Source organism: Eumetopias jubatus, unplaced genomic scaffold (assembly GCF_037043125.1).
Source record: "Eumetopias jubatus isolate StellerSeaLion01/CBP00866 unplaced genomic scaffold, mEumJub1_p1.0 scaffold_164, whole genome shotgun sequence".
NCBI classification, from domain to species: Eukaryota; Metazoa; Chordata; class Mammalia; order Carnivora; family Otariidae; genus Eumetopias; species Eumetopias jubatus.
In genome coordinates this window covers 166,456-288,645 of record NW_028274970.1, presented here as the reverse complement: position 1 = coordinate 288,645, position 122,190 = coordinate 166,456, and the positions used below count along the sequence as shown (strand labels likewise).

The following is a 122,190-nucleotide window of genomic DNA, read 5'->3' as shown; positions in this document are numbered from 1 at the left end:
AACTTGATTGTTTACAATCGAAAGATCAGCTAAATTCTCCTCCATTTACCATGATCACTCCAGATGCTTTAAGCGCTTGTTCAGTCTGCTCAAGAAGGTTATCCATCCAGGCTTTATTTCAACATCTCCACTGGCAAAACAACAAAACAAAAAAACCCCAAAAAACCCTCACCATACCCCAAAGCCATTCATCCTGTGTTCAAGCAGCTCTAGTTGTTAGATAATTCTTCCTTATATTAAAACCAAATCCTTCTTCCCTATTACTCTATACATTGGTCCCAGGCTACAGTTGCTCTCATAACATTGTTTGGAATTCTTTTCCTCTGACTACACATCAGGTTTCCAAGTACTTCTTCAAGAGACATCATGACCTAAACACAATCCTCTGAGCTGGCTAATCAAGACTATGTACAATAGGACTATGACCCCATAGTTAATTCAATGAGCATGGTTGTGTGCCTATTTGAGGCTATATGCTGAAGATACAAAGACAAACTAGACAACATCTTTGATTTCAGGGAGATGATAATCTATAGGAGGAGCCAAGAATGTTAGCAAAGAGGTTCAACAAAAGTTAAGGTTGACAATACAGTAATGTTCCAAAGAGTATGTTTTCAGTGCTCCCTGGGGAGTGGAAAAAGGATAGAAAAAGTTTCAGAGAGGAGGTTTTCCCAGGTAGTCCAAAGAGAAAGAGCATTCTGGGAAGAAGCAATAGCATAAACAAAAGTTCTGACATTATGATTCAACATGATAAATTGAGGGAACTCCAAAAAGTTCATTATAACGGAAATGCAGGGTATAAGGCAAGACAAAGCAAGACCTTAGGTTAGAGAGGTAGGCAAGGGCCAGATGGTGGAGGACTGTGTGCGCCAAACTAAGGCATCTGAACTTTGTCCTACAGTCTAGTGGTCTCCAAATTCGGGTGTACATACCACAGGGGATGCAGGAAATGATCCAGCAGGGTAAAATATGAGAACTTCTAGGTTATTTGATTTTTACCCCAAGAATTAGGAAAATGTTAAGCTTTACTAATATTTCACTGGAATTGACACTGGCAACCTCAATACGTTTGAATATCAACTGTCACATCTCATACACCGTAAGCAAGCAAAGCATCTTGAAGGAAAAATGGGAATTCCACAACATGGAGGGCTGAACAGTTGGCCATCACCCTGTTATTCATTTTACTTTGATCAAAAATGTTGCATTTTATGGTGCCTAGTTAAGTAGATGTATGGATTATATTATCTACTTTTAAGTAAATAACCCTCATAAAATAGACAACTGACTTAAGAAAGATCTCTTCAAAGAAACCCCAAACTGAAGATAACACTAACAGGGTAAGCAAAATAAGACCTAAGAAAAGGGCAGAGCTGATCCTTCTACTCCTTGTATAAACTCTTTGTCAGGTAAAAATACTAATGATACATTCAGATCTATTAAATCATTGACATATAGATGCATATATGTGTGTGTATAGATATATATGTATATATACATAAAGAAGGTGTATTTTTATTTAAGGTATAGATTTACATCTAGAATATGAAGACCTTACAAATTTTTTTCTAAATTTGATAAAGATTAATAGCTTCTTCTGCAGGATTAAAAAAAAATTATTTATTTGAGAGAGAGCGAGCACATAAGCAAGAGGATAAGCAGATGGAAAGGGAAAAGCAAACTCCCTGCCAAGCAGGGAGCCTGAAGCGGGACTGGATCCCAGGACCCTGAGATCTTGATCTGAGCCAAAGTCAGACGCTTAACCGACTGAGCCACCCAGGCACCCCTCTTCTGCAGGACTTACTTAACAGTAATAGCTTTGGTTAAAAATACTTGTTCTTTCTTCCTTAGAAACATGGTCCAAAGCATTCTGAAGCCCTCTGTTGACCTTAGCAGATGATGCAGTGACCCTGTTCACATACCTTCTTCATAACCTTGTCCCTGAGCCTTGGAGACTGCATCTTAATACACGGTAGCCCTCCATCTGAGGGCTCTCTAGATCCGCAAATAGGTAGGCCAGAAGAGCTCAGTAACTTTTGTCTGCTGATGACAGATAAACAGTTGGAGAATATTTACTGTGTCTCAAGTGGAACAACTCAGAAAAATTCTATGCTAGCTCCTGAGCTCTCCAGCTGGAGTGAGCTCCATTTGCTCATAGCAGGAACCTGCTTGGTGACACCTCCTTTACTGGATCATTCTCTTCCTTTTCTCACTTCTGCCATCCCTTATCCATGCTTTCTGGGATCTCCTTCTCCCAAATAAACTCCTTACACTCAAATCCTTCTTTCAAGATTTACTTCTTTGGGAACCCAACCTAAGACAGTGACTGATTAAAATGCATCAGATAAGGGGCGCCTGGGTGGCTCGACTGGTTGAGTGTCTGTCTTCGGCTCAGGTCATCACAGAGTCCTGGGATCAAGCCCTGCATCGGGCTCCCGGCTCAGTGAGGAATCTGCTTCTCCCTCTCCCTCTGTTCCTCCCTGCCGGCTCATGCTCTCTTGCTCTCTCACTCTCTCTCAAATAAATAAATAAAATCTTTAAAAAAAAAAATGCATCAGATAAATAAATGGAAAACAAAGCTAAATATTTGAAGAAATGAGTATCAGACACTCGCTAAACACTTGAGAACAAAACTATGGATGTTTCTAAAATGTTTCTTCTTGATATTTGTTACTCTCTCAATAATGAAATACATGAACAACTTTGGTGAGCCAGTAAAGTGAAATGTAGCGAAGAATATATATATTCTCATTAGTATTGATATCTTTGGAAAACACTCTGTCAGGGAAATAGTGGGTATAAATAGAAAGTTGACTAAAAAGAAAGAGAAAAAAGGCCCTAGGGTGAAGTGACAAAGTTAGCACCATAGCAAAATTCATTAACTATGTTATTATAAGCAAATTTAGGTGCAAAAATGGTAAAGCAGATGAACATTTTATTTTGTTGATGGCATTAATTTTATAAAAACAAAGACTTTAAAATGTCCATGTCTTGATAATATTTCAATATCACCTTTTAATGAGGTAAAAAATTATCATGAAAATCTGAGGTATTACACAGAGATTTTTATCTCACAGCAAAGAACTGAAAAAGAACTTTCACATATAAAGATGAGTTGCACATTTTCCTTTTACAAGCAGTCAAAACTTGCTTACCTTTCCTATGATGAGAATAATTTGCCATTAGCATACTACCTTGCAGATGGGGTTTTTTAAATAAATAAACATCAATCAAAGTGTTAACAAGTTATTTCATGAATATCAACAAACTGATTCTAAGGTATTTTGGAGATGCAAAAGACCCAAAATAGCCAACACAGTATTGAAGGAGGAGAACAAAGATTTACAATTAAGCTACAGTAATAAAGGCAATGTGGTTTTGGCAAAAGAGTAAACAAATAGATCAATGGACAGGATAGAGAGCCCGGAAACAGACCCCCATAAATACAGTCACTGCTCTTTGACTTTGAAAGGAGCAATGGTGCTGGAACAACTAGACATCTACATGCAAAAAAAAATCATCTAGACACAGACCTTACATCTTTCACAAAAATTAACTCAAAATGATCATAAACTTAAATGTCAAATGCAAAACTATAAACTCTAGAAGATGACATAAGAGAAAACCTAGATGACCTTGGGTATGGTGATGCCGTTTTATTTATTTATTTTTTTTTAAATTTTTTTTAAAGATTTTATTTATTTATTTGAGAGAGAGAATGAGAGATAGAAAGCACGAGAAGGAAGAGGGTCAGAGGGAGAAGCAGACTCCCTGCTGAGCAGGGAGCCCGATGCGGGACTCGATCCCGGGACTCCAGGATCATGACCTGAGCCGAAGGCAGTCGCTTAACCAACTGAGCCACCCAGGAGCCCATGGTGATGCCTTTTTAGATAACACACCAAAGACACGACCCATGAAAGAAATAAATGATAAGCTGAACGTTATTAAAATTTAAACCCTCTGTTCCGCAAAAGACAGGATCAAGAGAATTAGAAGACAAACCACAGACTGGGACAATATGTTTGCAAAAGACATCATCTGATGAAGTACTGTTATTCAAAATATACAAAGAACTCTTAAAACTCAATAAGAAAACAAATAACTCAATTGAAAAATGGACAAAAGTCTGAAACGCCCCTCACCATAAACAGAATATAAGCATATGAAGAGATTCTCCCCATCATATTTCAACAGAGTAATGTAAATTAGAACAATGAGATATCACTATACCCCGATTTGAATGGCCCAAATCTGCAACACTGACTACACCAAATGTGGAGAGAATGTGGAGTAACAAGGATTCTTGTTGATTGCTGGTGAGAAATGCAAACTGATACAGCCACTTTGGAAAACAGTTTGGTAGTGTCTTACAAAATTAAACAAAACGAACTCTCACCGTATGATCCAGGAATCACCCTCCTTGGTATGTAAACCAAAGGAGTTGAAAGCTTATGTCCACACAAAAATCTTCCCAGGGACATTTATATCAGCTTTGTTCACAATTGCCAAAACTTGGAAGCAGCCAAGAGGTCCCTCAGTAGGTGAATGGACAGACAAACTGTGGTACATCCAGACCATCAAATATTATTCAGCACTAAAAAGAAATGAGCTATCAGGTCATGAAAAGACATGGAGGAAACAAACGCATATGAGTAAGTTGAAAGCCTATCTGAAAAGGGTACATACTGTATGACTTCAACTATATGACATTCTGGAAAATGCAAAAAAACTATGGAAACAGTAAAAAGATCAGCTGTTCTCAGGGGTGGGGGATGGGGAAATGAATAGGCAGAGCACAGATTTCTAGGGCAGTGAAAAGACGCTGCATGATGGTATAATGATGGATGTATGTTAATACGTATTTGTCCAAACCCACAGATTATACAACATCAAGAGTGAGCTTTAAGATAACTATGGACTTTGGGTGAGGTGATTATAATGTCAGTGCAGATTCATCTTTGATAAATATCATTTTTGATATCATTTTGTTATTTTGGTATCATTCTGGTGAGTGATATTGCTAATGGAGGAAATGTGTGGGAGCGGTAGGCATATGGGAAATCTCTGTACCTTCCTCTCAATTTTGCTGTAAACCTAAAACTGCTCTAAAAAATTGGGTCTTTAATAAATAGACAATCTGTCTTTTCAGAATAAAGGTGAGAGTTTAGCAATTAGTGAAAAAGCAACTGTTTTTCAAAAGAAACATGTATGGATGACAGAGCATACTCGAAATGGCAGTATTTCCATTATTGTGTGATTTCATTACCAAAAGCAATGCAAAAGCATCGTTCTCATGTCTCCACATTTAAAAGCATGAAAATTAAATTGTTTAACTTGTTCTAAAATTTTGTAAATAAAAGGTTTCAGTGGGGCTTTTTTTTGTTAAAAAATACTGAAATATAACACCTTTAGTTAGCTCACAAGAACTGATTGAAATTATGGAAGATAAAAATGTATTACCCAAATTTCAGAAAAAAAGATGTGAACTGAGGGATGGGACTGAAAAATAAAAATTATATTATAGTTATAGCCATTGATGCACTTCTATTTGTTTTTGAAGTATCCTATGTTTAATCACTGCAGCAATCAAAAGCAAATCTCAAAATAAACTGAGCTCTGAGTCACTGTATCAAAAAAATGTTAAGCCAAGTTTTTAAAAAATGAAACACATTTAAAAAAATAATGAAACACATTTCAGAATACTGCAAAAATAGGTTATTTTTATTTGTTCTATTAGTAAATGATATTTTGCATGATTTAAATCCCTATTGTATCGCATCCTTTTTAAATTCGTTTTGTGTTTTATGACGTGTGAAATATTTACATTGTATACTTATTTTTACATATTTATGTTGAATATACATCCTCCAAACATTCTTTTTTTTATTTATTTACTTAAGCAAGAGAGAGGAGGAAGAGAAGGAGAGGGACAAGCAGACTCTACGCTGAGCACAGAGGCGATGCGGGGCTCCATACCACAACCTTGAGATCATGACCTGAGCTGAAATCGAGGGTCGGACACTCAACTGACTGAGGCACCCAGGTGCCCCTCCAAACATTTCTTATAGATATGGCACATAGACAATGGGAAGACCGGATGAAAATCTACTGAAGTGCTTTAGAGTTGGGAAATAACATGATCACATTTGTGTTTTGAATGCATACACTAGAAATGGTGTAGATAGCCTTGCAAATTTGGAGACAAATGAATTAGGAAACTATCTGACAATCAAGTAGAGATAATTAGTCCTAAATTAAAATAGTAGCTACTGAGAGAGATGAACAGTGGCTAAAGTGACTAGAACTTGGAAGACCAATTGCAGGTGAGGGTCAGAGAAAGAGCTAAATAAGGATGAGTTGACTCCCTAGTTTGGGGCATAAGTGACTTCATTGGTAGTAGTGTTCTCACCAAGACAGGCCCTCCCAGACAAAAAATACCAAGAGAACATCAGGGTTAGGAGAAAAACCTAATATACCTGCTAAATCTAAGATGCTATAGGAGATCAATACTGATGGCAGAAGGCTGGGCTTACAGAGTTGAAAGTTGTCAGCTTGTATGATTACACTTCGTTACTTTATTAATGAAGCTTAAAAATAGATTGTTTTTCTTTATTTTGAGCAGAGGAAAAGTCAGTTATATCATCCTGCTAATTCATACTGAGTTTAAAATTAACTTTTAAATCTTTGTCACATGTGATATTGTTAAGGCACTTCTCATTATGCTGTGTATTTGCCATTAAGTATATGGCCCTAAGAACAGGACTTTCCCCTTGTGCTTATCTCATTTTGCCTCGCTCAAGCCAACACACCAAAAGGTTTATGAAGCTCTCCTTGGATGATGATGACTATCAAGCACACCAACCACAGGTTCCAGCTTCCTATCATCACTTGCTAATGTCTATTAATTGAAAATTTCATGGCATGTCTTTTTGCCCCTCCTGGCTCTCAGGCACCTATTACTGAATTGATTGGTTTATGGCACCCTATCATCATCAGTAAGCTGCATGCCAACTATTTTATTTTTACCTTTTTTGTTGTTCTTCCTTATACCACATTTCCAAACTCTTTTCTTTTCCTTCTAGTTTCCCCCATCATATTCGATCTGCACTGAAAAAATAAAATAATTGAGTGCTCTACAACTTAACATTGATGAGAATGGCATCTCTCCATTTATTCAGATTCATTCATTCAATGAATATTTCTTCAGTGCTGCCCTGTTTCAAATTCTCCTCTAAAAGCTATGATCATATTAGACAAAAGTTTGTATCTTTTAATATAAGAATTTTAATATTTTTCAAAAGTATTTTCTACATTTTCTTAGGTCAATTTCTAGATAGATACTTCAAGTTTTGTTGCTATAATGCAAGGCATCATATTTCCCATTTTATTTTTAGTTAGTGCAAGTATAGAAGAACTCTGTTGATATTTTTGTTGTTGTTACTGTTGGTCTTCTATACAGCAACCTCACTGAACTCTTTTTATTAGTTTTAAGAGTCTGTTAGTTGTCTTTTCTGTATTTGTTTATGAATCAATTACTGTAAAATTGCTATATATGCTTCTTTTCATTATGCTAATTCTATCATTACATTTTTTGTTTTACTTGGCCGTATTTTATGTTATTTATTTTTTTTAAAGGTTTTATTTATTTGACAGAGAGAGACAGTGAGAGAGGGAACACAAGCAGGCGGAGTGGGAGAGGGAGAAGGAGGCTCCCCGCTGAGCAGGGAGCCCGATGCGGGGCTCGATCCCAGGACCCTGGGATCATGACCTGAGCCGAAGACAGACACTTAACGACTGAGCCACTCAGGCATCCTACTTGGCTGTATTTTAGTGTCTAGTTAGCTAGTGACATTCACACTAAACAAAATATTTGGCACATGTTTGGAGTAGACTGTAACCCAGAATCAAATTTTAATGGTTTGTTGTGAAGCCAGGAAAACTGCTGCAACACCAGACACATAAAAATATATTCATTCAGCTAATACATGTTAACATTCAAGAAATTTAAATATACATTCAAATATAAAATATTTGAGAGCAGAGTTCAAGGTAACAATTACAGAAAAGCTGCCATATTAATAGGAATCAATAAACTAACCAGTTTGTTTATCTCCCTCCCTTTGCCAGAGAGAATATTGAGAGGAGAAATGACAAAAATGTAGAAGGGGAGAAATGTATACACTACACTTAAAATATGTTCTCCAAGATCATATTTCAGTTTGTAAGTGATGATATTGTACACTTTCCCTTCACAAGTTATATTCACTTACCTCCTATGATGAAATTTATTCAACATCTTCAACTACCACTTCCATACTCATTCAAAAATAATAATAATTACATCAAGAAAATAGCAAGCAATAGTACTTATTTTTGTGTTTTTATCCTGAGATGTGTGAACTATTCATTTAAGGATTGTTTTTTTCTGCTGGTATTAAAAAAAAAAAAAACAACTCATATTAAGAGGAGAAGAGAGCAATAAACATATAGTGATAAGGGTAGAGCTGGTTAAAAGCACTAAAAGCAGAAGTACTTACAGATCACACTGCTTCAGCTCTTTCTAGAGCAACGATTCCAAACAGGGCTCTGCCTTATGTTGCTTTCTTTCACTTTACAGATGCTAAAAACTTTCATTTCAAGTTTCTATCTCCTAGAAGTGGCATGAAAAAAAAGCTGGTTATTATTCCTAAACCCATTGAAATTGCATTTGTGGCATCAAAATGGATTTTTTTTAAAGCAGGATGTTGGATTGACAGTAAAGCAGCTGCTCTGCAACAAACGAAAGCAAAAATTAATAAGAGACCTTAGCAAAAGAAAGACTATTGGTTTTGTACACCCAGAGCAAATTGGCTGGATTTAGAAGAGCACACTTTGATCTTTTCCAGACTAATTACTGCTCTGTGGTTTGACTGTTTTGTGCATTAGTTGCCCTTCATACAAAACCGAAACTGCTATGGTGCACAGCTGTAATACAAATGAAAATTTGACATTCAGTAAACAAAGCATGGCAAGGGTCATTCTTTCAGGACAATAACTGCATAATACAATTTTAGAATGCCTTTTGTATACCAAAAAATGACATTTTTTTTAAATTTTTTATTGTTATGTTAATCACCATATATTACATCATTAGTTTTTGGTGCAGTGTTCCATGATTCATTGTTTGTTCATAACACCCAGTGCTCCATGCAGAACGTGCCCTCCTCAATACCCATCACCAGGCTAACCCATCCCCCTACCCCCCTCCCCTCTAGAACCCTCAGTTTGTTTTTCAGAGTCCATCATCTCTCATGGTTCGTCTCCCCCTCTGACATACTCCCCTTTTCTTCCTCTCCTGTTAGCTTCTTCTTCTTCTTTTTTCTTAAAATATGTTGCGTTATTTGTTTCAGAAGTACAGATCTGTGATTCAACAGTCTTGCACAATTCACAGCGCTCACCGTAGCACATACCCTCCCCAATGTCTATCACCCAGCCACCCCATCCCTCCCACCCCCAACCACTCCAGTAACACTCAGTTTCTTTCCTGAGATTAAGAATTCCTCATATCAGTGAGGTCATGTGATACATGTCTTTCTCTGATTGACTTATTTCACTCAGCATAACACCCTCCAGTTCCATCCACGTCGTTGCAAATGGCAAGATCTCATTCCTTTTGATGGCTGCATAATATTCCATTGTGTATATATACCACATCTTCTCTATCCATTCATCTGTCGATGGGCATCTTGGCTCTTTCCACAGTTTGGCTATGGTGGACATTGCTGCTATAAACATTGGGGTGCACGTACCCCTTCGGGTCCCTACATTTGTATCTTTGTGGTAAATACCCAGTAGTGCAATTGCTGGATCGAACGGTAGCTCTAATTTCAACTGTTTGAGGAACCTCCATACTGTTTTCCAGAGGGGTTGCACCAGCTTGCATTCCCACCAACAGTGTAGGAGGGTTCCCCTTTCTCCACATCCCCGCCAACATCTGTCGTTCCCTGACTTGTTAATTTTAGCCATTCTGACGGGTGTGAGGTGGTATCTCATTGAGGTTTTGATTTGGATTTCCCTGATGCCGAGCGATGTTGAGCACTTTTTCATGTGCCTGTTGGCCGTTTGGATGTCTTCTTTGGAGAAATGTCTGTTCATGTCTTCTGCCCATTTCTTGATTGGATTATTTGTTCTTTGGGTGTTGAGTTTGATAACTTCTTTATAGATTTTGGATACTAGCCCTTTATCTGATATGTCATTTGCAAATATTTTCTCCCATTCTGTCGGTTGTCTTTTGGTTTTGTGGACTGTTTCTTTTGCTGTGCAAAAGCTTTTTATCTTGATGAAATCCCAATAGTTCATTTTTGCCCTGGCTTCCCAAAAAATGACACATTTTAAGGCAGTTTTGAACTCAGAGTAGGCAGTCAAGGCTGTTTGTAAGGGACAGAGAGATTGCTCCCAACTCTGATCTATACATACAGATGGAAAACAGTTTATTTCAACATTGTAGAAATGCTAAGGAATTCACATATTTACAGAAACAAATGTGTCCATTTTTAGAAGATGGCTTTTCATTTGTCTATAAGGTTAATTGGGAGCAGATTTCTTAAGTAGCTGTTTACTGAAGCAATAATGGTGTTTATTCACCAATATGATTCTGGATTTGCTTCTGGGAAAGAATTCAGAGTATTTTATATGTAGACTTTATATCAAAATACTTAATGCTATATTTTTCAGAAAATGCAATGAATTAAATATTATAAATTATTATTTTCAACAACCCCAATTGAGGAATTTTTAAATTTTTCATTATTTATAGATCACCATAATTACTAAGGCATCAGTCTCTTCCTGACTAAGAGATATATTTAGCTTATCATCAAGTTATCCTTCTAAATGGCATGACTTTAGTTTGCATTTTTAATGCAGTTTTGATGGTCACTCTAATAAGCTGTACAATAAGTACATAAAAAATGGATCAAGTATATTGAAAGGCTTTTATATTATACTTGATTCAGTCTGTATTTAAATCAACTTAACCTTTGAAGCTATACAAACGTTACCCAGTTTTTTTTCAACACACACATTCACACAACTTCAAGATACCTACACTTAAAAGTGAGAGGACTTTCAATAATTCAGCTATTTAAAGTTGAAATATTTCAAATATAGAGAAATACTTGATTAAAGAAGTGATCTGTCAGAAACATTTCTGGCTAGGCTAGACAAAAAAACACCAACCCTTTTTTTATGCTTTATTTCTCTCAAACTTTTGAAAAGAGGTGATGTAGAGAATATTGATGATATAGTTCATGGAATTAGCCATTCACCAGAAACAGAAAAAAATCTGTATCTGGGATAACCGTAACTGGGAAAGTGTGCCAGAGTGTCAGAGACTGGAGATACCGAGCTCCTCTTTCAACCATTTATGAATACCACACGTTCAATGTTGAGCAAGTTGCCTCTGTCATCATTTAATTGCTAGAAGAATTATATAAATTGTATGACCTTCAGTGCCTCCCCTTTTCGCTTTCAAAACTTAACTGGATACATCCTTCGTATACACACAAAGCTGTTTTCTAAATGCCTGTTTCTGTCTGGCTCATTTACCTTTACCTAACAGAACAGCTCTTCTGGGGGGTGGGGGGGGGTGGCAGCACGCAGAGTAGTTACCTATTCACAGCAAGAGACTTGAGAGTTCAGTACAATAGATTTTCACAATATATTTAGGAGAGGCCCAGAGCTACAGTGCTAAGCACCATGTGGAAAGGTAGATAAATACATAGAGATAGAACCATAGACCTCAGCCAAGTGGAGTGAAGAATAACAGAGAATCTATAACACTTTCTACTTCAGCAGCAGTCAAACCCAACCTCTGCAAATTAATCAGCCTGCAAAACACCACGGATGGAGAAAAGAGGATACTGATTCCTGGAGAAGTCACCTATATTTTATTTTCCCATTAAAAATAATCACAGAATGCTATTCTAAAATACGAACATTTTCCCCCATTAAGTATAAAAAAGACCAGTTCCTTTTTGCTAATACTTCTGAGATTATCTCAAAATGACTCCATGAAACACTTTTAATTTTCATCTGGGGAGAAAATTGTTAAATAAATCCTTAAAGCATTATTTGCCCTGCATGCCATGTTTTTCCTTAAGGGTGTTAGAGTCCTGGGGTTATAGTAATTTACTGATGACTCAGTTTAGTGCACTTTTGTTCCTGTGACCATTAATAATGTAATGTCCCTTTCCATTTGCTTTTGTCCTTCCTCATGGCTTTAGATTTAGAAACTACCTGCAAAGGAACAAGAAATTTAAAAATACTTATACCCAAATTAAAGATCCCTTCTAATTTACCCCCACTCAAAAATTAAAAATAAATGCTCATTGAGGTACAAATTTTTACCAAAAAAAAAAAATGTAATTCTGAGAAACAAATTCGGTTTATTTAGCAGGGGAAGCTGTTTTCCATGTTCTCTTAATTATCCTGTAAAATAATAAAGAATTCTTTCATGTGCTGCACAATCAATTATAACCTTATGATTGAAAGACTTTTTGAACCCCTGCCCCCACCATCAAATGGTTAATGTTCCAAGTTTGTGCTTTGGGGGTTGTTATAGTCACTAGTTCTGTTTTAAATTAAACACCTAATTAAAAGGAAGCCATTCATAAATAGCAATGTGCTGAAATCGGAATGGAATAACAGTGGCTCCACATATGTCCTGTTTTCCCACAAGGCTCTTAGAACAGTTTTTCCCCAGGAACAAACTGAAATTTGTCAACAAGCTCAACTGTAACCTTTGCTGAGTATGCAAACTGGCCACTCCTATCCCCAGCACGCTTCGGGGTGAGAGAATGGCAGCCATTGTCCTCTGTCTCTAGAAATACCCCTACAGCACAGTGTCCTCACAGGTTATTCTGAGACTATTACTAATACTTCCCTGCTTCCTTCTGGCAAGAACCTAACTCCACACAGACCAAGAGAGAACAAAATTCTCAACCTGTGGGTGAAATGTGAGTACTTTCTGGAAATCTCGTAAAAAAAAAAAAATTACTCCTGTATAACGGGGCCTTTAACTGCTCCCCACACCATTGTTCATCTTCTTAAGGTCGGAGGTTACAGGGTACTTTTTAACATGGGTTTAACACTTGCTGATCACTGAGAAGATGAAAGGCATAAATGGACAAGACTGGATATCAGGCTTCATTCACACCACCACTGTTTTGGTGTCTTGCTTTTCATTTCTGTGCATTCAAATGCTTACCAGCAAGATTTGAAAATTTCAGGATTCGTCCAGCGCCAGAGCAGAAGATAGTGTATTCTGAGTATTCCATCATCTGGTGACGGCTGGTTATACAGCTGACTGCCCTCTGGCCTCAGGAAGTTTTTTCACATTTCTCTTCCCTCAATATAAAGTGGGGATAAAAGATAGCTATGTGGGATAAAGGCTGGCAAGGGTGAATGAATGAAATTGTGTCTTTAAACGATTTGAAGTCAGGTGCAATTTAAGTAAAAAAAAAAAGAGTACCTTTAACATATTGTGATCTTACATCAAAGCAAAGGGAATGTAATCTGCTGCTTTTCCATCTGAACAAATCCAATAGCAATCATGCTTATTAAATATTTGCACGTAGTTCTTTCTGTGATAAAATTTGTACCGTCATCCAGGAACTAATTATCTCAAATGAGAGACTGTATGTGAAAGTACTTTGTAAAGTGTAAAGTATAAAGTACTACACTTGTAATAATAATAGTGATAGGCATTAAGTGCTTACCCTGTACCAGGCAATATGTTCGACAAGGGTTTATTTAAACCTCCCAGCAACCTTTGGAGATAGATGCTAACATTGCCACTTTAGAAGTGACAAACCTGAGAGACACTGAGGCACTTGCCTGTTCCACACTGCAAGAAGGAGAAACCAAGGAAGAAGCCCAGGTCTGTCTGATTTCCAAACCCAAGCACATGACCCACACTACCCTAATTGACGGATTGTTGTGACAGCAGCGATGACCTTTTTCCCATATTAAAATACAGTGCTTTTTCTACTGGGTATTTACCACAAAGATACAAATGTAGGGATCCGAAGGGGCACATGCACCCCAATGTTTATAGCAGCAATGTCCACAATAGCCAAACTATGGAAAGAGTCTAGCTGTCCATCAACAGATGAATGGATAAAGAAGATGTGGTATATATATACAATGGAATACTACTCAGCCATCAAAAAAATGAAATCTTGCCATTTGCAATGATGTGGATGGAACTAGAGGGTATTATGCTGAGCGAAATAAGTCAATCAGAGAAAGACAAGTATCATATGATCTCACTGATAGAGGAATTTGAGAAACAAAACAGAGGATCATAGGGGAAGGGAGGGAAAAAACGAAACAAGACGAAACTAGAAGGGAGACAAACCATAAGAGACTCTTAACCTCAGGAAACAAACTGAGGGTTGCTGGAGTGGTGGGGGGTGGGAGGGACGGGGTGGCTGGGTGATGGACACTGGGGAGGGTATGTGCTATGGTGAGCGCTGTGAATTGTGTAAGACTGATGAATCGCAGACCTGTACCCCTGAAACAAATAACACATTATATGTTAATAAAAAATTTTTAAAAGATATGGTGCTTTTTCATGACTGACAATTATACGTCTGAAAATGCAGATGTTATTATAAATTAGAAAGCTGAAACATGGCATGTTTTGTTCATAAAAGCCTTTTCCAAATGACTCTTCTTATGCAGTATTTACTTTTATAGAAAAGTAAATATTGCACCCTAGAAGAAATTGCTTTTGTTATTTTGTTGCTTAGATGAGTACAGTAAGTGCTATAAACACAAGCTGTCACATCATTACTTGTTAACAATTAGATTCTTAGGGGCACCTGGGTGACTCAGTCGTTAAGCGTCTGCCTTCAGCTCAGGTCATGATCCCAGGGTCCTGGGATCGAGCCCCACTGGGATCGAGCCCCACATCGGGCTCTCTGCTCCGTGGGAAGCCTGCTTCTCCATCTCCCACTCCCCCTGCTTGTGTTCCCTCTTTCACTGTGTCTCTGTCTTACAAAATAAATAAATAATAAATAAAATCTTACAAAAAAAATTAGATTCTTAAATATTTGATATTAACCTCTATGGCACCAGACTATATTGGTGACAGTTAACACTATAATCAAGTGCTATTACGTATTCAAATAAATATATAATTACCAATTCTACATATGAATTTCCTAATCTGGAAATTTCCTGATATGAAAATAACAGAACCATAAACAAAAGTTTTCACTAAATCATTTTAGTTAAGAATTTATAAGAATCCTATTTTTCAAATATCCATCGTATCACTTTTGATTACGGTAGCAATAAACTATTTTTTTTAAAAGATTTTATTTATTTGACAGAGAGAGACACAGCGAGAGAGGGAACACAAGCAGGGGGAGTGGGAGAGGGAGAAGCAGGCCTCCCGCCGAGCAGGGAGCCCGATGTGGGGCTCAATCCCAGGACTCTGGGATCATGACCTGAGCCGAAGGCAAACGCTTAACGACTGAGCCACCCAGGTGCCCAGCAATAAACTATTTCTACTTTACAAAAAAAAAATCTGTGTCACAGAAAAGTTGTAAGAGGTGGTGAAACAAAGTAGTTCAATTTCTTCTAAAAGTTAGGTGAATGAAAAACTGGCCCAACCATTTAAGGATACTTCTAACTTTTAAAATGTTTTATAAGAAACAAATCAACTCCAAATGCTCATTAACCACAATTAACATTTCAGAGTATTGCAATTAATTTTGGAACATGGTATATGAAAGAAAAAAGGACTAAGAGTTCACAATACAAACCTTGCTAGAATAATGGACTGTGATAATTGGGGGTTCCATTACAATGCAGAGGAAATCTTTTCTAGTATCAAAATATTTTCTTCATTCTACCATTACAGTACTGCAAAAAGTCTGGGAAAAGATTAGGAGCTATGTATTGAAGAAACTTGGTGTGAACTTTGCTAACAACAATCCAAATAAGTTTTTAGATTACTCTTTCAAGAAATTGCAGTATTTCATGCAAAACGGTATCCACTTTACCACTAAGGTAATTTTTTACTCACCACGAAATGAAAATCTATATTCTGCTCTCCCTTGCATGTCTCTTTAAAACCTCAAACCAGAGGAATGAGTCACATTTTGGGACCGTTTTCTTTTTTAATCTTCTTCACTCTTCTATTCTGTTTCTAAAGGGACACTTAGTTTTAACTAGATTGCAATTTCATCTGAAAAGAATTGAACAGGCTTTCTAGAATGAGTTAAAGATTACCCACTGAGAGTATTTTTGGCAGCTACCTTTAAAGATGCAAGGATCTGTAAAAAATGGTACATCTAGATTTAATACAGATAATACTTGGTTCTTTGAGATAGAAACGGTGTAATTGTGATATTGGCAGGAAAGATATGTAAGATGTGCTTTTCACTTATAACATCTCTTTGGACAAGCACAGTTTTCTTTATAGAATTTTATTACATTGAGAATGCTAAGTACATTAGTGAATTTCTTATACAATGACAGTAGAAACATCTGGTGTCATTTTTAATTCAAACGGTTAAATATACGCCGTATTATTTTATGTTACTTGCAATTAGAGTGTGAAACTCAAGGTGTGTGGTAAAAGTTATTTATTATCCAATCATTTCTATGAAAAATAAAGAGGAAAGGGGTACCTGGGTGGCTCAGTCGTTAAGCGTCTGCCTTCGGCTCAGGTCATGATCCCAGCGTCCTGGGATCTGAGCCCTGCATCGGGCTCCTTGCTCTGCAGAGAGCCTGCTTCTCCCTCTCCCACTCCCCCTGCTTGTGTTCCCTCTCTCGCTGTGTCTCTCTCTGTCAAATAAATAAAATCTTTAAAAAAAAAAAAAGAAAAAGAAAAAGAAAGAGGAAAGTATTAGACTCGTACTTTTGGAAACAGATACCTAAACAAATAGTTCAGGGAAAAGTCAAAGGTGAAAACAAAAACAAAGGTGATAACAAATAAGAAAAATTTTTTTTCTTTTTTGTTTTTTTTTATTATATCCATCTGATGGATACTAACGAAAGATATTGCGTTAATTATTTCACAATATATGTAAGTCAAGCCATTAAAAAATCATAAATAAATGTTTCCCTACGTGCCAAGCACTGTGTTATTTTACAAAAATTACTTAATTAATTCCTTATAACACCCACATGAGGTAGGTAGGTATCCATTTTACAAATGAGGAAAAAGAAGCTTAAAGGGTTAAATAAAGGGTTAAATAACTTCTCCAAGGTCACAGACTGAATTCAAGTTTACTCCAATCTTCAGTGTAGTCTAGTAACTGTTCCTCATTGTTCAATAGCTATGAAAACCATAACTTTCTTATTCACACTAAGACTTATGGTAACCAAATACACATTGGCACTACATTTCCAAATGAAGGAACTTAGAAATAGGGATTTCTGGTATATATTAAATATACATTTATCATGTTCTAGGCACTGGACCAGGTGTCTATGATATAACAATGAAAGAGAACATAGTCCTTGCCCTCCAAATGAGCACAGTCTAAAAGAAGACAAACATTTAAAAGGTAATTGCAATCAAGGGAAGTGCCATAAAATAATAACAGCTAATCCTTTTTGAGCACTTGCAGTGTGCCAGTCACTGTTAATAAGCACCTTATATGTTTACTCAAGTAATCTTCACAACAATCTATGAGATAGATACTAAAGAGATAAAGAGGTATATTGTTGGAACACAGAAAAGAAAGCCCTTTCACTCTATCTAGATAGGCCAGACAATTGAGCTGAGTCCTATAGGATATATATGTCCACAAGAAGGAGGGATGTATCAGTCAGTATAATGTAAGATAGACCACAGGACACAAAACCCCCCAAATCTTGTTGATTTGTAAAAAGATTTATAACTGTTCACAAAACCCATCAGGTTAGCTTGGGGGCTCTTCATGTCTTCTCACTCTGGGACCCAGACTGACGGAGCTTCCACCATCTGGAGCATCACCAGTTGCTCTACGCAGAAGGGGATGTCGTAAATATTGCACTGGCTCTCCAAGTCTCTATCTCTAACAAATGTGTCACCAATGCTCTGTTTTCATTTGCTAAAGCAAGTCACATGGTCACACCTAGCTTTGATGGGGAACGGAAGTGCCATCCTACTATCTACCCAGGGGTAAGAGAATAACCCTAATGCTTACCAAAGGGTGGAGAAGATAAGTAAACCAAAGACAAAGGACATATGCAAAGGAATGGGAGTGAAAGAGTGTTTGATAATGGTGGTTTTGATGATAAAAGCATAGGGTGTACATAAGGGAAGCATGGGAAGGAGGAAAAGTCAGGTGAGTGCCCATCATGAAGACTCTTAACACCTGTGGCAAGTTTAGACCTCATCTTTTAGGCCATAGGAAGCTACTGTAGGATTTTAAGCAGGAAGAGAAATACTGTCAAAATTTTCATTCACAAAGGCCATGCTAGCTGAAACAAGAAAAAAAAAATTAGAAGAAAATAGAGATAAGGGGACTGTATGAGTTTCCCATCTCTGTGTAACAAGTTACCACAGACTTAGCAGCTTAAAACAACACAATTTATTAGCTCACAGTTTCAATAGAGTAGAAGCTGAGCTTAGCTGAGTCCTCTGCTTCCAGGCCTCACCAAATTGCAATCCAAGTGTCAGCTGAGTCACCAGAGGCTCCATAGGGGAAAGAGCCACTTCCAAGCTCCCTTATGTTGTTGGCAGAATTCGCTTCCCTGCAGCTACAGGACTGAAGGTTTTAGTTTCTTCCTGAAGGCCACCCTCAGCTCCTAAAAAGTCACTCACAGCTCTTTGCCACATGGGCTTCTCCAACATGGCCACTTGCTTTGTTAAGTTTATTTATTCAAAGCCAACAAGGGGGAGAGTGTCTTACCTTAAGGAGGGCCTAGACCCTCCTTTTTAAGGGCTCTTACCTGAATAAGTCAGGCCCACCCAGGATAATCTTGATTATCAGTTGATTTTGCAATTAAGTGATTCAGGACCCCCTTTGTGTGTGAATAAAAACATCATGGGATTGCCAGGAACCCAAACAGCCCAAATACCACCTCAGTGTGCTTGCTTTTTAGAATTCTGTGACATGCACATGCCGCCTGCTGAGGATGTGAAAGGGGACAAGTCAGAGAAGATAATGAACCAATTTCAGGTGTCTTCACATTCTGTCAAAGTGACCATTGGAAAGTGTTTATCACTATTATTTATAACATTGAAAGAAAAAAGATTTTGAAATTTGTGGTTGGTCTAGAACGCTTGGCTAACACTCCATGGATAATAACCAAAAGATAATTGCATAGTAAGACTGCTGTATTTCACTCAAAGGGAAACAATGAAAAAAGATGGTCTCGTGAACTTTTGTGTTCTCCCAAACTAACATTTTACATATAAAAATTAGCTCAAAACATATTCCAAGCATTTTTTATCACAATCATAACCCATTATCAGTTGAACAAATAACAAATGAATATAGCATCTTCTGTGGGAAAAAAACAATCTTATTTAACAATGAACATAACCTCTTATTGCCATATGATACAATAAACCGATTATATATAAATGTACAATTTGGCAAGTTTTAACATATATTTATAGGCATGCACAATTTTTCCTCATTCCTATTTGTATTCTCTATTCCTGTCCCTCACTAGCCCTATCTCCCTCATCTCTAAGCAGCCATGGATCTGCACTGTATCACTTTATTTTTTTTTAGATTTTATTTAAATTCAAGTTAGTTAACATATAGTATACAATTTCAAGGGTAATATTTAGTGATTCATCAGTTGCATAAAACACTCACTCCTCACTACATCCAGTGCCCTCCTTAATGCCCATCACCCAATTACCCCATCTCCCCACCCACCTCCCCTCCAGCAGCCCTGTTTGTTCCCTAGAGTTAAGAGTCTCTTATGATTTGCCTCCGTTTTTATCTTATTTTTCCTTCCCTTCCCCTATGTTCATCAGGGCACCGTATTACATTAAATTTCTTTGCACCTCCTAGAATTTTATGTAAGTGGTATGATTTATGTCTTGCTTTTTTCACTCATCATATTTATTTTGAGATACACCTGTGTTGTACTCATCGCTCCCTTTTATATCTTAGTATTCCACTGCGTAGATATAACACAATTTATTTATTCACCTATTGAGGGATATCTGGATTGTTTCTAGTTTGGGGCTATTATAAATAAAACTGCTAAGAACAACCATATTCAAGTCTATGTATAGGCACAAGCTCTCTTTCCTCTTAGGTAAACACCTAGGAGCAAAATGACCAGGTCATATGGTAAGAGTATGTTTAGCATTTTTAAAACTGCCTAACTAGTCGCCAAACTAGTTGTACTCACCTACATTCCCATTTTACATATATCAGTTCTGGTTCCTCTACATCCTCAACTCTTGATGGGGTCAGTCTTTTTCATTCTAACCATTCTAAAAGGTGTGTGGTGGTATTCACTGTAGTTTTAATTTGCATTTCCTTGATGAATAATGATGTTGAGCATCTTTTAATATGTTTATTTTATATATGAATATATTTTTGGTATGTCTCTGTTCAAATCTTTTACCTGTTTTTAAACTGGATTATGTATCTTTTATCAGATGTAGGCTTTGAAGATATTTTCTCCCACTCTTTGGTTTCTCATTTCATTCTCTTATAGTGTCTTTGAAAAGCAGTTTCTAATTTTAATGAAGTCTAATTTACCAAGTTTTCTTGCAGATCGTTTTCATATGCATGGAATCTTTACCTAAGCCACAGTCACGAAGATTTTCACTATTTTTGTATCCTTTGGATAAAGACCTAGTAGTGCAATTGCTGGGTTGTAGGGTAGTTCTATTTTTAACTTTTTGCAGACCTCCATACTCTTTTCCAGAGTGGCTGCACCAGTTTGCATTCCCACCAATAATGTAAGAGGGTTCCCCTTTCTCCACATCCTTGCCAACATCTGCTGTTTCCGGAGTTATTAATTTTACCCATTCTGACAGGTGTGAGGTGGTATCTCATTGTGGTTTTGATTTGTATTTCCCTGATGCTGAGTGATGTTGAACATTTTTTCATGTGTCTGTTTTACATTTGTGTGTCTTCTTTGGAGAAATGTCTATTCATGCCTTCTGCCCATTTCTTGATTGGATTTTTTATTTTGGGGGTGTTGAATTTGATTAGTTCTTTATAGATTTTGGATACTAGCTTTTTATCTGTCGAGATATTTGTCATTTGCAAATATCTTCTCCCATTCTGTAGGTTCCCTTTTAGTTTTTGTTATTGTTGTTGTTTCCTTTGCTGTGCAAAAGCTTTTTATCCTAATGCCGTCCCAACAGTTCATTTTTGCTTTTGTTTCCCTTGCCTCTGGAGATGTGTCTAGCGAGAAGTTGCTACGGCCAAGGTCAAAGAGGTTGCTGCCTGTGTTCTCCTCGAGGATTTTGATGGATTCCTATCTCATATTTAGGTCTTTCATCCAGGAGAGAGAGAATCTTAAACAGGCTCCAGGCCCAGCATGGAGTCTGACCTGGGGCTCAGTCTCACAACGCTGAGATCTTGACCTGAGCCAAAATCAGGAGTCGGAGGCTTAACCAGCTAAGTTACTCTGATGCCCCAAGATTTATATCTATCTTGAGTTAATTTTTATACATGGTATAAAGTATTGATGAAGGGTTTATTTTTTGCATTTAGATATTCCATTATTCCAGAACCATTTGATTAAAAGATTTTTCACCACTGAATTGCCTTTACACCTTTGTCAAAATCAATTGTCTTAAAAATGTGGGTATATTTCTGGACTTTCTACTCCGTTACATTGATTTATTCCTCTATTTTTACCCTAAGACCACACCATCTTGATTACTGCAGCTCCATAATTACCCTTGAACAAAGGTCATATTAACTCATGAACTTTTTGTTTTTGCTTTTTTTATTCTTAGCATTTCCTTATGAACTTTAGAATCGATTCATTAATTTCTATAAAGAGATGTGCTAAGATCTTTATTGAGATTGCACTGAATCTAAATATCAATTTGGGGACACTTGACGTCTTAACAATTTTGAATCTTCCTATACATAACAGGGTACACCTCTTCATTTAGGTCTTTAACTCGCTCAGTAATATTTTGTAGTTTCCAGCATATAGGTGTTGGGCATCTTTTGTCAGATTTATCCTTAAGTATTTTATATTTTTATGCTATATAAATATTATTTCAATTTCCAATTGTTTATCACTAGTGTATAGAAATACAATTATGATATACCGTACATGTTATTTAATATATTGTAACAATCTAATTGAATAGTTTATGTTCTGCAACCTTGATAAAATCACATTTAGTATCATATTTGTAGAATCCACAAGGTTTTCTGCATGTCATCTGCCAAAAAAATAGTTTTACTTCTTCCTTTCTAACCTGGACGCCTTTTCTTCCTCTTGCCAGTTGCACTGGCTATACCTTCAACATAATTCAACATTATATTGAATAGAAATGATGAAAACACACATCCTTTCCTTGTTCCTCATTTTAGAAGGAGTGCATTAATTCTCTGCCCATTAAGTATGATGTTAGCTCTAGATTTTTCATGGATTGTCTTTATCAGGTTGAAGAAGTGCCTTTATAGTCCTAGTTGGCTGAGTTTTTATCAGGAATAGGTGTTGGGCTTTGTCCAATACTGTTCATGTATCTAATGAGATGGACATACGATTTTTCTTTTTTAGTTTGTTAACAGGCTGATTTTTAAAAAGATTTTATTTATTTGACAGAGAGAGAGCACGAGTAGGGGGACGGGCAGAATGAGAGGGAGAAGCAGGCTCCCCATGGAGCAGGGAGCCTGAGCGGGACTTGATCCCAGGACACTGAGATCATGACCTGTGCTGAAGGCAGACGCTTAACCGACTGAGCTACCCAGGTGCCCCGATATGCTGATTTTTATCAGTTGATTTTCAAATGTTAAACCAATCTTACACCCTTAGGATAAACTCCATTGGTCACAATGTATGCTTTTTGTATATTGTTGAATTTGATTTGCCAAAATCAAATTCAACAATATACCAAATTTGATTTGCCAAAATTTTGATTTGCCAAAATTTTACTTAGAACTTTTGCATATATGTTAATGAGATATGTGTCTATAGTTTTTTTCTCTTATTATCTGAGTTACTCAATTTCTTTAATAGATATAAGACTATTCAAGTAATCTATTTCTCTTGAGAGAGCTTTAGTAGTTTGCATCTCTCAAGGAATTCTTCCATTTCATCTATGTTGCTAAACTTACTGGCCTAAAGTTGTTTGAAATAGTTTTTTATCCTTTACATAGCTGTAAGACAGACTGATTTCCTCTCTCATTCCTGATATGGGTAGTTTGTGTCTTGTCTCTTTTTTTTCTTGATCACTCTGACTAGAAGTTGATTACTTTGTTTTCTTCAAACACTCAGCTGTTGGTTTCCTTGACTTTTCTCTCCTGTTTTTGTTTTCTATTTCATTTATTTCTACCCTCTTTTCTTCTATTTTAGGTATAATCTGCTCTTCCTTTTTCTAGTTTCCTAAGGGGAAGCTGAGATCTTCTGAGACTTTTCTTCTTTTCTAATGTAGGCACTTGGTACTCTAACTGTCCCACTAAGTACTACTTCAGCAGCAGTATCCTACACATCTTGGTGTGTTCTGTTTCCCTTTTAATTCACTTCAAAATAGTTATATTTTTCTTTTGATTTCTTCTTTGTTCCAATGGGTTATCTAGAATTTAGAAATGTGTTCTTTAGTTTCCAGAGATCTTTTGGTTATTGATGCCTAACTTAACTCCATAGTGACCAGAGAAGATATGTTTTTATGACACGAAATGTCGACCTCTGAGAGTCGGGGACCTGGGGCAGCGAAGGAACTGAGAAAAAGAGATGACAGTACAGTGAGGCACAGGGCACCCCGAACAAACAGCCCGAGGTGCCGAGGTTTATTTTCCATACTCTTATATACCTTCCACAGCAGGGGCGTAGTAAGGCACATTCCTCCATGTACACAGGATTAGTCAGGCACATAAGAATCTTTAAAACAGAATAAAGGAACAAAGAGGGGAGTGCAGTGTTTACAGGGACGAGGGAACAAAGAGGGGGAAGGAGTGCCCAGCCTGCTGTTTGCAGCTGGCTTCCTACCTACTAAACATCTGCTGCTGCGGACTTTAGAACTGACCACACACATCCCAAGGGCATTTCACTCTGATCCTTTTGGGTTATTTTTAACCCTGCAATCTCGAGTTTTCTCAGAGATCTAGGAGTCTGAGCGAACATGCACCAGTGGTCGTTGTGGCGTTCTGTTTCCCACAGAGAAAACCTTTAAACTCATTTAAACATGTTCTATACCCCAAGATATGGTCTATCTTGGTAAATGATCTATTGCATATGAAAAGAATATGCATTCTGCTGTTTTTGGATGGGGTTTTCTAAAATGTCAATTAGTTGAAGTTTGTTAATAGGATTGTTCAAGTCTTTCACGTCCTTGTTTATTTTCTGTCTAGTCTATCAATCATTGAAAGGTTTTTAAATTTCTGACTATAATTGTGCATTTGTCTACTCCTTGATGTCCCATCAGTTTGTGTTTCTTGTATTTTGAATTTCTGCTAGCTGTATAAATGTTCTGGATTGTTTTGCCTCATGATACTCTGAGTCTTTTATCATTATGAAATCACATTCTTCATCCCTACTAACAGTAACTGTTCTTAAATCTACTTTGTTTGCTATCAATAACCATTCCAGCTTTTATATAATTAATATCAGCATGAAATATCTTTTCCCATTTGTTACTTTTTACCTATTTGTGTCTTTATATTTCAACTGTGTTTCTTGTAAGCAGTATATTATTGAGTTTTGCTTTTATTCAAAATGATCATCTGTGCCTTACAATTAGAGTGCTCAGACCATTTACATTTAATGCCATCAACGATGTGGTTAAGTTAGAGTCTATCACATTACTGTTTTTTTCTATATGGTCCATCTGTTCTTTTTCCCTTTTTCCTCTTTTTCTACCTTCTTTTCAATTGAATAAAATAAGTATATTTTTGCTGGGTATAGAATACTAGACGGGCAATTTTTTCCCCTCACTACTTGAAAATAGGTTGCTCCACTATTTTCTCACTTGTATTGTGTCAGATGAGAAATCTACGGTTATCTTTATCTTGTTTCCTCTGTTTGTAATATGTATGAGGTAAGCAAAAAAAAAAAAACAAAAAAATCAGCCATACCTGATTTAAATGATGAGATTTGGGACTTTTGAGCTAATGAGATTTAGATGAAATTCTTTACTTTGTGTTGATGCTGTAACTGGAGATTTGAGATGGGATGAATGTATTTTACATGTGGGACAGATATACTTGGGGGACAGAAAAATGGACTACGGTCAGCAGAAAAAATGGTTCTCAGAAATACTCATGTTCTAATTCATGAGACCTATGAATATGTTAGGTTAGATGCAAAAGGTAATTAAATTTGCAGATAGAGTAAAGGTTGTTAATCAGATGACCTTAAAATAGGGAAATTATCCTGCATTATCTGTGTGAGTTTAATCTAACCACAAGGGTTTTTAAAAGTGGAAGAGAGAGGCAGAATACAGTGAGAAAAAGAAATGTAACTATGGAAGAAAGATCACAGAGATGCTTAGTGCTGGGTTTGAAGATGGAGGAAGGGGCCATAAGCCAAGGAACATGAGTGGCCTCTAGACACTGAAAGAGACAAGGAAGCCAGGTCTTTCCTATAACTTCCAGAAAGGAAGGAATGCAGCCCTTGGTGATACCTTGTTTTTAGCCCAGTCAGACCCATGTCAGACTTCTGACCTACAAAACTCTAGGATAATAAATTTGGGTTGCTTTAAGCTCCTCAGGTAATTTGTTAGCCGCTATAGGAAATTAATACGATGTCTTTTTTCTTCTCTGGCTGACTTTAAGCTTTTTTTTTAATCACTGGTTTTGAAAGATGACATCTTTACATGCCATACACATACTCCCATCTTTTCCCCAGAAAAGGCACTAATAGAAAATGTAATTTAAAAAACTGTGCCAATAAAGAAAAAAGCAATAGCTGAGAAAAAGAGGAGAAAGTTTAACAATGCATAGTTGGGTCAATTATACAGAACACTTTCCCTTGAAGGTAGACCTTTCGAAGACATTGCTCATTTTTTAGTTAACTATAGGCAATATCAACATTTTTAGAATAATTATACATTATTATCAAGGTCCTAAGCTCTCAAAATAAAGGAAGAAAATTAGTATATATTAAAGCTGCTCCATGGGGGAACAGTATTCACAAAACAATAATATAAATGTTTCCTTATATGCCACTGAAGGACATAATGTAGGCTATTTTATCTTAAACTGGCCTAACAAATTCATTTCAAGAATAATGTGGGGCACCTGGGTGGCTTAGTTGGTTAAGTGTCTGCCTTCCGCTCACGTCATGGGATCCCAGGATCCTGGGATGGAGCCCTGCACTGGGCTCCCTGCTCAGCCAGGAGTCGGCTTCTCCCTCTCCCTCTGCCCCTCCCCCAGCTCATGCTCTCTCTCTCTCTCTCTGTCTCTCTCTATCAAATAAATAAACAAATCTTAAAAAAAAATAAAGGTGAGACCCATACCTTTAAAAAGAAAAGAATGCTTTAATGATGCTATTAACCCAACTAAATTCTATATTCTATCAGGATTATAGAATTAGATTGTGTTTTTTAAAGCTCCTTTCTTCTGAGAAACTCAGGCTGCTTTTATATATAATGACATTAAATGTCACAGTGGTCCCAAGAGTTTCATCAAGAGGCAATCAGAATTCCCAAATAAATCCAATTCCCCACCCCACCCCCAAATGCTAACATTGGGGAATCAGGCAAACTTTTTGTTTTCTAACTAAAGAAACTCTGAAGATATTTTTAAGTAAGTAAGGGCTAAGGGTTAAGAGAGGGCATTCAGCTGTGTAGGTACAAAACAACTGAATTTTGGCAAAGCAAGTTCCTAATTTTCAGATGATTTAAGATAAACTATGCCTATGGGAAGAAAAAAAACCTTTTAAACTTTTAAAAAAATTACACAAGTCATATGTGTTCATTTTCAAAAAATCAACCCATAATCCCACTGCCCAGGACAACCTCTATTAACATAGTGGCATACCTCTGTTGACCTGGATGTTTTCTATTTGCCCCTCCAGATCCCCTCTCAATCCTGCCACCCTGCTCTGTGCCTTAGGAGACAATCCCTTTGCAGCCTGATTTCTGCTTGAGCTCAGTGAATGAAGAACACTGGTTAAGAGTAGGGGGTGGAAGGAGAGGCCAAGACACTCACTCCCTAGCACCCACACTGTACAGTTGCTGTGGGAAGGCTACACGCCTTTAGAAAAAGTCATCAATCCTGTCAAAAGGTGTTTCCACATAGCTCTCCCTGCCTCACAGCCCCTTCCTCCAGCCCCTTCAGGCAGACCTGCAGGTGGTAAGAACCTATCCTCCACACCCTCACCAGCTCCAGGTTCTATCCCATACCTTGTTGTTTCTCTATAGCCTGCCTACACCTTGTGAATAATCCTGATATTGAACTCTCTCACATTACTCAAGTTGAGTGTGCCATCTGTATCCTGCTGCTACCTTGACTAAAACCCCTTTCCAGGTTTTTAAATGGAAACTATGTATATTATAATTACATATATATATTTACACACACACATTCTTGTTTTTAGATAATAAGCCAGCTATTATATAGCTATATTACAATCTATACAAATCACTACGATTCAAAATTTTCAGTTTCCATTTTCTACTCAAAACAGTAATGCAGTAAATACGTATATACATGTATCTTTGCCCTCTTGTCTATAGTACTGCCACAGGATACTTTCTTGGCAGCAGTATTTCTGGGACATATAAATATGCACATATGTAAGGCTTTTGATGTTGCCAAATGGCTTTTCATGCAGGCCATAATGATATTCACTTCTGCATGCAGTGTACAAGAATGCCCGGATGCCCATTGTCCCACCCACTCACTAACATTCTACCAAACATCTTTGCAGAAGGAAAATTCACCTCTTCAGTTCTGTTGTACACACACCACCTCATACTCTGCACTCAAGTCATACCCAAAGCCACCAAGTTGATAGATGGATAACAATTTAAACATCATCTCTTAATTCCAATTTCAGAAACCATAAAATAGAGCTTTTTGGTATCTCCTCCCTTTCCCACGTTGCCACAGTAAGTAGTCCTTTAACCTATAAAATGTGTAAAATTTTCCACTAATTTGTTAGAAGTGGAAAAACCATACGTTTAATCCTAAACCAAAAAACTAGGGCAAATTTAATGAAGTCCCTAAGTTTCTTTTACAGAGTCTAAAGGAAAATAATCACACATTAAAATTTAAGCCATTCCCATAAAAATGAATTGAACCCCAAGGTTGTGGAAGACATCAGAGTCCACTGTTATGAGAGGTACGAGCATGGGTGAAATGTGTCCTTCCCCCACAGCAGCTGTCTAACACAGGAACAGGAAGAGGCCGGACAACATTAAAGGTGGCTTAAGAGTGGAACTGAAAAAAATCTAAGAATGGGTTCTCTGAGGAACAAAAAAACCTCTAGCTAATCAAGAAAAAAGAGCAAATACATACAGAAAGTAAGGAATGAAATAAGGCTATAATGATAGATCTGGAAGATTTTTTTCTTTACAAAATACTGTCTACAACTTCATGCTAAAACTTTAAAAAATATATATGAAATATATAATTTCCGGGACGCCTGGGTGGCTCAGTTGGTTAGGTGACTGCCTTGGGCTCAGGTCATGATCCTGGAGTCCCGGGATAGAGTCCCGCATCAGGCTCCCTGCTCAGCGGGGAGTCTGCTTCTCCCTCTGGCCCTCTTCCCTCTCATGCTATCTATCTCTCATTCTCTCTCTCTCTCAAATAAATAAATAAAATTTTAAAAATATATAATTTTCTCAGAAAATAAAAATGACAAGCATTATTTGATCAGATGAATATCTAGGGAAGAAGCGGAAAATGTTGTCAAAGAAGGCAGAACAGACTATATACATTAAGAAGACAGCTTTAAATTCCATTGTCCCATTGTCCTTTTGACCCTGGGTAACACCAACTCCCCACCTCCTCCAACTGTCCCATGAGCTTTGCTGGAGAAAAATCACAGTCAAGTAGATGGAAGCTACTATAGTTTTATGGTCATCAACCTCAAATGGGCTCTCAGCACTGAAAAGAAACTACAGAATTATGTTTTTCTAGTTGTCTTACTTTTCTATTCTCCACATCTCTGTAACATAGATAAAAATCTTCTCTATTCTTCTCAAACTTCTGAATTCTGCCACACACACATCCCTCCCCACTCAGCCCTGCAGAATCACTCAGCAGGCAATCTGAGGCAATCAGACTTCTGTTTTCATAGAGAAACAAAAGTCATCAAAAGGACCCCCTCAAATTCCTGCCACCAGAACAATAACACAAATCTATCTATGTATGAATCTTCGTTTCTTCCCTCCTGTTTCAGAGGAAGAAGTGGCCTACCTCTTATGACTTCTCAAGTGCCTTACTCTATCCTGTATCTTCAAACTGCCTCACTCCGCTGGCTCCTTCCCATCAGTCTTCCAATACTTCCCCTCCTACGTGCTCCCTTCCTTTCTGCTCCCCTTCATTTCACAACCCACCACATTCTGGCTATTTGTCCCAACAAACTTCCCCTTGTCAAACTCATCACTGACCTCCATGTTGTTGAAACCAGTTGACACTTTTCAGTTCTTCACCTGCTTGTACCCTGGGCAGTATTTGATACTGCTGTCCTCACCTTTTCACCTTCTCCCTAATTAACAGGATTTTTATTATTTCTACTTAGCTCATATCTCTACGGATTGAATTTCCAATTTGTAATACAATTTGTAATGATCTATTGGTGCACTTATTTAATCAGCACAAGGTAAAAAAGTTCAAATCCTGCCAAAGTCAGTCTCCTTCCCACCCCTGCACCCCAGTCCCCCAATTTCCTTACCCAGAGGCATGTCTGTAAGCACTGTGTGAGCCTGGAGCTGCAGAGCACCATCTTTCCCACCATGAAAAATTCTGCTTGCGATTCAATAAATTATCTGAATCTTGGTTTGTGTAGACTTGCAATCTACATGCAATTTTAACTAAATCGATAGCTTTTACATTTTCATTTGTGTACATAAGCTCTCCCCACCCTTTTTTCAACATCCATTAGTTAACTGATCTTTGTAAACTGGCATTGAAACATTACAACAATGTTTTGTTGTACCAATTTTATAAACTTTTACAGTGCAATACGTGTTGTTTTTCCGAGACAAACCAAACTATTTCAAGGTTCTTGCTGCCTGCTTTAGCAGCATTTGATGGGAGGATCTTTTACATACATTTGTAATAGATGAAAAATAAACCAGATTGCAAATCCTTTTTTTTTTTAAGCTTAAACCATGCACCAAGTCTCTGGTCCAAATTGTGTAGGATAAGTTAAACTTAAATTGCATTCTATTAACCAATATGAATGTATTTCTGTAAGCATAGTTATGTTGAAATAAAGTTTTAAAAAGCAAAAAAAAAAAAAAAAAAATTCTGCTTGCCCAAGAGTGAAGCTGAACAGAAGGAACCAGAGAGGAAGGTTCCTGATGACACTGTTTTGAGTATATGGGTCTAATTAACTTTAATTAATCTCTAGACTTTTCTAGTAATAAAGAATAAGTTTCCTTTTTTTGAAAAGCTAGCTTGAATTGTGTTTCTGTTAATTTGCAGCTGAAGCAGTCTTCTGAGGGAGCAGGTTCTAGAAATTTCTAGAACACAAAATTGACAGGGTTTCATAATCAATTGTATGTGGAAAGTCAAATTTTCCAAGTGTAAACATAGGCCTGGAGAGAGTTGGATAGGGTCATAAGTTCAAGTGTGACAAAAAGGAGTTCACATTTCACAAAGTTGCCATATGTGATTATGTGAGGAAGGGTGAAGAGCAGAAACACTTTAAGTGACCCAAAGCTAGTCACTGAGGTGGATGTTCAAAAATAAGCCAAAGCCTAGCAATCAGACAGTAAAGATTCCACAAACTCTTGGCCTTGAGTAAGACTCAGGTTGGGAAACAGATCAGTTTAGCCAAGGGAATCTGAGATACCAACTGCCAAGAAAAATTCAAGGTTCTAGAAATAAACAGATCAAAGTTACACCGCATAGGTGTAGGAATAACCAGATCTTGATAAGCAAGACAAGTAAATACCCATGTGAAATAGAAAAAAGGAAAGAAAGTGGGTTAGGTGGAACAAGACTAGCACTCGCAACAAAAGCCTTAAAATTACCTCGGAAGAACAAGGACAGTTTGTTCTCTGGCTTCTTTTGCAGTTACTACTGAAAGAAGGTAGCTCTGGGTACAAAAGACAGTATAAAAAATAGTTGTCACTAATATTAGGTGACTGTGATATAATCGATATTAGGAAGGCTGGGAGAAGGGTAGGAAAACTGGATATACTGAGGTATTCTTATAGAAAAGGTTAAATGAATAGAAAGCATAGAGAGATCACAGAAAAAAGATCATGCATATTCTGAAAAATAAAGCAAAGATAAAGCAGAAAAAGACAGGGAAGTTCAAATGACTGTGGGCAAAAGCCCACAATCCAGTTGAACGTTGACACTGTTTTCCTTTGGGGAACGCAAAGAGGAAGTCAAGTAAAAATACTGACATTAGGGGTCTAAGACGTTATCCTCAGCTTGGATGTCTTTTTATATTAAAAGTGGGTAATTCTGATCTTGTAATAATTCATTGCACTGGTGGGGTAGGATTTCTGCACATCCTGTGTGAAGAATGGATCCCGGTTCAATTTTGGCTCTGTGCTAATTCAAACATACTTTCCATTCTGTGCACCACTCAGGATGAACCTGAAGGCTTTACCTGAAATTACAGAAAGCTGTCTGTACTGTATTGGCTGAGTTCCCCCAAACTGACCAGTCATTCATAAGGGGCAGCACAATTCAAGGCCAAGGAATGTAGGAACTGTCTGTCATTCCCTGTGTTTACTTAGACAATAGAGCCCATGTTAAACTTGTAAATTAGAAAACATTTTATCAGAGTTTGGGGATAGAATTCAGTGGTGGAAGAGGTTTTTGCTGAGTAGGAGGTTCCTAAAAATACCTTAGGAACCAGAGCAAGACTGCTTGCTCATGGCCCTCCAGACTCTCTCATGCACTTCTCTCAATTCATCCGAGTAAGTATAAAAACAACTAGAAGTAACATGGACAATTCAAAGAGCTAGTTTATTTCTATTTGTTGGACAAATGGATAAAGATCAACATGTTCTCTCCTGCAACTAAAATATTCAAACCATAAGGACAAAAAGCAGAAAGCTACATCATAAAAAATCATTTTCCTTTCATGTAGTGAAGCGGGCAGCCCTGGGGACTTCCACTTCCAGGAAGATGGAGCAGGCATAATTTTCCCTATTTCTTCCACTAAGACTGAAAACATGTAAAACAAACCTAAGAAGACTCTGTAAGGTGGAAAAGACACGCAGACTGGCTAAAGGACTTAGAATCTGAGGAACAACATGATGGTGAGTTCCCTGGGGTTTTGTTTTTGTTTTATTTTTGTCTCATATAATCTCAGACTTGGAGCTGAAAAAGCCGAGACAACCTGCTTTTGCCCCCGTCAGTGGGTGCAGACCAAAAAAGCCCCCCCAATAACCTGCCCTCCACAGCCAAAGTTCCAGGAAAGAGACAGTCTAGCAAGACAGAAAACTTCTAGCCGAATACCACAGAAAAAGCTGTGGTCCCACCACAGAGATTTATGCTGAGTTAAAAAAGCCAAGCCAAAAAACTACATACTGTATGATTCATTATATAACATTTTTTAAAAGATATTTATTTATTTATTTATTTATTTATTTATTTAAGGGAGAGAGAATGAGTAGAGGGGAAGGGCAGAGGGACAGAGAGAGAGAGAGAGAGAAGCAGACTCCCTGCGGAGTAGGAAGCCCAATGCAGGAACTCGATCCCGGGACCTGGAGATCATGACCTGAGCCGAAGGCAGACGCTCAACGGACTGAGCCACCCAGGCGCCCCTATAACATTTTTGAAATGATAGCTCACTCACAAGTTTGACAGGGTGCCCTATTATCAGAATGTCTTAGTTCCTCACCATGTGGACCCCTCCATTGGACTGCTTGGGTGTCTTCATGCGTGACCCAGGAGCCAGCTTCTCCCAGAGTGATCCAAGAGACAGCAAGGCAGAAACTACAATGTCCTTCATGACCAAGCCTCAGAAGTCACACACCATCATTTAGATAATACCCAACTGGCTGCACAGTTCAATCATACTGAGTGTGAGAGAGGACTACGCAAGGATGTGAATACCAGCAGTTGAGAACACTGGAATCTATCTTGGAAACTGGCTACCACAGTAGAATAGAAAATATCAGAATGCAAAACAAGGATCCTTAGCAAGAAATGTGCGCATTTCAACAACCACTGCAGCCAACTACTATCAGTGGTCTGAGAGACACAGTAGAGCATACATGATTAATACACACATTAAGAAAGAGTCATTCAATCTTTTTTTTTGTTGGCATCTTTCTTGATTTTTGGAATCTGATGATCAATATGATCACTGAGAATTAATGTTGAATGTTCTGCAGTTTAAGTTTATATTAACATAATTCACAGTTGGTTATGAAGAGAACTAAGAAAAGCATTTTTCTGCTGCTGTTAGCAAAAAAGTATTAGGATTTTCGAGACTTTTAAATATCTCATTACAAACTTCCAGCGTGCTTGCTAGAAGGGATATTAGGAAATGGGACATTTTTCTAGTATAATCATTGTAACACTGTAACAGAACTGGTACTAATTTTTCTATAAAAGGATGGTTTTATTATTGGAAGAAAACAATTAGAAAGTAAAAAAATTATAGAGCAAAAACTACAGAGCTGTGTTCAAGTTCAAGTGCTGGATCTAGAGACTTAAATAGTAATAATATTAAGGGGTGCCTGGGTGGCTCAGTAGGTTGAGCATCTGACTCCTGATTTCGGCTCAGTCATGATCCTGGGGTCCTGGGATCCAGGCCTGAGTCAAGTTCCATGCTCAGTGTGGAGTCTGAGATTCTCCCTCTCCCTCTCCCTCCACCCCTCCCCCCACTCACAGGCACACACTTTCTTTTAAATAAATAAATCTTTAAAAAAAACAGAACAGCATTCACTGCAACAAGTAATCTTAGACTTTATTAAACTACTTCATTTTTTTTTTTTTAAGTAATGTCTGCAGCCAATGTGGGGCTTGAACTCAACCCGGAGCTCAAGAGCCTCATGCTCCACCGACTGAGCTGGCCTGGCGCCCCTAAGCTACTTGTTTTTCTAAGATGTTTATTTTTTTTTAAGATTTTATTTATTTATGGGCGCCTGGGTGGCTCAGTTGGTTGAGCGACTGCCTTCGGCTCAGGTCATGATCCTGCGGAGTCCCAGGATAGAGTCCCGCGTCGGGCTCCCTGCTCGGCGGGGAGTCTGCTTCTCCCTCTGACCCTCTTCCCTCTCGTACTTTCTATCTCTCATTCTCTCTCTCTCTCAAATGGATGAATAAAATCTTTTTAAAAAAATGTTAAAAAAAGATTTTATTTATTTATTTAAGAGAAAGAGAGAGAGCACAAGCAGGGGGAGCAGCAGAGAAAGACGGAGAAGCAGGCTCCCTGAGACCAACATGGAGCTTGATCCTGACGAAGGCACACGCTTTAACCGATTGAGCCACCCAGGCGCCCCTTAAACTACTCAACAACAACAAAAAAAGATTTTATTTATTTATTTGAGAGAGAGAGAGAGAGAGAGAGCAAGCACAAGCAGGGGCAGCGGCAGGCAGAGGGAGAAGCAGGCTACCGGCTGAGCAAGGAGCTGGATGCGGGACTCGATCACTGGGATCATGACCTGAGCCCAAGGCAGACCCTTAACCTACTAAAGCCAGCCAGGCACCCCTAAACTATTTTTAAATAAAGAAAAACTTATGTGCCAGACCTAGTAATAAATGTTTTCTTAAATATTTTAACAAATCTGCAAAATCCAAATAAACATTTCAATTTCTAATATACGTACAAATGAAAGGTTTAAAACTCCCAAATTCAAAAATTCTGGAAACAATTCAAATATTATCAAAGAAGGAAAAAATAGATACAGTTACCTGCCTGTGATGATTCATTTTATGTACCAAAGGGTGCCCAGATTAAACATTATTCCTGGGTGTGTCTGTGAGGCTTTTTCCAGATGAGATGAGCATTCGAACTGGTGGACTCGGAAAAGTAGGTTGCCCTCTCCAGTGTGTGTGGGCATCATCCAATCCTTTGAGGGTGTAAATAGAACAAAACGAGGAAGGAAAGAGGAATTCGTCCCTTCTTACTTCCTGTCCACCTGCTGAGTTGGAATATAGTCTTCTCTCGTCCTTGTTACGGTCTTTATGCCACCTGCTCCCCGGCTTCTCAGGGCCTTTGCATTTAGCGTGGGGTTGAGACAGTGAGGGACTACTGGAACAAACCCCAGGTGAAAAACACTAATGTAGCCAGTGGACTTCTGTTTCCTGTTACCGTTAATCCGCTTGTCCCACAGAGCAAGAGCACCATGCAGGCTATATATAAGGGGGAACCTAGCTCCAAATAGCACCAATGAGCTGCCTGAATTGCCTGCCAATACCAACCAATCAGGATAGGTCCTTCCAACCAATTAGAATGAGGCCCTTCGAACCAATCAGGAGGAAGCACTTCCCCCGCCCACCCCCGGCTTTTCAGTCGTTAGCACATTGGACCGTGAAGTGAATTTTTCCACGTATAGGCAGGGTCTTGGCGTTGTTGCAGGAAGGTACCTAAATTGCTTCGTGTTGATTTTCTGTCTCCGTTTAGGTCATGCTGGAGCCCCAGTAAAGTCTTGCATGTCCCTTTGACTTTTGGGTCCAGCCTGGTAGTTTCTATTGTTGTGGGGTCCAAGAACCCGTCTCCGGTGACAGGATTCCACCATCAGTTTTCCTGGATTTCCAGTTTGCAGATGGTTGGACTTCTCAGCTTCCATAATCAAGTGAGCCAATTCCATATATAAATCCTGTTGGTTTTCTTTCTCTGGAGAACTTTGACAGTCACATCAAAACATGTTCAAAAGAGAAAAATCATAGTGTAAAAAAAAATCTAGAAATGTGGAATATTGTGTGTTCAATTATTTATATAAATCAACCAATAGATTTAAACTATACCTTTACTTTTATAAAATCTTACAGGAGTGCAGAAAATTTAGAAACTTTAGTCTTTAAGATGTCTGCTATAGATTTTGTTCATAGTAACAAATAGAGCAGATACATGACTTGAAAATTAAGATTCAGAAGAATTTATCGGTAAATTATAAGTAAACTAAAGGTAATACTGGGTGAAATGCCAGAGTAATGACATCCTTAAAAACGTAAGGGAGGGGCGCCTGGGTGGCTCAGTCCTTACGCGTCTGTCTTCGGCTCAGGTCCTGATCCCAGGGTCCTGGGATCTGAGCCCCGAATTAGGCTCCCTGCTCGGTGAGCCTGCTTCTCCCTCTCTGCCTGCGGCTCTCCCTGCCTGTGTGCGCTCTCTCTTTCTTTCAGACAAATAAAATCTTCGAAAAAAAAGATTCCCTCTCCTCCCCCTTCCCCCACACAGGCCCCCTCACGCCCGCTCGCGATCTCTAAAAAACAAAGTAAAGGAGGTAGGGCGGGGGTCCTCATCTTACCTCTTTAACGTCCAGGGCCAGTATCAGCAAAACTCATACTGATCGTGGCGGAACAGTCGGCTGTTCTAAAACCGAACCAAGTGATAGCCCCCAGCCGCCGCTGCTGTGTTGTGATTTTGAGATGTGTGTTATGTTTAACGGAACAGACTGACAAGCTCCGGCATGTAGTATGCAGCCATTAATCTCGCGAATGTAGTCTTTTAAACCCTTACCAGGAAAAAAGATCGGAAGCAATTTACAGTCGCTTGCCCCAGACATCAAATCGCATTCATGGTCTTGTCCCAGGGTTATACTGGTTAAATTAATTCTCCTGCTCTGTTACAATATAGGCCAAAGGAATTTTGATTGCCTGGACATTTCACAAAATACTGTGCCGGTCAGTTGTATTGAGGCATCTTATTAATCAACCCAGGGGGTTGGGGGTGGGGTGGGGGGAAGGGGCAAGGACTCTAAATGCTCTGGTAAGAAACATGGGCATTAGAAAGTGGAAGAAGACCCTGCAGTGATTGGAGGACCTGCCCCGTTAATGAAGTTACCGTACTGAGACTGGTTGGGGGTCATGCTGAGGTGTACTAGCTAAGGTAAAGAACACCTCACCGAACCTTGCATCTTCTACTAAGAAAGGCGCAATTTGTGGTAGCCATCTTCAGATTTTGGAGACTGTGTACACATTTGGGAAACCAGCCCATTGTTCAGATGACTCCAAATGCGGCGAGTTAAGAGTAAGAGAGGGGTCTGCCGCAGACTGAGTCTGTGCTACAAGCAACCCTGGTGTATAGGTTACAATCCAGCAAATACTGTGCGCTAGATGTGTGTGTGGTAGACGAGGATGCTTTGCTGTCTCTCCCAAGTCTCAAATAGGAGAGTTGGACTGCAGACCTCCAGTGTTCTGGAACAACAGCAGAAAATTCCAACATCATTTGAAAAGTAGCTTCTGACTTGCTGTTGGGCCTTTGTAGAGACTGAGCCCCTGACCAGGGGACAGGAAGTGACTATGTGGCCAGAGCTAGTCAGTGAGAGTTGCATACAGTAATAAGTAAGTTGGGGCAAGGGAGACAGAAAGGGCTGCACAGATCCAGAGGTCAGAGAGAAAGAACGCAAACATGTTGCCCATTTGCCTGCCTTTGTTGCACCAACACCTCTCCCTCAGCTCACGGCTGTGGCCTAGGAAGTGTTCCCTACAGCTACTGACAGGAAGAAAAAACTGAGGCCTGGTTCATAGGTAAGATGGTCGAGTATGTCGGTGCAAGCTAAAAATCCACCTGGAAATAATTTTTTAGAATCATTTTATCATAAAAGTAAAGACATAAAAATCACATAAAACAAATGTATAACCCCAGAAATTATCAGAAGGCAAACATCACCCTAGTCAAGAAGTAGATTGTTGCTAACAGCTCCAGAAGCTGCTTCCAGGTGTTCCAGCCTAGTCACAACCCTTCTGCTCACATGAATAACCACCATCTGGCTTTTATGACAATCGCTTCCTTGCTTTGTAAAAATGGTTTTGTCACCCAAACATGGATCCCATCACACTATCAGTTAGTCTTGGTTTAAAAAATTTATACATCTTCTTAAGTATCTCCTCCTCTATAAGTTCTTCTATCCCCTCATTTCCTTTCAGTTTTTCAGTCGAGGAACCTGGGCCATTTGCCCTGTAGAGTTTCCCACAGACTGGATTTTCCTGATTGCATATTCTTAATACAACCCAAGATTTTCTTTCGTCCTCTTGAATTTTCTGCAAATTGTGAGCTGGATCCAGAGACTGGATCAGACTCAAGTTCAGAACTTATAAGAGGCATGTAATTCTGATTATCTCTTTATTCTGTGAATTTAGCAGCCATTGATGTTTTGTGCTTCTAGCCATTCATTAGCAATTGCCAAATGGTGATATGCAAATTCTGTCATTTTATTTGTTGGATTACCTTTATAGTAATACACATACCCTCATCTACTCTTTTATCACCAATCCTATATGCAATTCATATAGGAAAGATGTTGGGATTCCTTTCCTTTATCCATCAGTTTTCAAGATAACAAATGGTTTCTTTATCATTTCCAAAAGTTACACACACACACAATCATTATGAACTTTGCAATTTAAATATTTTGATGGGCTTCAGTCTGTTGTAATTGTTATCATTGAGCTCCAGTTGTCCCATGTTTGACTACTAGGAGCCCTTTAAAGCTGTTCCCTGAATCATGGACATGACTCTAGTAGGATTTAATAGTTTTCTTTCTATCTGGTAATATACGATATTCTAGGCTTGTTTTGTTCATTTCTTGCCCAACTCCTAGATTTGACCATTTCTCTAAGAAGCTCTGGTTTCTTTTAATGAAAATAGTAGTAAGAATTGTATATTGTACCACAATCTGGGCACAAAGGATGCTTATTGTTACTAGGCTGAGCACTATTTTTAGGCCTATTCGGCAGACAGAACTAAGAAATCTATGTAAAATATCTGTTGCATCCAGATTGAGAGTTCCAGTTCCAACTCAATCTTTTATGTAACCTCTTTTCTATTATCATTGTATCTCCTTTTTTCCATATTAGAAATCTGATTCTCAAGAATGTAGAGGATGATAACATTAATATATCCCATAATTACTCATTTATCTCATACTACACACACAGCAGTCTCAGAATAATAATACTAATATTACCACCAATATGGTTCCTGAAAACATTTTAAGAATTCACACACTCTTCGGGTGCCTGGGTGGCTCAGTTGGTTAAGCAACTGCCTTCGGCTCAGGTCATGATCTTGGAGTTCCGGGATCAAGTCCCGCATCGGGCTCCCTGCTCAGCAGGGAGTCTGCTTCTCCCTCTGACCCTCCCCCTTCTCATGCTCTATCTCATTCTCTCTCTCAAATGAATAAATAAATAAAATATTTAAAAAAAAAGAATTCACACAATCTTCTATTCTTAAGGTAGTTATACTCCATTTACTTTGTCAGACCATTACATACTACACTTTCTCCCTCTTATCCAGTGGTATGCTGGGCCAGCTCATACCAGCTCAGGACAGCCAATTGTTAAATATTCAGGAACTTTGCAAGCGGGTTTTTAGACACCTACATTATCAAAGTTAAATTATATAAACTTAACCACTGCATATATTAAAAGTAAAGGTAGAAAATACTCAAAACTCATCAGTTCCTAATTATTTTGCTACATGTTATAACTAGCTATGCTTTTCATGTTATTTACATCTGTTACATCTGCATGGTGGAAACACTATATTACTATGTAATGGTGAGCACTGCACAAGGTTTCTCAACTCTGCATTCAGTGACATCACATTGGTAGCATGAAATCAACCATAGTAGGAATATTCACACCACAGAAATGGGTAAATGATACAAATTAGGACTTGATTTGTTGTTTTTTATGATTGTCTAGACTTTAAAAAGTGATGCAGAAAATGTTAATAATGCAAATTAAACTTAGAAGGGTATTGTGCCTGTAGCCATTTTGAATAGGACCCCAAAAATGAGGAAATATTTGAAAACTATTACCTAGTTCATCAAAGAGGTCACTTGCATCATTGACAAATGAGTGACCTTCTCTTACATGTCTTCATTATTTCACATTTGTCTTACTCATTAACAGAAACAAAAATAGCAACCAACATTCATGTTAAAAGGAATCTCATTCAGGGCACCTGGGTGGCTCAGTGTGGAATGTTCAGCTCTTGATTTCATGATCAAGACTTGATTTCATGATTTCAGGTCATGATCTCAGGGTTGTAGGATTGGCCTGCATTGGGCTCCCCACTCTGTGGGGAGTCTGCTTGAGATTCTCTCTGTCCCTCTACCCCTCCCCCAACGCATGCGCACTCTCTAAATAAATAAAAATTAAAAAAAAAAAGAATCTAGGGGTGCCCGGGTGACTCATTCCATTGAGTGTCTGCCTTCGGCTCAGGTCAGGATCCCAGGGTCCTGGGATCAAGCCCTGCATCGGGCTCCCTGCTCAGCGGGGAGGCTGCTTCTCCCTCTCCCTCTGTTGCTACCCCTGCTTGTGCTTGAGCTCTCTCTCTCAAATAAATAAATAAAATCTTCAAAAAAAAATCTAATTCATCAATGACATGAGTGACTTCGTCGCTGAATCAGATAGGAATCATGCATTTATTCAAGTCAAGATTTTTGTGACACAATTGCTGGTGAGATAATTTTAAAAAACTGGTAGTAGACTTTGTAAGAGGTAGCATCTCACAGTGAAGTTATATAGGCTGAAAAACGAGGTGTTTTATTTTGAAATTTATGTTAGCCATATATTTAATCCTTGTCAGTCCTTATTTTGATGTCTCTGGTCATTTTGATTGTGTGATGCTCATGCTCTTGTAGATTCCTTAGGTTGGGTTCACTGGAATAATGTTCCCTGAGTTGTTTTTTGACAACAGTTTGTGCCCTTTATCTCTGAAGTCATTCTTACTGAATATAAAATTCTTGGCTCACACTTTATTTCCTTAAATATATTCAATGTGCTTATCCATTTTCTTCTGGGATAAAGCACTCTGTTGAAAATCCAGTGATAATTTTCTTTTCCTTATAAGTCATATGCTCTTTTAAGCTTGATACTCCCCCAATTTGTTCCTTTTCCTTTTCGTTCAGTAATTTTACTAGAATATGTGTTGTCACTGGTCCTTCTAATTCAGTATTCTCAGTTATGCTTTCAGTGTGAAATTCAAATCTTTTTTATTTCAGGAAAGTTTTCTTAATTAGAGTATTTAGTAATTGTTCCATTCTTTTACTTTGACGTTCTTTTTCAAGGATGCCATAATCCATTTAATAAGCAGTCTTCTTTTTCCATCCTCAGTATTTGTTACCTCCTCTTCCTCTTGAATCCCTTTAATCTCATACTTCATTGATTTTTTGTTTTTTAATTTTCCTCTTTTCACCTTCTGTTTCTTTTATGGCAATATGTAATGGATTTGTTCACTCGTGTTCCTTCTAGTTTAGTCCTCACTTTTGAAATAACTTTTTTTCTTTTACTTTTTATTCTTTGCTGAGTTCTGTCACCTCATTTCTGAGTTTTTCTAATTACTAATTCTGCTTATCTGTGCAGAATCTGTTCCAAGATCCCCAGTGGATATCTGAAATCACAGATAGTACCAAACCCTACATATACTATACAGTTTCCTATACAAACATACCTATGATAAAGTTTAATTTATAAATTAGGCATAATAAGAGATTAGCAGCAATAACTAATAATGAAATAAAACCGTTATAACAATATACTGTAATGAAAGTTGTGTGAATGTGGTTTCTCTGTCTTTCAAAATATTGGATTGTACTCCCCCTTCTTATGACGATGATGTGACATGCCTACATGATGCGATGGAGTGAGGTGAACGGTGTAGGCGTTTTGACGCATTGTTAGGAGACTACTGACCTTCTGATGATCTGCCAGGAGGAGGATCATCTGCTCCCCAACCACAGGTGACTGCAGGCAACTGAAACCACAGACAGCGAAACCGTGAATAAGGGAAGACTGATGTATTTTGTTTTTTCACGTCCTGTAACATTTTCTTAATATCTTTTAGTTATTTTGAAACAGGAGATCACCGTTTTTTTGTTTTTTGTTTTTTGTTTTTAAATATGGAATACTTTGTGAATGTGCGTGTCAGCCTCGTGTGGGAGCCAGGCTAATTTTCTCTGTATATTGTTCCAGTTGTAGTATATGTGATGCTTAGGCTCGCTTAGATGATCACAGTAGATCACAGTTTTCACCTGTATCGTGGGCATATCTTTCTGGCATAGGAACAAGTAATTCTACTTCTTTTTCTCTTTTTATTATAATAATTTTGCATGGGATTTGACCTTCATACTTATTAGTTATTTTTATATAAAAAGGGTTTTCCTGGACATCTACACTAAGCAAGGTACGAAACCTTCTCTAACATCACAGAGTTCCCTCTTTAGTTCTTTTTGTATGGGGCTCAGTAATAGGGTGCCTTGTTTTCTGAGCTTTTCTTGGTTCTATTGCCAAACCCCACTTCAATTTGAACCTTCCCTTTTCTTCATCTCTGCTGTCTATCCTGCTGAATTTTAATTCCATTTCCTCTTTGGAAGCATTGTGACTATTCTTGGCCTTTTGTTCTTCCACAGACATTACCAAAACAAGTTTGTCAGTTTCCTTGAAAAACCCTGTTAGAATTTATTTTCTGTATTTCATTTAAGTATTTAAAAATCATATATATCTCAGGGCACTTGGCTGGCTCAGTTGGTGGAGCGTGCAACTCTTGATCATAGGGTCCTGAGTTCAAGCCCCACATTGGGCATGGGACCTACTTGAAAAAAAAAGAAAAGGCAACAAAAATTATATATATATCTCTTTCATACATTGTTAAGGGTAAATACTGCTTCAAGGTACTTTTGTTTTAGATGCATGTGTTGTTTGTGTATGTATACATACACATGAGTGTATTAGGATATGTGTCTCTGTCAAAAAGCATGACAACCACTGCCCAGAAGGCTACTTCAGCACTGATTCCCCCTTGGGCTTCCTCTTTTCCATTTGGTATTCATTTTCTTATTGACTAAACTAGACTGTTTTAAAGCCACATGTTTTTATTACTCGGTTCCATACAGATCTCTAGGGGAGAACTGCTGGTAGTGGTGATGGAGTTTGAAAGGGGCTGAGGGAAAAAATGCAGGGAGTTTCCTGCCTCCCTTAAACCTCACCCCTCGGGACCCTTTCTTACACATCTGCTCATGCAGTCAGTTGGGAACTGCTGCTGGGGTTTTTAGATAGCCTTCTCATCCCTTGCCAGATGGTCTAGGGGTTTGTAAAAGTAGACAAGAAATCAGAGGGAATAAAGAAATATTAGAAATGTCTTCACTCTTGGATCAGTTTGAAGACAAATAGTCTATATTCCTCAGCCACCAAGGTGTTGGAATTCTAACAGATAAACCTCAAAGCGCCCTCTGCTGGCAGCCAGTATTAACCACCACTAGTCAACAACGAAATAATGCAGATTTCATTGGTACATATTTTTAAGATGGTAATCACACATAGGGAGTTATATTTATATTCACTATTATGTCCTCCAACTAACCAAATGGAACTCAAGCACCATAAGTTAAAATAGCTCTAAATTATGCAGAATCTACAGTTTTGTTCTGTTTTGTTTTTACTACGCTTTTAAGTATTACAAACAAATCTAAACACTATTTGAAGATGAAATGGACTAGTCATTTATAATTGTTGAGAATAATTGTTATGTTAAAAATAATTGTTTTGGACATTTTTATTATGAGCAGGTGTCAGTATTTCTGGAATAAATAAATGCTGTGTGTCTGTGCTTCTAACTTTACATTTTTCCCTGGTCAAAACAAACTCATAACTAATCCTCTTTCAGTCTTTCTGTGAAATTTCTAACTGCCTAAAAGAGATTATCATAAAGAAGAATAAAGCTAAATTCTTGGATTTATAAAATTAAACTTACATTTACCATGGTTAATAGTTTACTACAGTACAGCCTTAAAAATAAAGTTAAATAAAATTAAATGGAGGAATGAAATAACATCTTGAAAATTCAAATCATCCACTAATTTCTAAATTGATAGTTACTCGTGTATTAGCATAGTTATAGGAAGATATTCAAAATATCAACATCACTTATCTTGTTCAACAGAATTAACTATTTTGTGTATTTATACACTAATATATACAGGACTTGCTTAACTTTTTTCTAAAAGGATTAGAGAAATTTTATGGTTCCTAATTTTCAAAGCTCTAATAATCTTGTGCCTATGTACTGAGGTCACTAAAACCTCACAATAACTTTTGGTATAACTCAATGTACCAGTGATAGTGTTTACCCTCAAGAGAAGAAACTCTGAAACAATCTAGTTTTAGATCTTTATATAAAAGATCAATAAATTAATTCATTTTCCAGTATGAATTAATATTTATTAATTTGCTATTTGTAAAGCTTCTGTATTAAATTACCAGTTAGGCCCTTCCTGATTAATAAGTCTATGGAGTCTACTGATTATAAATAGATCCTTGGGGAAAAACACAACCATAAAAAATTCTTTTTTTTTTTAAAGATTTTATTTATTTATTCATGAGAGACAGAGACAGAGAGAGAGAGAAGCAGGCCCCCAAGGAGCAGGGAGCCTGACGTGGAACTCGATCCCAGGACCCTGGGATCATGACCTGAGCCAAAGGCAGACGCTTAACATCTGAGCTACCCAGGCACACACAACCATAAAAAATTCTATTTTAAGAATATTGAGAATAAAATTGGGAAAGTGTGGGGCAAAAAGCTTACCAACAGGGTCATAAATTTAATAGACAAATAGAAACTATCTATTTAATGCCATTCAGAGCACTTTGATCTGTATTAAAAGTTCTGTTTCCTTTTGTTTAATTACATACTTTGTTTCTATAGTAACTCTAAAGCACTGAATCCGTTGAATGTTCCTAAGCCTTTTACATGGTGACTTCTTTTCAGTCGGTAAACAGTAATAACAATATAATCCTTGTTTAGAACTTCATCTTCTTCCTGAAGCTCCCTTAATTAGTACGCAATAGAATTAAATGCAACTGCAGTCTCACTATACAAATTTGAATAATTAGAAGAAAAAATACAAATCCTAAACTAAGTACCTTAGTTTTCTAGGAATTTACTGCCACCTTCAGGTTTTCATCAAAATGCTTTAGTACTATAGCTTTTACATTTCTAGGAGAGAGTCCCTGGTTAATGCAGTAGAAATATTAACATTATTTTCTGGTTTTGAAGGCAAAGTGCTTTCTAACTTAGATTGAAGTACAAATGTCTTTCATGAAATGTGCTTTCATTTTGTCTTGTCTTTTATGAATCTTCTATAACATGTAATTGAAAATCAAAACCTACAGTTTGTTTTATCAGTCATTATAACTATAATTATACACTGGGAGCTCCTAGAAGACTGTCCAAAATATACTTAAGGATCTTTAGGTTAAATCTAATGAAAAACCCTTCAACAACAAAACTGTTTTCAATGTTCCATGTATTGATGCCGTCCAGCCAAAGACCACCCTGAACTTACCTGGAATTTAACAAACTGGGTCTCTTGCTCATTGCAGTGAGGAAGCATATGCCATAGGGGATTGTGGGTGTCTGATAAAGAAGGTATTTTATTTTATTTTTATTTTTTTTAAAGATTTTATTTATTTGAGAGAATGAGAGAGGGAGAGAGAGAGAGAGAGAGAGCATGAGACGGGGGAGGGTCTGAGGGAGAAGCAGACTCACCACTGAGCAGGGAGCCTGATGCGGGACTCGATCCCAGGACTCCAGGATCATGACCTGAGCCGAAGGCAGTCGCCCAACCAACTGAGCCACCCAGGCGCCCAAAAGAAGGTATTTTAAAAAGGACTTACAGGATTGTACTGTATTAGGGGATTTTTGGTAGGGCTCAAAGAAGTGTCAGAAAGTGGGGGCAATTCTATGATTGGGCATCTTGATTAATCTTATTTATAAGACAGGAGGAATGAAGTGAGGCCAAAGATGTAATAGATAAAGAAGTAGCAGTCAGTCATATTAGCAATAGGGGGCGGTTGCATGTTTTCCTTGTCTGCCGACTGACCTTGTTTCTATCTAGACTTAGACAAGCTTGGGAGGGGGAGAAGGTCTTGGGTTTTTTTTTGTCTCGCTTCATCACAGTCAGAGTGGCCTTGTTTTAAGAGGCTGTTTATGCTTAACGGGAGAACCCCAAGGTCTAGCAATGAGTGCCAGGCAGTTCCTAGTTTTCTTTCTCACATATACATTTGCAGCTCTACCAATATCCTTATTTTTTATTCCTTGAATTTGTGGTGAAATTACCAAAGTTTATTATAATTTTTAAGATGAAAATCAACAGAGTATGAAGCCCTGGTGTTTGTGATAAATTTTGCAAGGGTCAGAAACCCAGCTCAAAAAAAAAAAAAAAAAGCAAAAGGGGAATTTATTAGAAGACTCATGTGACATGAGAAGGATTGTAGTACAGAGGGAGTGTGGGTCCGCTGAAAGCAGGAAGTTAAATGCCAACTACCTGTCGGTCCCCTGTCTCTTCAGCTCCCTGTGTCATCTTTCTACACAGGGCAGGAAACTTAATTGCCTGTAGTTCTTAAACTTTATTGTCTTCCTGGTTTCAATATGAGATGGAGACGGATTCTGTTTCCACAGTCACAGCTTGAAAGATCTCAGCAAAGGGTACTAATCAGGACAGCCTGGGTTACATGCCCACCTCGTCTAAACTGTGACCGAGACTGGCAGACCATGAGAGAAATGGGTGCTCCCGCTGAAGCCACATGATTGGGGGAAAAGCCTTTCTTGGAAACAGTGGAACTGCAGTGCCCTGCAGACAAAAGAATTGAGGCCCAGCAGGGAGCAAAAATATGATAATAATAATCAGTTCTGGGTTAGAAATATAATATTTGCTATAAAGAAAAAGGGCAAGAAGCAAGAAGACCAGTTAGACCATCACAATCATCCCAATAAAATACAGTAAAGGCTTGAATTAGGGCAGCATCTGGGGCACAGGACAAAAGAGGGTGATTTCAGAAAATGTTTCAGAGTTAAAATCTGTAGGACTTGACAATTAGAAATGGGGAGTCAAAATATGTAAATAGCCCTTATATAGGATTTATCATGTAATAGCCACTGTTCTAAGCACATACTATATATTAATTCATTGAAACCTCCTCACAACACTATGAAACATTTAGAATTACTATTTTCATTTTCAGATGAGGACGTTTGGAGGCACAGGAAGGTTAAGAAATTATCCACAGTCATACAGCTGGTAAGTGACAAAGTTCACACACACTTAGTCTTGCTCCGAAGCCCATTGAGTTTAGTCAGCTGCCACAGCCTGCCCAGGGCCTGAATTTGGGTGGATGGCTTCATGAATCAAGGGTGGGAACAGAGGAGGAAGACAACTGGGGTTGGGGCAGGGATGTGAAGAAGAGATAATGATTTGGTTTTGTACGTGTGAAGTTCAAAAAGCGTGACCACCAGATGGAAATGCCCCGCAGGTAACTTGTAATATATAACTTGGGTTAGGGCAGAGATTTAGATTTGGGATTGTCAGAACATGCATAGCTGAAGTCAATGTAGTCATTGTAGTAGTCATTAAGTAGATGTACTTAAACATCCTGAAATCATAAATTTATCCTCAAACAAGTGAAAGCACCTGTTTTTTCCATTAACAATGCCATTTTTTAATTCTTTCAATAAGTGAAATATAGTATTTCTTTTCCCATCCCTCTAATAGCAGATGTCGTTTAGCCTCTGCTCAAGGATCTGGTTTCTTAAGCACTTTAACATAAACTGTAATCTTTCTGGTAGAGATGAAAAGCTACCATGTGGCTGCTTCTGGACTAGAATTATGACACTTCTCTCCTCAAGAGAATGCAGCAGTGTGCTGGCAAGGTCACCCACCTCAAAACTGTATTAGACACAGGAAAACAGATAAGGAAAGGAAAAGTAAACTTTAAAGACTGTTACTACATAACGGTTTCCCTTGACCTTTAATAATAAAATGTGTCTTTGAAAGAGAATGCATTAGCTTCAAGTTTAAGAGCAAAGAAATTTTAGACTTACAGTTACTTTCTAGTAATAGAAAGATGGATGGATGGATGAATCGGTGGGTGGGTGGGGAAGAAGGGAGAGAGAGATAAACACATTTTTCAGAAAGATTAGCAACTTGAGATAAAATCAACTCAGTTTTAGAACACTCTAAATATGGGCGCCTGGGTGGCTCAGTTGGTTAACCATCTGCCTTCGGCTCAGGTCATGATCCCGGGGCCGTGGGATTGAGGCCCGCATCAGGCTCCCTGCTCTTTGGGGCACCTGCTTCTCCCTCTGCCTCTGTCTCTCATGAATAAATAAATAAAATCTTAAAAAAAAAAACCCAAATATAAGTTCTGTCACAGTATTTTGCCTCTGGTACCTTGTGAAAAACCTCATGACCAGAAATTCCCAATATATATAAAGAGTAAACATATTAGAATTCTTACATCATGTTCATTTTGTTTTAAACATGAAAAATATTAAATAACAACTTTCTGTTTATACATCAAATACAATTCCTGGTACATGGCAAGCATTAAAAATTACAGGTACAGGCTGCCCGTGAAGTCAGGGTCCATTCTGGTCCAATAAGCGGCCAGAGTGGGAAAGCCTATGGCATAGAAAGAACTTAGAGGGGGAAGTGGGAAAGGCCTGCGCAGCCCAGTAACAGGGGAGAGATCTTGGTCAGCAGGGCACCAGAAAAAAAAAGAAAGTCAAAAGTCAGATGATAGCAGTGTGTCCAGCACAATACCAGAAAGGGGATGCCCTCACCAGAGAACTGATGACTCTCACCAAAACAAATCTGATCACAAGGTTGTTTTCACACAGATTTTCCTAGAAGGAGAGAACTGACTTGAGGAGTCAGGTCTCCTTCTCAACTATACTTCCCAATTTAAATTATTAAACTGACACTTGGCTGCCCCTTCAATCCCCTATGAGTTGGTCAGCCTAACTTCCCCAGAGCTGTCACCTTGAGGCGTGTTACCAGTTTGCTAGGGCTGCTCTAACAAAATGCCACAGACTGGGAGGCTTAAACGACAGAAACTCATTTTCTCACAGTGCTGGGTATTAGAAGTCCAGGATCAAGGTGTTGGCAAGTTTGGTTTCTTCTTAGGTCTCTCTTCTTGGCTGGCGGGTAGTGACCTTGCCCTGTCCTCACACAGCCTCCTGGGTGGGCACCTGTCGGATGTCCAAATTTCCTCTTCTTTTGTCAGTCAGATTGGATTAGGGTCCACCCTAAAATGATCTCATTTTAACTCATCACCTCTCTAAAGACCCTATCTCCAAATACAGTCACATTCTGAGGTGCTGGGGGTAATGGCTTCACCAGATGAATTTGGTGAAAGGGGTGGAAGGCACAATTCAGCCCATTACAGGATATATAGATAAAGTTCAAGTTTCTGGGCCTGTGAAATAAAGGGCAAGGCTGGGCCACAGTGTCCAATGGGGGAAACTGCCTCAGTTAATCCCTCCTGACCCAGCAGCCACAATTCCTGTAGTTCATCCATAAAGACAATATAAGGAACATGCATTTTTCCCTAACCCCATTCTAAACTTCCATGTTTTTTAAAAAAAATATTTTAGATTTCCTTATCTTCAGCAATTAAAATAGTTTATATTCCAATTTCCATGGGACTACATAAATCCTAACTAGTATATTCATCCTGCATCGACTTTTTTACCCTATAAATTCATTTTAGTTCAGTTTTAATGTACTGAACTTACTGGGTCCACAAACAAAATCTTCGAAATAACAGCCAATGTCCCTGTTTTTCTTTTCAAATAATTATCAGTGAGGTGTACACAGTTCTCTGAGTAGTGTTTGAGTTCTAAGTAACAATATGTATTTGAGAACAACCTGAGGAAGGCTGCAATGAAAAGTGCTCAGGCTACCAATGAGAGGGACAGAATGAGGAGTGTGCTCTTAATTTGCTAATAATTATTAGTAATGCACTGGATTAGTGATGGTTGGGGTGTTTTTTTAATGGAAAATGGCTGGAAGGGATGGGCTGATTATGAAATACTGGGAGCTGTGGGAGGAAAGGCCTATAAACTGATCCTAAAACAGAGACTGATTATAAACATGACAGCAGCGGCAGCAACTGATCATATCACACTTCACAGATTCTAACAATCCTCCTAAACCTTTTGACCAGAGTCTAATGGCAAACTGCCAATATATAAATATAAAAATATTTATAAATGCATTTTATAGTACTTTATTTTATAGTACTCTATAGATGATTATAGTTGTATATGTTTTCAAAGTAAATGCACTAATCGTAGTTTTTAAAAATATTTTCTATATTTAGAATTTCAGAACATATGCGGTACATTTTTGTTAAAGTATAACATATATGTATATTTTAAAATTAAGTATAACTTGCCCATCTTGAATATCTAAATATACCCCAACAGAGGTTGAACTGTGATGTAGGGAAGCAGAAACATTTGTTTAACACTCCAACTCTCTGTACCTATTAATGTAAATTGGCTGAAATCATTCTTAGAAGTGGACAGGTTATAAAGAACTTACCCAAGAGTAATTCAAGACACTACAAATGACACTCAACACATCTTTTTATTATATACTAAATTTAAAAATACAAATCTTATTAAAAATGCTTATGAAACATTGTATACATAAGTACTGTCAAATACTATTGGATTATGACATTATGTACATTTGTTAAGGTTAATTAGAAACAGAACAAAGTATATAACTTTGCTGATAATGAATTTCAGAAGTCAAATATTTTAACATTTGGCAACTGTGAAGTAGTGATCTACACAGGAAGATGTTTGCAGAGGTAAAATAGTAAGAAAACAAACGGAATAATGCAGATATTCCTGCCCTGTTAATAAGTAGCTCTCTTCCTCATCCTCTTCAGTCTCATTATAACAGAAATTAAAGTGCACAAGACCACCAGGAAAACTTGACTTGGTTGTACCCTAATATATACTACAGCCAATTGTGCTGCCATATTGAGGGTTTCAATTCTTTGTACTGTTCCTGAGGTTTTAGAAGTTAATTTTGCATGTGGCTAAGGGAAGAGAGGCCAATACTTTCTAAATTGCACCAAGTGGCCTTAAAGTGTAGAACCACCAAAGATAAAAATATTAATTTGGGAATAGACTCAAGAATATTATCCCTGTCTACTTTGCCCTAGGAATAAAATTAAGATAAGAACCTAGTTTTACCTCTGAAAAATGCTTACTAAAAATCTGTTTCAAAAGGTCAGACATGAACAGCAAGCACCACAATACTGTCAGTTACTATTCACCACTTATATACTGCATCATAAATACCAGGCATAAATACCTGACCTCTACAGGTTCACAAGAAATACAGGTAGAAGCATGTTATTACTTGACACTAATTTTACTAATTAAGTATAATTTGTAAAAATAGGTCACCACCATACAATCAAGGAAGAGGAGAAGAAAAGCTCCTAGTCTACAAAAGTGCTCCCTTTAGCTTTCAAACCCAATAGCTTCATTTTGGGTAAAACAAGATTGTAAAGAAAGGTCATCAGTTCTAAATAAGCTGATGATGCCATATATACACACTCACGTATATATGTTTAAATTTCAATTCTGATTTAACACAATGTACTAGTACAAACCATTTATAGGAAACATTTTATCAGGCTTATTTACAAACACAATGAGTGACAAAGATATGGAAAAATCAAAGAAATTGTAGACAAATATAGCCATTTAGCAACATAGTTCACTAAAGATAAAACAGATTTGCATAATGTTTTTAAAAAACAAAGAAAAAAATTTAGTAAGAAACCCCTACCATATATATATACCTATTGGTCATTGGACCTAAAAGGCAAATAAATGTAATGATCATGATTAAGTTTTTATTACTATCTCATTGACATATCAATATGAGGTTTACTTAAGAGTACTACCTACAAATACAGTCTCATGATTCGATGAGAATATTAAGTTATTGAATACATTTTTAACTCCCATGGCACATCACACTTGATAACACTAATAAGGTAGCTTTAGATAACACTTAAATCATGATTATGAATGTTTAATTGAATATTTTCCTTTCTGTAGCTGTGAAATGTAAAGCTTAGATTTGCTTCCATCAGGCCTCTTAAACCAAACTTCATCATGGTTAATTGTTGTAATTACAGCACTAAAAAGGGGGGGGGAAAGGAATGAATGAATGAATTGCAATACGCCTCCACCACTCATTTTAGAGTACTAGCCATAAAACCAAAATAGCTGGACTGCAAGAGTAGATTCAGATATGTAATTGTCATTTACCACAATGCTGCACTATCAGCAGGGCATATTGTCAAAAACATCACATTCAGCAACACTTAAGAGACAATCTCCTTTCTTTCCTTAATAGAACTGGTCATATTTACTATAAGAACTATTAAATGCACATTGTTCCACTACAGCCCCACCCCAACCCACCCCCCAAAAACACACAGTGGAGCTAAAAACACTAATTATATAGTATTACACCTCCAATTTATATCAGCCCAGGCAGTAGGAAATCTTTGACTGTTTTAAATTTTTTTCAAATGCTTTATTTTTTCAGAGTATCCACTTACTTTAAGTTTTTATTTAAATTCTAGTTAGTTAACATATAGTGTAATACTGGTTTCAGGAGCGTAGGAAATCTTAAAAATACCAATCCCTAATTCCCAGTGTCAAAACATCTGTAGGTACTTGTATGGATTCTTTTTTTGACACTACTTATCTTTATGTAGAAATATTTTTAAAAACAGATTTGTGTTTAATACTCTTATAGTATTTCATCTCTTTTTAAATCACATTTATGCTAAGTAGTCAGTAAAATGTCTTAAAAGTAGTAAGATAAAGCAAAGAATCTAGGGGTATCACATAGAACCTAGTAATTAGCTCAGGGCGCTTCTATGAGGAAAGTTATTATACACAATGCTCCTACTATCCTAAAACTTTACAGATGAAATTACAGTCCAAGTAAAACCACTATATTTGGAAAATGAGTATTCTTCCCTAAATACAAACACTGCATTTACCAGTCATACCTAGAAAAAGATACTTTCTTACTATAGAATGTTACCACTCTGAGAATTAAATCCTAAACTACTGAAGGAACAAAAGCAGTGATTAGCATTAATATTTTCCAAAAGCTACAACCAGATAAAACTTAGAAGGCTATCAGGGTGCCTGGCTGGCTCAGTCAGTGGAGCATGTGACTCTTGATCTCGGGGCTGTGGCTTTGAGCCCCATATTGCGTGTAGAGATTACTTAAAAAAATAAAATCTTAAAAAAAAAAAAACCAGAAAAACTTAGAAGGCTGTATAATTATCGAAACGTTTAAGCTTAGACAGATTGAGTCTTTTAAAAGGCAGCTTTCAGTTTTCAAGTTACACTCTAATTACTGTGACTCTTAAGGCTTTCCTTAATTTTCCATTCTTTTCCTACTCTAATTGATACATATTCTTTGTATCCAAAATACTGTAACACAACCAAAAAAGTTAACGATTAATATATCCACCCAAAACTCATAACAGATGGTTTAAAGATCATAATATTAAAATCCTAACAATTCATCTACTTTAAGAACTAACAAATAGGACCACTTACCTGGGCTAAATAATTCCAACATTTCCTCTTGTGTTAATGCTTGTGCTCAAGAACTTAATATGTGATGTAGGTCTATAAATATTAACACTGGTGAACACACATGCTAATCAAATCATATGCCAAGAGAAAAGAAGGATCCATAGGCAATTAATGGTGCATTATGAATGTACTACAGAGGGGGCAAATATTTATTGACAATAATGTTGTAAATACTGAACAATGCTGAAGTGATAATTTTTACCTTGTAGGACATTCATCTTTTTTATCAATACATATTGTTTGTCCACGTATATACCATTCACCATCATAGTATAATCTTCCTTCTTCGGATCTAGCACTGTGCAGATGTTTTTCCAGTTTCACAGGTGCTAAAGGGATCAGTTCAAAAACTGTTATATTAATAAGACATTGTCAGAAAAACAAAAGTGGAGAACATTAAGCAGTATCACCAATCCATGCATATAGGTGAAAAAACACTAAAAATATTTCTTAGATAACAACTATAAATCTAATAGAAATAAGAGAGGGGCGCATGGGTGGCTCAGTCGGTTAAGCGACTGCCTTCAGCTCAGGTCATGATCCCAGAGTCCCAGGATCGAGCCCCGCATCGGGCTCCTTGCTCAGTGGGGAGCCTGCTTCTCTCTCTGACGCTCCCCGCTCTTATGCTCTCTCTTTCTCACTCTCTCTCAAACAAATAAATAAAATCTTTAAAAAAAAAAGAATTTAATTTCTTATATAATTAAGTTTTTAATATAACGACAAAATAAAGCTGTACAATGTACAATAAATCATCAGTTAACTAGACAAGTGCCAGAAGGGGAAGAAGGTGCATTATCAGTTACTAGTGCCAATTTTAAGTAGGATTTTAAAACATTGTAATTCCAGGAGTAGTGCTCACTGTTGAAATGAAACCACTGACAGGGGCGCTGTTTGGTATGTGGATGACTTAGCCCTGATTCAATCAGTCTCCACAGAGAAGATTCCCGAACTTAGATTAAATGACTTACGTTCTGTTTTCACTCTGTGTGGACCCAGTGTAGCCATTGCCTTAATTAAAAAAAGAAGAAAGACACTGAGTTTATAGACTGAAAGTACATTGTGGGATCTATTTAATGTCTACAACCCTACTGACGACCTCAGTAGCTAACAGTGAAATACAATCTTCAGCTGCTCTAATAAATTTTAATGTCTAAGACCATAAGGAATATAAAGAATAACCATTCCGCCTAAAGGTGTTATCAATACCTGAATTCATCTCTTGCAACTAAGAAGTTTCTGAAAACGGAAAAATTTAATACAAAAAATAAGTCTCCACTTTCAAACAAGCACAGAAAATCCTATAATTCTTGAATGTTTAATGAGAGAATGCAAGACATACAATACGAGTTCAAATATTCACTTTCATTCATTCAACAAATATTTATTGAGTGCCCTCAGAAAGCCAGGACTGGGCTAAGGACTAAGCACAGAAAGATTACATATTATTACTTTTGTATAATAATAATAATAATTATTATTACCCTAAATAAATGCTTTTCAGGACTTTTGCATAAATTATTTATTACATTATTACAGGAAAAAATACAAATTGCTGACATGTCTCTCTTAAAGTATTCTTGCAATCCACAGTTATCTGTATTAGCATTAACTGCCACAGAGAGAATGTTGTAAAGTAAGGCATATTAACAATAATCGTATTTTGATGTATTAGTGAAAAACCACAGAATCTTACAAAGTAAGATTCCATTGCTCTTTAATCATACCTTCCTAATTGTTGTCCAGTCTTCAAGAATATCAAGATCTTGTAGCATATAAACTATATATGGACGTGGAAAAGTCAAGGTCAATTTAGCTGTAAGAATTTCACACTTTGAATTTTATTTCCAAACTTCTGTTTTTCAGAGAATTGGAACACTGATTTGTGGACATAATCCTTTGGCATGCTGAATTCTGACTTCAAATTATTCTCCAAAAAACTCAGTACGAGGATAAATACATTTCAGTACTTCAGATGCTATAACCATATTCTCTTAATTCTAAGATATCACTGATTATAAGATATACCACCAACGTAATCACTGTTTTGAGGTGGGGATGGGAAAAGACAGGGGTAAAGGAGGAGCGTCCCACAGGGAACACCACAGGGAACACCAAGACTGAAAGCACATACTAAGTTAAAGACACTCCAGTTTTGGAGGCTCATGGGTGGCTCAGTCCATTAAGTATTTGACTCTCTTGATTTTGGCTCAGGTCATGATGACAGGGTCGTGAGATTGAGCTCCGCACAGGGCTCCGCGCTGGGCATGGAGCCTGCTTATGATTCTCTCTCTCCCTCTCCCTCTCCCTCTGCTGCTTCTCTCTCTCTCTCTCTCTCAAAAAAGCAAACAAAAAATGTAAAATAAAAACCTGAGGAACATTGAAAAGTGTTAAAAAATATACATGTGAATTAATCATGCTATATTCACATCAAAGCCTTTGTGAGCTACAAAGCCATATTTTCAAAGTTGAGATCATGACTAAATTTCTGCTCCTTCCCTACCCCTTTTGATCTAAACTATATTCTTCTGCCTCAGTTTTGTAAATCATCTTTTGCCTATTACAGGATCATATAAATAAAGTCAATGTATACTAATAAAAATTACAAAGACAGGCACAATGCAAAAATGTATACCAAGGCAAAAAAAAATTTAGAAAAGGATATCTGAAACAACAGCTGGCTTCTTTTTGTCAGGACTGAAAGGATCCTTCCTCTTTTTTCTTGACTGAAGCTCATCATTCCACAGCTCTGGCAAGTAAATAAAAATTAAGTATTAGCTGATTTCTGGAGATCAAAGTAAGGGAAAAGGCTTTGTAATTTCATGGTAGCAAAATTTCATTGGAAGCTATGTATATACACATATGACTATATAATTTCATGAGCAGCTCTATATTCATAAAATTTCCTGTGCCTTTATTAAAGTAAAAATCAACTTGGCATTTACTGACTACTAACTGATGAACGTATGTCAGGTACTTTGTTAAATACACACTGCGTGCATTATGTCATCCTCAAAGCTATCCCTGAGGTAGTGTTCCTATTATTTCCATTTTACAGATGAGGAGACTGATTTAGAAAAGCTAAAGTGACTGTTCACAGTCACCCACGCAGTAGGGCCTGGGGCAGTGGTGTGACAAGTTCAGCGTGTCTCGGGCGCCTGGGTGGCTCAGTCGTTAAGCGTCTGCCTTCGGCTCGGGTCATGATCCCAGGGTCCTGGGATCGAGTCCCACATCGGGCTCCCTGCTCCGCGGGAAGCCTGCTTCTCCCTCTCCCACTCCCCCTGCCTGTGTTCCCTCTCTCGCTGTCTCTCTCTGTCAAATAAATAAGTAAAATCTTAAAAAAAAACAAAAAACAAGTTCAGCGTGTCTGACCCCACTGTGCCTATTCTACACCGGAGAAATAAAATCTCTGAGGGGAAAAGCAATGTACACGCAAGACCTGGAGAGTAACCCAGTATATCTTCAACCCAGTGTAGAAAGCCTTTCCATAATACCCCTGAAAAGGCAATTTCAACCTTGGACTGATGTAATTATTAATGAGTTTTTCCTTTTTCTGAGACAAAAATCTACCTCCCTGTAATTTCCGGTTTGTGTGATACCAAAAAGAAAAGGTTTTTATTCCTTCTTCCACCTGATCTTTCAAGACTTAAAGAGAAGAACATATACTGTAGTTGTCTTCCAGTACTATTCTTATATTATAAAGATATTCTTGCTGTTCTTATAGTATACCATTCTTACTCCTGTAGCTGCTGTCCTACTTCTCTTTTGTCCCTTTTCACGCATTCCCTTTGCTATGTCTTTCTGAAATGTGAATGCAAATCAAAGCAACAATCACAAGCCCGTCAAATTCTTTAGAAGTCTCCCCCTTTCTCATTAGGACACTTCACTTACATAACATCTGTGTCAGGAGACTCGGATATGATGAGACACTACAGCAAAGCCCAGGTTCAGTGTCACCTAAAGTAACTGTCCCCAGCACGCCACCCCCATTCCCTGAGCTAATATCAAGGCTGTGCCTGTCCTCCTCAAGTCTTCTTCTCTTCTCCTCCAGCTCACTCTGGACTGTATCATACAACAAAAGCTTTTCACTCTGCGGAAAAAAAAAAAAAGATTATGCATAAGTGGAAATAAAAAATCGGTCTTAACTATGAGTACTAAATCACTTGCTCTTAAAGTACTTTAACACATGATGCTTTTGTCTGCTAACTTAAAATTTTTTAAGATAAAATGCCAAAAACATGAAAGAAATAAAACTAGAAAATACAGAATCTAAGGACAGATTTAAATACATGCAATTAAATTGTTTAATGACATCTAAATTTATATGTGATATGAGGGTAAATGTTTACATACAATTCACAGTAAGCGCCAATGGCCCCTTTTATATATAAGCAGGTCCTACCTGTCACTATAACAGAGAACCTGTACTATAAAGTAGATCATTATAAAATGGTTCATGTTTTCTCATCGCAACAATAATTGAGCCTTTATTCCTAATACCTCAATATCATACAAAATAGACTACTATATCGCAGAGAGGGATTCAAGTAGGAATTCTGTAATCCTTTTAAATCTAATGAGAGTCAAAATCATAAAACTACAGACTATATCCAGATCTCTCAACAAAACTATAGAAAGACTGAGGGACTTGCTAAAAGAGACTATTTACTACTAGCAAATCAGACTAGAACCCAGGTCTACTAGTTCTAGCCCCTTGTTCTTTTAATTAGAAAACATTATATCCCTTATTTTCAAAGGGATAAAATATACATAAGTATAATACCTAGATTTGTTCTATAAAAAGCTTATGACAGATTCCCAACCCGCCCACCACACCCTTACTCTAGTGAGGAGAGGCTACTAATGCATAGTTAGATGTGCCTGTCGCCTCATAGAGACTACTGGAATACAGTTAGATAGGATTTCTAGGGGAAGGCACAGGCCACACCCATTTGGCAGCACTCCCAGTGTAAATCATGAAATCCTCTCTTCCAGGTGTGAAATTTAGAGTCTACACATGCTTGAAGGTTCTCCTGAGTGGTAGAGAGAAGATGGCTTTTGTCAATTTGAGGCAAGCCAGGAGCTTGAGAAAGTAAAGCTGAAGACTAAAACTCGATCTCATATGAAAAATCGTCTCCTTGCTTGCTACCCTCTATGTTTATTTCTTTTTACTTGTTCCCCCACCTTTGGTAAAGCCTTATGAAATCTTCCAGTCTTATCTACATTGTGCTACAAGCACTGGGAAACATTATATACCAGAGGAAAAGGGAGAGCAGACCCCAGCCATGGTCAAGATAGTGTGACAGCTATAAACAGATCAGATTCTCCAACCAAAGATGACTCCTAATGCAGAGTGGAAGTGATAAAGCTTTTGTTTTTAAGATTATGAAGATTTAACTGCTGCAGTCTCTTTCATTTCTATTGATAAAATTGCCCTAGGTCAAGCAAAAATTCTAAAATAAGTCCACTAATCATTCTTTATAATTAAAACAAAACAAAACACAATGATCCTGAAATATTTAAAGCTTTGAAGACACCTCTGAAGATATTAAAAGTATAAAGGGTACAGATAGAAATGACCTTGAATCTATTCACAGTCTCATTTCTTTGTCCTTCTCTCTCTTACCCTCAGCCCTGTAAGATCCTCAAAAACCTTTCCTGAGTAGGAAAGACGGTCATTAACACAGGAGCTAGAGGACACCTGGAAAAGAAATGGGCATCCAAACTCCCTTGCTTAGGTGCTGTAGAGGCTTCTTTGTTCAATAGGTAATTCAGCTTTTTTAAAGTACTTACTATAATTATATATTTGGCTTCAAAATCCCATACCCCTCCAATCTCCCCACCGACACTTACTCCTTTGAATGTGGATAGGAGTTAGTGACTCACTTCTAATGGACAGAATGTGGCAGAAATCTAGGTCATAAAAAACATCGTCGCTTCCATCCTGCTCTCTTGGATCACTCACTCTGAGAGATGCAGTCACTGGGTCCTGGGGACCCTCAGGCAGCATCTGGAGAGGCCCATAGAACTAAGGCTTCCAACCAACAACCAGCAAAAACTTGCCAGCCTTGTGAGTGAGTCACCTTGGAAGCAGATCCTCCAGCCCCCAGTCAAGCCTTCAGATAACCGCTTCGGCTGGCTGACCTCACTGCAACTTTATGGGACTCCCTGAGCCAGAACCAACCAGCTAAGTTGCTCCCAAATTCCTCACTACAGAGACTGCAAAATAATAAACTTTATTGTTGTTTTAAGTCACTAAGTTTTGGAGTAATTTATTACAAAGCAACAGATGACCAATACAAGAGCTCTCAACAAGCTTATTTCTATACACCTTTTCCCAAGAAGCTACTCTACCCAACTGAAAATGAGAACAAGATCTAGTGGAAAAGACATAAAGGGAACTTCTTAGAGTGATGGTAAAAAGACACCCAGGAAGACAGCGATGCAGGTGCCCCGAAGTTTTGTTTTTTGTTTTTACTTTTTTAGACACAATAAGCTTATTCTAAAACTAATTTGTCAAGGCTAAAATGGCCGAACGGCCCAGCAGGTAACGACGGCGCCGACCTCCCTCCCCCCCGCGGCGGCCCTCCCCCCGCGCCCCGTCCGGGCCCCCCGCCCCCCGGCCCCCGGCGGCGGGTCTGTCCCAGCTCGCAGGCCGCGCACAGTGCTTCGACTCCCGCGCGCCTGCACTCTGGGGGGGCGACCACCCTTGGGAGAGGCCCCGGGACCCAGCGTCGGGGCCGGGCGGGGTCACCCCCAGCTCCGCCCCAGTCCTGGGCTGCCTTGGCCATCGACGCCCTCGGAGGTGGGGGCCGGCGTGCGGCTGCGGCGCTCTCACGGGAGCCGGGCGGGCGGGGCCCTCATCCCGCAGACACTGCTGCTGTCCGAGCCTCGGCGTGGTTCCCGTAGGGACCGTGAACGTGCAGACACGAAGCACACACCTGAGTGGAGAAGCACGGCCTGTCACAGATGCAAAGGGTTCAGGTCATGTGCCAAACCCAGGTGCACTTAATCATGTTCGTTGGCCAGAAGTTTTGCTTTTAGCGATGAGAAACGGAACTTCACAAGGTTAGATTGTTTAATGGGACCCCACTTCAGTCGTCCATTTAAAACATAGAGACCTTTCGTTGAAAATGGAAGCCTCCTCCCCTAGTTGGTTTCAGCTCGCACTTAACTTATTTCTCGCCCGAAGAGAGGAATACTACATTTTATAAAAAAGGAACTTATAAAAAGAGGAAATACTGTCTTCTGCAGTTAATCGAAATTTTATTCCTAAGGAACTGTAGAAGCAATTAACTTTTTAAAAAAGTTATTTGAGAGAGAGAGTGCGTGTGCGTGCGGGGGGAGGGTCGGAGAGAGAGAGAGAACCTCAAGCGGACTCCCCACTGAGCGTGGAGCCCTAGGCGGGCCTCGATCCCACCACCTGAGATCACGACCTGAGCTGAAATTGAGAGTTGGACAGGTGCCGCAGAAGCTGCTAACTTTTAGTACAGAAGAGGAAAAAAAAATTTCAATATCCAGTTGCTTCAGGATTCGAGTTTTAGAGTAACTTTTGTTCTGGGCTTTTTGAGAAGCTGTAACATGGAGTCAGAAAGTATGTGTTGTAATGTTGTAGAGCTGAATTGAATCGTGGCTCATTTACTGACTAGCTGTTTGATCTCATTAACCTGAACGCCCATTTCCTGGGATGTAAAATGGGGGGGAATACTGTTGTTTTCCTACAGGATGGTGAAGGGTTACAGGAGAACCTACTGAGGTGCCTGTGTTTAGCGTTTGGCCAGAAGTACCATTTCTCTTTTCCTCCTTGACAGTACCTGTAACAGTGATTGTGTGAGAAATTCTCTGAGTGCTTGATTTTGGGAGATCATTATTTGGAAATATGCTATTTCTTTCACAATAGGTTTCCGTCGTGGCTTGCATCTCAGTTTTTGCTGCAGGTATTTTGAGGCTCTGTCATTTGGTGTGTACATATTTAGGATTCTTATGTCTTCTGGTAGAGTGTTTCTTTTATTGCGTAATGTTCTTCTTTGTCTCTGGCAATTTTCTTTGCTCTGAAATCTCCTCCTGCTTTATTTGTGGATTAATGTTTGCATGGTGTTTGCTTTCAGCCTAAGTTGAATTTGGAGTCTCTTTGTTGGATCCTGGTTTTCCGTTATGCACTCTGTCATTCTCTGGATTGGTGTATTTAGACCCTTTACGTTTAAGTTAATTATTGCTTCATTAGAGTGTAGGTGCTATTTTATTATTTGTTTATTTTGTTTCTTCTGATTCTCATTCCTCTTCTGTTTCTCTTTTTGACTTCCTTTAGGTTATTTGAACTTTTTTTGGAGATCTCTGCGGGGTTTTTGAGTGTAGGTCTTCTTGTAGTTTTTGTAGTGTGTGCTCTGTTGGGTATTGCAGTATACGTATGTGACTTCTCACCATGGGGCGTTGGGATTCGTATTTTAGTCTGTGGAGTAGAGTGTGTAAACCTTCCTTGCATTTTGGTCCCTTTACCCATCTTCTCCCCCTACACTTCAAATATCCTATCTTGAGTATCAGATGGTGTTACACTTTTTGTTTAAATCATCAAATATTTATAAAACTCATGATTATAAGGATAGTCTAATGTACGTACCCATGTTTCTGCTCTTTCTGTTACTCCTTCCTTGTATTCCAGGATTCTTTTTTCCCCATTCCTTTCTATTTGAAGTGCTTCCTATAGCCAATTTTTGAATTTTCTTCCACCTTAGAATGTTTTTATTTCCCCTTCATTCCTGAAGGATGGATGTATTGGGTATAGAATTCCTGGTTGACAGTTCTTTCGTTAGCCTTGAAAACTGGCTACTGCCCACCTTGCCTTCATGATTCCTGATGAGAAGTTCACTGCTGCGCGAGTTGGCGTTTCCCTGCGGGTAACGTGTCATTTCTCTCTGACTGCTTTCAAGGTTTTATTTGTTTTTCATTTTTACAAGTTTAACTGTGATGTATCTTGGTGTAGATTTCTTTTGGTTTATCTTGGTTGGTATTTAGTAAGAGATTTTAATCTGTTGGGTTTTGTTTCACCAAAGTTAGGGAGTTTCTTCAAGGACTCTGGTTTCCACTGTCTTCTCTCTCCTGCTGGTAGTGGGGTGATACAAATGTTGGATCTTTTGTTAGTGTTACATAATTCCCTTAGGTCCCCCCCCAGTTTCTTTTTTCTGTGTTAAGATTGTGTGAATTGTATTGATTTTTGTTCGCAAATTCCCTAATTCTGTCCTTTGTCATCTTCACTCTTCTGTTGATTCCATGCAGCAGTGTTTCATTTGAACTAGTGTGTTTGTCAGTTTTATAATTTCTGTTTGTTTCAAGAGAATTGTTATTGCTTGTTGAAGCATGTTTATGTTTGCTGCTTAAAATGATTGTCACATAATTGCAGTATCTGAGTTAATTTGAGTTTTGGTGTCTGTTGATCATCCTTTCTAACTCACACTGTGAATCTTCTGGTTCTTGATGTGTTGGATGATTTTTTATTTTATCCTGGACATCCTGTCTCTTATGTCTGGAGAATGTGGCTTCTGTTTATATCTTTTACTTTAGCAGGTGATCGCCCTGTTTAGGTTTACCTTGTAGGTCCTGGCCTACATTTGTGGGTTGTGATCCCAGTGACAGTTTAATTTTGTGTTACAGTTTTTGGTGTGCTTGGTTTATGTGGTGTACTGGGACTCCTTCTTGTCCCTGCTTATCGTGCTGAAAGGAAGAGGCGATCTCCCCAGGCCCAGTGTCTCTTGGTAAGAGAAGGAATGGTCAGTCCATGTGATGAAAAGGCCTTGTTGGATGGGCAGTGGTTGTGATTGTACCCGCTCTGCACGAGCCTGCTGGCTGTTCTGGTGTGTCTGGTTAGGGGAGGAGTCTCAGCACCGTTGTGGCCCTTGGAATCCCTCTTGCTGGTGCTACCTGCTGCTCTGGTCTCTGGTGGCAGAGGAGGGGAGTTCAGGCCCTGAATAGAAGCGGTTTCCTGGACTGGCTGCTTCTGACGTGGGGCTCTGCTTGGTGATGCTGCCTGGTTTCCCTCCTGGTGAGAGAGGGGCGTCTCGGCCCACGGGGACACAGGGGCTTTCTGAGGCTTCTAACCTGTTTTTGTGGCAGGGTTCCTCTAACTGCTGCCGCCCAGATGCACCACTGTCCCTCGATGGGACAGGGGAGTCTTAGGTCCATGGGGAAGGATGCCGTTTCCCACGGCACTTTTTGATCTGTCTTGCTGGTGGTGGTGTACTCTTGCTCCCTCCAGGGGAGGAATGATCTTTCTGGGCTGCCTTTCCTTGCTGGGTTGGGAGTTAGGGAATGCCAGGCCTGTCTCCTTCCTGCTGTTGGGTGAGGGCCTGTAGGACGTCCTGCCGCTGTGTCGTTTCTCAGTCCTTGGTCCCAAGCCCCCCTAACCCTCTTCCTCTTCACTGCTGCCTTCTCGCCCCCTTCCAGAGCTCTCCTTTGTTTGGCTCTTGCTTTATTTCCAAGCTTATAGTTGGGCTTAGGGAAGAGGAGCAGGGAGAGATGGATCTTAAACTGGAAGTTGTGCTTTTACATTATTTTGTGAAGGTTGGTTGTATTTTATCATAATAACATATGGTAAAAGGCTAATGAGAATATACTGTGGCTCTGTACTCCGCTTATTGCTTCCTCCTTACCCCAGCCTCTCACCCCCAAGGCACTTATTTTGGATTCTTCTGTTTCTTCTGGCATTTAAAATCTCCATGTTTCAGTGGCTATATTTCTGACTCTGTCAGCATCGAAAAGTACTTTTCTTTTGAAGCCTTCCATTATCTCAACCCCAGGCAGGATAGAGTTAGATGCCCCTGCTGGCTCCTACAGGCCCCTGTTCCTCCTCAGAGCACAGACTGCACTTGACTGTAGATGTCTCTTTTCCATGAATGGAACGGCAGTGACTGTCAGATTTTACCCCTGATGCCTGGCCTCATGAGATGACTTGGAAAGTGTTCCCTTCTCTCCTGCTTTCTGGAAGACTTCGAATAGAGTTGCTCTCTTCTTTAAATGTTTGGTAGAATTCCCAGTGAAACCGTCTGGACCTAAGAGATTTCTTTTTTGGGTGTTTCACTTTACAAACTCAGTTTCTTTAATAGTTAACTAGGCTATTCAAATGAGCTATTTTGTTTGGGGTGAGTTGTAATTGTGCCCTTTGAGGAATCGGTCCTTTTCAGGAAAGTTGCCATATTTATGTGTGTAGTGTTGTTCGTCATATATTCTCTTACTATCTTTTTGATGTTGTTTCATTCAGATATTGGTGGTTTGTGCCTTCACTCTTTTGTTGGTTAGTCTTACTAGAGGTTTGAGTTTTTTCAAAGAGCCATCCTTTATTTTTCTTATTTTTTCTGTAGTTGTCTGTTTTCACTTTTATTAATTTCTGTGCTTTACTTTTCTTTCTTTTTGTTTGCTTTTTTAGGTTTTATTTTTTATCTTCTCATTCTTGTTTCTTATGGTGGGAGTTTAGATTATTGATTGGAGAGTTTTCCTCTTTTTTTAACATAAGGATTTTGTCCTGTAAATTTCCCTCTCAGCACTGATTTATCGGTGTCCCACAAATTTTGGCATTTTGTTTTACTTTGAGACTTCCCCTCTTTCTCATGGATTACTTAGGAATGTGTATGGAAAATTTGCTGTTATATTTCTGTTACTAATTTCTAGCATGATTTCTTTGTGGTTAAAGAACATGCTTCGTGTTACTTCATTTAATTTTGGTGGTTTGTCTTGTGACCAAGAATATGGTCTGTATTGGTAAGAATTTCAGGGCCCAAAAGAAGGTGTATTGTGCTGTCGTTGGGTGAAATGTTCTGAAATGTTGATAAGATCCTGTTATCTTTGCTAGTTTATGTTCTAGTTGTTTTCTTGGTTGTTGAGGGTGGGTGGTTGAAGTCTCTAACTGTAATTGTGCATTTGTCTATTATCAATTTTTACTTTACTGTTTTGCCAGTCTGTCATTTGGTGCAGACATGTTTGGGATTGCTCTGTTTTGATGGACTGATGCTTTTATTATTTTATAATTTCCATCTGTCTCTAGTAATATTTTTGCTCTGGGCTTTACTTTTTCTGACATTTATATAGCCACTCATGCTTTATTTTGACTAATGTTTACCTGGCATATAATTTTCCATCCTTTTACTTTCAACCTGCTTCTATTTGAGGTAAGTTTCTTGTAGTCAGCATATGGTTGGCTTATGTTTTTTATCCACTGTGCCAATCTCTGTCTTATGATTGATATATTTAGAACATGTATGTTCAGTGTAATGATTGACAAGTTAGGGCTTATATCTGCCATTTTCCTTTTTGATTGCTGCGTTGTTTCTTTGTTTTCTTTTTCCTGTTTTTCTGTGGGTTACTTGAACAATTTTTGGAATTCCATTTTGATTTACCTATGGTGTTTTTCCACTGTATCTCTTTGTATAGATGTTATTTAGTGGTAGTTCTAGATATGACATTATACATATGTGATTCATCACAGTATTCTGGTGTTGATATTTTATCAGTGTTAGTAAAGTGAAGAATTGGTACCTCTTTACATCCCTTTACTCATCCTTACTGGTAAAGTAATTATCTTGTACAATTACATAAATACTTTAATTTTGCAAAAGTACATAAATATTTCCCTTACATATGACTAGAGTTACACATCAGTGTTAATTTTTCTGTCTCTCAAACATAATCTAGAAAACTCAAAAGGAGAAGAAATGCCTATTCTATTGACCCATGTTTTCACTATTTCTGTTGTTCTCTTATTTCTTGAAGTTCCTGAATTCGTTATTATTTCTGTTCTAAGAATTCCTTGCTATTCTTTTAGTGTAGGTCTGCTGAAAACAAATTCTCTTAGGAATGCTGTATTTGGATAACTGTTATTAATATTAACAAATCATAGTGTTTGAAAGCCTCATCAGGAAAAGATCAACAAGAGAAACAAGCCTACAATAACGTGGTTCAGCGGCATGCCCACAGGACCCAGGGTGGCTCTAGGGGTTATGGCCCCACATACCCCGCCTTTGCTGCACTTGTGTGACTGCACACTTTCATATTGCAGCTGCTCACAATGAAAAGTTGTGTTTCTTCATCAGCATTGTGAATGTAAATAAACTTACAATTTCAGGAAAGCAATAAAGAGGCAAAATGCTAAAGGGTTAAAAAGCAATCCTAATGATAACATCTGGGACATAATGCTCTATCAGAGTATGCAGCAAATATCTACACCAGAAAACCGGGATTTAGTCCCTAAGTTCCTTTTAAGTATGAATTTGATTATAAAGCAGGTGTTCTAAATAGGAACAGGAGCGTATTTGTTATTTAAATACTTTGTATCACTAAAAAGCCTTAGTTTTACATAAAGTTCTGAATGAGGAGCGCTTACTAATCATTTGTCGAAAACTACTTGATAGTATTTTATCATTTCTGAGCAGTATAGTTAAATTCTTTATAACCAAAGTCATAACAAAGAAGTACAGGGGCACCTGGGTGGCTCAGTTGGTTCAGCGTCTGACTCTTGATTTCGGCTCAGGTGGTGATCTCAGAGTCCTGGGATCCAGCCCCGAGGAGGGCTCCACGCTCAGCAGGGAGTCTGCTTAGGATCCTCTCTCTCCTTCTCCCTCAGCTCCCCCACCTAGTGCCCGCTTCCTCTGTCTCTCTAAATAATAAATCTTAAAAGAACGAAAGAAGTATAGTTTATTCAAGAAGCAAATATTTTCATAATTGTCTTTGTTTTTTGAAATCCTTGTTTCCTTACTCCGAGCCTATAAAAACTTAGAAATTTGTGGAAGTTGTGATGCCTTTCGATCACAATGTTTCCATCTTTTATGAGCTCACAAAACTGAGTACTTACCATCATCAGATAATCCTGAAGCCTTTTTTGGTGGAAGCCATTTTGGACAGGTGAGAAATGGGATCTGGAATATCTAGTAGAACCGAGAGTAAGGAGTAAGACCAGTTTTAAAACTTGGGACAGGAACTGAAGGAAGGTGGAGTGTGGGTGACGATGGTATGAGTGGAGACTGGGAAGGGGGGTAATGAGGTTTTCCTGTTGCTTTGAGATTCCCAGAGTCATGTCTTCTTCCCAAGAGGGCTGTGGTGGGTCTGAGTGGTACAGACCCACAGTGCAACTGTGCACACGGGGGCCTTCCTCAGGATCAGGAACAGGTTGTGTGCAAGGTGTGGGTTCAGAAGCAGACTTTCCTGGGGGTAAATTCCAAGCCAGGCCAGCTAGAAGGGAAGGCCACATGGGCTCCTTACTGTGTCCTGGGAAGGCCTACTGTGCAGCGCGTTCGGCCCCTACGTTGGCTCCTCCTCGTTAGAGAGAGAAGCTGGTCCTCGGTGGGGACATGGACTAGCCAGCACTTGGCAGGCCGTGCAGGGTGCTTGTCCTGGGGGCTGAGGTCTCGGTGGGTTTGGAGGCCCGCTGGCTCCTTGTGCAGGGCGCCTCCAGCTTGCTGCCCGGGCCCCAAGCCTGTCCCCCGGAGAGCTGGCCCCACGCTGGCCACCATGACCGTGTCAGACCTCTGGCATAGTGCCCAGCACGTGTGCTGAATGATTAGATAGTTTTACTAAGGAGCTGATTGTCTTTTTTCCCCTCCATAGTCAATTTTTTCTAAGCGACAATTGTTTTAAAAATATTCCTCAGAAACAAATCTTAAAACATCTGGTTTCAACTTAATTGTCTTCTCATACTTCTGAAAATATATTCTGAATGCTACCGTTTTTTAAAAAATTTGAGTTGTCGTTAGAGTAGCAACTGTACCAAAGTTTCTTTTTTAAAACTGCATTAACTAAAACGTGTGTATGATAAATTTAACGTGAAATTAAATAGCTTTCTTTTCTCCTATGTAATTAGCGGTGTCAGCTAATAATTACCTTTTGTTAAAACTTTAAAATATATCGTGTGTGTGTCTGTGTGTGTGTGAGCTTTCCCACTGTGATGAACTGTTGATTGCCTGGGATTTCTTTCTGAGGGCCAGTCATCCACAGCAAGCATCTCTGAGTCTTGTTTTTAAACTGTGTAATACCATCAAAATCAAAACTTTTTTGAGGCCTTGAGTCACAATGACATTTTTGAACACAGTGAGGACACAGAAACTTCTGTGGGATAAGTTACACATCAGACAGTCCTTTTTTTTTTTTTTTTTTTGGTTTCAGTATAAATTGAAATCAACATGCCAGGGTATTTCTTCATAGTATTTTCTAGAGGCAATAGGAAAAGTTTTGAGCGAGCCCAAAACATACTGGTTAAAGGTTAATTAGTTCCTTCCTCCAGTGAACAGAGCCTCCAGTGGCAAAGCTTTAGCAAAGATCAGTGAAATACTTACTGTTTGATGTTTTTAAATTCTGGTGGGAGGAGCGCTGCGCGGGGCTGGGGGGGTTGGCTCAGAAGGATGGTGGTCCTGAGGTCACAGGGGACAGGGATGCGCAGGGCCCGCTGGGTGTTTCACGTAGTGTAAAAACCCCCATCCTAGTGATCATGTGAGCTTGGTCCTGATGCAGGTTAGTTAATAACTGAGGCCGGGTTAGTTCGTGCAGTGGGCTGGCTGAGTGAGCTGTTTGGTTGGTTGATTTGAATTTGTGCTGAAATGAGGCCGAGATTGAGAGGGCCCTTCAGAAGAGCACTGTCTTGTGTTACTCTCACCCTGAAGAAGGAGGGCCGCTGGCAAATGACAGGCAGACCCACAGTGACCCCGAGGTGCCGACGGTGCCGCCCGGGGGCTTCGTGTCAGCCTGGGCACCTGTGTTAATTGGCTCTTTTACTCCATTAAAACTTCTAAATTTTTAAACAACCAAGACATTATTATAGACAGAACTATAACATTACATTCTGATTATGAATCTTATTTTTTGAAGCACATCTAGTTCACAAAAATTACTTTCAGAAGAGAGGAGAATTGTTTGGAATGCAAAGTTTGTACAAGTTTTCACCCTGATAATTTAGGGATTTAAAATGATCTATTTTATACAGATGCACAGCAGTGTGGGTATTAACTTTGAAAATACAGTTACTGCCTAAGCTGCAAATCACTGTTTCCGCAGCGGCTCCTCTGGCAGGAGACGGGGTCGTAAAAACTCCGGTGAATTGAAGATGTGCGCGCTGTGTGAGAGGGTGGCGTACCTGTGGGCTGGTGGCTGGAGCGCCAGGCTCTCATCGTCGTCTTCCCTTGCACCTGCGCCCTCCAGCCTCCCCATCCCCTCCCATGCGGCTAGCCTCCCCCATCCCCCCATGGTTACCAGCACCCACTCCCGTCTGGGGCGCCCCTCCGCCCATCAGGGTTTCCCATACTTCTGGGATGGCACCCCATCCAGGCAGTGCTGCCATTCCCTCACCTGCACAGCTCAGACAGCTGCAGTCCTGTTCTCTTGGCATCACACATGCTCACAAAGTGCAGATTGGTTGAGGTTAGTTTCCTGCCCAGAGCCATTCCTGGGGTCCCTATTTCTTTTTCTTTTTTCTTTTTATTAGCATATAATGTATTATTTGTTTCAGGGACACAGGTCTGTGATTCATCAGTCTTACACAATTCACAGTGCTCACCATAGCACATACCCTCCCCAATGTCCATCACGCAGCCACCCCATCCCTCCCACCCCCCACCACTCCAGCAACCCTCAGTTTGTTTCCTGAGATTAAGAATTCCTCATATCAGTGAGGTCCTATGATACATGTCTTTCTCTGATTGACTTATAAGTTTCTTTTCTTTTTTTTTTTTTAAAGATTTTATTTATTTATTTGAGAGAGAGAGAATGAGAGATAGAGAGCACGAGAGGGAAGAGGGTCAGAGGGAGAAGCAGACTCCCTGCTGAGCAGGGAGCCCGACGCGGGACTTGATCCCAGGCCTCCAGGATCATGACCTGAGCCGAAGGCAGTCGCTTAACCAACTGAGCCACCCAGGCACCCTCTCTGATTGCCTTAGTTCACTCAGCATAACATCCTCCAGTTCCATCCACGTCATTGCAAATGGCAAGATCTCATTCCTTTTGATGGCTGCGTAATATTCCATTGTGTATATATACCACATCTTCTTTATCCATTCATCTGTCGATGGACGTCTTGGCTCTTTCCACAGTTTGGCTGTTGTGGACATTGCTGCTATAAACATTGGGGTGCACGTACCCCTTCGGATCCCTACATTTGTATCTTTGTGGTAAATACCCAGTAGTTCTCTGTAGAGTTTTGTACACCTTTTGTTTGGTTTATTTTTAGGTAGTTAGATTTTGTTGATGCTGTTTCATTTGTTACCTCTTAAAATTTCATTTTCTATTTATTGCCATATAAAAATATAGTTGCAGTGAAGCCTTTTATTCCCAAATTGGTTTCCCATTAAAAATATTAAATGCATACTTTGCATTTTAATTACAGATCCCAGTCAGATGTTGAGCACTGTCATCTCAAGAATTTACCCTGTCTTGGGGCGCCTGGGGGGCTCAGTCAGTCAAGTGACCGCCTCTTGATTTTGGCTCAGGTCATGATCTCAGGTTGTCCCGTTTAACATTCTCTCTCTCTGCCCCACCCCTCTAAGAAAAAATATTTACCCTGTTTGGCCAGCTGATAGTTTCTTAAATGAGAAACTTGGTGACTTGTAGCACAAGACTTCACTGCTGTTGGTCAGGTGCTGAGGCCGCCTCAGGGCCCTGGGGAAGCTATTTCCTGTCTGTGTGAGGGAGGCAGATGGTGGGTCCCTGATGTGTAGGTGCAGAGGCTCACAGAAACACTGGAAAAGAAAGCACAGTGACTTGTCAGTTTGGGCTGCTGACGTGCAAGACCATAGTGCAGGATGACCCTGAATACGTCGGTCCCGCCATTTTTATTCCAACTCCGTACACTCCCATGTGTGTTCGGAGCAATGGGGTGTCGCTTTGAAGATGCTTGCCAAAGTCCAGATCTTACTTTTCACTCATGGAATCGGCCAGGCCAGAGCCAGCTCCTTAGTAGTTGTGGGCGCAGCCTGCCCCTGACCGTCCTGACCGGTCCTGAGTCACTCTTCTGCCCCTACCCCACTCACGAGCTCTGTGTGGACAGGCTGTGAAATTCACTTCTGTCTTCTTCCTCCACTGTTGAGATGGTGATGTGTGTGACCAGTGGCTGAGGGGCCGGAGCCGACATGACCTCCTGTTGGAGAAAGCTGTTCCAATGATTGGATTTCAAAAGGGGGAAAGATCTGCAGCCTCCAAGTGAGCTATTCTGTAACAGTGTTTTTGCTTGGATTGAAAGAAATGAGACCAAATGAGAAGTAGATACTTCATCATGACATTAGAACAAGAATGATGGTGGTTGGCTGCCGTGAGCGGTTCTCCTGTTCCAGCTGTGGGCCAGACTGCAGAGGTTCCAGGGCCGCATCCCAGGCCGGCAGCCTGAGTCGTTCATGCAGAGGGCTCACCGTGGAGAGGGTGCCTTTCAGCCAGAGACCCCAGCGGGCCCAGATGCATCTCGCCTTGAAAGAGCTTCCAAGGGCCACACTGGGCGGTGCGTGGGGCCAGCGGCCTGGCGGTGCTGAGTTGGCCTGGCTGAGAGGCGAGGCTCTGCCCGCGTGCCCGCCAGTACTCCGTGTGTCTCTCCTGCCCACAGTCCGTCACTAGTTGTGCATCTAGAGAGAAAACAAAGATGGCGAATTTGCACACAGGCCAGATGACATCTTGGCACTTCACGCGGACGTTGTGCACGCAGCCCTGTGCACGTGGACCATTCTCGTGGAGTGGGGCCCCAGGATGAAGCGTGAGCCCCTGAGCTCTGGGAAGACACGTGAGCTAAAGCCTGCCTGAGGCCTGTTGTCGTCGTGACAGGCAGGTGGGAAGATGGGCTGTGCCGCCGTGGATTATAGGTACTTAAAAATAGTCTGGGAAGAATTAATTCGTTTAAATTCTAGTCATTATGGTGCCATTTCCTACCATCATGCCATACTTATTTTGAAAGGAAATTGAAGAAAAATTAGCTTACCTGCGGTGGATCATTGTTTAAGAGAAATCTGATGACCAACACTCACTTCAGGCAATTCACAGCAGCTTCTTCTATAGTTTAAAATGCTCTTCATGTAAGTTATAGGATTATCCTTTGGGAGGAATATGTGTCTCACCTTGCTGTTTTCTTGAGAGCATTGTTTTGTAAGGACAGTTAATCATCCGTCAAGTATCAAGGCTCTGAGAGATGCTGAAGGACACAGAGGAGTGTAGAGTGCATCTCTGGGAGTCCTTCAGGACTGCATTTCCACGTGCCCCCACCCTGGCTCTTTGAGGACACCTTCCTGCCCGACCCAGAACCTCAGGGCTCCACACACACCGCCCCGTCCCTGCTTGGAACTCGGTGGAACCCACTTAAGAGTGTGGGAAGGAAGGCTTGAGGTAGAACAGGCAGGTACCGTGGGGTTATTTGTCCTTTGATGACTTTGCTGGATAAAAGACTTGCCTTTGTTGACTGTTTACTTTCTTGGTCGTTGGTTTTGGTCAGTCGTTTGATTTAGTCTGTTCTGCTTTCCCCAAAGTAGTTGGTGCCATGTCAGCAAGTTTTAGCACATTTAGATAAAAACAGTGGAGAAAAACATTTTGATAAGCAAAATTTGACCAGTCTTTATTTTATGGACCTTGTGGAAGTATGTGTAGTTAAAGGGAAGTGCTACCAGAGATCTGATTATGGGGATGAGTAGTCCCAGGGAGCATCCACAGCTGGGCTGTGTCTGGCCCAGGAGGCCAGACTGGAGGAGGAGACCGAAGCTCCCGGGAGGTCAGCCACAAGTGCTGACCTCTGATGGAGTTAGGAAGATCCACCAACGGGAATCACGCAGCAGCCCTTGGGGAAGGCCGTTGGGTGGGAAATGGCTAAGGTCATCAGAGGTCTGAAATTAATCAGACCAGAAATGAAAACTCTTTTATGTTAATTATTAGTGTGGAATTACTCTTGTTAAAGTAAATCAGTTACTTATGCATTTATGTTTTGTTTGCCTGGAGCACTTTTGCCTGCATCTTTTTTCATGTAGAATGTAGCCTGACGGACTCCAGTATTGAACTAGCTCACGGTGGGTCCGTCCCCCAGTCAAAATGCACGGCCTCTCGGAAATCATACTGCCCCTTGTCTCCTCACATCTGGCCTGGGTGCTCTGTCATATTTTTGAGCACCAAGGCTTGATAGACGACGACCTCTGAGATTCTGAGACTCTTCTCAGATCGCCGAGGAGCCGCAACCCCGTACCCTCTTTGTGATCCGTGGCGTGTGTTCTCCGGGAGCAGCTGAGGTGCCGAGGAGCTTTCAGTGCAGACCCACTCGGCCATGGCTGTTCCCGGCTTCAGCCATAAACAGCCCTCATCCAGAGTGAGAACCTGTTGAGTGAACCTGATTTCTTACGTTCGATACCAAAAGCACAAACAATAAAAGAAAAACTAATGTAGCTCCCCATTCATATCTCTCAGGTCACCTCCTCACCTGGTGTCCACCCAGCACCAGGCCTCCTGGTACTTATCAAATCTTTAAAAATATCGGTGGAATGAATAAATAAACAGATGAAGGGATGTAGGGAATCTGAGAATGGGGACTGTTTGCCAGGTTTCTCAAAAGCCCTGAACTCTATGTTCAGGTCTGCATGGGGTCAGTCATGGGCTAGATGTTGCTGGAACCACAGTGTATGGAGACCAAGGACAGAGCCCCTGCTCCTCAAGAGTCCCAGAGCAGGTAGAGCACTGGTCCCTGTAGCCTGAGGTCAACCTAGACAGCACAGTACGCTGGGAAATGGGGTCCGGGAGAAAACGATCAAGAAAGAATTCTTGAGATGTGTTTAGCTCAAAAAGGGTAGATTTATTAAAGCACGGGGGTAGGACCCGAGGGTAGAAAGAGCTGCACTGGGGTCATGAGGAGACACTGATCCTATACTTTCAAGTTAGGGGGTGTAATGGATACTGCTAAGTCTCCAAGGAATTTGGAAGCAAGGTTTCCAGGACTCCGAGGGGCTAGCTGCGGTTAGGAAAACGTCACTTACTCCTGCCCAGTAAAACCTTAGTCGTGAGACCCTCCAGAGGTGTATCAACGGTCATATGCTTGGGGGATGATGGCTAACACATATTGTGGGGGCGCAGAGATAAAGGAAGTTTCCAAGGGGATTTTTACAGGATCCTGGAGGTCAGGCTAATGTCAAACTAAGGCTGTCTTCTGCCTCCAGCAAGTGTGAACATTGGGGCAGTTAAACTCCCAGGGGAAGGTCACGCTGCCTGTCTCAAGGACTTGTCGATGGGCTGTGAACTGTAAGGAAGTTTGATTTTTCTTTTCTCTATTTCTTTTGCCTTTGTGTTCCACAGCAAGTACCAGAGGCCTGAGGGACAGCCCGTGGGGGGACACGTGCGTCGTTGCCTTGACAGGAGCGCCGGATCCGCAGGTGTCTACATGGGTCACAACTTACTAAGCTGCACGCTTCGTGTGTGGTTTATTGTATCAATGCTGTGAAAGAATCTTTCAAGGAAAAAAGGAACAAACTATGATAAAGGAGGCTGAGAGCAGAACCAGGAAGGACGGGCTGCTGCTGAAGAGACCTGGATCCCAGGCTCCGGTCTGGCCCTTCCTGCCTTATGACCCGGGAGGGCGACCCTGATCTCCCTAAGCCAGTTTTGCACCAGTGAAACGAGAAGCACACTCACCACCCGGCTTTCCTGAAGGTCAGTGACAGGAGCAGAGCCCGGGCTGACAGTAAGCAGGGACGACTCGGGAGTGATTTGGGGGACAGCGAGCCTGAGCACACATCCCACAACAGCTCTTTCCAGAGACTCCAGGCCGCGGCCTCCTCCCCCAACCTCGGTGACGCCTCTGTTCTACCTTAACCCCCCAAACACTTGCCTGCCCTAGGACGCAGGTGCACGCAGTCTGGAAGTTAGCGCACCGCGAGCCCCGGGGCCCCTGCGCCTGGGCCACAGGAGGGCTGTCCCCACCTGAGCCCGCGTTCTCCCGTGTTCTGCGCCCAGGGTTGAGTCCTGGGGGTGGCCCCCACTGCGCCCGCTCGCCGGCTCCCCACCCCAGCCCAGGCCGCACAGCCCTTTGCCCAGCCCCGAGCACCCCAGTGCAGAGAGAGCCCGAAGCGGGTGCACAGGGGGCGTTGGCAGGACCGGGGAACTCTGCGGGACCAGGACCGCAGACCCCAGGGGCGCCCGCGGCTTCCCAGTCTCCTGGCTCCCAGCACACCGGTCCCAGGAAGCTCCAGACCTCCCGTTGCACCCTGCGGATGGGGGCGCCCCCTGCAGGCCCTCGGGCGCGCTGCTCGTCGTCCCTGCCGCGGCCCCTCCTGCCAGGGGACCCGGGGACCTCCCGTCAGCGGTCTGACTCTGGGGGCAGTTCAGCCATGGCCCCGGGTCCCGCGGAGACCTCCTCCCGTACCCTTGGCGCTGCCTGCACCCCAGCCCCTCCGCGACCTTGCGACCTTGCGCCCCGGCTTCCCGGGGTCGGACTGGGACGGCTCCGGGGAACCCGACTCCCCAACGCCCGACTGAGCGAGGGGAGCGAGAACCAGGGTCCGGAGAGGAAATCTCTGGGTGCCTGAGGACCCCGCCGGCTGGAGAGACGGGGTTTCCGGGACCTGCCCGTGAGCACCAGCCTGGGTCCCCAGTCCCGCGCCCCACGCCGGATCCCCTGCTTGGCCAGCCCAACGTCCGGACGGAACCCGGGCCCGGATAGACCCACGCGCCCCGCCCGGAGCAGCAGGAGGCCCTGGCAGCCTGGCCATCCCGCCCAAGGTGGAGCACCTCATTCACCGCCTTGACCCCGGGGCCCCTTCGCCCCCTGCTGGAAGCTGGCTGAGCGCTCCTTGGTGCCACCAGGGCTGTGCCCTAGGATGGCTGGGCCGCCACACTGTGTCCCCGCCAGGGGGGCTGGAAGGGACATTCTGAGGGCCGGCGGGATGCCCGCGATCGCCCCCTCCTCTCCAGCTAGTACATGGCCGGCCACGTGGCAGAGGTTTCTTTCTAGTCAGCAGGGCACCTGCGGTAGGTGCTAGGGTGCTCCTCCTTCCACGGGTGAGCAAGCTGAGACTCAGGGAGGGAAGCACCCCTGAGGGTGGACTCACCTGCCCTCCTGCCTCGCTCAGTCCTGGAATTCCTATTCCTTACTCCCCCCCCCCCCCACTCAGTTCACCCAGGTTCTTTCCGCTCAGAATGTCACCTCCCCTCCGCTCCATCAGGGAGCAGTGTCCCCCAGAAGCCCAGTATCCTCGGCTCGATGCTCCTCTTGCTCACTCTTAGGGTCCTCCATCAGCCCCTCACCCCTTCCCGTCTCCAGGCAGATGATGACATTTCCCCTGGCTTTGGCCCCGCTGACCTCCGGGTGGCACATCACTAAAGCGCTCAGATTCTGTAGAGACACCTGCACACAGCCTCAGCTGATCTGCGCTGTGTCCTCAGCCCCACCCCACCTTCCCAGGCTCCGAGGTTAGAAGGGGAAATACAAATGCAGCCCTCCAGCGCTGGCTCACGGGGGAAGCTGGGACACCAACATGACTCAGACACAGTGGGACAGGGTCGCTGGTCATCTGGAGGGTGTGGTGGCAAGCAGAAGCTGAGGACACTGTGCTCCAAGACGGATGGCCGCCTTGCACACACCAGCCCAGGCTCGAGAAGACTGCTGAAGAGCTCGCTCAGCGTGGACACCTCAGAGGGAATTAAAGGGCATTCCGCACCCGTGTCTCCGACGAGAATTTGAGAAGAGTCCACTACAATGAGGGCTCTTAGACGAGACGCTAAAATATCTGGACGACACCCAAGAGTGATCCCAGACCTGGAAACAAAGACCCCAAAGTCTCATTGCACGAGGAATAAACAATGGAGTTTTCATCAGAATTGTGCTGAGCTGAACAGCGGTGCCCAGTGGCTGCCGGAGGCGGCCACAGGAGTGCCGCTCCCGTCCACCCGAAGGCTCACGAGCCAGGGCTGGTTCTTCTGAGGCTGGGATGGAGACTGCCGCTTCCTCTGCCCCGGCACCTGGGGGTTTGCTGGTGGCCATGGGTGCTCCTCGAGGGCTGGTGCGTCCCCCAAAACTGCCCCCGTCTCTGCAGGCCATCCTCCCTGTGTGCCCGTCTGGCCCTTCCTGAGCAGGTGAGAGATCCCAGAACACAACACACAAGATCGGGGAAGAGTGTCTGGAGAGAGTGCAAAACGACGGCAGGTCTGACTCACGCCGGGTGGAGCAGGAGGGGTCAGGGAGGGCTTCTCGGAGGAAGGGACATTCGGAAGAGAGCTGAAGCACAGAGGTAGTTAGGGAAGTTGGGTGGGCTTCCGCGGAAGAGGAGACCACTTGTGAAAAACCCCAGAGTGCTGGAAGCAGAGGGAAGGGTGAGGGGGGGAGAGCACAGGCCGTGGAGGGAGGTTCAGTCCGAGGACAGGGAGCCCCGGGCAGGCTCGGGGCCTGAGCTTGGAGCCCAGGACCCCCAAACGGAAATGCCACGTGGGGGGCTGGAGTTCAGAGGACAGAGAGATGTGGGAGCCGGACTCGTGGAGTCACCAGTATGTAGTTGGCGATGCAATTCGCTGGTGCGGTTAGGGCCACCCGAGGAGAACACAGTAGAATGGCATCAGTCAGCTACTGCCACGTAAGGACCACCCACAGGATCTCTGTGCTATGAACCGACACGAATGTACTTAGCTTCCCCGTCTGGGCAGCATGGGGTCAGGTGGCGCAGGCCGGCCCTGCTGGGCGGCGGGGGTCTCCGCAGCTTGCGCCCGCCTTGGGGGGTGGCTGTCCGTGACTGGTTCGTGCCGGCTCTGCTGCCATTGTCCCCCTCGCACCGAGGGCGGCCACGTCCTGCTCGTCTCACGGCCACGCCGAGGCCACAGCAGGCGAGGCCACAGCAGGCTGGGAGGAAGGGCTCAGCACAGGACTGCATTTCTGCCTCAGCGGCTAAGTGAAGCATGGCGGGGGCCAAAGCTCAAGTGCAGAAGGGCCTGCACAGGGTCTGTCGAGGGTCACAGCCCTGGGCACGCGCAGGAGCCCAGGCTGAACCCAGCTCTGTGTCCTCACACAAGGGCTGCACCCAGGCCTTGCGTGGGGTGTGGGTGGGGTGGGGTGGGAGGGTGTCACTGTATAGATGGGGCATGGGGGGGTCAGCATTGAACAGCTGGGGGAGGGGCCCTCGCGGGTGGGGCTCTTGTCTGAGGAGGAAGTTGGGTGAGGGGACCCCGGCCATGGTGACCTCACTTCCCTGACAACAGAGCCCATCAGAATTTGGAACCCAGGTAACCAGGAACCCACATTCCAGAGACAGCCCCCGGCCCAGCTCATTACATTGCAGATAGTGAAACTAAGATGTTCGCGTGCTGTGTTCCCAGATCCGGAGGTTGCCGACGGAAGAAAGCGCGCCCAGCAAATGCTGTCTCAAGATGTCCTTTCAGGGCTCCCCACCGCCTCTGGCCGTTTGGTCGGAAAGACCACAAGGTGACACCAGGAGCCCCAGAGCCGGCCACCCAGCCCCACAGGGTCTAATCCACCTGTGCAGCCCCAGGTCCCCACCCGTGTGTGTGTGTGTGTGTGTGTGTGTGTGTGTGTGTGTGTGTGTGTGTGTGTGAAGAGGGGTCATGTAGGGTGGGCCAACCCCATTCAAGAGCAGGCTGATGAGGGGTCAGATACCCAGTGGGCAGGTCTTGTTCAAGGTCAAGGGTGGCTGGGTGGGACGGGGTGTGCGCGGATGCGAGCTTCTGCCCTGGGTTTATCCCAATTGCCCTGGAGCGGGGGTCACTGTACCGCGTGCAGGGCTGGGCACGCACAGGTGTGTCTGATCTGGGAGCAGGAGGGGGACAGGGCAGGGGGACAGGGAGGCTGGCTGGGCAGGGCTGTGATGCCTCTGGGCCGGCTACCCGTCCCTGTCTTTGCAGACCACGGATGAAATCGGGAGGAGGCTGGCGGACAGCCGTGACGTTTCCGCGACCTGGGGCGTGACCCCACAGGGGTCCCCAGGAGCAGGTGCTGGGGATTGCGGGGGAAGGCCTCCGACACCACCCAGACCACTGTCCCTGGTGGTCATTGACTGGATTGTGCTCCAGGAATGGAGCCCACGGAGACCGAGCTCGAGGCTGAGAAGCCTGGGGCGGGGTGCCTGTGGGTGGGTGGGGACGGGTCGGGGCCGGCCCCAGAGGGAGGAGCCCCGAGAGGCTGGTGTGGGGCCAGGAGCAAAGACTGTGTGCAGAGCACCCAGCGGGTGGACTGCAGTCGGGGAGACGTCCCGGGGAGGGCTCCTTCCTGGCTGCGGCTTCTCTGGGAGGCTCTGGGCTGGGCTCTGTCTTGCAAATACCCACGGAGAGCAGGCACGGGGGTGAGCTTTCCTCCTCTCACAGATGTTCCACGACCTAAGGAGCTAGAGCCGGCTCCAACTCCATCAGCAGCTCTGCAGGGAGGGGTGGTGCCTGCAGAGACTTCAGCAGGAGCCCAGGAGCCGGCAGTTGACCCGGCACCTGCCCACGGAGAGCCTGACACCGACCAGGAAGGGCCTGCTCGAGAACCTGTGCCCGGAGAGCCTGCCCCTGTTCCTGCCGGAGCCAGGGCCCCTGTGCCTGCCCCGAACTGTGGCCCTGCTCCTTGCCCAGACCCCGCTCCTGCCCTGGATCCTGACCCATCCCTACCCCTGCCAGTGCCCCTGTCCCTGCCCCTGACCCAGATACTGCCTTGGTTCCTCTATGTGCCATTGCTGCAGACCCTGTCCCTCCCCTTGCACCTGCCCCTTCCCCTTCCCCTGCTTGTGCTCCTGTTCTGGCCCCTGACCCAAGTCCTGCCCCTTCCCCTGCCCCTGCCTGTATTCCTGTTCTTGCCCCTGTCCCGGCTTCTGCCCCTGCAACTGTCCATTGCCCTGCCCCTCCCTGTGCTCCGGTGCTTGCCTCTGACCCAGCTCCTTCCCCTTTCCCTACCCGTTTCCCTGCCCCTGCATGTGCACCCATTCCTGCCCATGACCCACCTCCTGCCCCTGCACCTGTCCGTTCCTCTACCTGTGTCCCTGTCCGTGCCCCTGCCAGAGCCAATGCCCTTTCCCCTGCCTGGCTCCCTGCTCCTGCCCCTGCCCCTGCCAGAGCCGATGCCCCTTCCCCTGCCTGGGTCCCTGTTCCTGCCCCTGCCCCTGCCAGAGCCGATGCCCCTTCCCCTGCTTTCCAGGGCCGCGGGCCCTTCCCTTGGCCCTGCCTGTGCTCCTGTACTTGCCCATGACCCAGCTCCTACTGTGCATCCGGCCCCTGTCCCTGCTCTTGCATCTGGCCCTGCCCCTCCTCCTGTTCCTGCAGGGCTCCCAGAACCACAGCCAGAGCCCACATCCTCGTGGGGAGAGCCCCTTGTACAATTCCCCTTATTTCCATCACCCGACCCTGATGCCCCGCCAGATTGTTTCATCCCCTCCCCCTGTGTTCTTTCTCTCTGGTACATATTAACTGTTATATTATCTTTCCTTATCCTCTACGCTGTTTATTATTTATTTTAAATAAAATTAATTGTTTTCTGTTGGACAAGTCTGCAGCATTAATTATATTCCCAATGCTGTGCCACCGCACCACAGAACATTGCTGCACAATATCTGCTTCCGCAAAGGACACCCTGAACCAGAAGGCCTCCCTGCCCATTTCTCCCCGAGCCCAGCCCCTGGCGACCCCTAAGCTGCTTTCTCTCTCTGTTCCTTTCCTGGGTGTTTCCTGTACGTGGAATCACGCAATAGGGGCTTTTGCGTCTGCCCCCCTATTTTCAAAGGGAACTCGTTTCCTTCTGTATTTATTGGACACAGAATTTCCCTTATTCGATATTGAAATGCCTGGGGGTTACAGATCAGACGTAATCAGAGAGGCCACTTTAGGAATTATGGGCACAATCTTGGGGCCGAGACCCCTGTTCCTGCTGGGACACCTCAGCCTGACCCCAGACAGGACAGGGCTGGTTCCTCCTGTGGCCCACACAGAAACCAGGGAAATGCAGAAAGCTGGAAGACACACCCCAAAGGGCAATGCATTGCTCACAACCCCAGGCCAGAGAAAGGTTTCAGCGGACTCTGGTCCAAACCACGCTCCAAGTCACTGGGTTCCACAGGGAGAGACCACACGCATGCAAGTCCAAGTGGGGACAGGCACGGGGGGAGTCAGAGAAGCGGAGCTACCAGGGAAGGACTCTGGCAAAAAAAAAAACTCTATGGAGGCAGCGCTGGTCACCCTCAGACCGGCAGGTGTCTGGTCTGGGGACCAGCAGCCCTGGGGAGAACGTGAGGAAGCGGAGGTCCCCTGGAGGAAAGGGTGACGGCACCCCTGTCTGGGAGGACAGTGCGCAGCACCCATCCCAGCCTGCAGGTGCACCCATCACCTACTGTGGGCAGCTCAATCCCAGCTTGTGGAGGGAAGACCCGTGTCCATAATCCCCTATTTGCAACAGAATCCATAAAGGGGAGTTTGTGGGTCAACACGTACACAGTGTTTAAGGTACAAGTCTCGAATTCCAACATCCATGGTCTGCTTGTCCACCTTGAGCCTTGTTTGGGAAGCAGGGGTGGGGACGCCCGGGGCTGTGACCTGTGGGAGGGGTGGGGAGGGGGAGCTCTGAATGGAGTGACCAAAGCACACGGGGTGACCTGCCCAGGAGGGACCCTCTCGGTCCCCAGCCCCTCTCCTGACCTCGTGCACGATGGCGAGGGTGTGATGATGAAGGTGCTGGCCCTTGGCTGGCCAGTTCCGTAGCTGGTGTCGGAGCTGCTCAGGCTCCACACCGGGCTCTGATCCCAGAGCTGGCGCGAGAGCTGAAGCTGCAGCTGCCCCAGTCTCGGGAGCTGCGGCTCGCATCGCTGTTGGACCTGCCTCGAGCTCTGGGGCAGGTGCTAGAGCTGAATCCCCCTCCAGAGATGATCTAGATCCGGTTCCGCACTTAGATAAGGCTCTTGAACCCACGAACGGCTTTCCTCCCCTGCCCATTTCATGGATGACAAAACTCGGGGCGGTGACGGGACCGGCTACCTGGGGGTAATGGCTACGGGGGGATTCAGCCCAAGGATCCTGCATGACCTTCACCTCGTGCCTCATACAGGTCGGTCCTGAGCTGCCCGAAAGGGGGAAGGGCCTGAACCGCTGCTCCCGGCACCTGATCCCACCTGATCAGAGACTCTCGTCAGGGACGTGAAGTCCTCGTTTGACCTCTGCTCCGGCCAGCCCCACGTGAGCAGGGACCGTGCTTCCTCACCGCTGGGTCCCCAACCCCAGAACAGTGCCTGGTAGTGCTATCAGTTCACATTGTAGTGAATCACAGGGATCCCCCAGCAGCCCCTTGATGTGGGGGATGTTGCTTACAGAAGAGAGATCTGGGCCACAGACTTGTGTTCACTCTTTCATCCACTCGTGCAGCATCCCCACCTGTGTCTGTTTGCTGGAATGCAGAGGGGACCCCCAGACACCCTCCCTGCCCTCGGAGCTCCCAGCCCAACCAGTAGGTCAGCATCTCACCTACAGTCCGCAAGGGGGCGATACAGAGCTAGAGCATCTCTAGCACCAGACCTTGCAGGAGGCATGGGGCTGGGCCCGCCCTGGTGGCAGCTAAGATCTAGAACCATCTGACGCACTAGAACCTGCCCCAGTGCTGACTGGAGCCAGCCGTGGAAGCAGCTCGAGAGCCTGAGCCAGTGCCCCCACAGACTAAAGCCCGTCCAGCTCCGACCCGATAATACTGGTATTATCAAAATCATTCTGTAGACAGAACCCGAGAGAAATATTATGCTTGTATATACCCCACCCACTACCATACTGTACAACACTAGTAAAAAACAAGAACCACTAATCAATCACCAATTACATAGGATATGATCTGCACTATCTTCACAACTGATAAAGGCTAAAATATGTTTAATTCTAGCTTTGTTAACATAGGTATCCTTCTTGAAATGATCCTAAATATCTTCCTAGCTCTGGGGAAAATCTGAAAGAAGCCCAGAGCTGATATATTTAATGTCATTCAAACCCAAACTACTTATTCCCAACAAAACAATCAATTGTGCGAAGTTGATGGACAAAGCAAAAGGGTAGAAACCCTATATAGGTATATCCTTTCAGCTCCCTGATGAGGTACATTCATAAAAAGCAGTCTCAAAGCATGTAACTCCTATCAGGTATCAAATCTGCCTAATTTCTATAAAATTTATTTAGAGCAATCCAATAATTCCCAGTATTTCAACAAATATTGATAATCCCTTATTATCAACAGGTTGAACACTCACAGCAAAATAAAATAGTAAAATAAGAATAAATACCAACACACAAATAAATAAGTACAAAAGCTGACCGACCTAGGAGAAAAGGGTGGGGTGACCCACTTCAGCAGGCCACCACTGAGGGCCTCCCCCAGGAGATGACCCTTGAGTCCTAAATGGGAAAGACTGGGCAGATGGACAGCACCGGTACAGGCAGCGGACTGGGCTAAATTAATCCAAGACAGGCTCTGAGCCTACAGTAGGCAGGGGCCCTATCTTTGTGGGTCATGATATCAAGCTTCTTTCCCACCAATATTCTCACCATTTCTACCATTTGGATCACAATCCAGTTTTTACTTTTCCTAAGGTCTAGCCCATACAAAAAGATTTCCTCTTACGATGCAAACTATCCATCAGTGACTTACCACCATGGGTCTGTCTTCATGTGAGTGAGTGACAATGAATGGCACACCGATATTTGTGTTAAATGCTTGTGTGCCTCATCCCCTTGATTCTACAACAATCCAATGTAAAACAGACTGTTATCACCCCCATCTTATACTATGCCAAGAAACAAGGGTTTGGCAAAGAAAAGTTATCTTCCTTTTAAAGCCTATACTCTTAAACACTCTGAGCTGATGGGGACCTAAATATGAGTCAAACACAGTCCCTGACCTCAAACAGCTTACGTTCTAGTGTCCAGGAAAAACAGAATGAACTCAAAAAAATAATTATAGGGTGAAAATAACTGTCATAACTGAAGCAAAAATAAAATGTTACAAAAGTTCAGAGGAAGAAAGACCCCCAAATTCTAGGTGGGAAGAAAAAAGTTTTGGCGAGTGTTTTTCATAATAGTAGCCTCTTAGCTGATAGCTTAGCTTACTAAAAAGGGGAAAGGCATTTGGATCAGAAAACACTGTAAGCAAAACACAGAGATGAAGAGGTATGAAGTACACTCAGCAATAAAGCGGTTCGAGTATTCTGGAGCTTATGGCAGAACAAAACAGTGGTCCAGAGCCCAGGGTCTGTAACCAGTCTCTGGGTTCAAATCCCACCCCATCATGACTGATCTGTAATCTCGTACAAGTGACTTAATCTCCCTGAACTACAGTTAATTCAGCCATAAAATAAGACCACCACCTAACTTATGGGTTTGTTAACACAATTAAGTGAAATGTGTGTAAAATATAGTACTTATCACAAACATAGAGCCTACACTGAATTGAGTATCATTAATATTGGATGTTAGGAACAAGAAAAGAGGTGAAGATAATTAAAGTTTCGAGAATAATGTTAATAAAGAGACAAGTTTAGGACAAAAATCAGCTTTGGGAAGGGCACTAAGTAAGTAGTTTGGTTTTCTATAAGCTGAGCTTTCAGCTCCGTTGAGTATTCGGGTATAGCATTTACAATGTGGTGTAGTTTGTTTTCGGTGCCTTTTGCTCCCTAGAGCTACACATTTAGAAGTGTCATGAAAGTGGCAGAGGTGGTAAGGAGAACAGAGCAGAGCAACTTTAGACCAAGGACAGAACTTGGAACATTTGCCTATCTTAGGGGGCTAGGAAATAAAAACGGAAAAGGAGACCAAAAAACAAAAAGAAAAGCTCTGCCAGAGAATCAGGAAAAAATTAAGAATGCAGTGTCATGAAACCTCTTCAAGAGGGAAGTGAATTTCAAGATTTGATAGCATGTTTTGAGTGTGTATACATTTATGTAGCAAGTTAAATAATCCAATTTTATTTTTTTAAAAGACAGGAAAAAATTATTTGTCACTTATTTTTTTAAATCTTTCAAAATTAAGCAAGCATTACTAAAGGAATGTCTACTACAATATTTCCTCAAATTTTTTCTGATTAATCACCTCAATAGGAAAGACAAACATATAACCAAAATAATTTAATAGGTACTAACAAAGGGGAATATGAAAAGTGCAGAGAAAGGAGCTTGATTATCTCAACTTAAAGAAGAGGTGAGGCAAGGTTCAAGAGTAGGCAGTGGGTGCAGCAACATCAGAGCCAGGCCTTGAGGAGGCGGTCGGGCGGCTGGAGCAGGCAGGGGGCACTGATAGGAGAAAGCCCCGGACACGCCTGCTAAGTGAAAGCACGTGGCCCGTTGGGAGCACAGCCCATTAGCAGCGACCGTGCAGTCCGAGCCGCGGGGGCAGGAGCACAGGCTGGAGATCAGCGGACGAGGGAAGAGGCTGTGAGTCATTCAGACCTGAGTCTGTAGGCAGTGAGGACCCATGAAAAGAATGTAAATGGCAAGTTCCTTAAATGCAGCTAAGAATTACTACCAACTGAAAATCAAAAATGAATATATGGCAACTCTCAGATTCAAGTGAAAAGTATAATCAAAATGTAACATGCAGACAACTTCTCAGAGACATAACTGCTCTGTAAATCAAGGAATATATGTGGTAAATTTTAAAACATCACAGAGTTACTACTGATACAACAGACACCTAAAATACCTGTAAGTATTTGTAAATTTTGTCTTAAAATTTGCTAGAAGAATTTCTACCTGAGTGTCTATAGTTAGTATTTTAAAAGCAAAAACAAATTTGTTTCCAGAGATGAAAAAGATTAAAATAAAAGCAACAATAACAAGGAGGTCACAAGCCCACAGAAATAAATACACTAATGTTTCTGATTGCTAATTCACAACCTAAAAGATGTTCAAATGTAAACACATTTAACAAACAAGATGACACACTTACTGTTGGCTTCACCAGCAACTGACCCATCACTGTGAACATGCGGGAAAGGCCAACAGGGGTACACACTGCAGGAGAGGTCACAGAGAGGAGGCTGATAAATGGCTAGTGCAAAATACAGAACAGACTCCAAGACGATCATTGTAAGAAAAGTCTTGCCTCAAATTTAGATTCTCTCAGTGTTTTATCAGAGGAGCCTTCATCAATAAAGAAGCTAGAGAGGATGACAGGTGAAAGATGAAAGATACCCAAAGACTGAAGAAGGCTTAGCACGTGCAAGACTCTAGCAGTTGAATAATAGTATTTTCACTTAAAAAATTAAAAAAAAAAACTAAAGAACAGATTAAAATTTCAAGTACTGAAGGAGTTGAGAACCAAACAACTATTATCTTAACTCCTTTTAACTACATTTATCTGCTTATAATATCCCTGAGATATGCTGTAATGCCTCAGGTAAAACTGAGTACATTTTAACTAAATTAAACCACAAATTCACCACACAGGGTCTATGTTACCACTCAAAAGTAGAATCTAATGCTTCAGTGAGTGTGGGCCTGTGTGTGTGTCTCTCCACAAGAGAGGCTTTCCTTACAGAACAGCACATGAGTATTATTTCATGGCTTCAGTTTATCAAAATTTAACTTAACATAAAAAAAGTTAAGGGCCAATTTTAAAAACATCTCCAAGCTGTTAAGTAATTTCATCAGGAAACCTTAGTATAATTTTCTAGAACAAAGAACTCCATTTTCCCATCAACATTAAGCCAGAAAAATACTTACAGAGAAGTAACAAACATCCCGTCCGAGATATACAGGAATATAAATAGGGTAGGTAGAACTCCCAGAGATCTGTAAAGAAACACAAATATATTTTAGTAAATCCAAAATATTGTACATTAAGATATAGGTTGACTATAATGTTTGATAAACATCATAATTGTCTATTTGAGTCTACTAAACCATATAATTTCTAAATTGTACAATAAAAAGATCTAAAACAGAAAAGGAAATACCCCTTTTGCAAAACCTGTTTGGAGGGAGAAAAAAAGTCTCCATGGAATTTTAAGAACAGAAACCAACTAAGAAACAAAGAAAAATCTTAAAAGCTGCTTGCTCGTTCTGAATACAGCAAACACAGGAACACTCATTTATTTTCTTAAACCTGTCTAAAGACTTGTTAACTCTGTAAATTAACAACAAGGGCTGACCACACAAAGAATCACTACAATGTTCACGACAGCGAACGTGTAGTCATAGGCCGGTTCTAGGTCCCGGAGAGAAGCCGACTGACCGTACAAAGACTCCATGCTCGCGGCGTCCTTGTCAACGAGCGCGGAGGCCACCCACACCATCCCCAGGATGAGGAGCGCAAGCAGGACAAGCATGACCAGAGTTTCTAAAATTCGGGCTCGGATTCCCTGAAAAAGATAATGGAGATCTAACTGTATTTCATTTCATCTCATGATTAATTAGGCTTCTATCTGTAAGAAAGCACAAAAATTCTTTGGAAAGGGAAGAAATTTCTATTTATAAGGAAGACAGAAAACACTAGCTTTACAGTGTCATGTTTAGACTACCTTTGTTTTACCAAATTATGTAGAATACCATCAAGCTTTAAAAAACCAAAAAAATTCGTCACGAAAACATTTTTCAGAGCAGTGTTTTAAGGGGCGCCTGGGAGGCTCAGCCCGTCAAGTGCCTGCCTGCCGCTCAGGTCATGGATCCAGCCCCACGCGGGGCTCCCTGCTCAGTGGGGACCTGCTTCTCCCTCTCCCTCCCGCTTGTACTCTCTCTTGCTATCTTTGTCACCGCCTCTCTCTCTCCCAGATAAATAAAATCTTAAAGAAAAAACAAAAACGGGTTTTAAAACACAGATTGATGAATTTTTGTCTGTGGCTCTAAGCAAGGGCCTCGAGGACGACCACGGTCCGGGGCCAAGCAGCCATGGGAGCGACGGACCCCGCGAGCACACACAGCCCCCAGTCCCCGGGCGCCAGCCACCTGCACCGCTCCCGCAGCCGCGGGTGCAGCCGCCAGTGTCCCCACCCCCTTCCCCCACGCCCACAGGGCCAGCGCCCCCTCCCCCGCTCCCGCCAGCGCCCCCCTCCCCTCTCCCCCCGCCCTGCAGCGGCCAGTGCCCCCTCCCCGACTTCTGCCAGCGACCACCTCCGGCTCCCGAAGCCCGTGTCCCCCCTGCTCCCGCCAGCAGCCCAGGGACTCCCTGAGCAAAGCCCACAGCAGAAACCAAGGCCAGGCGCAGTGCACGGTTATCGATTATGTACTACACTTCTTTCTTCACATCAGATAAAACCGCCATTACTTCATGTGCCTGGAATATAATAAACCATCTTTCTGCACAATTTTGTTTTAAATATAAAACAAATTCTGACCATTCTGACCTCAGGGCCAAACCAGAGGCCAGGCTTCTAAACTTGAAACCTATTGGACAAGCCAAACAAACAAACGAATAAAAACAACTTTCTTATATTCCTGAAAAGTCACCAAATGATTGAATCCATACCTAAATTCAAAGATTCACATTGTTGTTTTATACTATAATGTACATGGAATACAACAAACAAAATTAGAAGTAAATCCATGTCTCTCGATAAAAGAGTTGGAGGGGCCTGCTCTTATAGCCCAGTCTTACACAGGACTGCCCTCGGCCGGTTAAAAGATGTCCCCAGGTGTGGAGTCAGCACACCTTAAGTGTTTCCAGTAGGGAGGTCGGTGGACCAGAGTAAATGACGCTTGTATTTTATTTAACGCATCAGATCTAACAGTAGTTATGACTCAAGTAAGATGAAATATGAACAGTCCCCAAACATACTACTAAAAAACACACTCCAGCTTTCCTAAAGAACTCTCCAAACCCGCACTTCACAACTTTCAAACCACTTAGGATACCAAAACATGACCACCACCCCCCTTTTTTCTTTTTTAAGTAGGCTCCACGCCCAGTGTGGGGCTTGAACTCACAACCCTGAGATGAAGAGTCACAGGCTCTACCAAGTGAGCCAGCCAGGTGGCCCAGACAGCCACCTTTTAATGGTAATTTCTTTTTCCTTCCTTCTCTCTTTCTGAGCAATAGTCTTTTTTTGTAAGCAAGAATCTTCTTATTACACATCAAATATTACGTGGAAAGCTTGTAACAGATAAAAAGAACAGGTGCTTTGATGAGAATGTGTAACACCCTTTCAGCTTGTCTCCTCCTATCTCTGACTGGAGCCCAAATCCTGCCTGTCTCCAACCAGAACTTAGGAATACTAAGGGCTCCCAAAACACCTAACACATGTGTCTTAAGTGTTATGACATATGAGCTAAACACTGCAACCATGTTTGATACAAAACAGTAGTGATCCTTGGAACCATCTGAGACCCACTGTCCCCAAAAAGTGTTTTAATAATATAATTATTAAACAATTGTAATAACGTAATAAGTATATAACCATTACGATGATATTAAGTGTTGGGGAATCAATCTACCATAAGATTTACACACTTCCTCTGTTATTTTGGTAAGAAATATCTGTTGGCAATTAAATGTATTTTTCTTCAAATATGTTATTCTGCTTCGGGAGCTAATGCTGCATGGGCCTCTCTCATTTCTGTGCATCTCAGAGGCAGGGATAGACCTTGTTCTGGACTTTTTTTTTTAAGATTTATTTATTTTCGAGAGAGAGCATGCATGCATGCAGGGGGGAGGGGGAGAGGGTGAGGGAAAGAGAATCCCAAGCTGACAAACCACTGAAAGTGGAGCCCAACAAGTGGCTCAATCCCATGACCCTGAGATCATGACCTGAGCCGAAATCAAATTGGATGCTTAACCAACTGAGCCACCCAGGAGCCCCTGGACTATCTTATTAAGGATGTCTGGATAGCAAACAGCCTTGGAAAATAGAGACGCTGTCTCTCTGAAGCAGGTCTGTTTCATACAGAGCAAAGCACAGACAAGTTTGCTTGAAGCCCATTTGTGGGTTCCCCTGAGATTCCTCAGCTATGACTTGAGCCCACTGTAGGAACAGCCTCCACCTGAGCCACACTGCCCCCATGAAGCTGGGGGGTGGGGGTGTTGTCCTGGAGAACAGGAAACTCATGGCTTGCCTGTTCTGAGTAATGAAGTCCTTTGTCTCTGATCCAGGAGTCTCATGTCTACAACTACCATGCAGGAATCTAGCAGACTGTCAGCTTGCAAGTACAGTAAAATCTCAGACCCTCCACAATTCTTGCAGCTTTGGGTGACAAGGGTAGGCAGCTAACATGGCTTTCTAGAGAAGAACAAATAAGGGCCCACAAGGTTGGGTTAGGGGCAATGAGAAAACTCCCAAGATCTAGCAGGGAATGCTCTTACCCAAGCAGTAGGCAAGTGGGAGAAGTATGAGTCCCCCAAGGACCTGACGTGCTAATGCCTGTCAGAGGCTGAGCTACAGGTGGAGCTTGGTCATAGCCCCTTCTCCCAGAGAGTAGGGGTGTTATCATGTTCGTGTAACACCAAGCCCTACAAGGCCAACTAAAAAGACTATGATTACAAGGAACTATTTTTCTTGTATACTTTGTCCTTTTCTGTATTTTCCAAATTTCATAGAGTGAATGTGCAGGGCTTTAAGTAATATGAGAACAAATTAATGTTGTTTTTAATTTTTAATTTTTTTCTTAAAAGAACTAACTTCCAAGAGATTGACACTCAGAAAAATAATTTTTAAAATATCCAACTTCAGTTTATGAGACAGTATAGCGAGCTAGTTCAGGACCCCAACTCCAGCAACAGACTGCTTGGGTCCAAAGCCTGGTCCCATCACTGACCAACTGTGTAACACTGTGCAAATTTCTAAACCTCTCTGTGCATCAGTTTATTTCTTCATAAAATAGGTTTATCCCTACCTTATGGGGTCATTATAAGGATCAAATAAGTTAAAATAAGTAACATGCTTAGCATTAGGCTAGGTGTTTAGTAAGCACAGTATAAGGGTTAACTGTAACGGCTCAAATTACTGCCTTTGTTTTTAAATTTTCCAAGGCTTTGTAGTTTACCTATCATTTGTGTTTCTGGATTAAATTTATTTCTCCTAATGCCAGCCTATCAACTTCTTTCCATCTGTCACCTATCATTCACAGACCTGTAAGACAGCACATCCACTAGCCTGACTCCCTCGTCTCTCAGACCCATCCTAAGATCTCAGACTGTGAGACTGCTCCATATTTCTCTGATACCTCCAGTCCTCTAACCTACACTGTGTCTTCATCATTATAACCTCCACTCCCTCAATCCACCCAACTCCTCCAATCAGTCTTGTTTTCACTTGCTTAAACCCTATGTTGAACTGTGTATTTTTTTTTTAAAGATTTTCTTTATTTATTTGAGAGAGAGAGAATGAGAGATAGAAAGCACGAGAGGGAAGAGGGTCAGAGGGAGAAGCAGACTCCCCGCTGAGCAGGGAGCCCGATGCGGGACTCGATCCCAGGACTCCAGGATCATGACCTGAGCCGAAGGCAGTCGCTTGACCGACTGAGCCACCCAGGCGCCCTGAACTGTGTATTTTAATGAAAATCCAGTACCAATAATATTCTAATATTCCTGGTCCCTTTGATTTCCACCAGACTACCTTAATTCCACTGGTGGCTCATTCCTTTGAATTCTCAGTCCTGTGAAAGAAATTTACAAAATCTTGAGAAACATGTGCTACTACATTCCAAAGTGGGTCTTTGCTGTTACCTGGCAATACTTATGCTGATCTCTGGCTAACGATTCCCTCAATGATTTTTTAAATGTTTTCCATTCTCCTTGACCCTAAATCTCATCCCCTGCTTTCTAGCAAATTGCAGCTGCCCTTACCTCTTCCTTAGTAGGACATAACTGGGGAGACTGCACATCCCTCAGCTTCCTTCCCCTATCTCTGGTTTCTCTGTCTCCATTCTTTCTTTCATTCTTTATATAAAGGAAAATGCCTCAGATCCCTTTTTTCCATGGCTCAGGCTTAGATGTTCATCCTTTCAACATGCCGGATTAGTGCTTCTCAAACTTCAGCACATGTCAGCATTACCAAGGGGCTTGCCAATCCCTGAGAACCAGCCCAAAGACACTTCAGTGAATTCTGACGAAGCCAGTTCATGTGATGAAGACACCAGATAGACTGCTCTGTTCTTCCCCTGGGTGATCTCGGCTCCTCACGTAACCAACGGCTCTAAAGTTTCCATCTTTAGTCCAAATCTCACCACTGAGACCAAGATCCATACATCTAAACGGCCACCTCCCCTCAAGTATCTCACAAGTACATAAACAATTCTAAAGTCAAACTCATCACTTTATCCCCTAAACAAGCTCCTTCAGTGTTACATACCCCAATTAATGGCACCATTACCCACTGTTTTTTCCAGATGCTGCAAACATCCTTATCATCCCCCTTGCTGCTGCACCCTCTCTCTCTCTCTCTCGCTCTCTCTCTCTCTCTCTCACACACACACACACCTTGGACTCTGATCTATTCAAACACCAAGTCCTTCTGATTCTACTGTGTCATTACAACTAAATCCATCCACTTCTCTTTCTGCCACTACATCCAACTCACCTGGACAACTCCCTACTTTGCTAGCTAGTAGTCCAAAATGCAACTCTTAACTCTTTCTGCCTGACCTGTTGCCTACATTGCAGTGGGAATGCAATCTTTGCAAAACACAACTCTGATCGTGTCACTCTTAGTCAGAACTTGCTAACAGAAGTACAGGCCAGCAACAGGGAAACAGGTGCATTAATGCAACAACACATAAACATCAAATCTCATTAGCATCACTTCTAAGAAAATGAGGTGCTATACACATAGATCCTTAAAGCTGGGTCTTACTCTGTCTTCTGCTGTTTAGATGGTAGACAAAATAATTAAAGACAAAACAAATATAGATGAAACAAATTATTTATGATTTAATAGCATACAAAAGTGCTGTCCAAAAGACCCTTCTGTGATGATGGAAATGTTCTGTGTTATCCAATAAGATAGCAACTAGCCATACGTGTTTATCAAGCACTTAGAATGTCGTTACTATGAATGAAGAGCTGATTTTTAATTTTATGTAATTTTAGTTCTTTTAAATTTATATAGCCACACATGGCTAATGGTTACCATATTGATCAGAGAAGATTATTAACAGCCTGTTGCTAATAAAATCTGATATAAGTACTCTCTGTACTCTCAAGTACTTTCTGGTTATTTTTTTTAATCCATTTGTTATTCTGTTTTTTTTTAAGATTTTATTTATTTATTTGAGAGAGAGAGAAAGAGACAGCACAAGAGGGAAGAGGGTCAGAGGGACAAGCAGACTCCCTGCTGAGCAGGGAGCCCGATGTGGGACTCGATCCCGGGACTCCAGGATCATGACCTGAGCCGAAGGCAGTTGCTTAACCAACTGAGCCACCCAGGCGCCCCTACCTTCTGGTTATTTTTCTAAATTTAACCTTGATATAAAATTATTTGAAAAACAGCTTGGTTAAAGTAACCTCATTTAACATGCTATTGCTCTACTTAGTATTTTCATTAGCATTTATGTCAAAAAGAGGTAATCTACTTTTAATTCAAAAACTGCCCCCTTCTGTTTATATTAAGAAAAATTACATTCTCTCATTAAGAAAAAGTTTTTAAAATGCAGCCTACATATGACCCATCTAACACTGATACTAAGGTTCAAGACCCACACACTTATTCCCATACACTGACAAACCAAGTCCTTCAATAAATCTCTTTGTGTTAAAAAAAAAATAAATTATATGTGAACAGTTTTTCTAAAAAGAAACAAGCTGTGTAATTCCAAGAAGATGCTTTTTTCTATTACAGATATATGAATAATATCAAGAAGAAATGTCTAAAATGTATACTCACATGCTTAAGCAGTCATATAAAAATCATTTAGCAAAAAAAGACCTCTGTAGTCAAATCATATAAGTGGTTCAAAATTTACTATCAATATTTCTTTTGAAAAGTACTAAATAGGGCGCCTGGGTGGCTCAGTCGTCAAGCGTCTGCCTTCGGCTCAGGTCATGATCCCGGGATGCTGGGATCGAGTCCCGCATCGGGCCCCCTGCTCCGTGGGAAGCCTGCTTCTCCCTCTCCCACTCCCCCTGCTTGTGTTCCCTCTCTCGCTGTGTCTCTCTCTGTCAAATAAATAAATAAAATCTTTTAAAAAAAATAGTAAATAACACAAAAAGAAATCTGCTCATTTTCAGTTATCAATCTAAGCACAAAAGAGTGAATTAGCAATATTACATGTACAGAAAAGGCTGCCACAGAGCAGGTCATCAAAACTGTTGGATAGGATTATGCCTGTTATGAAATACTGATAACTGCTGTAGGAAGAAATAACCGTTATTCTGACTCAGTCCACTAGGAGGCCAGGACAGTTATGTTTTTCTTTTAATTGTATTCTTTTTTTTTTTTTAATTAAACGAGACAAAAATCAGCCCAACTTGAAATCAGTGAAGTGTCACATTTATGAGCTTTAGCAACACCAATAGAAAAATATAAATTTTTTCATTAAATGCGACGTGGCAGCTTTTTTTTATCCTCAACAACTTTAGGACAGAGAGAAGAGGGGTAATGGGGCTGTAAATAACCAGAGACTTCATCTGTTAATTCAGAATTGACTGGCTCCTCCAAGTGCCAAAAATACATAAACTATGGTTACTACCTTTCTTGAGACCATAAAAGTATGACAAAGCCTAAAAAGTACAGGCTTTGTGGCATGGAATATGTGAGATTTTTAAACTTTTGTACGTGATTCTGCCTGCAAAAGTAATGAAAGCATTGAGAGAGCTTTTATCGCTACCACTAATCACCAGCAGGACAGCATATAAGCAAAAAATATGCCTACTGCTCATTTTTCCATTAAGAGTCAGAATGAGGAGCTAGGATCCCCAAGGGGAAGGTTCCTATCAACTCTATTCTCGCATATGCTGAGCTGAAAGATGTGCCAGATGTCAGAGTAACTTACTGAAATACCCTGCAAATAACAAAGTGGCAAAACATTGTCAGAGGGGAAAAGGTTTCCATGTTTATCTTAAAAAGTAAGGAAAGTCTCCTGAATATAATAAGATCACAAACTATAAGAACTTGAACTTAAACAGTTGTACTTCTTTCAAGTACTTTTGAATGCTTATCCTCTATCATATATTACTAAGATTTCAAGAACTCCATAATATTTTTATCCCCAGTATAAATACTGGGATAATCCCTCCCAAAAACCATGAACCTAAGTTACTTTAATGAAACTCCACCTCTTTTATTAAAATCATAGTTCAATAAGCACTCAATGTACTAGTTAAAAACAACATCGAAACTAAGTACTTCTTTCTGCTAACACTTTCTGAAACACTATATTGTTTTCAAGAAAAGCAAGCTACATAATTACACTAGTTTCATATCAATATTATTTTGAAAAATTACAACCATCACAACATAGTAACAGGTTAAATTAAGTAGGCTAATAAAGACGAAATACATGTAAACAGAGATTTCTTTTTACATTTAAATAAGCACTGAATGGGTAAAAGTCTAAAACATTAAAATAGTTATTGCTTTTTGAACTTTTCGTGCTGGTCAATTACACATTTAATTGCTTTGTGCTGAAGATCAATGAAGTGACAATTACAACGTATACACAAAAGCTCTAACAATAAGCTGACATGTTTCTGTGGTGATGAACATTTAAACAAGATTTTGCCTGGACATCTTGACCTCTCAGAAGGTATGTAAACACCATATTATATACTATGGCTCCACCCATCAGGAAAGCCTGGTAAAAATTTCTACAATTATATATAGAACATTTAAAATATGTATCAAGCCACTGTTCATTTAACAAAAAGAGTCTCTTAGTAACACTAAGATACGGTTTGCTCAGCATGCCATCAAGACTGCACCAAACAGGCTCAGTCGTTAGGTGTCTGCCTTCGGCTCAGGTCATGTTCCCAGGGTCCTGGGATCGAGCCCCACATCGGGATCCCTGCTTGTCAAGAAGCCTGCTTCTCCCTCTCCCACTCCTCCTGCTTGTGTTCCCTCTCTCGCTGTTTCTCTCTCTGTCAAATACATAAATAAAATCTTTAAAAAATAATAAATTAATTAAAAAAAAAAAGACTGCACCAAACATATATGCTGTCATCTGGGGAAGATTGACAGAAACACTAATAAGGAACAGAAAATAAAGGCAGGTCTTAATTATTTTAAACCATGAAAATAGCTACAAACAAGCATCAGTAGAGTGTCACACATTTCCCCCCTTTGCTCCCAAGGTAATCATTAAGAATTTGGACAAAAAAAAGTTTTGGTCCCAGGGCAAAGAAAACAGCTTTACAGAAAGCTTTGTTAAGCTACAGTGAAATATTTTTAATATTAATATTTTCTGCATTTAATCTATTTAAGATGGAAAGATTAAAACTATAAGATGTTCAAGCTATTAAAATTTGACAGAGAGAATATATTTTAGGATAAGTTAAAATAAAAACACTATGATTGCCAGTTTATTTAACTAAGATGTTCACTGTATTCAAATTTATAAGAAACTTCCCATGATGTTAGACAAACAAAAATCCTCAAGATTGCAAGTAAATAAATTAATACAGCAAGTAAATGAAACAAGTAAATAAAAGAACTGAACCATAAAAAGATTGCAAAGAATTTATATTAAAATTTTAAAATGTAATTCTAAATTTGGAAAAAAAGTATTTCTCGGTATACTACATCATATCAAAATAACTTAATGGACAGCCAGTAAAGACCTTTCCTTCTACTTCTTTTCCAATAATCTTTAGTTATCAATTTCACAGAAAAGAGATGGGAAATGACATTTGCCAAGCTCCTACCAGTTGTTTTATATGTGCTCACTGAACCTTCATGATAAATTAGAAGGTAAGTTATATTATAAATGAGAAAGCTCACACCCCAAAAAGTTAAATAATCTGCCTACAGTCACCCTGTTCAAGGTTTGCCTGCACTCACAGTAAACACAGGTCTGTCAGCTTTCAAAGCCTGTGCTTTCCACCTCCTCACACAACAGAAATAAGACACCAAAGACAAACTGACATGGAAATAGGGACGTGGGGGAGAATGCTTAAAACATATTTAAGACAAACCTCTAATTTAGTAAAAGAAATAAAGCAAAATACATAAAAGCTTCTTTTACTAGAACATTAATTTTCAATCCCATAATAGCAAACTCATGCTGAGGTCAAATCCTCAATAGTCCCGTAAGACACTTAATACAAAAGAAGTCAATACCTTACTATTGGTTTCATAAAACACCCAAGCATAAACTCCAATAAAGACACAACAAAACAGAGATTAGGGTTTTTATCACATTACTAGAGCAAAATGTACAAAATACTAAAGTGTAGAATATAATAGAAAATACTGCCCCATGATTTAGATGTAGCGTCACATCGCTTATATGGCAAACAGTACATTCACACAAAAAGCACTAGGAATTCCAAAATACTACATAAACCTTAGGGCTATCTGCCCTCACTCCATTATCTGAGTTGGGCCCATCTCTCCCTGATTTCCACATTCCCTCCAGCTCTCAATAAAAGCTGCTTTGGGTGGATAGGTGTGCACGCATGTGTATTTTACAGTTTTCCACTGAAAACCAATAAATTGGCATTTTAGTTTTACCTATCAGCTTCAATTTGGGTAATGTGAGCCCATCACCAAGAAATAAACAGCCTTTTGTTCCTTCCTATTTTTAAATAATGACAGGATACTGTTTAGCTCTGTATGTCTATTAAATACTTGTGGATTTTCCACCCAACTTAAAGGAACATCATCACAACCACTGCGGCACCCATGTGGCCCTCCCAACTGCACCAAACTTCCATACCAAAGTGGCCAAATGGAACCACTAATTTGAACTGCCATCTTTGTCATTTATTTACTTTTATTTTTGATTGTGGTAACATACACAGAACATAAAGTTTACCATTTTGAACATTTTTAAATGTACAGTTCTAGAGCATTAAATACATTCATTCACATTGTTCTGCCATCACCATCACCATCCATCCCCAGAACTTTTTCACATTCTCCAGCTGAAACTCTGCACCCATTATAACAATGACTCCTCATTCCTTCCTGCTCCTACCCCCAGCCCCTAGCACTTACCATCCTATTTCTGTCTCAATGAATTTGACCATTCTAGGGACCTCATATAAGTGGCATCACAGTATTTACCTTGTTGTGTCAGCCTTACCTCACTCAGCATAATGCTCTCAAGGCTCACCCATGTTGCAGCATGTGTCAGAAGATTTCTTTACTTTTTAAGGTGAAATAATATTCCATTGTAGATGCAAACTACATTTTGTTTATCTATTAATCCATTGGTGGATACTTAGGTTGTTTTCACCTTTTGGCCATTATAAATAATGCTGCCAGGAAAATAAGCATAGAAAGGTCTGTGAAGGAAAGAGAGGAAGACGGCGGTGGAGAAGGAGGACCCTAGGCTCACTGGTTACCAGAGGGCAGGTGGGCAAGAGGACGGGGGAAATAGGTGATGGGGATGAAGGAGTGCACTTGCGATGAGCACCAGGAAGTATATGCAAGTGTTTCACTGTGTTGTACACCTGAAACTAACATTACTCTGTATGTTAACTGGAATTTGAATAAAAACTTTTATAAATAAATAAAGGAATATCTGTGGAGTTCTTGCTTTCAATTCTTTTGTGTGTATACCCAGAAGTGGAACTGCTGGATTATATATAGTAGTTCTATGTTAATTTTTTGAGCAACCACCATGCTGTTTTCCGCAGCATCCACACAATCTTACATGCCCACCAACAGTGTACAAGAGTCCCGTTCTCTCTACATCCTCACCATGACTTGTTATTGTTTTGGGGGTTTTGGCAGTTGTTAGCAGCCATCCTAGTGGGTGTGAAGAAGTACCTCACTGCGGTTTTGATTTACGTTTCCCCAAAGACTAGTGCTGCTGAGGTCTTTCATGTGCTTATTGGTCACACGTATGTTTTCTTTGGAGACATGTCTATTCCAGTCCTCTGTTCCTTTTTTATTTGATAGAACAGGTACCATCACCATGTTCTTCAAAATTGCTTTGGCTATTCTTGGCTCTCTGTTCCTCCATAAGAATTTTACTATCTGCTTATTACATTCTTTAAGATAATTTGCTGGAACTCTTTTTAGAATTGCATAAACTCTAAAAAATAATTTGAGAACTGTTATTTTTACCATATAAAGAAAGTCATAAACACAGAATAACCTATCCATTTGTTTAAGTCTCCTGTAACATCCTTCAATGAGATTTTTTGTTTCCATATATTATTTCCATAAAGATTCTGCATATCATTTGTCTAATTTATTTCAAAATACCTTAAGGCTATCTTGCTACTATAAAAATATTTTTAATTAGATTTTCTTTGTTGTTATTTGATTTTTCTATATTAATTTTCTATTTTAATCTATATTAATTTTTTCTATGTTAATCTTTTTTTTTTAAAGATTTTATTTATTTATTTGAGAGAGAGAATGAGATAGAGAGAGAGAGACCATGAGAGGGGGGAGGGTCCAAGGGAGAAGCAGACTCACTGCTGAGCAGGGAGCCCGATGCGGGACTCGATCCCGGGACTCCAGGATCATGACCTGAGCCGAAGGCAGTCGCTCAACCAACTGAGCCACCCAGGCACCCTTTCTATGTTTATCTTATATCCAGGTTCCTTGCTAAATTTTTTTTTACTTGAATAATTTATCTTTGGATTCTATGGGATTTTTCAATAGACAATATCATCTAACAAATAAAATAATGACTATTTTATTTGTTCCCTTCAAGTGTTCCTTTTCTTGTCTAAATTGTACTACTAGTAACTCCATTACAGTGTTATTAGAAATAAAGGATTTAAGACGGCATCCCAATTTTAAAGTAAATACTATTTACATTTTTACCATTAAGTACAATGTCAGTTACAGACTTAGAGTAGATATCCATTATCAAGTTAAGAAAGTTCACTCAAGTTCTTAGTTTGCTTTTTAATCATGAATGGTTACTGATTTTGCTAAATGTGTTTTGTGTCTCTTTGGAGGTGCTCGCTTGACTTTTTTTTTCCTCATTTACTTTCCTAATATGAATTACAGCCATTGATTTTCTAATGTGAAACCAATCTTACATACCTGAAATAAAATTTTCCTTGATGATGATTTTTTGCATACATGGCTGAATTCAGCTTAATATTTTCTGATTCACAAGTATTCGCAAATAAGAATGGCCTATAATGATCCTTTCTTATACTGTCCTTGTCTACTTTCAGTATCGAGATTATATTAGTCCCATAAAACTGTGAGTGTTCGTTCCATCTTCAAATCTCTGAACAAATTTGTATGAAACTGAAGTCATCTAGGGGCGCCTGGGTGGCTCAGTCGTTAAGCATCTGCCTTCAGCTCAGGTCATGATCCCAGGGTCCTGGGATCGAGCACCACATCGGGCTCCCTGCTCAGCGGGAAGCCTGCTTCTCCCTCTCCCACTCCCCCTGCTTGTGTTCCCTCTCTCGCTGTCTCTCTCTCTGTCAAAAAATAAATTTAAAAATCTTAAAAAAAAAAAAGAAACTGAAGTCACCTATTCTTTGAAGTCTGGTAAAAATATCTTGCAAACTGTCTGGACTTGATTTTTTTTAAATCTAATGACTATAGAACTTTCATTTCTGGCAATATTGAGAATAAGATATCCTTAATTCCCTCTGCCAAAAAATGTCTAAAATGCTAGATCAAATATTTTTAAATCTCCCTGAAATCTTCTCTTTGTCTATTTATTCTGAGCAATACATTGAGTTCGGTACCTCTCACAGTGTTGGCTTTTCCCAATGTCAGGTCATCTTCTGAGTCCCTACTCATCCTTATATTTAAGAGTTTTTGTCCCTCCCAGTTCTCTTTATCACCTCCTGACTCTGCTGATGGTAGAACTAGTAAGTGAATCTAGAAAATAGATCTAGATAGGCAGGATCTGATTCTGAGTGACGTGTCTTGGTAGCTTGTATCCTGGTGGACACTTTTGAGTATTTACCAGACGCTCTACCACCAGAACCCCCATTTTCTATGTCGTCTACAGTATTACTGCTGCTTGCTAACTGCAGCTCCCCTCTGAGTACCCTGATCCTTTCTGTTCCTCACATCCTTTACCAGCAGAGCCAGATGGTTTTAATTTTTGTTAAGACCAGGTCGAACAAAAATGTGAAAAACAGGGCGCCTGGGTGGCTCAGTTGGTTAAGCAACTGCCTTCAGCTCAGGTCATGATCCTGGAGTCCCAGGATCGAGTCCCACATCAGCCTCCCTGCTCTGCGGGGAGTCTGCTTCTCCCTCTGACCCTCTTCCCTCTCGTGCTCTCTATCTCTCATTCTCTCTCTCTCAAATAAATAATAAAATAAAATCTTTTAAAAAAATGTGAAAAACACAGATATACTTAGGTAACTGGAAATGCTAAAATCAATTTGCTAATAGATGCAAAACTGGATAGTATCCTATGGGACAACATAATAAAATGTTTGGGGTTATCTTTTGTATAGAAAAGGAATCAATTCTATCAGACAGAATCATTTTCATTGCTCTTACTTTCCTACAAGTTAACTCTAATCCTAAAGAGATGTAAAATAGTCAAGTCAATAGAAAGTCAGCCAAAGATACACACCCCTACAAAATCGGATGACCACCACGGTCTACTACACAATGCCTAGGACTCCACTGACAGAACACCCAGGATCTCCTCTGCCCATTTCCAAGTCTTGGACAACTCTTCCTGGCACCAGAAAATTTATGTATGCAAAATAAATTATTAAAATAAAAAAATATAAACTATATGTACACACTAATTATAATTACACAATACTCCAAACACAAATATTGACAGGTAATCTGGAATGATATAAAGTATAATGACAGATTAATTGGCTTTCTATGAAATTGTCTAAAATTAAAATATTAATGAAAAAGCAACAGAAGTCAAGATACATAGGACAATCAAACAAAATCATCAGCCTCATAAGTATGCTTCATGCAAGCCCAATATGACATAGGAAAAGTAAACATTAAGGATCCTACAATACAGATGCATTCAGGAAGGATTTGTACATTTGTAGAAACCATCTTGGAATCTTGAGGATTTCTGAACATTAGATTGAAAAAGATCTTCTTTGAACAGTAAGGCCATGAGAGGCCAAAACAGTTTACAAAGCTAAAGAGGAAAGGCCAAAAGAAAAGACTGGACCCCCATATTTGCTGACAAAATCAGAGACAATTCAAACAGAGACCACAAAATCTCCCAATCTGGAAAAAGACCCAAGAATGTCCCCAAATTAACAATTAGCAAATTAACACTGTATTCCAGATAAAGGGCCAGTAAAGTTAACAGGTAGAGAGAAAAGAGGAATCAGGGAGATTGGTTCAAGATGATGGATTATCATAGAAGACAGGAAAAATATATAATAATCAATCAATCAATTAATCCGCACCATCCCTAGCAGCTGTAATAATACCAAGCATACAATAAATGGCCAACAGGAATTAACTGAATGAACTATGCTAGAAGACAAGACTGCCATCAGTAGACTAATAATGTTAAGAAATCCCTAAATGATAGAAAGTAGATGGGATCAAATCTATAGAGAAATTATAGTCTTAAAAAAAAGGGGGAAATAAGAAAAGAGCAGTGATTCTAACAGCTATAAGCTTCTAGTCAAAAAATCCAAAAATTATAGATAAATATAGAAAAGATCAGAACACAATAAAATATTTAAGATAATAGATAAGAGTAATATTCTTATATAAATTGCCTTAGAATTGAATAATACAGAGAAAAATAATTTAGATTCATTCTTTTTAATCACCTCACAAAATTAACTACATAGATTAAAATACTAGATCTTTGTAAAAACTCACAGAAAAGGGTAGCTAAAATAAAAGAGACTACATTATTCATTCTTGACTTTGAGGGATGATAACACTTAACAAACTAAACCAATATCAAATTACTAAGAAAGAGTATAAGTTTAAAGTGTACAAAAGCTAGGATAAAATGAAACCAGGTTTTATTTAGGCCTGCTTATGTAACATTTATTGTCAGGCCTGAGTTTTCTCACACAATTAATTTAAAGGCAATTAAACAACACATGTCATAGTTAAATAGGACCAGGTCAAAAACATATATGGATTATGAATCTTGAATTATAGTAAATGAACTTTCTAAAACCAACTTTAATTACATATTTATATAAACCATTTTTAACTAAAATTTACTTAAAAGTATTACACATGAGGTTAAAATGACAAAATGATGCATAATGCTTTGAAACAACTTTTATGCTAATTTCTTGTCTTGGGATTTCCCAGCAGTTGTTAAATACTGAACCCCAACTCCTAGGAGGTAAAGGCCTGTGCAGTAACTCTCTACCCAGAACTAAGGCTGACAGTACAGTCTTCCCCTATCAGTGGGCAAAGGGTGTGAGTGTGTGTGTATGTGTCTGTGTGTCTGTGTTAAACAAGGAGGCCCTTTTGCTGAAGGTTTTCAGAGGGGCCTCAGTTCCATCTCCTTGCCTCTATGCGCCTATGATCCTCTGTCACCATATAACCACCTCGCTGTCCTGACCAACGCAGCCAGGGCATCACCTACTCACTATTCATGTTTTTGGTGCCTTTTCAGTTTTGTCTTTGGAGATCTTCTTGCTTTCCTGGAACTTATCTATGCATTTAATCATACAGGGATTTGGTTATACAATTAAATTTTTGACTTGGTTCTATTTAACAATGATAGATGCTATTTAACTTCCTTTAAACTAACTATGTAAGAAAACTCATGAGTTGGGGCGCCTGGGTGGCTCAGTCGTTAAGCATCTGCCTTCGGCTCAGGTCATGATCGCAGGGTTCTGGGATCGAGCCCCGCATCGGGCTCCCTGCTCAGTGGAAAGCCGGCTTCTCCCTCTCCCACTCCCCCTGTTTCTGCTCCCTCTCTCACTGTGTCTCTCTGTCAAACAAATAAGTAAAATCTTTAAAAAAAAATTCATGAGTTGGCATCAAACATCATATAAGCAGACCTAAACAAAGCCTTATGTATAAAATATATAGACTAAATTTTCTCTATGTATTACATCTTACAGTATTTTTTTAAACTCTAACGTCTCAAACTTTTAAAAAACTATTTCTTATAACCTTCATATTTTATTTCTACATATTGAAGTAAGAGAAGATTTCAAGCAGTTATTTGCAAATGTTCCTCAATAAATAACACTCCAGGCCCAAGTTGTCTATTTTTAATACATAAAAAGCCAAATTAGATAAAATTATTATTCAATTTTCTCTGGTTAGCATTAATTTTGAAGCTCCAGGGCCATCTTAATGTGCAGTACAGAATTTTTAATGAGGCCAATACCTTCACCACAACCCGGTGAGGATTTACTGGGTGGGTCTGCAGAATCATGATTTGTCTCATTATTAGTTGCATGTTCTCTATCCACATTGCACTTAAACCTCAGTGCCCCTTAGATTCATGGTATTTAAACAATCATTCATTGTAGCACTAAATGACTAAGAATTTTTAAAAAAGAAAACACACAATGCTCAAAACCACTACTGTGGCTTGTGGGGTTCACCTGAGTGATCAATCAGTGGAGTACTGCAACCATGAGCATGCTCCCTGAATCTCCACTAAAACCTGGCAATCTCACCAAATACACATTCACAAGCTCTCAAGATATTTTCTTTTAAGGAAAAAGTATACATTTATTGATTTTTTAAAAATAGAAATAGTATGAGATCTCTTTTTAGAATTGCACTGCAGGAACCCTTCTCTAATCTTGAGAAGGTTTGAGAACTATTTGATTAGTAAATACTAACACAGGGAAAACACACTCTTCGGAGTCTATTACGAGCTTTGCCATGGACCATGTCCTGGAAGTTTCCCAAGAAACCTGGGCTTCAAGACATTATCTATAAGAAATGTGCACTATAACTTGCCTTGGTTACTTCTCAGATATTTAACAAATCAAATGAAATATATGAAAGCAGTTTAAAAACAATAAAATACGAAGCAGGCATGAACCTTCAATAATACCTAGCTGCAGGGAAAAAAGAGGCTAGTGCCTATTCTATGTGAGAATCAGATTTGGCATAGAAGACATTAGGTTAACAATATTAACACTATTTTCAAAGTTTAACTTTTCATCAATTTCTATCACAAGTAAACACTAGCACCTGTCTTCCTGCCTCTCAGGCACTCCAACCCAGGAGGCATGCTAGTCCTCCACTGACAGGCCAGGCAGAGAAGGAAACTGGGAATGGAGCACTATGGACAGAGGAAAGCTCCACTGCTGAACACGTGGCCCTTGAAGGGCATGGTTAGGAGAAGGAAGACCTCACACCCTGGCAGGTGGTCAACATCCTGCCAGGCAGGCTACAGTCAGGCTGAGCTCTAGCACAACAAGAGAGCTAGAACTACCAGTCTCACCCAACAGGCAAACACGGTGGTGACTGTGGGGCTCATTCCTAACAGCCAGCTAAAGAACCAGGATGGGGTGGGGGAGATACGGTTTTGTAAACCAAGCCAAGGATGGTAAAGATCCTGTAAAGACTCACTTCATTAGTGAAGAGCCTCATTATAATTTAACCTGGAGGTTCTGGACTAAAAGCCTAAGCTGTACTAAAACAATGCAAACTCTCATGTCTTCATTTGTGTTGAGGTTCTAAAATGATTCTAAAAATAACACACCCTGAAAGATAACCATGCAGGAACCCATAACCAGCCTCCTCCAGAAAGGGGAGCATTGATGCATTTTTAGATCCTTCCTCTGACAAACCAATGGAACCTAAGACCTACTCAGCTTTTATGCTTTATTTTTCCTGTACAAAAGCTTTGTCTGCAGTAGGCTAAGTATATATATTTGGGAATACCATGGTAAATAAGAGAAAAAGACACACCTACAAACAATCACAATAGAATTACAATCCCTAACTGCAGGGGGAGGAAGCAGGTCACCACAAAGGAGGCCCACCGGAAAGACTTAAGGAGCACCAGGAGGTAGCACTAAAAGACAGATTCCACTGGGAAGTGAGTAGAGGGCTTCCTGGCAGAACAGCACATGAAGACAGGAGGCCATGAAAGCACCTGGAAAGTCCTGGGCAAGGTGAGGAGCTCAGGGGGATACAGCTTGGGGAACAGGGGAGCCTCCTGAAAAATGTGGCCGAAATGACAGATGGAAGCCAAATTTCCAGAGTTGTAGATATAACGTTACAGATTTTAGACTTCATTTTGTTGGCAGTTAAAAACTATCAAAAGATTTTATGGAGGTTAGTTACACAATATCATTAAGAAAACAATGCTGGAAGGCAGTGTGGAGATTACATTGTATAGGAAGGAAACTGGAAGCAGAAAAAACAGTAGGACAGTGGTTTAAATAAATCCAAGCAAAAAATGATGAAGCCTGAACTAAGGTAACGGCAAAAAGAAAAGAGGAACATTCAGAACACTTATTCAGAAGTTATTCATAGCAGTGAATCCAGTACTTTTAAGCTATCTAATGCACTAAGTTCTTATTACAAGGTAAGGTACTTTATTGCATCTCTTCTAAAAAAAATAAATCAGAAGTATAATTTAATTCTGGGCATTTAAGAAGGAAACAAAAGTCATCATGAGATCAGACAAATCTTTATGATAACTCAAAAAAGCTTTAAAAAATTTTAAGCCCTTCCCACGCCTGTTAAAAAAAAAATCCCACGCTTATAATAAAAATAAATACTCATTAATTAATGTGTAAAGAGAAACATTAAATATCAAGTAATCCCAACTAAAATATGAAAGTATACAAGTATTTAAATCTAGCATTCTGAACAACTTCAAATTTCTTCTTTGTGTTCTAAAAAAAAGATAACAGGAAATGTTTTCTAAGAACTGGTCATTTCAGTACTTAATTCTAACTTTTTCTTCTGTTGATATAGCCTTATTTTTTCAGTTTTTGCCTGCTAATCTTATTTTTAATAACTAAAAGAACATACATTCATATATATACTTCTGACAATTCAGTGCTTTAAAATTCAATCATTCTAGAACAGTAAGAACTTGTCTTTTTTAGATAAGAACTTCCTTTGCTTACCAGATGTGCAAACCAGTAAATTTGTAAGTAATGAAACTGCTAATAACTTCAGTTTTTAAAAAAAGTAGGTATATCACAACCTAAAATATTCCCTAATGTCAAAACTATCAGGGGCGCCTAGGTGGCTCAGTCGTTAAGCGTCTGCCTTCGGCTCAGATCACGATCCCAGGGTCCTGGGATCGAGCCCCGCATCGGGCTCCCTGCTCACTGGGAAGCCTGCTTCTTCCTCTCCCTCTCCCACTCCCCCTGCTTGTGTTCCTGCTCTCGCTGTCTCTCTCTCTCTGTCAAATAAATAAAATCTTTAAAAAAAAAAACCTATCAAACAATCCAATCGCCTTTGATTTATCTGCTTATGCAACATTTATTTCCCATACAAATGGGCCAAATAAATGGGTTGGTAAAGTAATATACCAAGTTTCAACTATACACTGGCAAACATTTCATAGAGATCAGAAGATTAACACTGTACCATGCTGAATAAATTATTTTATAGACAAATAAATATGTTTAAATGCCAAACAGATTTTAACAGCCCAAACTCCAGCCGTCCTGTGGACCTGTGGGCATGTGCCATAACGTGCCATAACCAGGTAAGCAGCTCTCTAGTCAGCATGAAATTAGACATTAATTTTACTTTCAAATAAAGTTTATTCCAGCCAAGGGTAGATAGTTTTCAAGTCCCCTCCCAAGAAAAGTTTTGGAAAAGAGACTCTAATCGACAATGATTATTTCCATAAAATTGTTTCATGAATGTTGGAAGTAGTAGGGCCAATTTAATTACGAGTATAATTACTTTAAAATCTGAACCTATTTTTTATTTCCTCCATACTAAAACTCTTCATTTAACAAAGAGCCCCAAATTGTGAGACTTTTAGTTAATACTTTAATCATCATATAAAATAAAGTTTGAAGTCTAGTTACCTATTAAACATAATACCTATATTTTTAGAACTTATACTGTTACAAGATAAGGCAGTTCCTATTTCAAAAAGTAAATAAATAAAGCTATGTTGACACCACAATAGTATCTTACATGTAGCTTTGCTATCATATGTAAAAAATAATCCTACACAAATCTTCCTGATGTTTCATATCAACTTCCACACAGCCAATACATTTAAGCACTTACTAAGAGTGGCTGCTCCTACTGCATCTCATATGGTAGGTGAGACAAACAAGACCCTCAGCAACTCCACACCGAGATAAGTACTGCCAGCCCATTTTACAGATGCAGACACTAAGAAACATGCCTGAAGTCCCACGTCAGTAAGGAGAAGAGTCAGGATTTAAGTCAGTCTAAATGCCAAAGCTCACAATTTGTCCACTATACGATTATGCAAATAAAGAGAAAAGTTAGCCTTAGAGTAGAAATCTCTCATTTTCTGATAGGACAGAAAGATGAAAGTGCTATATATTGGTCCAATTCAACACTCATACCATCTCAAAGTATATGGGTATACCAGTGATAACTTTTAGAAACACAGCTGCTATTTAACAGTAACAGTTACTGTTACTGAAATTATAATTTAGTTCCCTCCAATATGCCATTATACTAAGAACAGTGACAAAATTAAGATCATTTCATGAAGTAAATGATTTTTAGTTCAAAATCTTTATAAACTCAAATAATTTTAAATGAAACAAATGTATTCTTTTCCTCAAAGTAGTACTTTTATACATCTTTCTCTGAAATCCCATACGCCAAGCTTCAATAAATCATTATAACCACGCCTTTTACAGTAGATTAACAATTCCAAAAAGAACCCTGAGCATAACAACACTACCAGAATCAAACGTTTTAAAAATAATCATCTTTATCCATGTTGTTTCTATGGAAAACAGTGAGTGCTCCCAAGTGGGGGAGGGCAGAGGAATTCTATTAATAAATTACCGAATGATTTTTTTTTTCTTGAAGGTGTTGGGAAAATCAAATTAACACATAACAATAGTTAGTGAGATATGACTCCATTTTCTGTAATAAACACCAAGATCAAAACGCACCCAAGGTACATTTCCTTGCAAGTTCCCCAGCAGGAGTTTTCCTTTTTGTATGCGATTTCCTCTCACCCACAAAAACCAGGCCAAATACGTGCATGTGCCGCTAACACTAAGCAGCACTTCCTTATTCACTCATGTCCAACAATTTATGGATGATCAGTGGCAAAAAGGAGCAAAAATAACGAAAGAATGCCATGAAAGCTCCCTGAGACCAAGCTGGACTTCCTACTCATTTCTGTGTCTCTTTCACATGGAGGCCTGATACAAATTAGCCACTGGGGGGAAAAGTCATCTGGTCATAAAATACAGTACAAGGTCACTCTTATGTAAGTTTGCCAAAAGGGACATAAACCAGGACAATTTCACACTGTGACACAGGATAGAAACATATTCAAACAATCTCTGTTCCTCCTCCATTGTGCTGTCACAGTGCTCAGCTTTATAGGCCTTCCCGGCACCGGCACCGGGCTCTTCGCTTCCACCTGGTCAGTCTAATTAATTAAGAAAGGAAGTTACCTCAAATTCTGTGCTTTTTGCTTTTATTATCAAGCACTTCGTTTGAAGTTATAGGAGTTAACCTCTTAAGCCTACAGACCGTGTGCTATGTTCTGGACATTTGGGGATGTCTGCATATAGCTGGATAATTGGTCAGGATGTTGCTGTCGCTTATGTTAAATTTTATGCCAAGGCTTCAAATCAAAGATAGGCACTAAGGTGAGGCACAATATAAAGTTACTCCCAGAAACATCTTTGGTTTGCGAATTAATCTGTCACTGATTATATTTTTTTCACTTTCATTAAATTGTTGAATTTTTACTTCGTAACATCTGAACTCAAAGTAAGATGTTAAAATATAATATGAAATAAATATATTCCTAACCTTTATTTCAACCCTGGCCGGAGGTTAGACCCTCAGAGTTCACGATGCAATCAGCAAACATCTTCTGACATCATCCCACATAATCCAGAGGCCTCGCGAGGCAGAATGGGAAGAGAAAACCACACAGCTGATCTGAGGTGTGACAGGAACAGCAGTGCTGTCGGCCCCAATACCCTTGTACTCTGGTATATGACTGAGTGACCAAGACAAAAACTGCAGAGAAAGGATCTCCACCACAACACACAACACTCAGCAGATGCAACCGTTTTTATCAGAACTGAAACAAACATTAAGATGCAAGCATGGGATCAGGTTCAAACACACATGAACAAATATAATGCTTGACACAATACATAAAGGTGACTAATAATATAAATTTGATAAACATTTAAGTGCTAATAATAAGTTAGAGTTCTAAGATAAAAGTTACCTTCTTACTAAAAAAATGGTTTGCTTTATCCAAACCATTTACATTCTCCTACCCTTGAGAATATAAAGAATGGGAATAGTGAGGAGATGGTCCTAATAAAATAGAAACATGCACCATGGTAAGGAGAGAGAAGAAAGGCTCATTTACGGCCCTTAAAAGGGCATGGTCAACCCCCCAGGCCTAAAATGTCCTGTTTGAATTAACATAGTGGTTTAATTAAAAACTAAGTAGAGAATTCTGCTTAATTTGATTTTCAATTCAAGCTCTGCATCCGCCCGTGGCCAGTGGCCAATTTCCGCGTCTCGGCACAATATGCAAGGGGCTGTTTTAAAATCGATTGCCCAGGGGAATCAATGGGAGTATGGTGGAGCCATATGCCATTTAGGGACTCCACCAGACTTAGACATAGTAAAACAGCACCAGGAGGGTGGCCAAAGGAATAAAAAAGAAATTTAACTTAACCATATTTCAAGTTTGTCATTACTCAAATCATTGTGCGGAATCTACCAATTAGAAGTGTTTTCTAAGCCCTCTTCAATATCCCTTCAGACTAGATGTGTCTAATGCCAATGAGCAAAAAGCTTTAAAGGATATACACAAAGGAATATCCTTGCTAGCCAGCTGTGTTAAAAGTCAATGTCTGTGATACATTCGCTTCAGTGAGGCAGCAGTACAAGTCTGGGATACAGTCTACAACACCGTATAAAGAACTACAGATCTTAACAAACACGATGTAAAACCTGCACAAGTCAACTCCTAGGATCGTGTATTAGAGAAAGGCCTAACAATGAAAGGCTCAAACATAGTTTACACATTTAAGACTTAACCATGCAATGCTAATAACCCTTGCAACTTTCACGTAATTGATTTTAAAACTGAAAAATATGAATATTTAAAATAATATGTCACAATTACCTCAATTTTAAAGCTTTCCAAACAATTCTAATAGGGTCTAGAATGCACCTTATCTTCAAGCAGGTTTGATTTTGCTTCAGTCCATGTCATTTCAAAATGGGAAAAATAATTTGTAACCTTAAAATTGCCCAAGATAATATGTGAATAATTAAGAACGGACTGTACTGTACTCCGTTGCTTTCTGATGGCCCCATAGAACACTTACTGGTGAAATGCATTAAGCTCTAGAATGACAGCACTAATAGCTACCATACCCTGGGCTGTGTGTTCTACATGAATAATCTCCTCTCGTTTAATCCTTAAATAATACAGTAAGGTAACAATCATTACTATACTCATTTTACAGAAAGAGAACGTGAGGTCCAGATGAAAAACCGGCCCAGGCTGTGAGACTCAAAGGGCAGATTTCCTCACCTGAGCACCCTCACCCTCCATCTCTCTGCCACAGGCCCCTCAGTGCAAGAAGAGCAGAATCATTCTGCCTCTTCTGCCTCCAGGCTACAGCCCCATTTTCCCTTCCCTCCTCTAAGAGTTTTAAAGACCAAGTTCTTTCATTTGGTTCCTACAACGCCCAATCATTGTCCAGAGATGCAAGTTGGACAAATGGTAACCAACCATCCTGAGCTCTGTCTCCTTGCCCTCCTTTAGATCCTTCGCTGAGCTGGGGAATCACCTGGACTGGTCATGTCGACTGTACCCTACAGTCATCCAACACATCAGTCCCCTCTGAGATCTCGAAATGGGGCTGGTGATGTTGAGGGATTCTGAGGAGACTAACAAAGATGTGCTTAGAAAAGAATAGTCTTTTAAGTGCGTATAGAGAGACTAGACGTAAAAAACTTAGAGGAAAGAATGCTCTACAGTGGTAGGTATGAAATATCTTCAAGTACCTTCTTGTGTCCTTCCTCAAGCTGCTTCTCCCCTTGGACCTTAGTCTACAAGGGGGAACAAGAGAACAGTGACATGTCACTGGGGTTTTTGTCAGTCTTTTTTTTATTCTAGAGATGGTAATTCTACTCCAATAAATGTAGCCAAGTCCCTCTTCTAGTTGGTTAGTTCACAACAAGGGAGGAAAACAATTTGGAGACAAGAGGTCTGTCCACATTACACACTGTTTTTTAAAATAACCTATTTAACTAAAAACTAGAATTTTATAAAGAGTATAAATTAGGTAGAGAAGCGTATACTACCAAATATGAAATTACACTTAACACTGAGCTTTACCAATTGTTTTTGTACTTGGCAAGATTACACACAAGGCAGAGATAGGACAAAAGAACAATCTGCATATTTAACGCAAACATCAGCACAACAATGTTGGGGACCTATGCTGCAACGCTGTTTAGCAGGACAAGGTGCGTGACCGATTCAGTATGGTGGTGTCTCCACATGTACTCCTTCCCTTAGTGACATATGTTTAAACTCTGACATGTGCATTTATCTCCATACTCAAATAAAACAGTAGATGCAAAAATCTTTTTCAAAATTCTGTTGCCAACACCATTATCTATAGATAATGGAGCACAAAATCCAAACTAACTGGCAGAGGATTCAAGGCCTCCAGGATGTGACCCCAACAAGATTCCACGCACCCTGATCTCTCACCAATTCTCCGTTCTGTAGCTAAGGGTCAGCCATTCCCGCAATCCAGTCAGAACCCGTGCCTTCCCCCAATTCCCTAGGCAAATCAAGCTCTTCACTCCGCAGTGCCCCCCACCGCAGCGGTGTGAAAGTCCATCACACTGCGTCCTGGCAGACTGCACCTCTTCTTCCTCCTTCCGCCTACCCCTGGGAGGCAGAAGGCCTGACTTCATTTCTGTCCCCAGCAAGGTCCTACAGTAGCATAATAATTACTTTCTAGTAGGTGCTTAGTAAAACTCTGTTGAATGAATGAATATCCATCAAAAGCTTTGGCTCTAAAATTATACAGAAATCGCTTTCTCAAGTGTCTCCTATGCTCTCACTTCTTCTTGATGTTCTTTCCATTCCATTCTTCTAGAAACTCTGTCTTCTGGCTCCCAGAAAACCACACTTCTCTTGCTCCCCTGCCTTCTGGCAGGACCTGCTCAGCAGTCCCCTCCGCTTCCTCCCCCCGCAGCAGGCCGTGTAGCCCTCTTCTCTGCTCCAGCCTCACTTGTCCTCGGCCACCTCATCCCCTTGGGCGGCCTCAGTACACTCCACAGTGTTGACGTGTGAAGATCACAACCACTTTGGGGTGGTTAAAAGTGACCCTAGGTTTTAGTACCAGTTCTGGAATTGTACATATATGGCCCTTAGACAATTTAATAATATTTAATATATTTGGACCTCAGTTTTCTCCTTACAAAAGGAAGGTTTGTATTAAATCCCATCAGCAAAACTCCTATAATTTCTTCAAGAAGTCATAAACACTCAAAGAGCTTTTTAAACTGAAACTACACAATTCTTTCACATTATACAGATGACTTAAATAATTCAAATACATCATGATAAAAAACAATTCCAATATACCAAAGCCAGTTTTCTCAATGTCAGGGTTGACTACCAAATACAACCATCCATTCTGATCTCAGTACATTTACTATATATGAATTCAACGCTGAGTTTTTCAGCTACAAACTATTCAAGTATGGAATAATATCTAGAAAGCAAAAAGGTGCATCCACTAAAACAATACTTTATCACCTCTGTGACTCTTTCCCAGCATCCTTCAACACACAGACCTAAAAAGTGCTGCACTTAAGGTTTAAAATCAGAAGACTTATCAAAATGTGAAACTAAACAATTTCATTCCTAAGTACCTACAAAAAGTTATATGAAATAAAAAGTCATATAAATTCACAGTTTATGGCTTCCCTTGCCAAATTTATGGAACTGGCATTATAGTATTATTCAACAATAACATACATAGGCATACTTTCACTTCATGTATCACAATATGAATAGAACTAACAACTAAAAAGGTGTAATGTGTCTATAAATAAACTGTAACCTAGAACTCATTTTTGCCAAAAAGTATTAACTACTTAAATCTTTGCATTATATTCCAAATGTTTATAGCAAAGACCTCCACAAGCTATAAACAGAAACATTGTTCATTTCACTTTAAAATGTTATATTCAAAGACAGATGAAGTTATTACCACTGATACAGTCTGGACTGATTGTTTAAGATGCCCTTGCAAAGTCTCCTGTTTTGCTCACTTCTAACCTCCCACATTCACTAAGATCAGTAACTCACAGTATCTTGAGAATTTGACTATCTCCAGGGCATGTTTGATTTTATAAAATGCTACTCTTCTGAAAATACTAGATATAAAATAACTTTTACATCAAGATATGTTTTACTATTTTGAGAATTTCATGTCATGCTTTAAACTAAATGCGAGAGAGCCTAGGAAAGGAAGAATGGCTATTTTATCAGCTTTATTCTCTACAAACATTCCACCAAGTAAACATTCAAAGGCCATAAGATGACTTCCTCCCTGTGGGCACACAAAATCATTCAATATGCACTATTATTAATAGTATTGTCAACATGATTAATACTAATAAGATGTTATTATTACTAATTAAACTTTTGTATTTCAAATGGTGGCTCAAGCCTGCTTTTACTAGTTCAACATGAATGACGTATACTTCTTAATTTGACAAGTTTAATTCCAAAATATGATTCCCTTACCTTTTTCAGGCCAGCAAAACCTTCTGATTCCAGAAAGAAAAAGGCAAAGGGCATCAACACAAATAAACAAAGGTTGGAAAAGAGAGAAGCAAGATTCCACAAGCCTATAAGGAGATAGCAAAAAAAAGAATAAAGATTAGAGACAGGCCTTGTAAAAAAAATTACTATGCTAAATTATGGTATTAGTCGAAGATCTATACTTTTTACTAATAAAAATAAACATAAACTTGAGGACAGTGGACTAACGAATCACCTAAACTTAGAAATGAGAAAATAATTACACATCCAAATTTCTGTAACTTTGTAACTTGTAACCTATTAGGAAAAGCCAATATAGAAACTAGAAATATTTTTCCTCATGTCCTAAAACAAATTCACTAAAGATATGACAAATGCAGAGATCCAAAGACACAGTCTCTTTAGACATACTGGCAACTGAATATTTAAATTAGATCCACTAGCATTTACTGAGCACTTAATAAATGCCAGATACTCTACTAGACATTGTACATGCATAATATCATTTAACTTAAGCCTAGTAAAAACACTAAGGGTAATAATTAGCATCTATTGAGCCCTTCTGTGCCAAGCACTATTCTGAGTGATTTACCAATATTATACAGACTCACATACTCTTCATAGGAATCCCCCAACAAGACAGAGGAACAGGCTGGTTATATAACTTAGCCAAGGTTGCAGAGCCAGTGGCAGAACTAACTCCTGGGATTTTTAAAAACCACTATATCATAGAAGTTTAAGTAAGCAATTCTAAGTGGGAAGGAAAATGTAAGAGAGGCAGGCAAATTCATATTACCTTTTCCCTTTTTGACACATTCTGTACTCTTGTAAAACCACAATAAAAAGGTACTAAGATGACAATAAAAATAGATTTAGAAAAAGAAGACTAAGTCTGTCTTTGGGATTATGTTTGGCCAAACATCTTATACCTTTTATAGGTATAACACTCAAATTTAAAACAATTTTCAAAATAATGCCTACTTTTTTTTTTAGATTTTTATTTATTTGAGAGAGAATGAGAGAGAGAGAGAGAGAGAGAACATGAGAGGGGGGAGGATCAGAGGGAGAAGTACACTTCCCACTGAGCAGGGAGCCCAACGTGGGACTCAATCCCAGGACTCCAGGACCATGACCTGAGCTGAAGGCAGTCGCTTAACCAACTGAGCCACCCAGGCGTGCCAAAATAATGCCTATAATACTTATAAAATCAAAAGTTAAAGATAAAATTATGCTAAGCATAAATTCAATCTATCACATGCACTTATCATTCAGTGCTTTGGAAAATGGGAAACCAACGTTCTTTCAACACCCTTACTTAGAAGGCACCGTTCCAAGCACAGGAGACACAGGAACAAACAAAACACAAAACCTTTGTTTTCACCAAAATATGGTATGAGGAATCTTTTCAGTTTTAGCCATTCTAACAAGTATAAAGTGGTATCTCCTTACTGTTTTAATTTACATTTCCCTAATCAATAAAGAATAACATGAACATCTTCATTAACTTATCTGCCACCCATGTATATCTTCTTTGGTGAAGAGTCTCTTCAAGTCTGTTGCCCATTGTTTCATTAGTTTGTTTACTTATTGTTGAGTCTGTCAAGTTCTTTATATATGCTGAATACAAGTCCTTTATCAGGTATATAATTTGCAGATATTTTCTCCCCATCTGTAGATTGTCTTTTCATTTTTTTAACAAGTATCTTTCAAAGAACAAAATTTCTTCATTTTGACAAAGTCCAATTTACCAATTTTTTCTTTTACAGACCATCTTACCCAAGAAATTATATGGTCTAGCCCAGTAACACTGAGACTTTCTCCTATGGTTCCTTCTACAAGGGTTACAGTTTTAAGATTTACATTTAGATCTATGATCCCTCTGAGTCACTTTTGTATATGGTGCCAGGTATGGACTGAAGTTCATTTTTTTCCCTATGATTATCCAATTGCTCCAACACCATTTGTAGAAAAGAATACCCTTTTTCCACCAAATTGCCTTTGCACCTTCTTTGAAAGTAAATTGACAATATATGTGTAGATATATTCCTGGATCCTCTATTCCATCGAGTCGATCTATTTATCTTTATGCCAATACCACACCATCAATGATTACTATGGCCTGAATATAGTCTTCGAGTTGGGTAGTAAGTCCTCCAATTTTGTTCTCTCTCAAAGTTGTTTTGACTATTCTAAGTCCTTTGAAGTCCTATCTGCATTTCAGATCAGCTTTTAAATTTCTACAAAAAAAAAAAAAAAAAAGGCCTGCTGGGATTTGGAATGAGGTTGCATTTAATTGGGAGACCCATCTGGGGAAAACTGACATCTTAACATTGTCTTCTTATCCATGAACATGGTATATCTCTCCATTTATTGTGGCATTCTTTAATTTTTGTCAGCAGTGTTTTATAGTTTATGGTATATAGGTCCCACACATCCCTAAGTATATCAGGTTTCTGATGCTACTGTACACAAGTGGGCTTGTTTTTTTTAATCAATATCCAATTATTCATTGCGAGAATATAGAAATGCAATTGAGTTTTGTATATTTATCGTGTATCCTGCAACCCTGCAAATTCATTTATTGGTTCTAATAGCTTTTTAAGAACAGATTCCATCACAATTTCTATATAGACAACCCTATCATCTGTTAATAGAAACAGTTTCACTTTTTCCTTTCCAACCTCAATGTCCTTTACTTTCTAAAAATCACCAGAACAATGTTGAATAGAAGTGGTGAGAGGGGACATCCCTGCCTTATTTCTATTCGCAGGGAAAAGAGCATATTCAGTCTTTATTAAGCATGATGTTATCTGTAGGGTTTTTACAGATGCTCTTTATTAGGATAAAGAAATTCCTTTTCATGCCTAGTTTGCTGATTTTATCAAGAATGGATGTTGAGGGTGCCTGGGTGCCTCTGTCGTTAAGCGTCTGCCTTCGGCTTAGGTCATGATCCCGGGATCCTGGGATAGAGTCCTGCATCGGGCTCCCTGCTCTGCGGGAGACCTGCTTCTCCCTCTCCCACTCGCCCTGCTTGTGTTCCTGCTCTTGCTATGTCTCTGTCAAATAAATAAATAAAATCTTTAAAAAAAAAAAAAGAATGAATGTTGAATTTTTTTCCTGCTTTTTCTGCATGTATTGTGGTGACTTTTCTTTTTTAGCGTTTGAATATAGTAATTACATTCATTGATTTTTCAAAAGTCATACTGTATTATCCTTTTTATATATTGCTGTATTTGATTTGCTAAATTTTGTTTAGAATTTATGCATATATGTTCATGAGGGATATTAGTCTGTAATTTTCTTTTCATGTAATGTCTGTCTGGTTCTGGAATCAGGGTAATGCTAGGCACCATGAATTAGGAAGTGTTCCTTCATTTCTAATTTTCTAAAAGAGTCTGTGTAGAACTGGTATTGCTTCGGCCTTAAATATTTGATAGAATTGACAGTGAAGTCTTCTTGGCCTACAGTTTTATTTGTGAGAACATTTGTAACATTTTTACAATGTCTGAGAGACTTTAGTAGTTTTTGCCTTCCAAATTTTTCCATTTCTCTAAGGTGTTGTATTGGCATAAAGGTTTTCACAATGTGCACTAATTATCCTTTTAATACCTGTAGAATCCACATGTATCATAGGACCTCACTGATATGAGGAATTCTTAATCTCAGGAAACAAACTGAGGGTTGCTGGAGTAGTGGGGGGGTGGGAGGGATGGGGTGGCTGGGTGATAGACATTGGGGAGGGTATGTGCTATGGTGAGCACTGTGAATTGTATAAGACTGTTGAAACACAGACCTGTACCCCTGAAACAAATAATACATTTTATGTTTTTAAAAAAAGAAGATAGTAGGAAGGGAGAAATGAAGGGGGGAAAATAGGTGGGAGAGACGAACCATGAGAGACTATGGACTCTGAGAAAGAAACTGAGGGTTCTAGAGGGGAGAGGGGTGGGGGGATGGGTTAGCCTGGTGATGGGTATTAAAGAGGGCATGTACTGAATGGAGCACTGGGTGTTAAACGCACACAATGAATCATGGAACACTACATCAAAAACTAATGATGTAATGTATGGTGATTAACATAATATAATAATAAAAAAATACCTGTAGAATCCATAGTGATGTCATCTATTTCATTCCTGATATTGGTAATTGGTGTCTTCTCTTTTTTTTGCTAATCAACCTTGCTGCAGCTTTATCAATTTTATCGATCTCACTTTCTCTGTATCTTCTGTTTTCTATTTCACTGATTTCTCCCCTTATCCTTTTATTTCCAATTTTCCTTTTTTTTTTAAGACTTATTTATTTATTTGAGAGAGCGAGAATGAGAAAGAGAGAGAGTACATGAGAGGGGGAGGGTTAGAGGGAGAAGCAGGCTCCTCACTGAGCAGGGAGCCCGATGCGGGACTCGATCCCGGGACTCCAGGATCATGACCTGAGCCGAAGGCAGCCACTTAACCAACTGAACCACCCAGGCGCCCTCCAATTTTCTTAATTCGGTATTCATTTGTTCCCCTCTTCCTGTTTTCTTAAGGTGGAAATTGTGGGCACTGATTTGAGACCTTTTTTCTTTTCTAAAATAGACATTTTAGTGCTATAAATTTTCAAATGTTTTATTTTTGTTTTCATTAAGTTCAAAGAACTTCCAAACTTCCCTTCTAATTTCTTCTTTGACCTATTATTTAGTTACCAAATAATTGAGTGATTTTCTAAATATGTTTCTTTTACTGGTTTCCCATTTAATTTCATTAGAGAACCTATCTTGTATGACTTAAATTCTTCTAAAAGTACTGAGATTTATTTTATGGCACAGAATGTGGGCTCTCTTGGTAAATGTGCCTACTGTACTAAAAGAATGTATATTCTACAACTGTTGGGCAGAGTGGTCTATAAATGCAAATTAGGCCAAATTAGTTAAGAATGTTATTCAAATCTTCTGTGTTGTCTTCTTAATTTGTTCTATCAATTATTAAAAAGAAGATATTGATAAATCTGAATAGAACTGTGATTTTGACCATTAATCCTTTCATTTCTATTAAGTTTTTGCTTTATGTATTTAATAGCTACTTATTAGGTAGATACATGTTTATTATGTTTTGATGAATTTTGTCATTATGAAATGATCTTATTTATGCCTGGCAAAATCTATACCCTTTTCTAATAATAATAATATACCTACTCCAGCTTTCTTTTTATTAGAATTAGCATGGTATACCTTTTTTCTTCTATTGCTCTAAACCTATTTGTGTCTGTATATTTAAAATGGGTTTACTGTAGGCAGCATATACTTGAGTCCTTCCTTTTTATTCAGTCTGATAATCTCTGCCTTTTTTTTTTAAGTTTATTTATTGGTTTATTTTTAAGTAATGTCTACACCCAACGTGGGGCTCGAACTCACAACCCCAAGATCAAGAGTTACATGCTCTTCCGACTGACCCAACCAGGTGTCCCCAATCTCTGTCTTTTAATTGGAATGTTTAGACCACTAATGTTTACTGATATGGTCAGGTTTAAGTCTATTGATTTGCTCTTTGTTTTCTATTTGTCCCATTTATCTTCCCTTTTTCTTCTTTTTCTGTGCTCCTTTGGATTAAATTTTATGATTCCATTTTATTTCTTACAGTTGCTTATTGACTGTATCTCCTTGTTGAGCTATTTTACGGTTATCTGCAGGTTTATCACATACACCCTAACTCATCACAATCTGCTTTCAAGTGATCTAATACTTCATGTACAGCATAATAACCTTCCAATAGTATATTTCCATTTCTTTCCTTCTGCCTCTGTGCTATTGTTGTCATGAATTTTACCTGTATATACTATAAAATCACAATACATTGTTACTACTTTTTAAGCAGCCAATTATCTTTTTATTTTTTTTAAAGATTTTATTTATTCGAGAGAAAGAATGAGAGATAGAGAGCATGAAAGGGAAGAGGGTCAGAGGGAGAGGCAGACTCCCTGCTGAGCAGGGAACCCGATGTGGGACTCGATCCCGGGACTCCAGGATCATGACATGAGCCGAAGGCAGTCGCTCAACCAACTGAGCCACCCAGGCGCCCCTCTTTTTATTTTTTTAAAGATTTTATTTATTTATTTGAGAGAGCACAACCAGGGGGGAGGGAGAGGCAGGCTCCCCACTAAGCAGGGAGCCCGATGCAGGGGCTCAATCCCAGGACCCTGGCATCATGACCTGAGCCGAAGTCAGACGCTAACCAACTGAACCACCCAGGTGCCCCCAATTATCTTTTTAAAAGACATATAATAAAAACTTTTATATTTTGCCACAAAATTCAGCCAATAACCTGAATGAGCCTGGAAGCAAATTCTTACCAAGAGCCTTCAATAAGGAATGCAACCTCATGAAAACCTTGTCTACCAATTCTGAATCTGTGTCAATTGTAAGTCAGTTTTGACTTATTTTTCTCTTTGTTATGAGTTTTCC

General features: G+C 40.3%; 1 protein-coding gene, 3 long non-coding RNA genes and 1 other non-coding gene across 5 annotated transcripts; 2 read left to right on the top strand and 3 right to left on the bottom strand.

The window, feature by feature from the left end:
• The first annotated feature begins 4,034 nt into the window (after positions 1–4,034).
• LOC148161552 (uncharacterized) lies at positions 4,035–7,144 on the top strand. The gene is made up of 2 exons (XR_015767526.1): positions 4,035–4,652; positions 5,901–7,144. It is a non-coding gene; the product is annotated as an uncharacterized LOC148161552 (long non-coding RNA).
• Positions 7,145–8,576: 1,432 nt separating this feature from the next.
• Positions 8,577–35,556, bottom strand: LOC148161551 (uncharacterized). The gene is made up of 3 exons (XR_015767529.1): positions 35,151–35,556; positions 13,247–13,386; positions 8,577–8,650 (listed from the first exon to the last, which is right to left on the bottom strand). It is a non-coding gene; the product is annotated as an uncharacterized LOC148161551 (long non-coding RNA).
• Positions 35,557–35,949: 393 nt separating this feature from the next.
• On the top strand, positions 35,950–58,981 carry LOC148161548 (uncharacterized). The gene is made up of 3 exons (XR_015767527.1): positions 35,950–36,034; positions 47,427–47,482; positions 58,894–58,981. It is a non-coding gene; the product is annotated as an uncharacterized LOC148161548 (long non-coding RNA).
• On the bottom strand, positions 42,302–42,408 carry LOC148161550 (U6 spliceosomal RNA). The gene has a single exon (XR_015767530.1). It is a non-coding gene; the product is annotated as a U6 spliceosomal RNA (small nuclear RNA).
• Positions 52,227–55,690, bottom strand: LOC148161549 (breast cancer metastasis-suppressor 1-like protein). The gene is made up of 4 exons (XM_088020788.1): positions 55,626–55,690; positions 54,870–54,909; positions 54,104–54,230; positions 52,227–52,414 (listed from the first exon to the last, which is right to left on the bottom strand). The coding sequence occupies exons 1-4, from the start codon at positions 55,671–55,673 to the stop codon at positions 52,297–52,299; spliced, it is 333 nt and encodes a 110-aa protein (XP_087876914.1). The 5' UTR covers positions 55,674–55,690; the 3' UTR covers positions 52,227–52,296.
• Positions 58,982–122,190: the final 63,209 nt, after the last annotated feature.

What these genes read in the sequence shown, in the direction of transcription:
- LOC148161549 (XM_088020788.1), bottom strand. Translation starts at nt 55,673, where the DNA reads ATGCTACAAGATCTTGATATTCTTGAAGACTGGACAACAATTAGGAAG. An exon ending in ACACAGAGTGAAAACAGAAC is followed by an intron (nt 54,231 to 54,869) that starts GTAAGTCATTTA and finishes TGATCCCTTTAG; the next exon opens with CACCTGTGAAACTGGAAAAA. An exon ending in AAAGATGAATGTCCTACAAG is followed by an intron (nt 52,415 to 54,103) that starts GTAAAAATTATC and finishes CCCCCTTTTTAG; the next exon opens with TGCTGTAATTACAACAATTA.